Here is a 144179-nt window from a genome sequence, read left to right as displayed (position 1 = left end):
TATTAAGCTAAAACAACAACAAATATGTGTTACAGTTGAGTTCAAACTAAACTTACCACCTTTGTGCACTTCTTGTGAACTAGACCTTAACTAGATGTGCACACGATGTGCACTTCTAGTGCACTAGACCAAATGACTAGGGTAAATACCCATATTGATTAACTATCGTTAGAATGTTTTTTAACTTTTCGGATACATTGAATTATTCATTCATAATATGAATTAAGTTTTAAATAATCAGTTTGGAAATTACTAAAAATATATATACACTGTATATTGATTTATAGAAATCCGTTGATTATAAAAATATTAATATCTTATACAACATTGTTCTCTTACTTTAATAGAATAACTTCCCTTTCTGTAGACTTTCTGTTTTATATAACCTTTTTCTTATGGATAATTTGTTCATTATTGACATTGCTTTAAAATTCGTAAGATAGATACTGAGTAAATTGTATATTGTTTTAGAAAAGCGGCACTATTCTTTTACATAATAAAGACAAACACTGTTAACCACCTATCTATGACAAATAACAAAAAAATCAGTTATTTCTTAATTTTGAAATAAGTATAATATGACCAATATGAATATCTTCATAACAATATTTTAATTAATTGTGATAATCATTATAATAATAATAATAATCAAAAGTCAAGATGGTATATGTCATTCATAAACGAAAAAGAATTTAAATAATCCACTATAAATGTAAATGTGTTCTATCAATATAAATGAAATAAGATATTATTCCATATTAAAAATCTTTTTTTTTTTAATAATTTTGCCTGTGTTCATATTATCATTAAGATCTTTTTAATTAAATGATATTGAGTTTTCACGGATATATATATATATGATTAAAGTGTCAAAACTCATGCTGCGGATTGGTGTTTTTTTTAGAGAGACTGTATTTATTGTCTTTATCCTGCTGTTAAGGGACCCAAGGGTTAATAACAATTCGCAAAATTAAAGTATACAAGGTTGATCATTATAATAAAGGGTAATGGCAATTCTATTTTGTACAAGAGGGAAACAATGTATTGCAATGATATAAAAATACAAGTGATTTTCAACACATGAGGTACTTTTGAAATTTATTTCAAACCTAGTATAATCATTTGTTGAATGTTACTACGAAGAAGATAATCTATTTCAGACTTCTCTTGCAGAGCTGCATCCCAGTTAAATTAATTACTACACGATTTGTCATGTTTTAATTTTTAAAAACAGGTTTTAGATCTAAGAAATCAATTTGAATATTTCAACCCACTTATACCCAACGTATCTGCAATTCTTCTACAACAGTACATATTACATAAAATACCTTCTAAAACTTCCAGAGATAAATACCTATAATTTGTGAAAATACGCAGACATATCTCTTATTCTGTTACTATCATGGTCCAAAGACTCCACTTTGAACACTCCTTCTTTTAAGATAAGTGTGTTTTTGAAGTGTTTTATTTTCCTTTTCTCTTTTCTATTTTTTTTAAATAATTTACTACGTGGAGGAAAACCACTTTAAAATTTGCATTATTCACAAAAAGGGTATTTTTATTTTCCTTACTAATTGGGAGTTCTTTGAAAGGCGACGTTCAATGAACGCAAGTCTTTGAAGTCTAAAGTCTTCCTTTTACACTCACTTAAATGTTGATTCTTGTGTTTTAGTATTATGTGACAATGCCTGGGTGGAATCTTATTTTATCAATGTAAAACTGTTTATTGGAAGGACTGGTGACTTGCTTGTATATCACCCCTTGGCAACTTACCAAATAAATAAATAAATTTCATAAAATACTAGCAACATGGTATAAGATACAAACGGCTCATCAAATTATATTATAATTTCAAAAAAATAAACAAAATGTTTTTATTCTATCATTAACATATATTAAATATGTTTTGTCAGTCTCAGTTTGAGAATTAAGGATTATGAAATATGGTAATTTTAAAAAATAAAGAACCAACTATTAAGTATTAGAACAGAACAAAACATTATCTTATTTCTACATAGTACATTATTATATTCCATAAACCATACAATTTCCAAGCACAAAATAATCATACTACATGTATTTGTCTCTAAAATTATCGTAAACTGTTTTTACGTTATTCATAAAAAGAGTAGATCAATAAATTTGTAAAATCAGTAAAAACTTTTGCTACTGTCCATTATTATTTCAATTAAATAAACTGGTTATTATAATAACATCAATACAATATTTATATTTCTAACATTTTTCAACATAAAACTTGTAATGAGATTATATTGATAGAAATTATTAATTTTACAAAGTACAAAAAAATAATTTTTTTTATAAAATGCTTTTAAAACATGTCTTAAAGGTTATACAAATATATCATTATAAATAGAAATTATGAAATAATAAAATCTGAAATATTACTTTTTTGGTGAATCTAGTTTTGACAGTCATTAAGATATTGGTTACAGTTATACAAACTGAAACATTGTCCGGTGCATAAATGGTCTAGTGCACTAGTAGTGAACTTTAAAGTTATTAAAAACAAAATGTTATCAAAGTTATTAAAGACAAATATAACACATATTTGTTATGTTTTTTTTTTATTTTTACGAATCAAAATAAAACTAAATAACATAATATGACATTAATTGCTTTTAATAACATGTGCACCAGCCACTCACCAGCGTCGCCAATGATCAACATATGCTTATTATACATGTACTATTTGTAATTTGATTAAACTTCATTCTTGGTTGATTTAATGAATGGCTTAATTCTTCCAAATCCATATCCATTAATGTGTACGTATTTTCATAACAACAGCTTCATTTTTTGTGGTAGCTCATTTTTCATGATTTATGCTGTTCCTATTTATTTTACATTTCAGAATGCAAACCACACCTCTAACACCTCCTTAATACAATACATTGAATGAAATTAGTTAGACTGGTTAGACGAAAGTAAATAAGTACACATAAACCAAAGTTAGACTTAGCAGAAATTTGAAATATACTGCAATGCGATTGGACAAAAGAATAATGTTGCTAAAACAAGCATGCTTGAGAAAATTTTCCCCGAGCGGAGCTTTACAATGATACCAGTAATAAAATAAAACCTATCGTCAAAATTTTTATGTACATGCTGTTCGTTATTAAAATGGAGTCCTGCATAAAAAAGTTCATAGCATTATAGAAAAGAAGAGAGAAGATATTAACCGTTTTTTTAAATTTAAAATAGAATGGGCTGAGCTTGACTAAAAGCGAGTTTCATCTGTAGAACATTTCAAGAGATTCAACTAATGACACTGTGACCTGTAATTAACTGCAAAATCCGAGAGTTTGAGACATTAAAAAAATAATAATTTTGCTGATTTTGAACATACGCTGTATAATTAAATGCAATTATCAAAGATTTACACATTTAACTAATTATTATTTCAAGTTTGCAAGAGAATTTATTATTTCATCAGATGATTATAGTTAAATGTTAAGTTAATAATATAACCTGCTTAAAGATGACAAGTTAAGATCATAAATTGAAAAAATAAACGATCTTTATATGTGATGTATAGATTTTGAATATTTTAAAAAGGATAGAAGCAATGTATATCTACTATACTTATGGTTAGGGAAAACGATATGTTGTCGATATCATAATATAGTAACACAGTAAAGATCAGTCAGTTTTTTTTTTCGAAAAAGGTCCCATCATTTTATATTCTGACTCATTAAATTGGAATTTGAAGAGCTTTTACAATGATAGCTGTTCCTAGTATGCTTTACGTAATTTATACAAAGAGAAAAATATTACATACATTCGTATGCAATATAGGTACGATTGCATACTACTTTTTGTGAAGACTTTTTATGCTTGCTGCATTATAGGTGTAATGTAAAATGAACAAACATGTCATGAGATATTTTATATCTTTAAACATTTTCATGGAATGTAATTAATGTATCATCATATTAAAGTTGCATGCCTTCAGAGGAGAAAAATGATTTCAAGGAAATCAAAATATGAAAGAAAATTAACGGTCAAATGACTGCCTTGAAGCATAATCACAAATTACAGGAAATTAAAAACCTTTTTAATACACTAAAGGTGGAATTTCATTGTAAGTCATAGTCGCAGATTTGAGATATGATTATTTATTCAAATAAACATCATTTTGATAAAAAAAAAAACCGAAAGACGCAGTTTGTAAATATTTATTACAATAAAATATGAAAAAAGGAATTTTCCATTCTATGCGACGCACCAAGGTTATCTCTATTTATAATTCCCGCGCTAAGTCGCGATGGTGCTTGGGATAATCGCTTGATACTGTAAATGGCAGCCATTTTACGATACGAAAATGCCTGGCCCTCCTCGGACAGTTTATCCTGCCGAAAAGATATGAAAAAATACTTGCAATTCAAAGTTTGTTTGCTACATAAAGATTATCGATTTACTCTTTGTAAACTTTTTCTCTGCCTGATTGTAATAATATTGATGTGTTTTCATTGGCTTAAACCATCACGTTATCAATACACATAAAGGTGTGAACTAATTTCGTGTTCATTAAAATCATTCCGTAAATAGACATATAACAATCTTATTTACAAATGAATTGATAAAACAACAATCCCAGAAGCATTTAAGATAATAACAATCATTGAAAAAAAAATGCATATAAATTGTAAATTTGTGTATGACAACTAACCCCCTAAACAAAACATAATGGACTCAACCAAAACAAGCGTCTGCTTCTTAACATAACTATGTTATCAAATGTTTCAAACCTACACCCGCTCTCGAGGCCGAATCCATTGCGGAACTAGAAGAGTTCGCAACACAAGCAAATGATTGGATGAACAGTAATAAATTAAAAATGAATTCTTCAAAAACTGAACACATAATTTTCGGAAGTGCTCCTCAGTTGCGTAAACTGTCTAAAGATGAAATTAACATCTGTGGTGATAAGATCAAACGACAAAATACGATCAGATATTTAGGGGCATATTTGGACGAAAATCTGACTTTCAAACATCACATCAAGATAAAGTGTCGAACAGCTATGTTGAGCTTTTTTCGCATAAAAAATATTCGCAAATTCCTCACACAAGATGCAACAGAAACTCTTGTACTCTCACTTGTTATTTCTCACTTAGACTATTGCAACGTGATTCTGTATGGTATTTCAAACTGTGATATTGCAAAACTACAGCGAATTCAAAACATGTGTGCCAAACTAGTATTGAATCGTAGGAAAAGTGACAGTTCTAAGCAGGCGCTATACGATCTACACTGGCTGCCCATCAAGGCCAGAATACAATTCAAGATTCTTGTATATATGTACAACTGTCACGTTGGAAATGCACCAACTTATTTGACCGACCTGCTTACACCTAAAGTTCAAAAACGTTCTCTGAGATCATCATCATTTTCAGTTGACAGTTATGAAGTGCCTTTTAATAAGTGTAAAACTTTCAGTGACAGAAGTTTCAGTACAATCGGCCCGAAACTCTGGAATGATCTTCCATTAAATATCAGACAATGCTCATCAGTTGATAGTTTCAAGAAACACTTGAAGACTCACTTCTTCAGAGACTATTTTAATCTTTTTTAGTCAAAGTCAGTAAAGTGTAGAAACTAAGAGACAATATTTTTCTGCGCATTAACTCTGTGATGAATATCTGATTTTACAATGTATTTATTATCCAAGTAACATTTGCATGTCTTTTACCATGTCCTTTAATAATATAGCCATATTTTTAATTATTTTAAATAATATTACTTTCTTTTATTTGTGATACCATGTTTTAGATTTTAGATTCAGAATTAATTGTTTTATTATTCTTAAACTACATTTATTTATTACTTTTAATGTTCTGATGTGATATTGTACAACGCCATTGAATATGTATTATATGTAGAAATAGGCGTTTAAGCAAATAAAACAGTTTCAGTTTCAGTTTCAGTATGTTGTTGCATGACCATGATTTGAAATAGCGAGGTAAACCTATTGTAAAAATAATACTATGACCACAGCAGATTTCGTACAGAAAACATGCCATCTTTCTTTCATGTAGTAGATGTGGGTACATTTAACTTACACTGGAATTTTAAAACTCATAATATATTACCAAAGGCGTGCACAGTATTGCAATGTTACTCGATAACGCCAAAAATATGTATTTTTTAAATATCTTATTTAATACACTATTTTTTCAAGGACATTTTAAGACATGGAATAAGATAGTACAATCATCTTCTAAAGGTACTCACCAATGAGTAATGTTATTTACGTTAAGAGCTTTGTTACAATTAATCAAACGAGCACAATACCGGCATTTCGATAAAAAGCGTTAAACATATCATGATGTATATTATACATTTATATGTATGTATTTTGCTAGTTATATAAAAAAGGAAAGTTGTTCTCCTATATCATAATTCAAATTCATTATAAATCTAAATAAAATAAACAGGCTTTTTATGATAAATTTACTGGATATTTATATAAAACGGCAAACAAGGAGTAACCATAAAATACTGATACAAATATAATGCTTGCATCGGAACAACCGCGAACACTTTTGAATGCGCAATGAAGACATCAGACATAAACATTTAACATTGAAGTTGCTGAAGTGATTTTCGTATTCTCAATTTATCATTTTTCAACTATCGTTCTTTTGTGTTTTTTGTTGTTGTTTTTTAAAAGAATTATTTGATTCCGCAAACATATAAATTCAAAAATTTATAAAATTTGATGTTTTGCATTGTCAGTGCTTTGAGTTTTGTGTATCTGGTTTTTCATAATCTTTAGATTAAAACTTTAAGGCACATCATGTCTCAAAAATACTGTTTGTTTCATTTCTCGGAACCTTTTTTATGTTTGGTATCTTGTTACAGGTTCAATAAAATAGTACTCACTCATTTGTCAATATAGAGCAATTCTGCGATTGATTGCAAATAACTGCAAATTCAGCGATACTTTCTTAATTTGTTAAACGTCTAACATGCTCTAAGTCTATGATCAAAACATTTTAACACATGTTTGTCATTTCTTAAGATTTTAATAATAATTATGGGTTTCTGTGACATATTGTGCCTTTAACCTTTTTTTTTTAATTTTGATACTAGCTTTTATCATCCAATACCTTTCTTTGATATACATCTATTTCATGTATTTCTTATAGTGTTTCAATGTTCAAATTTATTTTTATTTTTGTTTCTGATTTTCGATTATCAGTAAGAAAGAATAGATATGAGATCAGAATTCTCCATAAATAATGATAATGATTTTATTACAATCCATGGCTGTAACCACAACTTTGTCTTTATTTGTTACAGTAGCAATGAATGAAATTTTATCATTAAAAATGAAACTATAAGCTCTTTATATGCAAACATTTTATTGTAAATTAAATGTTATTTAAAAATATATTATATATATATATAATAAAAAATTAACACAAACAATACGGAGGAAAACGATAAAAAATAACATATCATTGAAAATATTTTTAGATGAAAAGAAAAGTTTATTTTCCAGTAATGTATTCATATTGCCTCTTGTTTGTATTCATTTAATTTAACTTGTGTGACATCATAGATATCATAAGGTAAGCAAGGTATATTATATGATTTTTAAAACACATCTTTATTTTTTTTAATTGAAATACCTACAGATATTGTAGAACTTCTCACAAATTGTGTTTCTCATCAACTAATCAACTAAAATTTTAACTTTTATTTCTGCGTAATGCGGTCGGACTATTATTGGCGAGTATTTATTGACTACTACATGTACTAGCGAAATGATTAATGTGGAATCGACTGTCTGTTAAATGAACATTATTTTACAACTAGACTATGTACGATTAGCCTAGAATGTTAGCTTATAAGATTTACAACTTATTTGAATAAAGATATTTTAGAACATTGAATTGGCACTTTTGGAACAAACATGCATAGCAAACAGTTATCTGTTAAATGACCATGTAAACTTGAATATCATTTCAAAAGTATAAACAGATGAAGATGCGTTACATTACCATGGTAATCTTATGAAATAAAACTTTGAGCTTATGAGCTTTTTTGAACCGGGTTATACAATTATGGTATTCACATGACACCAATTAATCACATTATTGAATATTGATTAAATTGATATACCACATTTTTATAACAGTTTAACCATTTGATGTTTTTATAACATTTCAAGCACTTCATATTAAATCAAAAATGTATATATTTATTTACAAAATTGCTTATTTATTTATTTATTTATTAATTTATTTCCTTTTTTATTCATCCATTTATTTGTTTATTTATTAATTATTAAAGTAAAAGAAAAAAGGAAAATCTTCTTATCATTAATACTATATTAAATGCTATAATACATAATTATATTACCTCTTCATTTTGTTAGAAGTTAGAAAGCATCTTTCACCTACTTGCCACTTCAAACAACTTTTCTATGCATATACTGAAGTCGTGCACATAACAGTTACATTGCTAAAGTTCAATCTTTTATCTGATATTTTCTTATTGAATTCTAGGCATATAAGTTAAATGAGAAAAAAGTTAATGCCAGTTATTTAACTTACTTTTCTCATAGTAATATCATCCGAGCGAAAACAAAATGAGAAAAATTAGTTGATGTCAGTTATTAAATTTTTGTGCTAGTTTTTTTTATTTTTCTAAAAGAGTTGATAATTAATGTAAAAAATAATGATTACATTGAAGGTAAATGGATAACTGTTTTGTATAAAAAAAAAGTTGAAAAAAAAATGGATTAGTTGGCAAAAGTATGTCACTTGTAAACATATTAATATCAGTTTTAGATAGCATTTAAGTATATATATATATTTTTTTTTCAATTTCCTACATGTATATTTGTGATGGAAAATATTAAATAAAGTAAAGAATCGTCACGAAAAACAAATGTTTGCGTTATATAATTACCCTCCATTTTGCCACTGGTCATATCATCTTCATTAAAACAGAGGTAAACCATATAACTATCATGAAAACATGTTCAACTACATAAATAACAATTATAAGCAAAGATCATACTAACGCATGAGGAATATGGAGAAAAGTAGCATGTTTATTCATTTTATTAAACAGTATTAGACCACTTAAGAACACTCAAACTTATTCCAGAGAATAAACAGTATACATGACAGTAAAACTGACCCATTTAAAAGTAAAAGAAATCTATTCTTCTATGTATGTTCATCAAATAACTACGAACAACGATTTCCAACATTATCCATAGAAAACAAGAAAAGCATTGATGCAAAGCATCAAAGGGCGACGCCAAAAGAATTTGATCCAGGTTTGCACCTAAATACTTACTTAACAAAAGATGTGTACTTTATAGCAGTACCATTTCATGTGATCTGGAGGCTAGGCCCAGTTTAAGTTGAAACTTAAACCAAAAAGAATAGACTGTCTTGCCAAGATGCAAAGACAATTTATAGTCAATTAACCAATCTTATAAGACTCATACTTATAATAAGAAAGAATTTCTTCAGATTTATTTTACCAGACACAAGGATTCCTGAGTCATCAGCATATAATCACAGGCACGAGTATCGGACCTGGGAAGAAAAAATATGACCAGATTGATAAAAAAACTGTGTTCATAAAAACAAAAACAAAAAAAATGTAAATAATGACCCCTTTAAAAATATACTTAGAATAATTAACTTAAAGTATATTTTTAAATGGGGTCATTATTTACATTTTATTTTGGTTTTTGACACTTTTAAGATGAACACAGGTTTTTTATCAATCTGGTCATATTTTTTCTTCCCAGGTCTGATACTCGTGCCTGTGCATATAATAAAAGCTTATTGCTTAGGGTTGCAGACATGTCATTGACATATATTAGACATAAAAGAGGACCTAAAATGAACATCAGGGGGACACCATAGGTACTCAGAGCAGTAGTAGAATGAGTACCAGCCACATCCACCAGCTGCTGTCTATCAGAGATAAGACTTAAACCATGTAAGAATGTCATTACATATGGCAGATGCTTGAAGTTTCATGAAGAAGAAGAAAAAGAACTTCTTCATGTGCAGTATAGTGTGATCAACTGTATCAAATGCCTTTTGTAGATCTAAAAGTATCATGCAATACTGCCTTTGTCCATTTCAAATTTAATGCAATCTGTTAAATGAATCAAACATGTGATAGTTGAAAAACCACTTCTAAACCCTGACGGAAACTGCCTGACCATGACTCGAACACATGACTTTCAGAAGATCAACTGAGCTATCCGGCCGGCTACACATTTTCTCTTTAATAATGAAACAGTTCTAAACCACAACATATTTCCCCACTTTATTGATTTGTGTCCTTAAATTTCTTATGTTTACAGAGCATAGTGAATTGAACTCATGCTTATATGCAGTGGCAGGATGAGAAAAACTTTCAGCTTGACCAGAACTCGAACCTGTGACCCACAGAATAATGTTTTTTTGTTTTGTTTTGGGTTTTACGTCACATCGACACAGTATAGGTCATATCGCGACGTTCCAGCTTTACTGGTGGAGGAAGACCTCAGGTGCCCTTCCGTGCATTATTTCAGGCACGAACGGGCACCTGAGTAGAACCACCGACGTTCCGTAAGCTAGCTGGATAGCTTCCTCGCATGAAAGAATCCAAAGTCCCTGTTGGGATTCGAACCTACAGCGGTGAGGGGCAAGTGGTTTGAAGTCAACGACCTTAACCACTCGGCCACGGACGCCCCACAAAATAATGTACTGCAGCTGTAGCGATTAAGATATCTGGCCGCCTACACATTTTCTCCCCGAAATAGTGAACAGTTCTAAGCCGTGACAGATACTTTTAAATTTTTAAATTAACAGATAATTAATTCTTAATTAATAAATAAGAAAAAAAAACTTTACATACTCATAGTCTATTGTATAATTATTCTTACTAAAAAGGGCTTAGACAGTTATTGGTTGTGCAATTATTTATAACAGGTCAATTTGAAAGTGAACATAACTGTGCTAATACATGTACAATATCTATTTTTTGTACAGATAAAAAACTAACCTTTTTTTCTATGATAAGAAATTTTATGAAGGCTGATTTGTATTTTGCATCAAGGGCACCGGGCGAAAACATGAAAATGCAACAAACGAACCACTTTGTGGTAGATTGTATTTTCATGTTTTCACCTGGCGCCCGGTTACTTTTTGTACTATGTTGGTTTTCATGTGGCACAAATCACCCACTATAAATTTAGTGCACAAATCTATTCAAGGGCAAGTAACAATCTACTCTATGTAAAGTCTGTTGTCGGGTTGACTCAGGAGACCTGGAGGTTGAGATCGGTGTCCCTCCATTACAAATAGATAAGACAGAAGCTGTCCTTTTCAAACTATGCCCATGTTAGAAAAAAATTAGAATATGATTTTTTGAGACTCTATTAATTATATTGCTTGATCCAAGTTTAAGGACATTTTCAATCAATACATGTATTATCATTTATAACTTTAAATGAAAGTCTCATCCCTTTAATAATAATGACATAACTGTAACTCTTTAAATTCAGAAATATTATAAGTCTCATCATATCTACGAACTTAAAGATATACATGTATGCACATAACATTAATAATTCCCAGTTTCTATTAAATAAATATGAAATCCTAACATTAACATGCTTTTGATGACCTTACAACTGGCAAATTTTATACAACAAAAATAGTATTATAAGTAATACCTAAGATAGACAGAAAAGAACAAATAATTTAGTAAACATGAGTTACTTCCCCTTAAAATAGAAAAAATCCTGAATCCCAAAAGAACACCCTAAACAGAAAAATTATTAAATGTTGCAGGCTCAGTTTTATTAAGCCATGCAAATTAATGGTAAAGTATTCATAAAAGAATAGATGGCCATGTGACAGCAGTAATTGCAGAAAATCCGATAGCTTTCAACATCCGGATACTGGTACACTTTGTAAAAACAACCATTCTGCGCAACAGATAAACGTAATAAGGATAAAATCAATAGAATAATCGTTAACAACAGTTCATTACCTATCCTTATACTTATTTGCAGGTGAACTTTCTTCTTGTAGGAAAGTTTTGAAAATATATAAATGAATGAGCATCAATGTAGACCACAACGATATTCGAAATCCGGGTTTTAGTATTGTCAATAAAACTAAGGGACAAGCTGTTAAACTTAACCTGCAATTTCGTAAAAATAATATTACAATGCACATGCTTTTTACATAAAGTTATTAAATACAAATATAACAACATATTTGTTTACTTGATTTTTACGAATCAAAATAAAACTAATTAACACAGCATGACATTAACTGCTAATAATAACAGCTCCTTCCATAGGCAAAAATAAAAAGCGTTCCATAAGAGACGACGCCGCTCACCGGCGTCGCCAATAAAAAGATAGAGGAATGTTATCCGCAAAATGGACAGGTTCACTGCGTTTCGTCTGAAGTGTAAACGATAGAAGAATTATTCCTATGTCAGCCAAAATCGTAGCAAAAGCATATCTAAGTCGATCCCCGGAAAAGGACATCTGGAATTTCCTTTTTTAATCTGGAACACATTTATTTTGATTGCTAAAGAAGACGATATTCTGGATATTTATTATTGATGGAAAGCATTAAATTGTCTCTTTTTTGTTAAAGTAAGTTGAACATGAAATCTTTTTGATATTATATGACAGTCGGACCGGCGGAGACTTTCCCCCCCCCCCCCCCCCCCGATCAAGTGAAATTTTACCAGTCAGGCCAGTTGGACTGGCATTTCTTTCGGAATGTTTGAATTGGTCAGACATTGATTAGGTTATGGACAATAACTAGTTAGATTATTGTAAGAAACTGGTTAGATTATGATCATATATTGGTTTGAATGAGGTCAGAACTTGGTTAGATTCAGGTCTGAAACTACGAACGAAATAATTGGTTTATAATTTATGTGCACCTTTTGGAAAATAACCATATCCTAATAAAATTAGTTTAATTAAGTATTCATCAAAATTATGACTTTGGAGAACACACATGCTTTACAAATCGGTGGTGCTTTTCGTTTTGAAAACATTTTTATTTATTAGCCTTATGTAGAAATTCCTATTTTTTACGCTATTTCCTGCTTTCGTGTCATATTGATAACTTTTTGTAATGTTTGTTGGCACATTATTTATTTCTGTTCCATGTAGATCATTTAGTTTAAGTATAAAATATGTAATATAACGGCTATAAAACATGTAAAATTTAAATGATACTCACCTCAATTTCTTCAAAATTTAAGACACTCTTATCCTAGACTAACCTCCGCCCTACTGATATTTTCTTCAATTCTACAGCGCATGCGTGATTTATTATGCGTAACAACTAAGGAAAACAAAAACCCTAACGACAGACAAGTACGATAAACTTCTCCATGTCTTATCAGTGGCGTAGCTTCCTATAGGCTCTGTAGGCACATGCCTACACTTTTTCTCAAAAGTGAAAATTATAATTAATACAAAAATGCAATAAACATTCAAGGGTAAAGGCGGTAGATTTGTAGACCTTTCCGAATATATAGAAAATGACTAGTTATTTAATTTGAAAATAAGTCCGTTATCGAGTTTTATTTTATATTACAAGTTTATCCATCCAAAATTCCTCTGTAGAAGATGAAACAAAACGATTTGCACGTATGTTTTAAAAATCGTCCAATTTGAAGGCGGGAGGGAGGACTATGTATTTACAGAAAACGAAGAAATAACTTAAATCTATATCATAGTTCAAGTACAATGTTTGATGAGTATTTACATAATTGTTTGCCTTTTTTCCTTTTGTTCAATAATCTCAATTATATGTATATATACTGTTGTTTGTCACTGTGTTTATCTAAACTAAAAGTAAAATTTCTGATATCAAAATGGCGCTGTCCACAGAATAAAATGGTGGGCTCAATATACATTCTGAATACATTGGATTTCTTGGTGAAGTTATATATCGTCACGCCTCAGTGAGATTAATTGTGCTTCTCATGATAAGAAAAATTAACGAAAACGAGGCCGTTTCATAAAGTTGCTCTGACCAGAAGCGGCTATAACAAGATATCAGTAGTGCTTGATTTATACAAATGATGGGGAAACGTAAAGATGTCTTTAAAATGAAGCCTTGAAATATTGTCTGCCATATCCTCTTCCACTAGGTTTTTAGTATTCTATTATTTGTACGTTGTTCGGTTCAAATTCATCTCGGTCCAATTTTCAGCTCGTAAGCCTCTAGTCAAGGTTAAACAAAATACAAAGTAAGTCTTTCAAAGTATAATTAAAACGAAACATGTTCATAAAGAAGATTTGTAGTAAACGTGAAACATACTCTCTGGTAATATCAAAAAAATAATGTATTTCAACTATCTCTTCGTGGTATATGTTCGGATACCCAGAAAAATCAGTTTTAAGTAGCGTTTGGTGCAATTCATCATTTTCCTTTTTTTTTTAAACTTCTTCAAGTGGAATGGTTTATTCAAAAGCAAAGAATGAATAGTTCTTCGTATTTCGTTTCTTCACGTTGCTTTCAAAATTACCAGTTATTTAATTTCAGTATAGGTAACACATACTTATTGAATTACTTATTTGCTTTTTTTCATATAATTGACTTTACACAAACAATCAATTTAATGTACTATGTTTCACCATAAGCAATTTACAAAGGATTTATGTATTAGCAGTTCATAATAATTATGTTATTGAGAAAATACATTCGACGCTGCTTCTGTGATATTAAGTTTTTTATTATAAGTTGGTATTTGACTGTTTGTTCCTTTGACAACCGATTGTCTTATGCAGCAAGGTGTTGTTGGGCCGCGTTTAGTTAATGGCGCTATTTTTGTTGATCTTTGGCTTCCTTGTTTTCTATTTATATATTTAGACAATCTAATTATCACGTTTAGAGATATAAAACATTTTGCCGATATATGAGTATAAATTTGTTCTTTTTACACACATATATGTGCAGCTTTGGCAATGTACAATTTCAAAAAATAATTCGGAGGAGCATGCCGCCGTGCCCCCTTACACTAGTGCCTTTAACAGTACCAGTTTTAACATATATAAATTATTTAAGACACAAATAGTTTATGACTTTCGCTTTCTTATTTTGCTTTTAAAAATGTAAAAACAATCAAGGATTCACTTTAAATTTCAGCTTCAGAAGACCAATCACTTAAAGAATAGAAAAACGCCTGAATAAGTTATAGGACATGGAGGTGTAGCTTTACTCAGAAATTGAATCTTGTGGAAAAGCCGTGTTTTATTATTGATTTGTTTGCTTGTTTGTTTGTTTGTTTGCTATCTTACAAAATTGACCTTTATACTTGTAATGTAGTTACATATTTTTGTTGCTTACTATGTTGGCTAAAACCGTGGCCATTTAAAGTTTAAACGGATATAATAAATGTTCTGGTGACCGACTTAAACGCAATAATTGCCATTACTAGTATTCTGCAGGTTTCCAGCATTAGCCTCCAAATATCTGCATCGGTGGATTTGAATGGACACTAACATTCTATTGGCAACCTGAAGCTTAACGTGAATCAGTGGCTAGAAAACAAAATAACATTATCAATAGGTTAAAAAGAAAAGAAAAAAAAACAGGTGGATGTGATTACATCAGAAAAATTGTACAGTAACCAGGATGCCGTTTAACCTACTGTCGTACGCCCGGTCGAAGATAAGATTTGGTCGTACGACCGATTTTACGGCTACGTCGCGTTTTATCAACATGGTCGCAGCTAACGACGTAACTTTACATGTATAAAAATAACTCTTAAGTATGACCACAAAGGGATAGTCAGTAAAAATCCATTTGATCTACAAATATTACCCTGAAAGCATGAAAGAATGCTTTTAATGATTAATGAAAAATATACATATGTTAAGATCTTTACGTTGTTTCTGAATCAATAAGCTTGGATGGTACATGTATGTACTGATTGTATATTTACTTGTCTTAAGTGTCAAAACTATAGCTAAACATGTATGTCTCAATTAACTATCTATGTTTCTTGAAGAAAAAACTTTACTGAATCATTCTTTTGAATAACATTATAAAATGTTTGATTCATGTTCAAAACTTGAAAGGAATACACAACAAAATGATGAAAATAACACAATAGGGAAATAATGAAATTAAATGCATCTTTGTCAAATCTTAAAGCAGCATGCCTCCATATGTATGCTAATTTTCATGAAAATTGGAAAATGTATTTAAAAGTATAATCCTTTGAAGTTACCAAAAGAATGCAATTAACACATTATCAATGGCATTTACATCCCATGATAGTTACTAAAAAAGAGGTAAAAATGCAAAAATAGCCCTAACTGCGTTAGTAACGCAGTAGAAATACCGCTATAAATACTGACAAATAGGTCATTAATTGCACATAACATGTAATTTATTACTAGAAATATGAATCTTTTTACTTTTCCTACACTCTTGCATTATCTCAGGTTTGATTATATTGATATATTTTATCTCTAATGTGCTTAATTTATGAGCATTTTAATAATATTATTATGTTCTAATTGCTCTTGTCTGAATAGTGCACTGTGTATGTTAAAACATATTGTTTTTATATTGTTATCTAGTTTCAAGATTACTTTCTAGATATGTACATCAATTCTGAACATGTATTATTTATAATATGAATGTGAATTAGAAAGTGCTGTAACATGTTATTTCCATGTCATAATTTACTGTGCTATATTTATTCATTGTCATACTGGAATAATGATAAATGGCATTCACAAATAAGCCAGCCATATTGTTTTCAACTTTTTAGACACAGGTAAAAAAAACTATTCTTCAGCTTCTAATGTTTGCAGATGTTGTTTTGCATATTCCCTCAGAGCCCTGTAAATATACATTTTTTTTATTTAAGCTTTGTCATCTGTAATTTATTCAATGTCATGCAAGCACAGACACGTTGAACCTTGATGGGTGTCTCTGTATTCAAGCATCAACAGCGCTTTGTTCGAAGTAAAAATGTTTCTTAAAGCGCTAGTTTTGCTTTGGTATGCCTTTTGCTTTACCCACACATTTAGTACAAGATATTATACGATTGACAGATCATAATAATGTATATAATTACGTTCTTTGAATTTTATTCAGAATATTGTTACCGATTTGTGTATTGTAAAAACAGGGGTGTATGGGATATATTAACATAGTCATTAGTGATATTTAATGGTATCCTTAGCCGTTTTTTTAAGGATGATCAGAATGACGCTAACGCTTTTATTAAAAGTAATGTGTCTACATTTATCAAGCGGAAAGCATTTAAATGGTTTGACATCATCTATAACATATGTTTTGTAGACGAATATATGTCCTCCTTTTAGATGCATCTCTATATTTTGATCGGCAAATAAGTTTCTATTTGTTTTATCAATGATTTACTGTTTTTGTATTAAATAAAGATCGATATGTATATTGAAAAATAACTCGCATACTTTATTGAGATAATAAGGAAACAGCATAAATATATGTTAATGTCATTTTTGCTCATCCCCCACGCTTTGCCATTATTAAACATTTTTTTCTGTAACTAAATCGGCTAGACATACACCGTCTTTCTGTTTAAAATTGCAGTCGTGTTGACATTGACAGGTGCGCGGGAAATCACGTGAATAGGGAACGTACGTTATATATGGTCTTAGCTGCGACTGAAGTCGTGCGACCGTGTTCATAAAACGGTCATGTGGAAATCGTTAGCTCGGTCGTAAGTATCGGTCGTAAGATAAGATCGCAGTTACGACTGTCTTTGTTGATAAAACGGCACCCAGAACAATAATTATACAAACCCAAAACATGTCTTAGTATAAGTCTTGCTCACAACGAGGTTATGGTGCTCACAACGAGGATTAAAGCCAAAAAGGGTATATCTTCGTTTCTATGAAGACTTTTAGATAATAATTTACGCTGAAGTCTTGTGGGCATCTGTTTTAGGTTAGAGTGCACAAAACGTTACCAGAATCGAAGTTTTCAATGTTAAATTTGGTCCGGAGAAAAGTTGTATCCAGTTTTCCAGCTACCCCGAGTGACTGCGTCGCACGGTATTTCCATCAATTTGTCCACCAACAGGCAATATCGTTACATGTGCATACTCGGAAAACACATCGCTAGCTAACTTCATTCCGATATTTTCGCATAAATGTCTGTAATCTTCAAAAGTTATGAAAAACTCACCTTGTTTATCGTGTCACACGTCATAGATGGGTCCTCACAACGAGGAACGGAAGTTGCTCACAACATGTTTACCGATGGATATTTTACACTCGTTGTGAGTTAAACGGGCTTGTGTATTAAACTTTACGTATCAATAAACATCTAATAAGGGAGATTACTTGTTCAAGACAATGAAATTTACTGACAAATATATGTTTTTAGAGGTGCTAGGGGGCGTGGACGGTAATTTGCACTTTCCAGTACCGTCCATGAACAGGCTCAATCAAACCGACCCTGCAACATTTTCAATTTTGCCGTGTTGTGCTTTCTTTAGGGATTCTGTATTTATCTATTCTAGAATGTTTTGCAAATTTGAGACGGAGAGACTTTTTTTGCCAATATTATTTTTTACAAAATTAAAATTGTGTGTATCTATTGCCATGGTATTGGAGCTTAAAGGCTTCATAATACTTTTGATAGCCATTTTGATAGCCATTTTTTGATAGCTTTAACTATTTTTTTCTGTGGATTTTTCCACGGATTTATATTACAAGGATCGGACACTTTCGTTTAGCTTAAAGTCTCGTCGCGCGCATGCGCGAAATCGGATAAAGGTGGACAGAATGAGATGGCGGAACGCGCGGGGTGCGAAATATGACAGATTTTCACAAGAGTATGTGGTGTAAATGCAGCTTTATGAAAAATTATACACATATGAATGTATTGATACAGTATTATTTTGTGCAGCTAAAGTATTAAAATATGAAAATTTTCTGATAGAACGCTGCAACGCTTAGTTAAAAAAGTATCTAATTAAAAAGATATCCGCCTATTGTTTAGGCATACTCTCTACACTTTGACGCCCTTTTACTTCAAGCACAAATTATTACCGCGATTCAGATTAAGATAATTATTTTTTACATGGTTTATTGGTGGCATTGCAAAAAAATGTTTCTTGATTGCTAAAAAAACTTTTAAAAAAATTCATGTTTGAAATTTGTCTTTATTTCTGTGAATTATTTCCAAATGATTTGTACAATTTTTATTTGAATACCTGTATATTAGTATAAATATAGTAAATATTCTACCAATTAGTGTATTTGATATATTTTTCAGATCATTCTAGACAAGCGTTCGTATATAGATGAATTCATTAGATTGGCAAGGAAGAAATATTTATTGGCATACAGAACAGCTGTTTTATAATACTTTTTTTTTATTTTGAAACAGATTTTTTTCATAGTTATGCTTCACAATTCACGTCAATGATTTATTTGTCACATGTTTATTTTCATTATTTTTCAAAGAAAGGACTATACAAATTTAGTTGTATATTTTCAATTTCATTTATAAATGTTAATAAAGAAAATAGATTTGCATTGTATTTATATATATATCCTCTTCAGAATCATTTTCTTACCATACATACCATGGACTGTAGTTAAAGACCGTGCACATACAAAATATACATTCAAATTATATCTGTTTTTGAAGATTGAGTGTTACAATTATCACATGTAACCTGGTAATGAAAGTTTGAAAATAAAGTTTTTAAATTATCACTTGCTATCTGGTAATAACCTCCCTTCAAAAGTAATTAAACTTGAAAGAAATTTAAGCGATGTGTAAAAAAATAATCAAAAGTTACTTTTATTTCGCAAAATACTGACTCAAACTGTAAAGATTTTTATTGTTTTCCTAGCATTACATTAAAAATATGAGAAATATCTTTCTACAGGCATTCAAATAAAAAGAATAATTGAAATATACGGATTAAAATATACGACTGACATTAAAAAGGCCGGAATCGAGACAGCCACACGAGAGTACTTTACTGTTACGTCACTGCACCGACATATGAAAACAGATTTAATAATAATGATATAAATGATGAATGAAATTTAAATATTCTATGAATTTGGCAAAATTGACAATCTCGGCAATATTTTGTACTAAAAAAATGAATAAATTTTCTTCACGTGTTGAGCGAATTGTAAAGCCCGCAATACATTATCCGTAAAACAATTGTGCGTTAATAAATTTTACTACATAACCCAATAAATCTTAAATATTGCATATTTGATCATCTGTGAATAACTTACATCGGCTTCTTTTTTTATTTTGAAATTGAATTTATTATGTTACCGTAATAATAAATTTCAAATACCTGCTGTTTTTTTAAAAAAATGTAAATTTACCGCGGATTTCGTAAAGTTAATTTTTTAATCGTCGTTGCGGACAGATAAACTGTACCTTTTAAAAATAAATTAGATATTTGAATTAAACAAGTATTTTTCTTGAAAATAAACTTTACATTTCCAAAATCGGATAATAAATGGAAAAGCTTTCTGGTATTTTGTAAAGTAGGTATCCGTTCCGAACGGGCATTTACGCTTAGCGCCGGTAAATTATCGATCGATGTTCCTTTATCGGATGCACGACAAGATATTTAAGCATTTATATAGGGTTAACTAGGAGTGTCCGATCCCTGTAATATAAATCCGTGATTTTTCTAAATTCACAATTTCACCCATTACCAGTATTTAATGTTGATTTCTGCTTAAAACGGTGCTAGGGGCGTGGACGGTAGCTTGCACTTGACAGTACCGCTCATGACAGGCTGGATAAACCACGCCTGTAACTTTTTATAATTTATCCGTGTTGTGTGTTATTTAGGGATTCTTTATATCTATCAATTTTATCGCCAGATAAGCGTTTTTGTGCCGTGTGGATGCCGTAACGTTGCCCTATACATTCAATCAAGGATGTTATATTTACGATCCTTTCAGATCGTTCAGCACGACATTTTTCTTGCGTACTTGTGGTATTTTGTAGTTCTTTGTATTCGGCTATTTTCTAGTTGGGTGGTTCCAGTATTACTCACTTGAATACTGTTTAATCACCCTTAGGATATGTGTCCTGCTTTTTAAATTTGTCTTTTGACATCTAATCTGTGATTTGCAGGCTTCATAACCTCTGATCAACTATCAAAATTCCATTATATTTTGCTCCGCCCATTGTTTTGGACACACACACTCATTTACTTGGGGACCATAAGTCGCCTTTCATGGAATGGCACAAAAGTGTCATAGTGAACGTTCCATGATAACCGCCGTATGAACACATCTGCGGATGTTTCTAAATTCAAAATTTTACCATTACCATTATTCAATGTAGAAATCTGCTTTAGCCGGTGCTAGGGTGGGGGGTGGTCGGTAGTTTGCACTTGACAGTACCGTCTATAAACAGGCTCAATCATACGAGCCTGCAATATTTTAAATTTTGCCATGATGTGTGTTCTTTAGGGATTCTTTATATTCTCTATTCTAGTAAATATTTCTCTATTTCTTTATAACTGATTTTTTTTGTTTCTTTCTTCATATCCAAAATAAAATGTTTCCTTTTTGCAAAATATATTCTCCATTATCCAGTCAAAATATAATTTAAATGGATCGTTCGTCGTTCATCTGGATTCTATGTGTTGGCTGGTTTCTGCCATTTCGTGTCTTCTTGACTTCGTCCCTAATAAGTAAAAGGCGAGAACACGATGCTATCCGCACATATCGTACCCTCGCTTCCTACTTGAGATGGAACCGACTCGTAGCCATGAAACACTAATTAGAAATAGCAATATTTTAATAGGCAAACAAAAACGAGATCTTATTTTGAATTATCGTGTGTGCGGGTGGTCACTTGTTGTGTCGTCGGGTCTTGCCTCAAACGGCGACACGATATTAACTCAATTTATCTAGTCTTAGTGGCATCGTGTCTTCGCCCTGAAAGTCAAAAGCACGATAAGTTGGCCAATTATCGTTTCTCGCCTTTCGTTTTCTGAGGCCATATTTGTAATGACAAACAGCCGCTTCTTCTAAACAATGCACTCTTTTTTCCCCTATAAAATGGTTTATCCACTGTAAATTTGGAGGGAAACAACTTATAGTAATAAGAAATAGCAGGTTGCACTAACATTAGATAATTTTATTTATATTAAAAATATCATGATATTTTTATTATGTTTATCATTTTTGATATTCACTAGAAATTATCATTAGTTTCGAGATTACATTAATATGATTAGTTTCGAGAGCAGAAAATGCATAAATTGTTTAAATCAACCACTCATGTTTTCAAACAGTCGGAGTTATATCAAGTCCTTTAAAAATAATACATACTTTTTCCTGGGGTGTAACTATGTATTAATAACATGTTATAGTTTACCTTGTATCACCGAGTTTCAATCGATTATTTATATTCAAGGTTTGTATGGTAAAAACTATGCATCGACAGTCTGTTTGCATAAAAGTTTATGTACCAGAGAAAATTATCATTTGATGATTCAATCTGGCTTATACTTTATCTAAACTGCTGCATATAGTATTATAAACGCTTTTTAATAAGCTGGTCAATAAGTATCAGCTAGCATCTGTTAATCTCCAAACATTTCGTCACTCTCGAAAGACCACTTTTGTTCACAAGTTACTTCATGTCCGACAACATTTACATTTTCTTTATTTACACTAGTAATTTCTTGAGTTCCATACGAATTATTTTCAATATGGCAACTGTCCATCACACTCGTTTGAACAGGATTTGGTATATTTACATAATCACTAGAGCAACCAATTGGGTCGTATCTTTCACCAAGAAAATGGTCGGATGCTGCTATTGTTCCATTTTGCATTTTTGTTCCATTTAACTCCGGGTGAATAGAGCCAACCTCTGATTTTTCAAATAGTATATTAATTTTAATCTTTGATCTGCATCTGTGTTAATTTCATTTCGTGCACTGATTTCTTCTTTTATTTCGCAAATATTACTTTGAACGGGACTTGGAGAACAAAGTCTGAGGGGGGGGGGGATTTCAAGTAGCATTTCATTCTTTGCATCGGTGTTTGAGGACATTTCAAAGATGCTGTTGTCTGAGGCGTACGTGTCTGCATTTTTGAGAACGTAATTGTGTGACGGATTTTGTAAACCCGTTAAAGCTAATTGTTCATCTAGGGCGCTGTCATTTAGACGAGTATTTTGGTGTAATTCTAAAGATTTCAGGAGGAGTAAATTGTGACTCTCATTATTTGAAACTCGATTGATGATTTGTTCATGTTATTCTACAATGAATTTCAATTCTTCAAAATTTCCCTCATTCGCCAACTTTCTCGCTTCTCTAATGTCGTCAATACATTCGTCTATATAATCTCTAAGGTCGCTCAATCTTGCCCTTGCGATGCAGAAAAACATCTTTATCCTTGTTTCAACACTGCTCCCGGTGCAATCAATATCGCTTAGAAGACGTTGTGCTTCTTTCAGGCGTTCTGTGTCAACAACACAATTTTTGATGATATTTGCCCTATTTCCCAGTCCAATCAGACAAAATACCATTGAATTTCGTATTATAAACATACGCCTCCATAGAATTCTCATATCTTCATCTTCATTTTCAAGGATTTCAAGCCCATCTGTACCCCGCATCATAAGTTGCTTTTGTAATCCCTCTGATGGATTTTTTTCAAATTCCCAAAGCTTACAATAAACCTCTATGTAAAACATATTAACAAGTTCTAAACAAGGACAGATGTATAGCCTTGCATCTTGCTTCAAGTAAAATGTCCTCGCTTTTACGGAAATTCCCAGCAATTGAGTGTGTGTAAGCTAAACGACTTAAATAAACAATATCTAATAAAGATGTATTGCTTGTTTCAGCAACAAGTTCTTTCATCTGCATAAAAACATCATGTTCATGAATTCTGTTTTCGTCGAATTTTATAGACATTGCGTCAATTTCTGCCGCAATGATTGCTACACATTTGTCTGCTAGAAGCTGTTGTCTCATGTGATTTGTTTCCCTTTACATCTGGCCAATGAATCTATTAGCAAGCTGCCTGAGTGCCGATCTGAAATTTTCAAATTGGGTAACCGACAATGATTCATCAAATTATTGAACTATTTTAAACACAAAAGTATAACTTGTTTACCTTTTGTCGACAATACCTTCTGATTTGATAATAGTAATTAAAAATAATTCTACTTAAAATAGTTATTAACGCCATAGGTGTTCGGCGCGTTAATTGGTCACTACCCCCGAACCAACCCCCCCCCCTCAGCCACTCTACAACCCTCCTACCTCTCAAAACCATGTAAACTGCAGTTTTTTCATTTTAAACATGTTTTAATATTTGGTATATGCTTTCAATTCAATTACCTTCATCTCCCACAAAAAATAAAAAATAAATGATATATAAATCTATATATTTAGTAAAGGTATGCAACTCGCCTCTCCTTTTTTTGCACTCATCTTAATATGAACTCCATAGCTCAAACAATTTTTCACCAATTTTCAATATTTTGGTACCAAATGGTAGGGAATTGATTACTCTTAAAGGAATTTAAGCTGTCAATACAATCATTTCAAGTTTTAGGAAAATATGCAATCTCGAAGTCACCGCAAGTGTAACTCGACAGAGACCTGACCGCTGGGTTTTTGTCAAAATTAAACGGCACTTAATTCGAAATGAATAAATACCGAGGGTAGTGACCAATCAACGCGCCGAACACATATGATTAACGCTTCATTAAACAATTTCATAAAAAAAAAATAGCTTCATTTCGTTTATTAAATGTGTTTCATATCGACTCCCATTCTTATTTAAAATCTAGACAGCCAAAATGAGTTTTATAAGCCTAAACTTCTGCAACCTCATTGTTGCAAAATTGGAAGTACAATTTCTATTTCCATGAGAAATTCTGCATTTGGGTCATAAGTATATCAATAGAAATGCAATTAACGTTTTTAAGTAACAGTCCAAATATATATATTTCCGGATGATTTTATACCAAATCTTTTTTACCAAATGACTACTTTTTTGTTAACGACAGGGCTAATGCTCAGTGAAACTAAAACGGTAAAAGTTTGTTTGCATAAGAATATCTCATATTTGCTGTGATCCGCATGGTAACAATTGATTTTTTCACTATTAAATAGCGCAAATACGAGCAAATTATACTAGTCTTCATTTGCATGTTTAAATTTGTATACGAACTTAAGTGTTACCGTGGAGATTTTATTTTAAAATTATAACTTATGAACAATTTTTAATGAGATTTACAACAATTCTATTAAAAATGTATCGGAACTTTTGAATGTTTGGATTTTAAGCCGACGGAAAAAATATGTTTACCTTTTTCTTTAATGCAGCTTTAAATTTACATTTAATAGTCATTATATATGCAAGATGTACGTACTATTAAATGCCAGTGGTATCATACTATGTAATATCGCTTCGCTTTGCACTTTCGTAACCAGGACCACTACCCCAAAATTGGAAGGCCTTTGCTGGTAGCACTAGTGCGGACAGAGTAACAAGTCATAACAAAGCCTTACCAAATATCCTGGCATCAAATCGATGTAATTTCTAAAATTATTTCCAATTCAATGAAGCTTTATAGTCTTTAACAGTTCCAAGAATGGCAATAGGGAAAATAATTTGCATTCTCCCGGTAATACGGGTTTGGATGGTAGGTTTAATCATATGGCACAATTCACTCTGTCAAACTGAGCACTTTTCCTCAGGAAATGAGGAAGAGGCCAACTTCTTGACTGTTAGAATATAGGATAATACTTTAGTGTTACTTCATGTGAAGAATAGAGTTCCATTTACAGCTAAGGTGAAAATACCACATGTTTCTTAAAAAATCGCAAGCAGCATTTTCCCCAAAATTTCTATAAATTTCATTCTCTCGTTACTGGAATACGTTTATGGAATACGAAAAATCTCTGTTTCAAACAAGGGTATTCTTTACACTGGATATTCCCGTTTGGTTGTATCAGTCATTCTTTTAATTTTGTATTCTTACAAAATCATGGTAGAAATGTTGTCTCGGATTTTATCGCGACCTGACAACGGCACTTCCAAACAAGGAACTTGCGTAGCACTGCACCGAAACAAACATGATATACTGGTATAAAACAATAAAATACTATTGATAATGTTATAACTTGTAGCCCAGTCTGTTTCAGGATCACTTTGTGACCATTTGTTTTGTAATATTCATATAATCTTTCATGTATTTATGTTTAGAATAGTTGCAATAATGGTATCTAAATTCATTAATTTATTTTATCTTCAATTAAGACATTGCCATACGTAACGTAATATGCATCGCAAAATCTGCATGCGCCGCATAGGACAGAGCCAATTTTGAATTAAAGATATACTATGCTCAAATTTGATGTTAATATATTTCTTATTGCTACCCATTCGTTTTGTAAATAAAAAAAAATATGTTTTGACTTCACACAAAGTAGATATGTTTTGTCACTACAGGTGGTCACGATATGAATATATATAGTCATTAAAAGAACTGGAAGCTTTTTAAGAAAAGACCTACTTTAATAGACCTGCAATACGGTACGCAGCTCCCCATATACAGTTTATTCAATCTTTTAATCAAATTAGACATATTCAGGAAGAATTTCATAGATTTTAATTAATTTCTGTGAATAACTTATTTTTTCAAGGATTAGCATATTATATCTTTAAGTGTAATTGTTCGTATAACTTTTGTAGGGGCTTGCAAGGCAATCGGTTGTTCATGCATAATATCACAGTTATATTATAATCTAAAATTGATTTAATTGGCTGTTTATGTAAAGGATTGATAATAAGGTTTAAACCGACTCATATTTTTTCAACAAACGTGAATGATATAAACTGTAAATAACCAAAGCATTTAAAGTGTTATTTCAGACATCACATTTAAGGACGTTCAACTGTATCACTGTAGGGAACATGTTACAGTATCGCGCTTTCCGGTTATAGTATAGCATTTCCAAGATTGAGGATTATTTCCGGGAAGACAGGTAGATATTTTTTATTTTGGTCCATACTACAATTAGTTAAGTTTCTTTAAGATGTTTTTGTGCTTCACTTATAAGGAACTGGATGTGGCATCTAGTCATATATATTTTCTCAGACCCTGTACCACAGTATCATCTCTATATTGGCTCATAAATGTGCATATTTGACAGTTTGACAGTTTGATAATTCGAATTTAGAGACCAACACATCTGTCTTCTATTCTGACAATGTTTAAGCATGCCTACAAACACTACAGCTACTCAACGTATGTTTTTTTATGTTAAGAGGCGTTTGTAAAAGTAAATGATCAGTTAAACATATTTTCCTGTTCATCAAACGCGTTTAAAACATATATTGTTACAGTTTAGAGCAAGGTGAGTTTCGAAAGGATACAGTATAGACCTAGCGATTTTGATCTGATTTTGTTATAGTTTATACCCAGATTTCGGTTACATTTTATACCCCGATATATACAAATACCATTAAAAATGTATTTTTACGCCAATTTCATCACATTTTTGTCATATTCCGGCGGTATCCATTTAACCGGTTTTCCTGGCTAAAAAATAACAAGTAATTTCTCAATTTCACTTTATAATTAGTTCTCGTTACCTACATTTGTACCAGATTGGAACCTTACAATTTCAAAAAATGAAGTTAACCTAGTATGTACAACGAAAACATAAAATAATTCACGTTAGCTTATGTATTGATTATGAGAAAGAATCAAACTTTACCTGCCATTTTTATAATATAACTTCCTAATGAACACAACAATACAGTTCGATTTTATTTTATTTAACACGCTTTCTCCAGCAATATAAACGCAGATGGCAGCCAGCGGCAGATCGATGCTCTTGTTTTCGCTAAATACACAACTTGTTATTGTTATTGCACATTTAATATTTAATGTTTGTAAAACGTACGTGTATGTAAGGGTATACATTTATTTTGTTACTTAATTCCCATTATGTACTATTATACCTTATAATAATAATAAAAGAATGAAAGTATACCATCTCATTCACTTCGGTTATTCGTATCAACGGCAATTACTTCAAAAAGGCGATGTCTTTGCGAATGTCTGAATCCAGACAAATCGTGACAAATTCACGCCTGACAGATGCAAGAATCCAATATTCTGGCTCGGACGTTTAAATTACCACCAATAATTAGGGACACTTTATATTCATAAATAAGCAGTATACATGTGATATGTTTGTTTTGTCTTCATGTTTTAGTAATAGATATAGAATATAGAATTACACTGATTATGAATATCAAAATTGTTATACATTTTGATTTCTTCCGGTTATACGCATATAAAAAAGAATGTAAATCCATAACCAAGATTTAACTATTTAGTGTTATGATAAAAACGTAAAGATATCAATCAAGTATCTATATCATAATACAAACAAAGTGTATTCCGGAAGTTAATTGTAAAGCTTTCTTAAGGCAGAAATACATGTAAACAAATACCTAATGAGTCATATAAAATGCATATTAGTCAAAATATTAATCAAAGTAAAATGGTGAAGTTTGGTTTCTTTTTTAATACAAAAATAATAGCTTAAACTATTTATACATGATTATGACATGTATGACGTTCTTTAAAAATTCATAGTATATCGTATATCTCCGTAGTAGATGATTATGATCAGTTTCGAAAACAAATTAATAAGCTGTTCTGTTCAAACACCTACGGTTACAAACAGTCAAACAAAGTTTGTGGCGTTAGATCAGATGCTATGAATAGAATAATTTCCTACTGTAAATATCGATTGATAGAAAGTTAACTTTTATTTAGTATCACCGAGTTAAACTCGGTGGATCATATTGTAGGTTCGTATCGACAGTCTGTTGGAACTTCATTGAATATTCTACATAGAGTATAAACGCTGTTTAACAATGTGGTGTCTGAATTAATGTCAGTATGCGTTAATCTCCAAACATATCGTCACTCTGGAAAGACCACTCTTGTTCACTACTTTCTTTTTGACCGAGAATGTGTATATTTCCTTTATTGCCATTAGATTCTTGGGTTTCATTAGAATTTTCTTCAACATGATGTCTGTTCACTCCTCTCGTTTGAACAGCATTTGGTATATTTGCGCTGGAGCAACCACTTGGTTCGGATCGTTCACCAAGTATATGGTCGGATGCTGAAATTGTTTCATCCTGTATCATATAATATCTAGGTACTCCCTGAAAAGCGCCAGCAGGAATAAGCTCAGAATTAGCTGCTGACTCTATGTTAATAGAGTCAATGTCTGATTCTGGAAAGAGTAGATCTAATCTTTGATTTGTGTCGGTGTTAATTTTTTGCGGTGGACTAATGTCATCTTTCCTTTCGCCAATGTGATCAAGAGTGGGAGCACAACGTCTTATCGGGGACATTAAAGGTAACATTTCACAGTCTTGCTCATTACATGTGATAATTTCAAAGCTGCTTTGGCTTGAGCCACACGTATCTGAATTTATGAGAACGTAGTTGTTTGATGGATTTTGCAAATCCACTAAAACCAATTGTTCATGATTGGTTATTTGAGGCGCTGCATGACATAGATTTAATCTCAAACTACTGATTTGGCAGAACGATGATCTTTCAAGATCACGGAAAGATGAACTTGCTGAACAGCCTTGTGATGAATGCAACAAAATGTAGTTTAATTGGTTCATTGACTCGTTAATGGGTTCTCTTTGTGTCTCGTTACCTAATCTTCTTGTTTCAGTATTACTTTCATTTTGACAAGTACCTGGATGTAAAGACAATTCTAACGACTTCAAGAGAAGTAAATTACGACTCTCATCACATCCAACTGGGCAGTAAATTGGTTGGTCACTAACTGGAAAAGTACTGGAGGTCATTTCGGTGCATATATGAAGTCTGTCTTCAGCAGAATAATTTGAATCCGCGGACGTTTGGAGTAAAACAAAGTTCCTGTCCTCGTCTGTTGCTGCCAAAATACATTCGTCGTTACTGTCATTTAAACTGTCGTCTGATTCTCTCCTGAGCAGAAGACAATTCCCTGATTGGCTCGATGTGTTTCGCCCTGCTGCTCCCATGCGATTGATTATTTTTTCATAGTATTCCACAATGAATATCAATTCTTCAAAGTGTCCCTCATTTGCCAACTTTCTCGCTTGTCTAATGTATTCAATACATTCTGTCGGATTCTCTGTAAGCTCACTTAACCTTGCTCTTGCGACAAAATAGAACATCTTCCTCCGCGTTTCAATGCCGTACCAAGTGCGGTCAATATCGCTAAGAAGATCTCTTGCTTGTGTCAGGCATTCTTCGTTAATAGGACAATTTTCTATGACGTTTGCCCTATTTCCTAATCCAATGAGACAAAACACCATTCGTAATATAAACATGCGCCTCCATAGAGTTTTTGTATCTACATCTTCATTTTCAAGGCTTTCTAGCCCCACTCTTCCCCACATCATAAGTTGTTTTCGCAGTTCCTTTGATGGGTATTTTTCAAATTCCAAAGCTTAACATATACCTCTATATTATAACATGTTAACCAGTTTCTAAACACGGACCAGTATTATATGCCCTACATCGTGCTTCAAACTAATATGTCCTCACTATCATGGAAATTCCCAGCAATTGAGTTTGCATTAGCTAAACGACCCAAATAAACAACATCTGTTATAGATGTATTGCTTGTTTCAGTAACCAGATGTTTTATCTGCGTAAAAACATCATGCTCATGTAGTCGTTTGTCGAATGTTATAGCAATTGCGTCAATTTCTGCACCAATGATCGCAATGCATTTATCAGCCATCAGCTGTCGTTTCATATGGTTTGTTTCTTTTTGCATTTGGTCAATAAACCTAATTGCCATCTGCCTGAGTGCTAATCGGGGATTCTCAAACTGGGCATCATGTACCATTCGTTTCAGGTTTCTGAAAAATTTATGAACTACAGGTCTTTGACCAGATGTAGATTTATGAATGCGATTGATGCCTCCAGTAATGTATGTCAGAAATAAATGACATGCTATCTTTCTATAACCACATTCATCGAGTAATTGAACAAAGCTTTCTAAATTTATGCAGCTAGGAATGTTGTCTATTAAGAAATCAGATATCTTCTCCCTTTCTACTTCTTTTGAAAACATATCCTTTATAATTGAGTATGAAGACTCTGTTAATCCACCGTTCTTATGCAGGGCTGTGGAAACAAAAACCGGCTGTATACTACTTCGAATCTCATGTTTGCAAGAATTTAGTGCAGCAACCTCACGTGGTGTCATCATGCACCCAGTTATCGATATGGTTCGACAGGATACGAAAGGACTTGTGTCCGTTGCCTCTGATTCTGTAAAATTTTATTAAAACAAAATATTATATACCTTATCCTTAGCCATCTGGTGAGAGTATTTTTACTTAGCAAGAGATTTTGGTTAAACGGAATGATAAAAAAAGAAGAAATTTAACAAAATGGTTATTAAAATTAGTCTGTTCATAATTTATAATATATAATAAATAAGATAATAAATTATTCAGCATCATCTCTAGTGAACTTTGGAGCAATGGATTGTTATAAGTTGCTACAATATTGTTCTAAAATGTATAATCTTATTAATTAAAACAAAACAAAACATCGACGTGCGGGGGTGGGGGGGCAACGCTCGACTTTTTTCACTTTTCTGAAACCAAACAAAAGGTTTAAACAAATCGTTATAAAATATAAAAAAATAATATTTTTTTCCTTTTATAAATAGGTAAATATGTCAATCCAGCCACACTCGTAGTTTTGTTAGAGCACGAATCATTTCTATAAAAAGACAATCATTTGACATTGATGTCATATAAAGGTCACGGTCACATCTAAATTAATCAACATGTCCGTATAGCCATAACCTTCCACTTATGAAATAAATCCGTACATAAGTAACAAAATTATGACAAAATTCAATTATTTGACGCTAACGGTCAAGATTATTTACAGCTCAAGGTAAAGGTCAGTTCTTGAACAACCTTTTAGAAGGATTTGTCAAAAGAGATATTTTGTATCAGTATGAAGTAACATCCAATTTTAGCAAACCAGTGAAAATGTAATAAGTTGACCTTCAAGTCAATGTCATACATGAGTCAATGTCAATTTGAGTTTGTTATACATAAAAGTTGTTATCCTAAAGGATTTTGTATCTATATATAAGGGTTCTTTTTATTTAAAAAGAAATGAGACATTGGGCTGACCCCTTAGCGCTCAAATTGTCATAGCTAAATGTAAAATAAGCCAAAAAGGTTACTACATCAAAATCTTGGTCAGCAGATATCAGTTCAATTTTTCATCTAAAACTGTGCAAATGGTCTAAATTTCATAGGAAAAAATGAAAACACAAGAGAATTTCATTAATTTGACGTTGACAGTCAAAATCAATTTAAGGTCAATGCCACATCTAAATTAAGTCTTGTTTTTTCAATATATAAACTAAATCCCTACAAACATAACAAAATCATGAAAATTTTAGCAAAATTCAGTAATTTGTCCCGGCAGTCAATGTCATTTTAAGGTCAAGGTCAGCTCAGCCTTTCAGATTGTCTTGCTCAAAAAGAGAAGATAATTTTTTTATTAAATGAAAATGTACAGTCAATTTATCAAGAAACAGTGAAAATACTATAATTTAACCTTCCATGTCAAGATCATAAATGAGCCAAAATCAATTTTAGTTTAATATACATGAAGGACGTATCGTAAAGAATTTTGTATCTAAATATAACGTCAATCAATCTATATATAACAAAGCTATAGTCAGTTTCAGCAAACAAAAGAAGACAATTTCTATAATTTGACCTTCAAGGTAAAGGCCATTTATGAATGAATGTCAATGTATGTCTAGTAAACTTGAAAGACTATCCCTGAATAGTGTAGAGATCAAGTTTGAAAACAAAAAGGTTCTGATCAATGTTAAAGTTTGCGGACACCAACGGCACGAAGCAACGGCACCGTGCGTGGCAACGGCAACGGATTCGTGTACGCCGACATGATTATAACAATAACTCTTATTCTGATAAAAACAAAACGATTACATATAAGGTGTTTACTGTTATATTCGTTATAATGTACAGTGAAATTTGAAATGTTTAAGAAAATTTAGTTCAACATACTTTCAAAAAAGACATGAAATTTAATTCTCGTTAACTAAAGTACTGGTTAATAATAAAAATTTCAAATTTTACCTTCCATGTCAAGAAATATGTTTAAATCCTAATGAACAACAATGACAGCTTTATTTTTAAGACAAATAACAGTTCGATTTTGATGACAAAAAACGCCTTCTCAAACAATGGAAACTTGGATAAGAGCCAAATAATTGCTGCGGTTTCGGTTACAATCAATATATACGTGTATAGCTATTTTAACATACATATATTAAATAACACGATAATATAATAAAGTGTTCCTTAAGTTTGTGTAAAAACGTCCCGGTTTAAATTAATCCGCCAGAGTGGCACTAGTTATCAACCAGTCATTCCAGCAAATTTTATCAGCGTCTATCATGTTGCAACATCTGTATCTCAGCTTTTCTATTGTAGTCTGCTAAAATATTAGTATGGCATCAGATCATTTTTACTATGTCTTGATATCAGTATTACTGGGTCAGAGAAATTATGTCATGATTTTCTGCCATAAAATTGCAAGAAAATCATGCAGATTGAACGGATATTCGCACGTGGTTTAGACCTAAAAAAAGTTGTGTTAATACTATTTTTGAGTTATTTACATTTATTTCTTGTAAATATAAATAGAGTTATAAAAATGGTAAGGGTGCTTAAGTTTGGTACCTCGAAATAAAAGATACAGTGATTCCGTTCACCCATTCTGGTTTAACTAAGGTATGGTGGCTGATTAACGCCATGTCGTATTTTCGCTTCTTCGCCTTATAATGCGGAAAACACGAAGGGACGACAAAGTTGGACTTTGTCGTTTCTTCGTGTTTTCGCTTTTTAAGATTTTCGAAGCAAAAAAGGCAAAAATACGACAGTTATCCAGCGATTGAAAAGACGACACATAAAATATGTCGCTTTTTCTCGTGCAAAGTACAAAAATGCGAAAACACAAAGAGACGATACTTTATCGATTCTTTATTCCCTTTCTCGCATTGTTACATTTTAATATAGTTGCATTTTGCATTGTTACATTTTCGCATTATTGCATTTTGTTTTTTTGCATTGTTACATTTTCGCATTGTTTAATTTTCGCATTTCCTCGTTCCGGTTGTACATGCGCATGGATGCATCAATTACACATATGCCAAGATAGTATCCTTTTCAATACATTATAATGTGATTGTTTTCCGACTGGTTTGCATTCATTATTTTAAAATACAATTGAAAAACGTGGCTTTCGAGTGAGAAAAACAGTCAAAATACAACAATGCGAAAAAGCGAAAACACAACAATGCGAAAGGTCAAATTGCAAAAATGCCAAAAAACGAAAATACGACAGATGAAATGCAAATAGACGACAGATTTTACATGTCGTATTTGTCGCCCTTCTTCTGTCATATCTCGCTTTCGAAAAAGCGAAAACACGAAGAGACGACAAAGTTGACTTTGTACGTGTTTTCACATTTTCGCTTGTTTTAAAGGCAAAGAAGCGAAAACATGTCATGAGGAAAATCAGTCATCATACTAAAAAAGAATACCCGTTTATTATTATGTAAATTAGATAAGCATGTATACATATGGGTATGTTAAAATTTTGCACATAGTAAAACAGATACACCTAAAATGTATAAAATAAAGCATTGTTTTGTAAGGAGTAAATTTAGTTATAAAGTGCACTGTTAATATTTTGTGAATATATATAAACGTATAAATTCATGTTTAGAAAAAAACATACATAGTAAAAATAGATACAGATTAGATTTGTGCAAAAGAATGCGTTATCTTTTTCCTAGTAGAATTAGCCAGTCATCTATATGATAGCAATAAAGATAATATATGATAACCTGTTTTTATCATAAAACGATTGCTTATCATCTCGAAACTGTATCATATCTGTGCAATTATTTTCAATTTGATTATGTCATTCGTATAGTGAAACCCCAAAAATTTGACCGCTTCTTATAAATTTACTTAATGAAATGCTTGCACGAAACAGTATACATGAATATATTGTCATGTTAAATCACTGTCTTATTTGTAAACGTTGTATATCTATAATGCATAAGATAACGATTATAGTCATAGAATATGTTTCTTAAATTGCCTATGAATTTATAACATTTGTGTTTAAGTAATGTAATTTTGAGCATATTTTAATTATTTTTTATTATATAAATGATGTTAAAGAGACATCATGAATGCTTGGTTATCACTAAAGTACATTAGGGTCTTAATAATACGTGTATATCTACAAATATATTTAAATATCATCTAATCTAAATATTATCTCAGCAGGAAACAATCACATTTTATAAATGAATAATGTGTTTGGTTTAAAATGTTGTGAATGTGTTATATAGGGTAGTGCATGTGTCTTCAGACCATGTAAGTTCCATTGCATAACTTTAAATTTTAAGATTTTTGCAAATATAATTACATATAATTAACTTGATATATTTATATATTGATTTAACATTTATTTTACATTTATCGTATCATTAGATAATATGTCTTAAGTAACCTCCTCAAAGCGGAAAATCAAAAATATTTTGACTACAGTTCGCCAAAATGTGTGTGGTGAATAATGGTTGTAAAATAAATACAGGTCAAAATATAAATTGCCTTTGCCATCCGCAAACTTATAACCTTGATCATAACTATATAAGTTCTTGGTATACTGTCTAAATACTTGGCCACAAACATCCCTTGGGTCAAGACCTTTAGTAGTAGACCAGACTAAACTTGACCTCCATTTATAAATGACCTTGACCTTCAAAGCCAAATGTCTAAATTTTGTTCTTTTTGTTTATTTTTTGCTATAAGTGGCTATAACTTTGTTATTTTTGAATGGATTGTCTTCAAACTTGAACATAATAATCTTTTAGGATAGACCTTTAAGTTAAACACACAGGCCTTGACCTTCTTTCAGAAATGACCTTGACCTTGAAGCTGTCAAATTATTGAAATTTTCTTCCTTTTTTTTGCTGTAACTGACTATAACTTTGTTATTATAAAATGCATTGGCTACATATTATATTTTAGATTAAAACCTTTTTAAAGGTTGAACTTAAATTTTTAGCTGGAAATGACCTTGATCGTCAAGGTAAAATTATTGGATTTTGGTTAAATTGTCACAATTGTGTTGTTTATGTACGGATTTGATTTAAACTTGGGAAAAACAAGACTTGCTACCAAACAAACATATTGAATAATTTAGATGTGACCTTGACTGTCAATGTCAAATTAATGAAATTATCCTGTTTTTTATAACTGGCTATAACTTTGTTATTTATAAATGAATAAAATAGACACAAAATATTTTATGGTCACGACCTTCATATACATGTATATCAAACTCAAAATGACATTGACTCATGTATGACCTCGACCTTGGAGATCAAATTATTTTATATTCACTGATAATTTCTATAACTGGCTGTAACTTTGTAATTAATCAATGGGATTATTTTCATTCTAAGATAAAACAACATTTTGGATATGATATTCTAAAAGGTTGAACGGACCTTGACCTTGAGCTTCAAAATGACCTTGGCCGTCAAGGTCAAGGTATTGAATTTTGGTTAAGTTGTCAAATTTTTGCTATTTATGTAAGGATTTGATTCATATGTAAGAAAAACAACAGTTTTGACCAAACAAACATGTGGAATAATTAAATTAATTAACATATGACCTTGACCTTTAAATGACATTGACTGTCAAATGATTGAATTTTGATTATATTTTCTTAACTTGTCATTTACTTATGGAAAGGATTCATATTTGGATAAAAACAACAAGGGTTACTATACAGACCTATTAAAATAAAGAAAGGAAAAATGTGTTGTTGTTTTTTCTTTAATTTTCTATATACACATATGTGTAAACCGTTTGTTTGTTTGCTTTTGGAAAGATTAAAAAAGTCGAGCGTTCCTCCGCCCGGCGGTGGCAACTATATAAGAACTTGAATCACTTGTCCCTCAACGCTTTATGTTCAAATTCCGCCAGGGACTTTGAATTCTCTCATGTGAAGAAGCTACCTAGGTAACTTACAGGACATCGGTGGATCTACTGAGGTGCCCGCTCATAACTGAAAAAAAAATGAACGGATGGGCTCTTGAGATCATCTTCCGCGAGAAAAGTCGCCTAATTACCTTAGAAAATGTCGGTTTGACTTAATATCCAACAAAAAAAACCCCAAAGAATGCAGATGACATTATTAATTTGATTATGACATATAGAACAATGATGGTTTAGTAAAAAAATATATCAATGTAGCCTATATACATGTCACTTGTGGGTACTTGACACCAACTTTAAATTCAAATTTTGTTCTTTATCCAGATTGTGTGCAAATAGAATTCATTATTCTGTAAACTAAGTACTGGTTTACTAGCTTCATTTTGCCATTCATTTAATAGTTTAATCTTTATTTAATTTGTCTGCACATTACGTGCATTCGGTATTTAAGATTTTACTTAATTTCTCCATGTTTAGCTATCGTTTTAAAAAATTCCTTTTCTATTTAACTTGTCTATAAAATGCATTCATTAATATGTCTAAAAAGTACTAACTTACTTCAATTTCACTTATCAAGTTAATAGTTTGTTCTTTAATTTAACTTAAATAAAATTTATTCAGAATTTTGTCTAAAAGTACATAACTGATCTTATCGTCTTGACTACCTAATTTTATAAAACATTTCGATATGTAAAACAATTAGTAGTGTACGACCCAAAATAAATAGTTTTACTTGATCTTTATTCCTGTCAAGCCTCTGATGACACAGACTAGCAAAATGGACGCAATCGGCAGAATGTTGCGACCTCCAAGCTTAAAATCCGTAAAAGAAGGAGCAAAATCATTATTTATCCCGCATTTTATAGTGAATTTATTTCTTTCAACATCATTCTTTATTGTGAAAACCCTGCCGCCGATTTGTGATGTGTTATTTGAGGATTGTTCCCTTGAACTCGTAAGTAACTATTTACAAATTATAGATCTATGCGATTCGCCCCAGTCACGATTGAATTCGCCCGACTTTAAAAATGTGAAAGTAAGGAGACACTTTTTGGCCAGCTGAAATTCCTGAATAAATAATAATACGATATTTAGACACTTCTGCAAAATAAAACACACCTTCATTTGTATTCATAATTTCTAATCTCTTTAAAATTTCAGTCATGCATTTTTTCCCAATTTTTAACAATTAAAACATCGCTGAAATTCCCAATGCCATGGGTATGGGTCATGTTCCCTAAATCCTGGAAAAAATCACTGCCGATTCAATGGCATGTTATCATAAAGAGAGATTTGCCACATCAGTATAAAACCTGTCGCTGTTTGTACCAGTTTTGACTGGATGACTAAACTGACCTAACAGACGGGTTTTGTATTTGTGCTAATACATGTCTGGCAGACGCACCCATGGCCCTTTGCTGCCAATATTACTGGGCCACTTTTATTTTTTAGAATAGCTTCCTCAGTGAGTTTCACTGATAAGTAGAAATCTATATATTTTTAATTCTTTTTTATTTGATATCTTTTTAAATACTTACATGAAGTCTAATTTTTTCAGTTTTTATTGTCAGTGCCTGCAACAATCTCAAAAGGTGTTTCCATTCTTATGATTACAAGATTGTTCATAGAAATTACTATGATTGATATGAAACAAATTATAAATCTTATACAATTCACTATTATGACCTTATTAGTCCCCTACCGGTTTAACCGGAGGGGACTTTAGGTTTACCCTCTGTCCGTCTGTCTGTCCGTCTGTCAGTCTGTCAGTCCGTCCGTCCACAAAACTGGATCCCGCGATAACGCAAAAAGTACTGAAAATATTTTTATGAAACTTGATATATTTTTTTTCTTCCTATGTTGAAAATTCTGGTTGCTATGGCAACAAATAGTCTGAAAATATGGCAAATTTAACACATAAACTGGATCCAGTGATAACTCAAAAAGTACTGAAAATATTTTTATGAAACTTGAAATATGGGTAGATGGCAGTCTGGAGATTATGCACATCTTTTTATTTTCTTCCTATGTTGAAAATTCTGGTTGCTATGGCAACAAATAGCCTGAATTTCAAGATTTCTGATTTAAATTTTTCAGCTTTTTCACTATATGTTCTTTATTTCTTAAGGTGTTTACTTCAAACTTTAAATATAAGTTCCTGGTCATCAACCACATCATATGTGACAAGGTTTATAACTCTAGCACAAAAAATATTAATATTACCTCCCTTGAACTTAGGATTTTTTAGGGGAAAAAATGTTGTCTTTTTTAAATAACTTCTTTATTTCCTAATGTATCTACTTCAAACTTCATATATATGTTTCTTATTATCACTCGACATTTTTGAGAAGGTTAAATACTCTAGCAAGACTATTTCCAGAATTATGTCCCCCTTGAACTTAGATTTTTTTCGAGAAACTGGTATTTTCACTCCAACTTCTTCATTCCTTATAGGATTTACTTTAAAATCCCACATCGTAATAATATGACAAGGTTGTATAAACATAATTTCCTTACTAAGCATGGAAACTTAACACATTACTGTGATATAAACAAACTTATTTTATTATGTTTTGTGGTCGATATTTTCAAATACAGACTTCATCCTCAAATTCATTATAAATGGCAATACACAGGAGTGTATGACAATTAAAGAACTTTTTGAGGGACCGGTAGGGGACTACTGTATTGCCCGCAATACTATCAAATGCTTGTTTTTTATACTCATCAGCTAGAGGTGCGCGGTTTAACCGGTATACTGGTAAACCACGGTCCGAGACATCTGCGGTATGTACAGCAGTACAGACCTGGAAAACCGGTACTTTTAGCTCTAATTTAAAGCAATTACGGATCCGTAAAATGTACTAAATGAAATCATTTTCTGTTGTATATGTCAATATTTCTTTGAATTACCCTCTTTGCAAACAACTTTCGCCGACTGTTATCATTCCCCTATAGTTCTTACCATTGCTTTATCGATAACCGCATGTAAGCTAGAATTGTCGACTTGCATGATGTCAGTGGAAGAAGCAAGAAATGTCGACTTACTTTTACTTGTCCAAATATAGGAAAACTAATCATTCATGAGGGCATTCCGTGCATAAAATAAGGGTGTAACTATTTTAAGTATTTATATAATAGCTACAAACCAGGCGAGGGGTTTTCCTTACGTCACGCACTTACTGCATGCGCATGGCAATTAACTAATTATAGAACGGCATAGAAACTGGATTAAAAGTAATGTTTGTTCAACTAATGAATATTAATTAAGCAGTAACATGGTCAGCTGTTTTTTATGTGATAATTTTAATTTGCTTTTGGGGTACATGTTTATTTTGGTTTCTGACACGGATTAAATACTTAGCTCTTGCAATAAAAAAATTACAATAGCAGCTAGGACTAACCGACAATTGGCTAACGTGCATGTGACCTATTATTTTATTAATCAATAAGCAACAAAAACATTTTATTTTCCCATTTTAACTATGCAATTTATATAACAGTTTTTAAATGACCAATATGAAATAAAAAAAAAACAACAAAAAAACCAAAAAAAACAAAAACTGATTCATGACCCAATTAATTTATGATTGTCAACATACGCAGCATATTTGATGTTTTTGAATTTTGTCGAAAGTACCTGATTAAAAAAAGTTAAATGATGCTCTGATTAATCTGTATTTTATAGATCTGCTTAAATTAAATATTTGAAATTCTATACCAGCCTACCTTAGTGATACTTATTTTAGAGATAAAAAATTAACCTACAGCATACAATGAAAATCCGTGGTATTTTCTTTCTGGCGGTACCCAACTCTATCATCAGCGGTTGTACACTTTTTACTTCACATTTTATGATTAAAAAATTTATAATGCACTTAGTGTGCACAATTTTATGATTACAAAATTTATAATGCACTTAGGACTGCACATTTTAGGCAGCACAATTCACTCAACACTACCATACACTATTTTTTCTTTTGAAATATGGCCATTCAGTCAAAAATTTACGTACATTAATTTAGTTGATAATTTATTCATCTAACGATTGTGAATTCATGCACTTAGAGTCCCATTTCTGGAAAACATAAGTTTGCAAAACTTCACATTTGTATTTATGGTAATTGGCAAGGGAATCCAAATGTCAATTTAAATGTGAACCATAAAGAGACAGGAGACAAGAAAAATTGTTTGCCTGTGTGCTTTGGTAAACAGTAGTGCAGGTTACCCTGCTGGTACTGATCCTGGCATCCTCCAAATATAACAGGACCAGGAACCAAAATAACCTCCGATGAAGAGCAGGCAAACTTATGACCCATAATTTTTAGCTCGACTATTCGATAAGAATAAGTAGAGCTATTGCAGTCACCCGAGCGTCGGCGTCGGCGTCGGCGTAACCACTTATGTTAAAGTTTTTTGTAATAGTTCAAATATTTTCAAAGTCCATTGACATATGGCTTTGAAACTTTGCACACTTGTTCACCATCATGACCCCAACCTGTAGACAGGAGGAGGTAACTCTATCAAGCATTTTGACAGAATTATGCCCCTTTTTCGACTTAGAATTTACGTTAAAGTTTTTGTAATAGTTCAAATATTTTCAAAGTCCATTGACATATGGCTTTGAAACTTTGCACACTTGTTCACCATCATGACCCCAACATGTAGACAGGAGGAGGTAACTCTATCAAGCATTTTGACAGAATTATGCCCCTTTTTCGACTTAGAATTTACGTTAAAGTTTTTGTAATAGTTCAAATATTTTCAAAGTCCATTGACATATGGCTTTGAAACTTTGCACACTTGTTCACCATCATGACCCCAACCTGTAGAGACAGGAGGAGGTAACTCTATCAAGTATTTTGACAGAATTATGCCCCTTTTTCGACTTAGAATTTACGTTAAAGTTTTTGTAATAGTTCAAATATTTTCAAAGTCCATTGACATATGGCTTTGAAACTTTGCACACTTGTTCACCATCATGACCCCAACCTGTAGACAGGAGGAAGTAACTCTATCAAGCATTTTGACAGAATTATGCCCCTTTTTCGACTTAGAATTTACGTTAAAGTTTTTGTAATAGTTCAAATATTTTCAAAGTCCATAGACATATGGCTTTGAAAATTTGCACACTGTTCAACATCATGACCCCAACCTGTAGACAGCAGGAGGTAACTCTATTAAGCATTTTGACAGAATTATGCCCCTTTTTCGACTTAGAATTTACGTTAAAGTTTTTGTAATAGTTCAAATATTTTCAAAGTCCATTGACATATGGCTTTGAAACTTGGCACGCTTGTTCAACATCATGACCCCAACCTGTAAACAGGAGGAGGTAACTCTATCAAGCATTTTGACAGAATTATGCCCCTTTTTCGACTTAGAATTTACGTTAAAGTTTTTGTAATAGTTCAAATATTTTCAAAGTCCATTGACATATGGCTTTGAAACTTTGCACACTTGTTCACCATCATGACCCCAACCTGTAAACAGGAGGAGGTAACTGTATCAGGCATTTTTTTTACTATCAAGCACTAAGAATAGTCGAGCATGCTGTCCTACCGACAGCTCTTGTTGCTATACTTCTTGTGAAAGTTTTCAAATCTGGAAACAAAGTGATCCCTCGGAAGCATTAGTCACAACAAAATTACATGAAAATTGCAGACTCGGTTTGATTGAGTCTGTACATGAGGGATAATGAATAAATGCAACATCCCTCACGTCCTCTAGCACTGGCTTGAGCGGTACTCATTTCTCAACAATTAATAGTGCTGGAGTCAATGATCCCGAAGGACCAGAAAATATAACAACACTGATTATCACTATTTTATAAGCCAGTCACACATGACTGGTGTATGGTAGAACTTTTATCTAAAGTAAAAGTTGCATAGATCTTGTTTTTACTGAAATTGTTTTTGGTCATCAATGTAACTTCAACCTGCATTTGTGATTAGCTGAGCTGTTTATCTAATTTCAGAAACAATGGGAGTGGCTCACTTTTCTCGGCTGTGTCATTGTCCTCAAAAACAGAAAACAAGGTACCTTTCAGTTATAAAAGATACATGATATTAACTGTAATTTCAAATTCAGGTAGATCTGTGTAGTTTAGTGGTGATAAAAGTGTGAATGAAAGATTATGAAAAAATGTAGATTCATAGTCATTGACATTGGTTTTTTTCTGCATGAACTTGAGGCTTAATAAATGTTGACCTTTTCCCAGTTAACAAAACTGTTCAAAAATCCCAATTTGATTGTTGAATATACCAAACATATTGAAGGTTTTCCTAACCAGCTCAACTTTATGCATACATGTCTATAATTATGTCATTTTTAGTTTAATTTTTTTGGATAAATTATAATTTTTACTTAACTAAAATATGATAAAAAGTGCATGTTTCAAGTAATTTGATTTTTTCTATTTTCACTGGAAAGAATTAACTTGCACATAATATGGGTTAAAACATTACAATATTTACCATTGTAAAGTACACCCTTCAACATCTTTGTTTTTTCGGGGCGAGGGCAGAGTCCCTGTCTTGGGTGTTTTTTTGAAAAGGGCGTTAAAAATCTAGTCCTATTTACCAATCAGCTTCTTGCTTTGTTTTTGTATATTTTTTTGTAAGTATTTTTTATAAAAAGCTGTATTTTTATAAATCCTTTTCCTGAAATTTTTCGTCCCCTTAAAATGGGGACGGCTTGTTTGTTCGCCGGGAAATTTTGGTTCATTCCTCGAAAAAGCGAACCGTTCCTTTGACAAAAATTTTTATCAATATCTCTACTTGATTTAAGGGTTATTTGCCTAGTACAGATTAGAATCATAAAAAAATAAATAAGTAGTCATTTACTTTGGAAGAATTTGGTAATGATGGTAACCAATTAGGGTTAATTAATTACTGGTTGGGTTACCGGGTAAACCCATCAGCATTGATTAACTGGCAAGATGTGGCCAAAATGTGTTGAAACTAAAAATTCAAATGAACAATCCAGCCGATGTTTCATAGTGATTGTGACCTGCTATCGGCTTGTCTATGGTTAGCTAAATGGACTTTTATATAAGAGGTTTATTTTTGCTGTGAATGAGCAATAGACAATATATTCAGGCATTTATTTTTTGTTTTGCATACTGACCTGGCTTAACAACTGTTTGCCATGCCATTAGTCCTGGAAGAGTGAAAACATGTACCAACAAACTATATTCTTGCTTTTAATTTATATATGTGATGTAGAAGCATGTGGAAATTTAATTCTGGTTGAATGGCCTTGATATTAAACTCTACTTTCACTTTATTTGTTAGAAAGGACAGGGCTTCATACTTTCATTAGTATCTTGTTGAACTACTTTTGTAAATATTAAAAAGAGTCATTTGATACCCATCAATAAACACAATTTTAACATTAAATTCCTTATTGCTTTCAGTACTTTTGTATTTTCCTACCAATGCATTTTATAAAAGTCCGTTTTGGGCATTTGGGGTAAATATTTATCCTCCTTTTTAAATTCATCATCTTTGGGTTTTTTTTAAAAGTTGAACTACATGAGTTCAGAAATTTTTTTTTTTTTAAATTGTTTAAGTAAAAGGGATCTCTTGCTCGGTTTTAAATCTTTTATTTTTTTTTATTATACATTATAAAGTAAGAGAAACCCGCTATTTTGATTATTTCTTTGAAGCCCTTTAAGTTTTATTCGTTTTAACTGTATACCTGTTTTGTTTCCTCCATTTATATCATCTTTTCCCCCAAAAAAGAAAAAAATTTTAAATTTTGAAAAATTTTGTTTCTTGCCCAAAGGGTTTTTTCTATCTAACCAAATTCCCATTAAATTTTCCCCTTTATCAGCTAGGGTTTTGGGATTTGCCCATTTTTATTTTTGACAAAATTTTTAGTTAAATTTCAGCATCTGCCTTCATTCTGTTAATGGGAAATGTTTCTTTTTAAAGGGAAAAACAAAAGGTTTTTTGTTACATTTTCAAAATGAGATAGCTCGAGAAAAACGTTTTAACTGGATTATGTTTTTTTTTTGCCCCCGGGTTTTCCCCATGGTAAATTTACTCAATTTTTTTCGATTTTTTTCCCCGGTAAGTTGAAATTAGGTTATCAATAAATTTTTAAAAAACTATAAATAAAATAAAATCAACTGTTATATAATTTAAAGGTAAATTTACAATGTTTAAATTAACTTTTTTTTCGGGTTATCCCTTTTGGGTAATAAAAACAGAAAATTTATGAATTTTACCCTCACTTTTACGCAAGTAAAATGTGAAAAAATTAACATTTTTAAATTTAAAAATTTATTTACCCCAAATATCAAAGATTCAAATTTTAAAAAAAATTAAAGTTTTTTTTAAATTTTTCATACTTTTTAACATTATTTCGTTTAAAAATTTAGAAATTTAAATTTTAAAAGCTAATGTAAGCAGTTGTAGGGGGGCCCAGATAATTTTTTTTTCTTTTACATTATTAAAACCCCATAGGTGATGTTGGTACAAAATCTACCCTGCGACCAGTGCAGCCCGAAAAATGATAAACCATGCTCTGATTTTCCTTTTTTTGTTTCCTGAAAATATTTTAAATTTTTTTTGCTAATATGATGAACCCCAAATGTTTTTTAACCCTTGACTGATGGAGAAGCCCCATATAAATTTAGAATTAAAAGGGTTGAAAACCCTTTTTTAAATGAAAAAAAGCAGGAATAAAATCTGATAATTTAATGTTGACTTAAAAGCTTATTTCACGGTGTTGAGCTGGCCATAAATACAGGCATACTGTATTGTCCACAGGCATTTGATCTTAATAGATAAGCAAGCACTTACAAGTTATATGCATAACATTGACAGCTTGTTCTTTAGTAAAATATTGACTGGCCCATAACTAAGTGTTCATTAGCACACTGCTCTGGTGTGATTTATATGAGATATTATCATGAAATATCACATATCGATAATATAAATAAAACACTGTAGTTAATTGTACTGTTATTTATAAGCCATAATGAGTAAAATAATAATTTAATGAAATTACTATTCCTACACTAAAGAAATTACTTTTTCTACACTAAAGAAATTACTTTTTCTACACTAAAGAAATTACTATTTCTACAGTAAAGAAATAACTATTTCTACAGTAAAGAAATTGCTATTTCTACACTAAAGAAATTACTATTTCTACACTAAAGAAATTACTTTTTCTACACTAAAGAAATTACTATTTATACACTAAAGAAATTACTATTTATACAGTAAAGAAATAACTATTTCTACACTAAAGAAATTACTATTTCTACAGTAAAGAAATTACTATTTCTACACTAAAGAAATTACTATTTCTACACTAAAGAAATTACTATTTCTACAGTAAAGAAATAACTATTTCTACACTAAAGAAATTACTATTTCTACACTTAAGAAATTGCTATTTCTACACTAAAGAAATAATTATTTCTACAGTAAAGAAATTTCTATTTCTGCACTAAAGAAATTACTATTTCTACACTAAAGAAATTACTATTTCTACAGGTACAGAGTGAACACATCATCATTTTCCAAGCAATTGCCTACACTAATACTGTTCCAAGATGGGAAGGAAAAGATGAGAAGGCCAGCTATGAGTGGCAAAGGAACTGTTGTCAAATATGTATTTACCAAGGTACTGCAAATTCATTATTATTAAAAATTTCCTTGGAAATTATAATTGACATTTCAGAGCAGAACTTGTAATTGTTGAAAAAAGTCTACTGCTATTGTTTTAAATAATTATGCTGTCATTATTGAGAATGTTAATTGCTATTGTTGAAAATTTACTGCTATTGTTGGATTTTTCTATTGGCTATTATTGAAAATGTACTACTATTTTTGAAATTTTTCTGCTACTGTTGACATTTAACTGTAATTATTGGCATTTTACTGCTTTTGTTTATATTTAACTGCAATGTTTGAAAATTTACTGCTATTATTGGCATATTTCTGCTATTGTTTTTATTTTACTGCTATGGTTGAATATTTACTGCTATTATTGGCATTTTACTGCTTTTATTGACAATTCACTGCTTGGATTTGATTATATTAAATGATTGTAAACTTTATTTTTCAGCAAAATATCATCAATGACTTTGAACTTAATGAAGTGTATAGTCAATGTAAGAAAGTCTTACCAAAGGCAAAGAAAGACAAAGATGTTCAGCAGGAAAAGAAAGAAAATTGATGAGACAGAATAAACTATATGTTGTCCGGTTAATTGGTGAATATCTCATATGCCATAATCATCAACTTAGTGCAGTAACGGGTTAGTGCCTTCTAAATTAAATAGGAGTTAACCAGTTTTTGCACTTAAGTGATGATATAGTTATATTTGTATAGTCAGGAAGTGTTTATGGTGGAAAAAAAGATTTTGGTGCAATTTTTAACGTGATAAAAAATGCTTTGATAGTTTGTTGACATTCACTATTATATGGAAAATACACAGGAAATTTGTTCACAGTGTTTTGTTTGTAAAAAATGTTTTTCTTACTGTATTTTAAATATCACTACCCAAGGACTATTTGGGTTTATTTTGTATCCTATATTTAGGAGAAAAAAATTATTTGGAAAAAAGATGCTTTTTTCCCTTCTTTAAGACCTATAAGTGTAATAAATGAAATAATAATAAATGGAAAAAAAATTTAACTTAAGAATCAAAATTTCGCTCAAAGATAAAATGGCTTTTTAAAAGATCTAACAACATATCTGTTAAATTTTTGCAAAAAAAAAAAAAAAACCAAAAAATGAATAAAATATTTGATTGATTTGATCATGGAAGATTGTTTCAAGTTTCACAATTGACTTACTACACTGTATAAACCAACGAAATGACAGCTGTGTCTTGTTGTGACAATATAGCATTAATTAAGTCTCTCTCCCAATCCCTCTGTGTATACATTTACCTGAATACTTTTGGGGCACAGATATATAAACACACAATAGCAGGCAAACAGAACTGAATACAAAACAAGACATATCAATTTAAACCTTCAAGTCTGTCAAGTATACAATACCAGGTTGTCAAATTAGGTATCCAAGAAAACACATTAAAACATGTATGATGACAATGTTATCTATAGTTTCTCTATTTAATGTGTCAAATTGTAAAACAGAAGTGCCTTCTGGCAACAAAACTGACAACAGGAGGGAGGGGGGTATTTTTTAGATGTCAGACCAGATGATAAGAAACAACTTGGTTAAAATTCTTTGTGTTCATGTATTGACATTTATATAATTGTTGATGTTATTGTTAAATACTTTTATACATACATTACTTCACATGCAGATATTGGTATATAAAATAAACAATTGAAGGATTATTTCCCAAAATATTGAAATACATTCTTTGTTTCATATGCTAATGAATAAAATTTTAATAGTATGTGGATAATAGACATGTATTTGAGCTGAATTTTGACCTTGGAGTAACATATTCTTTAAAGTTTAAAGAAGTATTGCATTCAGTATAGATTGAATTAATATAAAACTGAATACATATCAAATTATTTACACTTAGATTTAACAAAGAAATTTGCCCCAGAGAAGTGTTAAAAAAATCAGTTATGTATCATTATGTTTGAGTTTCAAGATTAATTCATCAAATCAGCAATATTTTTACCACATGTGACATTGGCTGTTAGCAATTTAGTATGAAATCATTGTTTATTTACATAACTAAGCTATAGGTCAGTTGTAGAATTTAACACGAGTTGATATCAAGCATTCCTTAAAAATGGTTCTGTTCCTTCTTGTGTTCATGCAGTATTTTTCTTGTGTTGTTACAAATCCTGTTTTCTTCCTTCCACAGCAACATTTGTGTTTTGCATGTCAGTTGACATAAGATGCATTCCATACTATGAAATGACACAATGCCTGTTTTGCATCACATTTGTTTACATACACATTACTGTCCCCTTTTTCTATAGTATTTACAATAGTTTGTAAACAAACCTACAATATAAAATTTGAGATATAGACAAGATTACATCAGCTTTTGTAAAAACTAAATGCATGCCGAGTCAACCTGGTTGTTATGTATTTTTTCATCCAATATTGAGTTATGTTTTTTGTGAAGTTGTTTTTACCATTTACCAGTATACACATATTCAGACAAAACTTAAAAAAGAAAAAACATGTATAGACTTACCGAATAATAAATAAAACATGTTTTTAAGACACAAGGCAAAAAACAATTATTTTAAAACTAAATTTCAATTTAATCATTATTTTCTTCATCTGTATTATCATATTCATAATGTATTATTTGAATCTCTTGTACATGTTTGTTTTGTAAGTTTAATAAAATTTCTATTAAATTAATAAATATGTTATTCTTTCTCATGGTAATTCTTATGGTGGTGTTTCTCAGACTTACCATTACAACTAACTTCTATTCTTAATTAACTATATACATGTATTTATTTTTTTCGAATGATTAATGGATACAATTGTGTTGTAGATGGTACTTTTGCTATGGATTTCGATTATTCAAACCAATTGATTATTCAAAGTAAATATTAAATCCCCCGCAATTCTAATAATTGAGGTCGAACTGTATGTATATTAAGTCAGTGCTTAAAGTCATAATTATATTAATTCTATGCATAAATTATCACATGGCCATGAAGATTTGTCATTGATGTATCTCAGCTGTTTTATACCAGTAACATGCTTTATTGACAATTTATTAAAGGGAAGCAAAATATATTAAATTTAAACTTTAGGCCCTATCAAAATTCTTATTTCTGTTTATCATGCAATAAAGCAGTTTTAAGATATTGTACTCCATCATTTTCTCTACAGAAAATCCCTGGATGTTGCCCAAGGCCATGATATTTGCACATAACTTTTCTTGTTGCTATACTTTAACTTACTGTACACTGCCATCTGAAATCAAAATTATTTATTGTTAAGAAAATTTGTTGAATGGCTTGGTAAAAAGCACACAAGGCTATATGTGGCAGCATGGCCGAGTAGTTAACACATGAGTCATATAATCTAAGGATCTCTAACCACGTGGGTTCAATCCCTTACTTGGGCAAGCTATAATTTTATTGTAAACTTGAGCAAGAAACTTTACACTTGTTGCACATTAATGGTCAGTCTCAGGAATGGATTCAGGTGTGTGTCTGCAAGCTTATAGCTTCCTACACAATCAAATTAAAATAAATTCTATATAAATTAAAGCTATGATAAATGTTGTGGGTGTATTTTGTTTTTTACACCCTCTGATAATACATGAACTATAGCCCAAGTTTCCAATGATAATAGGCCATAGAATATTTCTAAGTACAAGGGACCAAACTTGTGCAACTATTTGTAAACTTTGTAACAGTTACTTCCCTTAGTTTAAATAAATTTAATTTTTTACAAAATAACCATAAACTGAATTTCTTACTTATACAGACAGCTATATTACTGAATAGCTATCATTGAGGAGACCGATCATTGAGGAGACCGCTAACAGAATACAACAACAATATGTTTACAACTGACTTATTCATATTTATTTTTTCATATTTGCTCTGTAAAACTATATATAGACAAACAGTAAATCATATAATATCTTTTCCTTCTCCAACAAACTTTTCAAATGCCTCGATAAATTACAATATTCGTAAAGGTTCTAAAACACAGTTTTTAACATTTATAACATTTCTAAAATACAGTAAGTCAACATGTGTAACTTTTCTAAAATACAGTCAACACATGTTACTTCTTGAAAATGTAGTCAAAACATGTAACATTTCTAAAATACAGTAAGCCAAGATGTGTAACTTTTCTAAAATATAGTCAACACATGTTACTTCTTGAAAATGTAGTCAAAACATGTAACATTTCTAAAATACAGTAAGTCAACACATGTAACTTTTCTAAAATACACTCAACACAACCATCATGTGTAACTTCTCTAAAATACTGACAACACATGTATTGCTAACTTTTCTAAAATGCAGTCAACTCATTAACTTTTCTTAATACAGTCAACGTGATACTTCTCTAAAATGTAATGTTAACTTTTCTAAAATGCAATCATGTAACTTTTCTAAATACAGTCAACACATGTTACTTCTCTAAAATGCGGTCAACACAATGTAATGTTAACTTTTCTAAAATGCAATCATGTAACTTTTCTAAATACAGTCAACACGTGTTACTTCTCTAAAATGCAGTCAACACAATCTAATGTTAACTTTTCTAAAATGCAATCATGTAACTTTTCTAAATACAGTCAACACGTGTTACTTCTCTAAAATGCGGTCAACACAATGTAATGTTAACGTTTCTAAAATGCAATCATGTAACTTTTCTAAATACTGTCAACACGTGTTACTTCTCTAAAATGCAGTCAACACATGTATTGTTATCTTTCCTTAAATGCAGTCAACTCGTGTAACTTTTCTAAGTACAGTCAACACGTGTTACTTTTTAAGACATAGCACATTTTACTTTTCTATAGAAAAATCAAATCAATAGGTGATCAGTCACATCTGAAAATGCATAACTGCACTTACATGTAAACCATTTCTGCTTCTGCACATTGTTAAATATCTTAAAATTTTGTACTAAAAACAGCCAAATGATATTGAAGATGAGAACAACTTTTCCACATCGGGTTAAATATAGACTTAACACAGTCAGTTATTCATAAGACAGATTAAAGTATAGTAAACATCATAATCAGGTTACAATTTGGCAAAAAAATTTACTTTTTAGGTGTACAAAAAGCTGGTACAAGTTTCTGTTATATTGCTATTTAAAATGGCACAAATGTTACTATAGTTAGATATATTGTACTTTGAAATATGAAGAAAAAACACACCTTTAAACAGAAACCATTGTTTGGTTTCTAAAGATTGTTTTGGAAGCTAGAATTAGTCTTATCTGCCATGACCATTGTGTTTACTTATGAAATGAAATCTTGCATTTATTCTAAATGGACAATAATGGTGTGTTTTGATTAAAATGGTAGGCAGAAATTGTCTTCACTTTGGATATATGATAAAATTGCTATAATTTACCATTGTACTTGATTGCAGTGCTAAGAAATAGGTGACATCTCAGATGCATATACAATATATATAATGCAAGCATTTCTAAGTAAACATACTTTGTACAAAACCTGACTAACTAATAGCAAAATATGTAATTCTAAAATCAGAAAAACAATTATTTGACACATGATAATATGCTGCCTTACAAGACAATTATTTAACATGGACATTTCTGTAATAGGACTTCAAGGCATGTAAAGCTACATAACTAGCACAATATACAATACAAAAAAAAATTCAAAAGCTGTACACTAGCTCATATTTTTTTCATATTTTTATGGTTACTATTTCAAGAGCTCAAAATATTTCTGTCATCATATTCTAACAAGATGCTCAGTTTAAAGAAATTCTATTGAACAGTTATAATTCTGCCTACCTATGTCAATATGAAAACTCCCGAAAACTGATCTCATTGAGTCATTTTTCACAATTAAGAATTCTTGAAGAATGGAAAGAGAAAATGATCTGAAATTTGGCACACAACTTATTGGTCTGAGTCTCATCAAGTCAAAAAACCTCCATAAAGTCCCTTAAAAATATATATTATTTTCTAAAATTTGATTTTTTAAAGATATTTATTTATTCAACTGGAGGTGTGGCACTTTAAGATTTAAACCATTCAAAAATTGTTTGCACGGTGAGATGAGATGATTTTGTTATCAAACATATACAGAAACAGGTTGTAAAAGCAAAGTATATTAATTTCTCTTGCAATATTATCATTATATAATGCAATGTATAACTTTTAAAGCTTGTGGTTACAGCATACCCTATATCTAAATATATTTTCCAGATTTAATTAAAAACCTATTTTACTAATAATTTTTATTGCAACTTAAAATTTATTGTTTCCATTCAAATACTTGAAAGTATAGAAAAACAATAGCAGTGTAAGCATTAAAGATAGTTCTAAGCAATGTGTTATTAAAAATAATGCTTTTTTGGCTGGATTGCACGTCAAAGATCTTTCCAGCAACTTTCCAGTTTTTTATTGGCAGAGAAAGATCTGACGTGCTTTGTGTGCATTACATAAATGAGTGAAGACCTGAGTAAGTGCAATATGTAAAGAATAAATTACTTTCTTAGTTCACTTCATAATATTTTACTTATAAATACATTTTCAAAATTTATATGAAAATAAGCATGAATCTGGAGGCATGCTGCTTTAACCAATCAACTAAAAGAATTGATAATCATGGCAAAACTGTTATGTAAGAAAAGATAATCACAAAGACATACATGTATTGTGAGCTATTATCAACATCTTAGACAGTTTTAGTTTGGTATAATAAATTTTGTACTGGCATGAAACAGCTTCGAAATGCTAAATTATATTAGCAACAAATATGTATCTTTTCCTTATAATTATACAAAAATAGATTCCATCTAAAATCTAAAAGCAAAAAGAAGAAAGAAAAACCGAGCTCATATACAGTCTTCCTTATGGGCCTCTGTTTTTGGTGATATTCTATTTTATTTCTTATGGGCCTCTGTTTTTTTGTGACATTCTATTATATTTCTTAAGGGCCTCTGTATTTGGTGACATTATATTATGTTCCTTATGGGCCTCTGTCTTTGGTAACATCATATTAAGTAGAGTTCAAGAATTCAAAATAACAATGTCCTAACTGTTGGAAAAAGGTAACCCTAACAACTTATGTGCTTAATAAAAACCATTAATATTCATGGTTGAAAATATTTTTTTCTTTTCCAAGCCTATACACAATTAAATAAAATAGAATATTTTCAAAGCAATTTTCCCATTCTTTAATGCTGTGCAAAATACAATGTATAGGTAATTATTACATAATTTGTTATAAAAATCTTTATAGATAATTTGCTAATTTAATGTTAACAAAATGTACTGTAGAAAAATAGAAATAACACTTAATATTTTCCTCTGTGAAAAATAAATAACACACATTTTAAGAATTCAGCACAAATTTGTTTATAGGACTGAAATTTAGTTTAACAAATTAAACAAATGAACATGCCACAGGGCACAGAAGGAATATTTTTATTTAAATTTATAAAAATTAACCATGATTAAATTATGCAAATTTTAAATCTAAATGCTCATCTTTATCAAATTTGTATATCACAAATGCAAATCTTTAATGGAGTATGCAAATATAAACAAATATTTAATACATAGTTACAAACTATTTCAAATGCCACAATCTATAGCAAAATTACTTAAAGCTAGGTACACCTTTATGTTTTACCCCTTAACCTGACTGTTCCAAATTCATAACAAGTAATATTCCATTACTGAAATTATCTGCAGGATAGAGGTTAAATACATTGAGAATAAAACATTTTTCTCATGCTACAAAACATGTCAACTCATGATCTTCATGTAAAAGCATCGTTATAACAATTATAATTGTATAATGAGGTTAACACAAGGCAAATTTAAGCATATCATTTGACTAGCCTAACCTCCAATGAACAACAGTGTTCATTCTATATTTATTTATTAATTCATATTTTTCCTAGTTTAAGTAAGTCATGCCCATATTGTAGGCAATTATGAATGTACCTTATGTCCAGCTTTTTGATGCTTTGTTTTTTCCAGCCAGATGATAAAAAAAAAATATATATATATATATAAACATGAGGTCACACTAACTACTTATTACTTACTTTTATTCAATAATTCTTTCGTTTCTAAATTTAAGACAAAAATGTAAGTTATTATAATATCACACCAATTATAAATCTAAACTTTTTTGTACAAACAAACATGCTATTAAATAACAATACAAAATTACAATGAACAACACAATCATAAATTGGATCACATTAAATAATCAAAATAAACATTTTATGTAAAATATACAAAAACCTTTTTCTATCACAACAATGAACCATCATGACTGGAAACAAACGGCTCAACACAACATGGTCATAACTAGCATAAATTAACCCCTGGGCTTCCATAAAGTTTCAAAATTTGGAAGTCAGAGACTGCAAAATCTCTGATTTTGAAAGTCACATTCAATGTAAATATAGGTAAAGAAGTTAAAGTTTTTTTTTACTTGGGAAGTCACAGGCCAAAATCAAGGAGTAAATGACTCCCAAACTCAGCTGGGACAAGTCCAAATAAAAATTTATCTGTGACAAAGATCAGTGCATTAATTCAGATGTGACATTTAAGTCCAAAACAAAAATTCAGCTTTGAAATGTCCTATACAAAGACTCAGCAGGGACAAGTCCAAAACAAAAATTTATATGTGACAAAATTGACAGGACATCAATTAAGATGTGACAATTAAGTGCAAAACAAAACTTTATGTGCCACAAACTTCAGTAAATGACTACAGTTGTGACATATCAAAAACAAATGTATCTGTGACAAAATGCAGGACATTAATTCAGCTAGTCCAAAACAATGTCCAAATACAAAAACTCAGCTGGGACGAGTCCAAAACAAAAATTCATTAGTTACAAGTTCAATACAACTAGAAATGTGTCCATACGACACGGATGCCCCCACACGCCACTGTTCTGTCAATCTTATGACTCTAGGTCAAATATTTTTTGAACTACATGTGCCACAAGTTGAAACCTAAAAATCAACAAAGGGCCATAATTCTGTTAAATTTGGTCGCAGCAAAAATTCCTTCCTTTACTACCATCTACACATTAAGGTTTTTCATCCCTGGAAGTTTAAGCAAAATCTGCCATCCGGTTTAAGAGGAGTTGCATTCACAAAACTTCTACATAGTATATAGAAAGGGCCATAATTCTGTAAAATTTGGTCGCAGCAAAAATTCCTTCCTTTACTACCATCTACACATTAAGGTTGTTCATCCCTGGAAGTTTAAGCAAAATCTGCCATCCGGTTTAAGAGGAGTTGCGTTCACAAAATTTCTACATAGTATATAGTGAAAAAATCAACAAAGGGCCATAATTCTGTTAAATTTGGTCTCAGCAAAAATTCCTTCCTTTACTGCCATCTACACATTAAGGATGTTCATCCCTGGAAGTTTAAGCAATATCTGCCATCCGGTTTAAGAGGAGTTGCGTTCACAAAATTTCTACATAGTATATAGTGAAAAAATCAACAAAGGGCCATAATTCTGTTAAATTTGGTCGCAGCAAAAATTCCTTCCTTTACTACCATCTACACATTAAGGTTGTTCATCCCTGGAAGTTTAAGCAAAATCTGCCATCCGGTTTCAGAGGAGTTGCGTTCACAAAATTTCTACATAATATATAGTGAAAAAATCAACAAAGGGCCATAATTCTGTTAAATTTGGTCGCAGCAAAAATTCCTTCCTTTACTACCATCTACACATTAAGGTTGTTCATCCCTGGAAGTTTAAGCAAAATCTGCCATCCGGTTTAAGAGGAGTTGCGTTCACAAGATTTCGGGACGTACGGACGGACGGACACTCGGACGGACAAGTGCAATGCTATATGCTCCCACTATGTGGGGGCATAAAAATTTAGCTTGAGAAAATCCAAAACAATATGTCCAATACCAAACTTGGACTGGCACATGGGTTAAAGAACACTTTGTTAATGACAATGCTGTGTTGAACCCTTAAAATATCATTAAGATACCCAGGTAAAATGCCATTAAAATAATAAAATTCTATAAAAAATAATAATAAACAAAGCAGCTTTAAACTTTAAATATAATAATAAAACAACATATTAGTAAGCGGGGGAAAAATTGAGGTATACATGTTGAACTACAAGGCTGTGATGCAATAAATGCTAGTATTTCACCCAGTATTTCATATCTGTATCAAACAGATGTAGGGGAATTGTATACTCTTGATTGAGCAATTTAGTCTTAATAATTAAATATATAACGCCATGTTTATTGTTTATCATAACATATATTATATGATATTCTATCATAGCAAAATATTTAATATAGTGGCTTAATTACTATCCATCTGAATTTCTACCATGATAGTAATAGATACATCAAATAATCATAGGAATAGGTATTTCAAAAAATAAACACTTCTAAAGCAAATCCACAGATTAATTCTTTTGGTTTTACTTTTATATTTGAGCTTTTGAAATAGAAAAAAAAAATATAGACAAGAAACAATAGAATCTGCCTGTTCACAAATTTCACACTTTAATTATACTGTAAAACCAGGTATTTTTGTGCACCAAATTTTCACAAAATCAACATTTCACACTAATTAGTATGATTAAATATCATGAATTTTTACTTTCAGTTATAGTTATATGATACCTAGATTATAACTTAACTAACATTTGTTCACAATACCAGTGAAATTTAATCCCTTGTCCCAAAATCTGGTTCTACAGAATTTAGTGTCAACAATCTCAATATATTATAAACAAAAAGCTGTAAAATGAGCAGCACATTCCAGCTCTCTCAATGCTTACTAATAAAACAAAGGATTTGCAGGAATAATTTTAGTTCATAAGGGGTAATAATTCAGTAAGAATTCAAAGCTAGAGTGATGGGGCTTGTTCAGTTACCAACATATATAATCCAAAAGATGAAACTGATATTAAAATGATTAAATTCAGTGTGTACGGCAAAAAAATAATAAAAATCATGCGACACTTTACCAAGATATTTTAAAACTGATCTCTCATAAGTGAATTTTATAATTACTTTAAGTAAATTTCAATGCAAAAGTTATGGGTCTTGGAAAGTGAACTACAGAAATTATCCTGAGACTTTTGTACAAAAGGAAACAATATAGTATAAAGAACATTTGCTTCAAAGTGATGAAGGTTGTGCGTGACTTACAAATATGCTTCTAAAATAATGCATGTGTGAATTTTCAAAAGAAATATCTTGAATGATTAAAGCAATCATCAAGTTGCAAGTAAAACAACAATGCTGATGCCATGGTGAATAAGATAGCCCTACTTAATTTCTTATAATAGCTGATTTAAAGTGAAACCTATATCATCATAACTGACAAGTTTATTTCTGTGTTCAGTAGCAAAGCCCTTAAATGTTAAAATATTGAAAACCAAATCTTTTATTTGCAACCTATAATTAATATTACATGCCGAACAAATTAATATAAAGGGAGGAGGGGGTGGGATGAACTTCAAAACAAACATCAACACATGCAGTATAAATATCATATATCATGAAATATTGTACTTTTACCTGCTACCAAAAGTAAAACACAAGTATAAAGCCGATTCTAGGACATTTGCCACTCCCCTGCACCCGGAAAGTTGCTTCCTCAGACAGTCCCCCCTTTTTTTTGTGGTGGCAGACATTTGCCAAACTGCAAAAAAGGGGGCAACCGTCCGGGTGGGGGAAAGTGTGGTGAAACTGTTCGGACACCTATAAAGTCAGGTCCACCACACAAATACAAATGATGCACAAATGGACTACTCTTAATTCAAAGGAGGGCAAATCCACTACGTAAATGAAGCAGGTTAAAGGTCAAAAATAGCCAATAAACTGACAATTTACGACTAGCACAATACCTTATGTATTGCATTATCTATTGGCACATAAAATATAAAAAGATTGTTTTACCACATAGCATCCCATTCTTACCCCAATGCTCCTGCCATGTTACCTTACTTTGGCACTGTATTCTAATGGTAAATGATGTATTTTGATTTTCAGAACATTTATGACAACATTGATCTATATTGCACTTTTTTCATGGTCTAGGAATTTATGTAACCTTGCACCTATATTTATCATTGTTTAACATCTGAACAATGTGTTGCTAAAAATAAATGCTAACATAACGCTTTGTCTACAGAAAATACATAATAAATCAGTTTATTAATCAAATTGCGCTTTGAAACAGCGGTATGACTAAAATTAAGTTAATACTTTTGGTGACATTTTAAGCCAGATTCCTTGAAATGGTCATATTGGATTCAAGCTTTATTGGCAGTTTGTTTGTTTGGATGTTTTTTTACACTAATCTTAACATTTTTTGGCTACCAATTTTCCTTGATAACTAACAAATTATTACCAATTTCTCAGCAAATGACAGACTAACTACATGTACTTATCCCATGTGATTTCTGGATCAGTTGTAGACTCAAAGATCAATTGTTACTAACAAATTTGGTCACATCTATTAATTGATAACCCCTAATGCTCTCCCTATTGAGTAAAGCGGACAAAACTTTTTGGTTGGTGAAACGCCTCGGCTGCTTTATTTCCGGGCGGAATCTGTTAATTTTGTGATGTTCAGATATTAGATAATGATAAACATAGATTCAATCAAATGTCAAGGCAATATATATGACATGAAGGCAGCTTGGTATTTTAAATAAAATCAAACACTTGCAAGCCAGCTGCACAAACTTCTTGTAAAAAGACAAACAACCAAACAACTACAAACCAAACATGCCCTTTTCTATACCAATAAAATTAATGCAATACATGTACGTAAATAAACCCATATTGGCAATCTGCCAATTTTATTTGTGTGACATATTGTTATCAAGATAGCATAATAGGTAGCAATTTTTTCATAGAATAAAAATTGTATTTTGCATTAATTATTGCACTTTTAAATTCCTTAATCTTAACAGTGATCTATACATCAATAAGAAATGAAGCCAATTAAAAGATATGATATATTTGCACAGAAATGACAGATTGCCATTATGGGTCCATTACCATTACCTTGAAATAACACAAGTCTGACAGACCACCATCTTAACTAAACAAAATAATGTCATAACTTAACAGTACAGTGTCGTAACTTGAAAATATCAGTGTCATAAATAAATAGATCAGTGTAAAAACATAACCAATCAGTGTCATAACTTCACAGACCAGTAAAGTAATAATTGTCAAAAAACAGTGAAGTGACTTGTCTGAAACATGAGTGTGGATACTTCAATATCAGTGTCCAAACTTACAGGTCAGTGTCATAATTTCACAGGTAAGTCATAACTTACTAGTAACACACAAGTGTCATAACTGAACAGATTAGTGTCATAACTAAACAGATCATTGTCATTACTGAAAAAATGTTGTTAGAAATCTTTGGTAATAATCTATAACAGTATTATGGCCAAAAATGCATTGAAATATGATTGGATACATGGAAGGATATGGAACATATTGCCAAAATGGATCCTTCATTTTCTATAGACAAGCAATGTTCTTATTTTTCTGGAGAAAATAAAAAATAAAACAATCACAGCCTTGGTCTACAACAATCATCTATACAATAAAACCAATATCATGATTCAAAATCTTTCAGCTCGACTTTTTTCTTCAGAACATTGCCGACATTGTCCTCTGCGAGAATCGTCACTGTTTTGGCCTCGATCGGAACATTTTTAACACGAGATTGCTTAAGTGCAAATTCAGTAGGCGGAGTTTCGGATAGGAATTCCCAATGGTGGAAAACTTCACCTTCTGGATCACTCCGTAGTTCAACCAGCCGCAAACCAAAATTTGACCTTATACGAGACCTGAAATATTATGTTATTACAATGATAAAACAAGATATGTATCTAACACACAAATAAACATAATCATCTGTTATAGACATCAGATATCAAAATAATGACGATTTTCTGAATTTTGAAAAATTCAACCATAAAAGTCTAGGTCATATTTTTCAATTCATTACACCTCAAGTTACTTTGCTTCTTTCATTTATTTTGGTTGCACCAACACTGTTAAGGTCATATGGTGACTTTCCAGCTTTACTGGTGGAAGGGGACCTCAGGTGCCCTTCCTTGCATTATTTCTGGCACAAGAGGAAAGAAACTGTTAATGAACTTGGAAATTGATTTTCTTTTTTTGTTGAACTTCCTTGTCCTTAGTTGTTAACATCAATTACAAAAATCAATTTCTACTAATGTTAATTTCAACTTGATACTTTAAGAAACTTAATACAGCACTATTTATCACTACCCATTAAAAAGTCATTAGAGGCTATAATGGTTTCTTAACCTAGTTACATGTATAACTGTAAAAGTAAAATTAAATATGTACAATCTAAACTAAAATGACTGCAGAAAATTTGCTTTTGAGCAATTTTCTAAAACATAAATATTTACAAAATACACACTATTGATAAAATTACAATCAGATTTTTTTTTTCTTTATACAGTTGTATATAGAAAATTATAATATATTTGAACTCTTAGTTAGACAAAACATGTAACATGATAACTCCTGTTATTTTGTTGTTCAGTTTTTTATTTTCATCATCAAGATTACAAATTTGTTAACGATGCTTATTCATTGAAATAAAATATTTTCATCATCAGGTTTACAAATTTGTTAATGGTACTAATATTCATTTCATTAAAATATCAAATTTCACTTAACAAAACAAACTAAGTTAATTTATGAAACAAACTGTGTTAATTTATAATACACATACCCAGAAAAAGACATGTTCTTCTTGGATTCCCTTACATCAAATCTATTGAACCACCTGTAAAAATAAGATAATTAACCCAATTTTACATTTGTGAAAAAGAGAGGTTATTGGAATACTAATAATATTTTTTCAGTTTGTCACAAAGAAAAGAAGATCTGATATAATGACATCCATTAATGCATTGATTTAGTCACAATTCATCTGGCTGCACACAAGTAGAACCACCTACTGGTACCTCTTTAAGCCAGCTTGATAGCTTTCTTTGTAATACAGTCATGATAGAATTCATAGACAGTGTCAAGATTAGAACAAACTGAAGTGACTGACAAGTGATAAAACATTAGCATTAACAGAATAGTAAAACCATCTTATAACACAACTAATATTGTATCTCAAACTGTGTATATAAAAAACAAGCAAAAGAGTACCAAATGGTCCCTGTCAAAGTCATATTTAAAGTCTTATTAAAATCATAAAAGCAATATTTACAAAAACAAAGTAAAGACAGTACACAATAAATCTGTCACCTTCAAAACATAATCATAATTTGAATGTCTTTGACTTTATGTTAAAAGCATCGTATTTTAAATTTGTACATATCTAAAACAGCTCACCTATGAAATCTAAGCAATACAGCCGAGGCCCTGTACCAATGGGCCCCATCATCAGCATACTGGAATTTTGGAAGATGGAGCTCTGTTTCGGTTGGTGAGTTTGGAAGCCTGGATGGAATGACGCGAGTAGGTGACTGAGAGGAATGTGACATTGAGCTACAACTGGAACCCGAGCTTGGATATCTCTCTGACAACATAAAATATACATATTATCATACAGTTTACTTTAAACACATTTATCAAAGCTTTATTGTCAGTTTATTTGAATAATCATAAAGTCTGCTCTCTTGAAGTACATGTAACCAGTATTTGTGTCACACTAGGAAATTGGTCATAGTGGTGAACATTTGTATTAAGAAGTTCTATAACCTGTCCATGCATATAGAAAAACTACACCAGACAAAACAGTACACTTGCCATATAATATCACATGCAAGGGTCGATCCCAAAACAATGAGTTTCAAGCATCTGTTTTATAACAAGAGCTGTTGGTAGGACAGCATTGCTTCAACTATCTCAGTGCTTGATTGTAAAACAAGAGCCTTGATAATGTTCAACCAACAGCATAATTCTGTTAAAATCCATGTTAGAGTTATGGGCCTTGGTCAGTGATCTCCTTTTATGCTCTCTAATAAGTATGTGAAGTTTCAGTCAACTTGGGTGCCAAAATAAACCAAAGTGTGACACAACCACCTGGGGAAGACATTATTTCTGACAATTATCAAGTATGTAGCTTCTAATTCTTACAGAACAGTCATACCTAAAGAGATTACTTCAAACGAACCTCTTTTTGACGTCTTTGCTAACAGCTGTCCTGACTCTCCGAGAGTTACTTCTGTCACTGTTTCATAACTTCTATCCTTGGTGATAGTTTGATGTGTCTCACTTCCATCGTAATTCTTCATGCTTATATTGACCGTCTGCTGGAATGCCATTGGTTTAAATCCCTCCTCCACCTTGAACACAACTGGAGATGGCGCTATGTACACATTGCCACTGTTACTGTTCCTTCTGATTGGCTGAAATAGAAGATAAAAATAGCAAACATTTTCTGTATGTGTTTGCTCTTATTTGTCCTTCTGTGGCTATATAAGAATTGCAATTACCAGTCCAAGTGGTATTCATTGCCTTTTTAACATTTTTTTGTCAGTCTGAAGTGAAGAAATTAACCATTCAGGCCAACAGCCTTCATGGTCAAGGATCAAAACACTAAACCAGTGGTGCATAGAGACCATTAATATTTCTTAAAATTTATGTAGCATTGAGAAATCCATACTTTTATATTTGGTGAAAATAAAGCACATTTAACTTTGGGTTAAAATTTAGAAAAATATTAAGTTGTCTCAAAAATTCCTTTAAGAACAATTACTGTATTATAAGTGGTTAAGTTAGCGACGCAGAAATATTGGTGAATTTTTCACGAATTGACGAAAATTGATAAAATTTCCTTTAACGTAAATATCAACCAACATGTCATTTAATTCTACCCTTGCATGTTATGATAATATTTCCTCATGCAAATGTCTGCAATTTTAAATTCGCTAATTTTTCAACACGCTGAAATATCCACTTGTAAGTTAAAGTATCATAAAATCATAGTAATCAAAAGTATATGATAAAGAATTTCAAGCAAGAATTGTACCCTTTTGAATGGGCTCCCAAAGCAAACATCTTTGTATCTTTTATCATTGATATTCACTGCCTTCACCTCCGTCTGCTGCAAACTTTTGCTTTCTTGTGTATCAGAGAGGGAAACATTGCTTGGTGACCGCTCGTGGTTACTATAGCGATGATCCCCATTCTGTATTGCAACTTTTGACCTTTGAACTGTGAAGACTTTGTGAAGGTCATCAAATCCTCGTGCCATTATTCCTGAGGGTGTGTGTGCGAGATCAAATGTATGGCCTAGTTCATGAAGTGAAGCACCGAGACCCGTAGCGTAGTTGGCCCAGTAATATTCTCTACAAAATATGCCAAACATAAATTATAAAACATAATTTCTTTTTACATCTCAGAATTACTGCAATGTTAAATTTATTTACAAAAATAATAAACCATTTAAGATATCAAGAGAAGTTCAAGAAAAGATATTCATAAATGCAAGACGCTTAAATGAATAATCAAAATGTTTAAATGAATAATCAAGATGCTTAAATGAATAATCAAGATGTTTAAATGAATAATCAAGATGCTTAAATGAATAATCTAGATTCTTAAATGAATAATCAAGGTGTTTAAATGAATAATCAAGATATTTAAATGAATAATTAAACAGCTTATTGAATAATCAAGATGCTTAAATAAATAATCAAGATGTTATAATGAATAATCAAAATGCTTAAATGAATAATCAAGGTGTTTGAATGAATAACCAAGATGCTTAAATGAACAATCAAAATGTTTAAATGAATAAACAAGATGTTTTAATGAATAATCAATATGCCTAAATGAATATTCTAACACGACCCGCATTTTCCCCTATTGAACATAGAAGAACAGAAAGTGTGTGTTATTATGCAACAGATGCACAGTTTGACGTTCTATATTTAGACATGTGACGTAATCATTATACACGCGACGTAACCACTAAAAATCCGACGCGCTGAAAATAAGTACGGAAACAAATCAGGCGCAATTTTGCTTAGCTATCAAGTACGGCAACATTTATTTGTTGATGTCGTGTTAGAATCGAAATAATATATCCAAATTAGTGATTTTATCGCTTGATAACATCACTGTTTGTCGTTCGGATGCGCATCATTATATCACTCGGGCTACGCCCTCGTGATATAATTCCTCGCATCCAAACTCCAAACAGTGATGTTATTGAGCGATAAAATCACTGTTTGGGATATATTATTTCTTAAATAAAGGTGTTTAAATGAATAATCAAGATGTTTTAATGAATAATTGAGATGTTTTAAGGAATAATCAAGATGCTTAAAGTTTATAAAGCTATATTATCTGTCATGTCTGTAGTTTTTCAATTTCTTTTTTTTACAAAGAATTATTCCAAAAATACCTGTTTGAATGGAATATATGTCTAAATTTGTACTTAGGAGTGACTGGCGCAATTGCAGCAATTATCTTTGCTTACAGTCAAAACTCTACATAATATTTTATTCTGTTAATGTTGAATAACAGGGACACTGTATGTTAAAATCCTTTCTAGAATCTATCTCAAGATTATGGAAACAACACAATTTTATTGTTTAAAAAATTTATAAGAATAATTCGTCAATAGATAAAGCTTTATACCCATTAAATGTGTAAAGTGCTTAAATGAATAATCAGGATGTGCTTAAATGAAGATCCTTAGATGAATTCTCAAGATGCTTAAATGTCCTATCTAAGGTGCTTAAATGACAAGTAATTAAATCAATTAAAATTATATTCTCAGTATGAAAACGTAATGATGAAAATATTTCACCAGTATCAAAATTATACTACATGGCATTCAAATCCAGAAATATTTCTAAAATGCTAAATTTAAAGAAATAAGTTAATGTGAATGTACAGTAATGTGTTATTTTAGGCATGGGCAATATTATGTCTCTGCCACTGACCAATACCAAACTTAAGTGTCTCAGAATCAGCTCGAGACATAAGATTATTTTGACTTAATAAAACAACAACAGTTGTAACTATATCAAGTTATATTTTTCTACCTATAAGCGCTGTCGTCCATCAGCTTAGTGCGGTCAATTTTACGCATGTCTGTGAAGCGACTGTAGATTTCACTCACTTTTGCTGCCCATGTGTGAAGATTTCCTGTTCCAAATAGTGCTAGACCACCACCACCTGACAAACAAAACCAGTCTGTGTGCTATTTCTACTGATTAGTTTACATAAAATGGTAAACATTTTACATCTTCGATACCAGTCTATTGTAACACTAGCCCTCTAAAACTTCTGTAAATCCCTACCCCCTAGGCTTCAATGCAGGGGATATCAGGGGAAATCCGAGCCAATATTTAGCTTGCATGTGTCACAGTATTGCTGGGTCATTGGGGGTGACTTACTTTTTTCGTGTCTTAACATAGTGAAAGATATTTTCAACTTTCAGTCCTTTGGCATTTATTATGGATTTAAGAACATGTGAAGGGGGGGCAAAATCAATTCTCAACATTGCCCGGGTTGTCCAACAGCCTGTGCGGACATGTGAAATTTTCAAAACTGACTAGTGCCTTACTAAATGATGAAAAACATTTATAACCAACAATAAACATAAAACCAAAGTGAGCAAATATTATCTGATATAATAAATAATATAAAACGTTCTTTTCGCCTGAATTCTATTAAGAATAACATAGTTCCAATTTCTATTATTAATACTCAGTAACTTTGATTAACATGTTATATTGACAGAAACAATGGAAAATTTAGGAAAGAGAATTATGGTAGTATAAAAGCTTACGCTTAATCTACTGGTAATCACTAAACAATGAAAGCTTCTAAAACACTTATCTTTAGATTAAATAAAATAACTTCTGGCAAAATATCCATGACTTTAATCATTTATTGGAACATAATATAACCAACATGTAAAAAACATTATTATCTGAGATTCTTCACCTTCATTACCTTATTTAAAAAAATTCTAAGTCTCATTTTTTTTTGGATAAAATTCGGATGTGATAATTATAATTCTGTTTTTACAAAAAATAAAAAATTTAAAAGATTTAATTCAACACAAGTTAATTACTACTAAAAAAGCATAAGTGTTTACTTTTCTTTATTTCCAAATATTAACGAAAAAACTAAAATTACCCTTTCCTGCATCACTTTTATCTCTATAAATTATTACCAATATTATTTTCTTATTTCATTTCAAACTTTATCATGGAGAAGGACTTTAGTGGTGCCCATCTGTGCATGGTTTCAGGCACAAACTCTATCAACTGAGTAAAACCACTGACATTCCATCAGCTAGCTGGTAAGAATCCAATTGGTCTCTTGCAGGATTTGAACCCACAGTAATGAGGGACAACAAAGTAGTTTTAAGTCAATGACCTAACCCGTACGAAAAAGATAGCAGGATTCCGCCTAATATAAGCAGGAAAACGCTTAAAATTTCCGTGTATATAAGATTTTCCTGCTAATTTAAGACGGACATGGAATTTTGTAAAAAATCCTGCTAAGCAATTTCATATTCCGCCTAAGGCTTAGGCGGAAAATATGGGATGAGCAATAATTTAGACGGGTTTTAGGACTTAGAATTTTGTCAGTTATTTGTTAACAGGAATTATGTACTTAGACTTTCTTGTTAACCAGAAATTGAACTTAGAAAATTTTACTAGACAGATTTCTGAATTTGGAGAAATTTCTGCAGATGACAGGTATATAATAATTTTTATAAATCGATTATTAAGTGATCAACAATTATTTTGCTGCTTTTATTCATTGTTAATTTTCAAAACTAAAATATTGTTTGTACAAACATAAACATACATAATCATTAATTGATAAAAAAAACTCCACAACAAAACTAAAACTTAGAACATATTATATAATGATGTTGTGATGACTTTTGCATAGAATATATTTCACTTTGTTAAATTTGGGTATGAACTAAACTCATATATTAAGCTTTTTAATGTAATATAATTAAATGAGTAATATCCCTGAAAATTTCTTATCAACAGGATAAATAAATAAATACTGCCTCTAGTAACCACTCTACTATGATTTTACACCACAGACCTGATAACACACAGGTCAGATCGTAAATTCTGCTACAGTCCAGACTGTTCCATGCGATTTATTTGGGGGGAAGCAACAGTTACTTTGTACATTTTATATAATGAGTCTGTTAAGAAGGACTTTGCAAAGTTTTTTTTAAAGATATTTATTATGAATTTTGGATTCTTTTTCCATTTATTTTCTGGTATTTTTATATAATTGTGAAAATAAAACGATGGGTTGGATTATTCCTGTTTACCATCATATCATGGACTTGTCCATAATTTGAAATCTAGGAAATATATATGGGTCAGCAGAAGCTTAGACAGTGGAAATAAAGCAAATAACAAAGGATTTTATTGATAGTTAAAAATTGTGGTGATAATATATAAGCAATTTTTTAGATAATATTTTGTTTAAAGTGTAAGGATTGAATATTTTTGAATTTTTCAAAGAAAAAAAAATAAGACTTAGCCTTGTGAATGAAAATCAGACAATAATCTGGATATGCTCAGTTGTAAATGAATTTTGAATGCTACATTATGACTTTGGATAAGAAGATAAAAACCAATATCATAAAAATTCAGGTAAGTAACTTTTGGATACATTTAAACAATAAAAATATATTTCAAATAAATTAAATAATTTTGCAATAAGTTTGAGAGTAAATTTGTAACACTAAGTTTGGTTGTAATGAATTACAGTTTAAATGCATGTATAATTATAACTGCATACAATGACAAGAAACAATAATATAAGATATTAGTTGGGGCAGTGTTTTACTGATGACTGTTTGTGTTTCAGGATATGTCTCAAGCTGGTGTAAAAAGAATGGGAGGGGAGGAGTCACGGACAAGGATATTAATGATACCATAAGTTAAAGCAGATCAGTTATGCTTGGAATAAAAATAAAAACAACTGGCTGAACAAAAAACATTTACAGTGAAATAAAATAAAATAATTTGCCATGGATTAAAACAATACAATAGCAGTGCAATAAAAAATATAACTCGTGTTTCTGTTTTTTGTGTGACTCTTTTACGTACTGTACATGCACCCTAATGTAGAAAACATTATGGTAAAGCTCACAAAAATAACTTAAAAGCTTTGTAATTGTGATCACCTATTGTCTGTCTGCAATTTTGGATTCCAAATATTCTTATGCAGCTAAAAAATAATGTTGTATCCATCCATAATTCAGCTTTATTAGTGTACTATCACAAAATTGAATAACTTCATTTCCTTAGGCGGATTTTTTGCTAGTATTCCTTAGGAAGAATTTTCTCCTGCTAGTGATTTTCTAAGTAGGTATTTTTTTCCTGGTTAAAATATTTTAGGCAGAATTTTTTTTCGGCTAAGAATTTTCCTAAGGCGGAATTTTCTCCTGCTAGTGCTTTCTTTAAGCTGAATTTTTTCCTGTTTTAAATTTTCTAAGGAGGATTTTTTCCTGCTACCTAACTGTTTTCCTCCTAAGAAAATTTGCATATTTCGCAGCGTATTCCTGCTTATAGGAGGAATCTGTGATATGTAAACCTGAAATGCCTTAGACGGATTACGCCTAGTAGCTAGGCGGAATTTCTGCTTTTTTTCAGGGCGGAAGTTTTCGTACGGGAAAGCACTCAGCCACAGTAACACACCTAACAAAATGATGTGACAAGTTCATTGTATACATAACATATATGAATAGAAAAACACTAAACCTGGTTAAAAGTTCTAAGAAAACTTTGCTAGAAATTTAAATTTAAACTAGTCTCTAGTGTGAGAAAACAAACTCAACCAACAAAAGTACAATTATACTATAACAAATATTTGTTAAGCCAGTAAATGAGGGGGTGTTTCAAAAGTTTATTGAAGATTATGGAAAACTTATTATATATATTGAACTATTTGAACTTATTAAAAAGTTAAATTTATATATTCTCAGGAAATATTGTTTTGATTAATCTATAAGTTGAATATTATTTTGCATTATATTCTAGGAATTTTACTATTTGCAATATTATATAATATACTAGGAAAATTCTTCACTAGACTTCAACTATATCTACATGTACATTAAATCAATAAAATAGTCAGGCCATATAAGTAATTTTTTATAACAAAGTACCCTGCCTTTTAACTAAAAATGTGTCCAGAGGACATGTATGCATTCACATTCCACTATTTTGTCAGTCGATCTACAACTAGACATGGACACTCCAAAGAAGTAGGGACATAAAAACACCATAATAAAGAAATTGTTTCAGAAGAAGTGACCTAACTTTATGTCAAATAATTTGTGCCAAATTGTCCATTTTTCAGCACTAATTCTACAAACAATTTTAATTTCATTGCATGATGCTGTCAAACTACTTTTTCCTACATTAAACACTGCCCCAACCCCTTCTTTCACAACCAAAAAAATGTTACTTATGAGTTATACAGACTCCAATAACAAAAACTTTTGAAACTCCCCGTCACAAAGACTCCAAATAACTTTTGAAACTCCCCTCAAACAGTTAAATAATTGCCTACCAGACTGCTGCAGTCTGCCAGATGGTATATTGTAAAACCTTGAATAATAAACATAAAGAAGATTCAAGTATAATATTATATTTTATATCAAGGTTTGTTGCCTGTAGCTTCCTTTCTTCACATAAGCTCATCTTTAGCATATTACTCATCCAGAACTAATGATTATGTATCAAAGGTAAAATTGTCAAAATGAGCAGAACACCCAGTAAATAACTATGCATCATTTATTTGTGACCTTCAGCCATTATAAACCCCTGGTGTACTGGTGGGTTAGTGAAAGAAATGTTTTGACTTTTCCAGTGGTGTTCCAAATGGTAGTTACAAAGTTAAACAAACTATTTCATGGACAGTTAACGCACTTATTGTGCATATGAATCTATTCATCTTGTCCGTGTGCAATTTCACAATATAGTGGCGCAAACATTAAGACTTTGGGTATATACTGTATAATACATGTATATTTTGCCTAGCTTGGAAATTGGCATGATATTTCAAGACCAGCGATTTTATGGTCAATTCAAATTCTATGTTCACACTGATTTCCCAGGGGTAAATGGCAGGGATGGAACAAAAGACTGGTGCATATATTTACAACTCCAGTGCTTTTCTATTTTATCAGTGTTGCTGTAAATGTAATGAATTGCCACCATTAAACATCTCAGCAATATAACAATATATAACTGCTGGTTATTTCCTTAAATGAAAAGAAAACATCCACTTACCTAAGGCTGTATGTCCTTTTGTGTATTTTAGAATTTCACTGTGAGTTTTTGGTGTTTCTGATAGTGGAGGTTCATAACGAGTGAAAGACATAAAGCAGTACCATTTAGAGAGATCTTTGTCAGTAAAACTTGATGACATCATCAATTCTCGTGCAAAATGAGTCCATAGTTCATTTCCTGTCATGCTATGTGCACGCTCTAAAGTTAATCTACTTTTGAACACATTACAGACGGGTTCGTAATTGGCGTCACATTCTAGTTGAAAAGCCTGACGCCCGAAACCGTGCTCCTTCATTTTCTCTCGGCAGTGAAGGTTTGGATTAGCATAGCACCAATTTTTATTCTTTCAAGGGCCGAGTCAACCGAACAATCCTCGTCATCGGGACCTTGAAAATAACCATCATCGTCGGCCAGTACAATATAAACCGGACGAACAAACTGCTTGAAGTGCGGGAACGTGAAGGTAAGAGTTATTTTAAGAATCTCATCTTGGTATCGAAGATTAATATCATTATCTCCAGGTACTAATCTTACTAAAACTTTGAACGCGCCCTCGATTACTGGCCATTTTGTTGCTACTAACTCTCTCCTGCTTGCATTCCATACTTCAATTTCACCATCGTCCGTCTTGAAGTCAACGTCGCCCACGATAAGTGGCAGGTGCAATGGTATGTGTTCCCCATGAGCGACATTGTACACCCGTATTTTCATTCTACCTGCACAACAGTTTCACCTACATTTCTCTTTCCCTGAAAAAGTAAATATATACATAATTAATGTTAATTTGATTTTTTCTTCTTTTTTTTGATTGGATTTTACATCACTCCAACACAAAGACATCAGATACTATTCTTAATTCATTATTTCAGGAAAACATAATTATGGGCACCTGAATAAAACCACCAATAATCCATAAGCAAGCTGAATAGTTTTCCCAAATGTAAAATCTGATGACACTAATTATTCACCGCTCAAATCTACAGCAGTGAGGGGCAAATGGTTTAAAGCCAATGACCTTAACCCGATTGTGCTCCCTTTTTTCATTCAAGTAAATTAACAAAACAAACAACACATTACTAAACCACTCACAAAATTATTATTAATAATGACATCGTGTTTTTTTGGGGGTTTTTTTCTCTCATTTTAGTGATTTTATTGGGGCAGTCGATCTATTTATCATTATTATCTTTGATTTTGCAAAATTGTAATTGTTGACTAAAAACACTTAAAATATCGTTGACAATGTCAATTACAATTATATAATTATTATACATTAGCCTTTCAGTTTCTAATGATATTTTTGTTTTCTATAAAATTCAACTCTTACTCGATCAGGGACGACAAAAGATCCAAAGGAAGGGGTGCTGTTTTTTAAAAAATTTAAAAATATAAAAATTACTTTTGCATTTTTTACTTTTTAAGATTTTTAAAATAAAACACCCACAATCCATCCATAAAATATTTTATTATTTTCATAAAAATATAAAATATTACATAAAATTTTAAATTTGCGATAAAATTTGCAACCCCCCTGTGATAGTAATTAACAAAAATTTCGAGGTTAAATTCCCCAAAAAAACTAGTTTATATAAAAAAAAAAGGGAACTTCCAAAATTTTTCCGGTCAACCTTATAAATGACTTGTAAATTAACTTTGTTTGAACCCCAAAAGGTGTTAGTTTTACTTAGTTTTTCCACGGTATAGAGCCAGGCCAGGGCCAGCCCTACATTCAGGCTCTCTGACTATCAATTATATACTGTTGGTAGCTCAATTTTTGTATTTGTACATAATAAAATCCCTTAAACTTCCAATGGACTGTTCAAATTCAAATTCAAAGCTGGGACAGTCCATTTACCAAATTCAGAAGGTTAAAAGTCAGGACCCCTTGACTAAATTACATGAAGAAAACTTGAAGTGTAGATCCAATTTGTTTAGTACAAAATTCCTACTTAAAATAAGCTGTATAATAATTAGTAACACATACAAGTGTGTAAATGTAATTAAAATCCCACCTGTATATAATGAATATCCCTGCAGTGACTTTAGAGAATATATATTAAAGTGAAAGTGACATAAAAACTGACATTTACCTTTACTTATGTTAACTTACTCAGTATCCATGCAAATATAATTGTAGCTAAAAATAAATTAGCAAAGTTAGGAGTCCGTGAACCACATCACAAAAACTTAAATCACATTTCTTGAATTTGCATGAACAAGAAAAAACAACAAACATATGGGAAATTGCAAAAAATCACCAGTTTGCATATTTTTGCAGTTCAATAAAACACGTACAGTTTGCGCGTCCACCTGTAATTAAAATTGCAGATTTTCCATTTACTATTGGGAAAAAAAGCTTTTGTATCAGTACTGAATATTAACTTGATGAATTGATATTTTACACACATCAAATAAACTGTTTGCATATTTGCAGTAAACACACACTTTGTACATGTACATTACTAATTAATATTGTAGATTTCCACAGACTGCAAAACAATCTTGTTTTTGCTATAATATATTGGCATCTAGTAATTTAGCCTAGTATACAGAAATACATGTACCAATTAGGTCTATGATAATTATATTACTAAAGAAAACAAGAAGTAATTTGTAAAATCTAAAATATTAATTGCTAACTATTAATTTCTTTCAACGGAATATTCAAAACATTTTAAGCCCTAAAATCACAATCTGCCCGGCCTCAGTAAAAAAAATTCTCATTATAATAAATCTTTACAATTTAAGCAATTTTGGTCCATCAGTTAATTACAATGTCATTTTATAGATCATGGCAAAAAATGACAACTACATATTTATATTTACTAAAAAAAATTTACAAAATTAATTAAGAGTATAATTTTTAATTTTAAAAATACTCACAAATATATAAATGATATTATTTAACTTAAATTGTCCCTTTCCAAATTCTGCAGTGCATCAATTTATAGAATAATATATACCACACACAAGGCATGTTACATAAGTCCTACACTTTTAATGTACACGTATAATGCACAATCTAAACTAAACTAAACTGTATCTTTAAAATCAATCATGATAAATCTTTTAAAGTCCCCGAAGTCAAACGTTTTCACAACCATTTTGCTGTATATATCAGTCTTATTCAAATTTCACCTTTGATGTTGACTTAAGAAATAATGGATGACTGAATAAAGAAATACTTTTGCCATTGTCAGCTCATTTGACTATTAATGATTATATTGTCAATTATATACATGTAAATGTTTACTAATGTTCTGAATTACAATTAAGTCATATAACTTGCAGGGCTCTCTTAATCTATCTCTGATTTAGAAAAAATGTGAGTTTTAGAGTTTTATGGGAAAAAAGTACATAATAATTTTGTACCTGTATAGAATAGGAGGGGGAATTTCAATCATAATGTAGGGGGAATTTTGTGCAAATTTTTGGGCCTCAGTTATGATATGGTTTGTTTCCCCTCCAGTTTAATACGTTACAAATATTACTGCTTACCAAAAATTTGTTTGCCAATCAAGAATTAAAAGAAATAAAAAATTTCTGAACATAATTTTTTGTTTTACTTTTTTTTTTTTTTGGATTTTATGTCACATCAACACAGTATAGGTCCATATGACGACTTTCCAGCTTTAGTGGTGGAGGAAGACCAAAAGTGCCCTTCAATGCATTATTTCAGGCACATTTAGCAGGCACCTCAGTAGAACCATCCACATTCTGTAAGGCAGCTCTGGAAAGCTTCCACGGTCATGAAAGAATCCAAAGTCCCCTGAGCAAGATTTAAACCTACAGCAGTGAGAGGCATCTAGTGCTTAACTACTCAGCCACAGTTGCTGCTTTTTTCTCAACATGGAATCAGCATTATAATGAATGTCAATGAGTCAATCCCGTCTTTATAAATTATCTGCCTTCATGAATGTTTTTTCATGTTGAAATTATGCAAACTATCAGGTATGATATTATGGTCAATAACACTGCCTAACCTTTAACTTTACCAACACTCAGGTATGGGTAGCTGGAGGAGAAACAAAGATAAATTTTGAAACTGGCCTTACTGCAAATACATACAACAGTAAAATAAAATTTTATCTTATTTAGCAAAAAGTAAATTTCAATAGCATATATTGTGAAGGTTCTCTTGCTTTTAGCAGATAAAGGCTAATAGGCAGGTAAAATTTGTGAACTAAGAACAAAGTGATGAATTTATGTAATGGATAAGCCCTTCTTTTGAAATTGGAACAACCCATTTAGTTTAAAGGATTTCAATATCATAATATAAAAAGTTGAGCCAGTATACTCAACAGTTAAATTAGAGCTCTGTCAGACTGTACAGACCAGTGCAGATGGCTTATAATTATGACATCTTTTGTTCATAAAGCAAGCTTTAATAATAGTTAAACAGTAATTAATAATATGTTATTCCATCAACACTGCTAGCGAGCAATATTACGTTTAAGCACACATGTACCTGACTTCAAAGTAATTCTACTTTTAAAAAAAAAAAAAAAAAAAACATCATTCTCTTTCCTTAAATTTTTTTAAATTCTAGTTTTATAATAGAAAAGTTGTCAATTTAAGTCTTCATAAAATCTGTCTAGTTCTGAAGCAGTACATGAGATCTAATTCTAGCAAAATTAATATCCATGATATATGAACAATTATAGCTATAAATATTTTTAAGATATTAAATTTTCTTCATTAAAAGCTAGTTTTTGTTTTCTCTTCATGAAAAGCGTGCAATTATTAAGAAGTGGGCAACAATTTTTATTCATATAGACATCATTAAAGGGAGAATAATTCTTTTTCTTTTGTCTTTGAATTTATTTAAACTTTGCATGGTTTTTAAGAATTATCAATATGAAAATGGTAGGAGTGAGATTTAAGTATTTGACCCTTAACATTCAATGATCTACAAAAAAGTAACAAATAAAAACATAAAATATTCACTTACATTTTTCCTTTAAATTTTAACATTTAATTTTAGTACTTTTGACAGCTGGAAACACAGAGATTTTCAATACAACTACAATCATGTAATTATAATTCCACATCATGATCATTCTGCATAATTCAATAATCAACAAATTATTATCTGTATGGCTTCTGTTATATTATGGCTAAAAAGTCTACAGTTACCACTATAATCCTGATAAAACTGGGCAATTTCAATTTATTAATCATTGTGCAACAGTCAACAAAGCACTAAAGTGTGATAAAACCTTGATAAGACATGGACATTAGTATACTGTTGTTGACTTGAGAAATTTCTCACCTTTGTGTCAAAATTTTCTTTTGCCAGTGAAAAACTATTTGGGAATGGTGACATAATGAAGATATGTGCTTTAACCTCAAATTGCACTTTCACCCTAAAATTACTTGCCAGTGTGATTGTTTGACACAACTTTTGCTATAGTACAATTAAGCTTAGTATTAAAAGCCCAACACTTGCAGAATTTTGGATAACATATGAATAGCTATTAATCAGTCTTATACTTTGTCACTTATAATACTAGTAATCAGTATGTTAAATCACCCGAACATTAGAGTGAAACTGTCTATAAATTCTCAGTATGATTCAATGTCTAGACTGATTTTGTTCTATATTTGGTAATTTTGATCTTAAATTGTGTATATAGAAAGAAAATAGATATTAAGTATTTCTGGTAATTTGTACTCTTGCTGTTAAATTGTCTAAAAAAAGATTTAAGTTCACCATGTCCTGCCAATAATGGTTATCATTTTTTTTTCATCCCAAAAGAAAAGAGTCTGACTTTTATTTAGTGGTCTAATATATAATGTATGAGCTGCCATCAAAAAAGTGATCATTCAAAAAACCCTGAATAGAACTTGAATTAAGACAGTTGACACACTTAATATGACTGTTGAAAAACAAAATAAAGGAAATACAATATTACATCTAAAGCAGCAGGACTTACATGTACCTGTATGTAGTATAATCTAGGGTCATTTACGTTGAAAAAATAAAGAAATCAGAGGCACTATACAAGAAAGACTTAAGTCAAATTGACCTGAAAATGTTTAGATATATAACTATACAGTTTTTCTTTAAAATTCAATCTAGTCATCCTAATCACATAAATTTTTTTCTTCCCCATTATGCAAAAGTACCCTATTATTTTTCTCGGATATTAAACTCTGAAAGCTTGCCTCATTTAAATACCAGTCTTGTGATTGAAAAAGCCCTGTTAATGAAATTATAGCAATTGCGGACAAAGAATTATTGTGCAAAAATGCTAAATGTAAGCTTCATTAAATGCATTAATTACCATTACTTTAGTAAAACGAGTTATTGACATAAAATATTCATCAATACATGACAGTGTTAGCGATTTTCCCTAACTTTACTGAGTACCTGGGACTCAGTGCTAATAGATCTGTTACGTCCCAATTCAAATGGAACGAGTCCTCAATTACAAAAATGTCAATGTTTGCATAACTTCAAAATACAATCAAATTTGTGACTGTTGATGTTCGCGGATACCATTGATAGGTTGGCCCAAAACGAGGCCGAGCACTTGCTCCTAGTCTACGTTTGAGATATAAATCTGCATTGCTAATGAGAAAGGAACAAATGAAAATGAGGTGAAGGTCAAGTTCTTATAATACAATTTATTTAAAGTGAATAGAAAATCATTTTCAAGCAGAGCAAAAAAACTTAAGAGAGAATTGACCAATTATCGGGGAAAAAGTGTTTCGTCCCAGGGACTCAACAGCCCTTTTTTTCTTTCCTCCCTGGCAATTTTAGCGAGTAAATTGATATGTTTACTCAGTAAACGCGAACACTGCATGACATGATGCCAGTTAATTTCTCTTTGAAGCCAGATAGAATAATTTCATAGGGACACGTCAATCAAAGAACAAGAAGGTCAAAATAATCTGATTAATAATTTTGTCTATATAATGTATTAAACAAAATCTATATTATAGAATTCTGGTTCAACTCTTGTTTAAACATTAAAGAGTCAGACTATTTTCTAAATAGAAACAGCACAGATTTTCCTTGACTTTCTAGACTGTAATGAAATTCTTCAGCATTTTAACTAGACCTTTTTTATAAATGCACAAGTTCTGTGAGATAAGTGATAATTTTGTTCAAAGTTGATCAAATAATTGATTCTTGAAAATATCCACTTGGGATACATTATAGACTCTATTAAGTTCTGAGATTTAACACCATTTTATGTTTTAATACAATGTACTGTGAATTCACTCAATTTCTAGGGCAAGAAATTTCGAGGTTAATGGTCACAAAGGTCATTTTCATGTGTTCTTTAAAAAATTTGTATACTGTTTATTTTTCCAAAAGGTAAAATGTAAATAATGTGGTGCAAAACAAGCTTAGGGGAGACAAAATAAAATTTCGTTGGATCTTAAATTCGTGGATGGACCGGTCCACAAAAACCATGAAAATTAGTTCCTGACAAATAATAGTTTTTTTGCAGTATATAACTTTTCTAGAGGATCACAAGGTCACAGAAGTTGAATTTTTAATGCCAAATATCTAAGCTCTAAACATTTTAGTTTCTGAATAGGAACACTTGTAAAGATTTCATTTCAAAGTCTTTCTTAGAATAAAAAATAACCTCCTATGACCTACTCATGCATCATACTGGAACTATATACATCTAACTTTTGTAGAAAGCCAAGTATTACTTATTAGGATCATTCCTGTGAAGTTTTATCAAAATCTACCTTTTGGTTTTAAATAACTTTTGGTTAAAAAAAGGATATGTCTTTTAAAGAAATTGCCGGTAACCACAAACAATTGATTAAAGGCAGATTGATTAAAGGCAAGCACACAGCCATCACAAAATCTCAATGCTCAGGTGAGCTATGAAATCTATGAAGTGTCTACCATGGCGCCTATTCATAGATAACAGACAATAAATGTGTGTGAAGAACTCAGATAAGGAACAAATGAAAGTACTGTATGTACTTAAAAAGCACAGTAGGGGTAACATTATTTTGCAGCAAAAAAATTATATCCTCCAAGGGAAAAATACATGACTGAAAACAATAAACAATTCTAACATCAATTTACAAACACAATAATTCTGACAATATACATCTATTATGATGGGAGAAAATGTCTAATTTTACTGCCCAACTGTCTAATTTTACTGCCCAATGTAAGTGAAAATTCTGAGTTTCCAGAATTTCATTTCAAAAAATAGAAAACTTGGGCTTTATATATATAGATTAGACGATTGTTATAACACTCACTATGTAACATAATGTTAGCTAAACATTGTAAACTACTACATTATTTAGAAGCATGTAAAAACTTGGCACATCTCAGAAAAAATGCTTGGCAAATCCCGACATAATGAAATCAACATATTCTGACTGATACATGAAGTAAAAGATAGATTAGTGACTTTGGTTGGTTACTTGCCTTTAACACTTGTTTTATATTTGCAGACAAATCTCGACTTGAGACAAAAATGAACTTAATTGATCCCATCAACCATTATGTACAACATGCTCAAAAAAAAAAAGACAAAATAAATTGTTTTGACTGTATCTGACTTTTTTACAATAATGCTCACACATTTATATTTTTACTGACCTAGCTATGTCTTTCCTACTTTTCAAAATTAATTCTTTACCACTTTTACATTTATATTGAATTAGAAAATCGAATAAATTATTTTTTTATATAAAATTGGGCTAATAGAAATAATTAAGTGAAAATTTCATAGCTAGAGTTGTGGGTCTTTGACAGTTACATGTACCTACAATGATTATCATGATGTCATATGTTCAACTGATGTCAAATTATGCCTCAGAAACAAACTTTTGAATTTTTATATCTTTGGCTAATACTCCATGGAAATTGTATGGAGGTAAAATTTTTCATGATTTTGTACTTTTATGGGCATGACTTGTGACATGCCCGGCGTCCATACTTGACAGCAAAAGCTGCTTTTTGTGTATGAAAAGGAGGATACACCCTCATTAAATAAATACTGAATGCTACCCACATGTTTTCAAACCCAATCAAGGGACGTTGTTTCCTTAAGCAAGAAACTTGAATACACTCATTGCTCAGTACCGGTTGGTTCCAGGAACAGATTCGAGATTGTGTCTATTATAGCTTATATCTTCCTACACAATCAAACTAACATAAATTCTGTATAAACCAAACAATATCAGACTTCATCATCATCATCAAAACATTTGAGAAACACAAATCAAAATCATTTCAAAGGCCTAATGGGCCTTTAAGCCATGTGTGAAGTTTCAAATGAATACCTTTGGTGCCTAGTCTCAGTTATTGGCCTGCAGTGTCAGGCTGAATCATCTGAATAAAAAATTTGAACTTCTTTTTATTGAAAATTTAATAAACTAATATATAAACTAATTACTTGCATTTTAAAAAACCTAAATTTTGTAACCAAATATTTCACCAATAACTCACATTTTATGCAACAGTGAGTTCAGATCTATACCACATTGACTATATACTGTGAATATTCAAGCTAAAAAATTCAATACAATCATGTATTACTTAATACATCTACTTTATATATATCACTAATTTCCCTTGACAGTTTTGCTAAATCATTTAATATGTACTGTAAAACATTTCCAGTCAGCACTAAATGGCTTCAGCATCAGTTAGCTTAATTTTACTGTCTTGAACAGCAATCAGTGTGTATGTAAAATGTGCAAGAAATAATCAAACCAGTATTGATTGGTCTATGAATAGAAACAATCTCAGCTGAAATTCTTCTGATATTATACGTTAAAACTTATATTATTGTTTTGACTGGTTCAATATTTCTAAGCCATTTATTATAATTTATGTATGTATAGCTTTTTGTTATAGGAGAGGACTGTTACAAACATGAGCTATTGCAGCTATCGGTCCAATTCCTTTCTACTTTATTATGTGTAAATCATCAAATACATAGAATATATATATCTTGAATAGAATTACGACTGTTTAAATATGTTATTGCATTTTGTTTCAAATGAGCCATTTCTTGTAACCCAGCAGTGTCAGGACACACATTTTTAATGGCAAAACTTTGATCATATATGTTCCTTCATTCGGCCCAAAACAACCTTGAAACACCAAAGCAAACTGTGGGATTACAAATGACTGGTGCAGCCTGAGAATCAAAAAAAAATTATTTTCTGACATTATGATACCTGAAATTAACATTCTGCTATTTATTTTCTAAACAAGAGCGATCAGTAATCACATATGTCGCCTCATAATGGCCAATTTCATGTTGGGACAAGTTTTGTGACAGACAGACAGACGGACAGTGCACAACTAGACTTGGTACTGATCATTATTGTAAAGTTTGAATAAAATTGCACCAGTAGTTTTTGAGGAGTAGTCTGGACAAGCTTTTGTGTATCTGGCAACACACAGAAAAAAACACCTTTTTATCAAAGGGCCATAACTCAGCCAAAATCATTCAACCGGAAAACCCGTGCAATATGCGCAAGGACTTGAGCTACAGATCAATCCTGTAAAGTTTCATTGAAATTGCATCAGTGGTATAAGAGAAGTAGTCCGGACAAACTTTAAAAATAACAAGAGCTGTCCGTAAGACAGCGCGCTCGACTTTTTTATTGCTTGCCAATAAAAAAAGTTTTTGCAGTAAAAGGCAATACAAGAATCTCTGTATTTTTAAAGTGAACAATGGCCATGAGCATTAAGATATTTAGTGAAGAATTATTTTACTGAATTGTGTGATACCCTTGAACACTGCAGCAAAGTTTGAAATGTTTAAGTCAAAAGAGGGCTGGTAAGAAAGAAAAAAAAACTGAGTTGAGCCTTAAATAAATTTAATAGTATTAAACCCACTTTGAGAGAATAAGGTATTTTTACGTCACTGGTTTTTTAGTGCTTGCCTTTAATACAAAACATTGACAGTTAAGGGCCATAATTCAAATAAAATCTTTGACAGAATTACCTTCTCCTGGACATGTTTGGGAATCATGATTGTAAACAAGTATTCCAACTTTCAAATTAATATCTCAAACAGTTCAGTCAAAAAGTGGACTGGTACTAAAAACTTAACCAAGATTCTAAGTCGATAAAAGGCCTTAATTTTTAAAACAAATCCTTGACAGAGTTACCTTCTCTTGCGTACAGATGGGGGTAATGATGTGAAATAGCATTAAAAGTTTCAAAGCAATATCTCAAAGGGTTAAGGCAATAAGTGGATTTTACCCATATTCAATGTATTTTCTAAGTCAAAAAGGGGCATAATTCTGTCAAAAACCTTGACAGAGTTATGTCCTCTTGTCTGTTGATGAAGGTCGTGATGGTAAACAAGTATGGTCAGTTTCAAAGCAATACCTCCAATGGTTTTGAAATAAAGTGAGGTGGTACAAAAACTTAACCAAGCTCAATACACTTTCTAAGTCAAAAAAGGGCCATAATTCTGTCAAAACCCTTGACAGAGTTATGTACTCTTGTCTGTAGATGGAGGTTATGATGGTGAACAAGTATGGTAAGTTTCAAAGCCATACTTGTAATACTTCTGAAATAAAGTGGGGTGGTACGAAAAACTTAACCAAGGTGTGACGCCGACGCCGACGCCGGGGCGAGTAGGATAGCTCCCCTTTTCATAGAAAAGTCGAGCTAAAAATTATTAAAGGGCCATAACTCTGACAAAAATCATTGAACCGGAAAATGCTGACAATATGCACAACTAGACTTGGTACTAATCATTCCTGTAAAGTTTGGATGAAATTGCACCAGTAGTTTATGAGGAGTTGTCCGGACAAGTTTTGTGACGGACGGACAGACGGACGGACAGACGGACGACGGAGAAGTGATCCCTATATGTCGCCACTACTCCGTAGAGGCGACACAAAAAAATCCAATCAATCAATGTCAAAATATCACATTAATACGAGGGTTGTTCAAAAAGTAATAGGACTAAGAGTCTTATGTCTCCATATTCCATTAGATTTTAAATATTTTCATATCCACGGCAATAGTTAATTGTTTTCTACAACTTCAGCATAAGTTTATTGAATTATTGCGCTAAACACGTGTTCCCTGTGATATTAAATAACCATGGTAACACGCACCCGGCGCAGCGCATCAAAATTTTTTGACGCTATTTTGTACTTTCAGTTTATTCATAATATGTTGTCTTTTCCCCCTAATATTTCACCAACACATTTCATCATATTAAAGTGTCATGTTGTCCAAATTTGACGTCATTCAGACAAGAAATCGCTAAACTATAACGTTTTGAACAGCAGTGATAATCGCGTTAAATGTAGAAAAATGACGTTCGTTGAAAAACTTAAAATGTGTACGATCATTAAATTTTGCCAACAGATAGGCCCTACTCCTTCAGCTACGTATGAAAAGATTAAATTTTCACAGAACAATAATTAGGCAATTAGGACACTCGTTTTCAGCTGGAGAAAGCAGTTCAAAGACGGTGAATATGAGATCACAGACACGAAAGGGCTAGGGAGAAAGCGGAAAATTGACGGACGTTAGAGACGTTAATTGCAATAGCGCTACAAAAGTATCGGCGATATACAGTCCGCGAACTGTCCGGCATGTTTGATGTTTGCATCGGGTATACTGTTTCAGTTCTAAGAAAATTATTGAATAGGGGAAATTTGTTTTAAACACTATTTTATTTTATTAGATATATATGTGTGTGTGTGTTATCATTGAATAAATTTGATAATGATACGCGGTAATTATTGGTATCAATTTTTCTCGATTTCGTTTAATAAATGATAGCCTGTGCTCAGAAGAAGAGAATATTTTTCAATTAATAAGCATTTTTAATTTACTGTACATAATCATATTGTTTTAAGAATGTAAGATGGCATGTGTAAATAAATAATATAAATCACTTTGTCATTTACATTATATGTACATGCCCGTTTAGCTTCCAGAATACTCAAAATCACGAGATCAAACCGAAAGTTGCCGGCCACCGGGCATGTTTCGAATAAAGAAATGAAAATGTGATTGCTTTTTTTCGCTACATCTCCACATATGAGTTCTGGTTATAGTTACATGATTCAAGCACCTAGAACATTGCGGAGAATAATTTCAGAAAGAATGACGCTGTTTACATTTTGAATTTATTTTGCAACGTCATGAACGTCATTTATTTAACAATTAGCGTGCGCCGGGTCGCGTACCCCTTGTCATTTGTAAGTTGTACAAAATTGTTGTTTTTAAACATATTGTATTGATTTTTTCACTGTATATAGAAGACAAATTCCGATATTCGATTTTTGTAAACTCGTGTACGTAGATAAAAAAATTTGAACAGTAGAGCTGCAGTCCTATTACTTTTTGAACAACCCTCGTAGAAGTTAAAATATTGAATAAAACTGTATTAAATTATAACCCTATTAATTTATATTACCGTATGTATGTACATGAACTGAATTCTGGACAGTTGATAATTTAAGGCCAAACACTTTTAAACATAACAAAATAGTAATATATCCTTACATTCTGAATAATATTTGTGCTGCTGGAAGGAAAAACATCTTTTTAAAATAGTTTTATTGGCACTGCATGAGATTATCAATTAAATTTCAATGATCAGCTTTATATTAATAGCAGACACCAAGGCTGCTGGGATAATAAATGAAAATAAATGAAAATAATGAAAAAAATCAACACATTTTCCATTAAGTTAAACATAATAATTATTCATTTAAAAAAAAATAATTAAAAAAAATCATCCCAAAACAACAACAGTAACAATTATAGTATAACAACAATACTTTCTTTTTGCAACATAGCAGTCAAAACAACCTCCTCAGATTTATAAATAACCCAATAGTTGAATACTCACAGAAAAATCCTATATTCCAACACAGACAATACAACTCAACTGTAACAACTCTCAATTCATTCTGCTACATAAAAATGCCAGTACATGAAAAAAAAAAAATACAGTAACTTTTTCAATCAGCCGTGCATCCAATTTTCTGAGACAAAATCAATAATCAGACATTATGATGCCAGATCAACGTCCCTGATCAATGTTGTCAAATACATATGAAATAAATAGAGCGTACTATTTTTCCCCTAAATAGCAAATATCCATTATGGTTCATTGATCCAATTCAATTATCAAAATGCTTCCTAGGGAACTAAAAAAGAGCACATCTGAGCTTTGGAAAACGCCTGCACAGCACAAATTTAGGTTAAATAATGATCACTGACAACAGCTTTGGGGACTTTTTAACGCGAGATGTGTGGGAATATACTCAGATGGGATGCTCCATCTGAAAGCTCAAACAGTTAACGATGCTTCTATATTTATAATAACAATATAATATTTGCATGATAACAGAATATTCCTGTTGTATCTGGTTTATTAACATAGCTGTTGACACTAGAATCCGTTGTTAAAAACTCTATTTTCAGCATAATTTTCTGAATGGACTTGTCCAGCTTCTATTTTTAGAATTGTCCATTATCAATTTTGGGGGTATCAGGATGAAAGTCGAATGGTTAAAGTCTCAAGGCAACAGTTTCCTGTAGATGCCATATCAAACTTTTAAAACATGTAGGTTGGCCTGGCTCTATATATACTGGTTGCAACAATTAAAGGCTGGTTCAAGCATGTAAATTAAGGTTGCATTATAATAACACAGTGAAAAATTATGCAAACAAAATTTATGTTTCAGGATGCTAAAGAGAAATATTATTACTTAATTGAATTACCATTGTATCAAAAATATATAAATAGAGCATCTCACATAAATTATAACATTGAGTTATAATAGCCTTCAACATCCCATTAGATATAGCTTTCTAACATAAAAGAATATATTTACGACCTAGTGGGATTTGAACACAAAGAAATTATTGGTAACTGATTCAAAGTTAGTGACCGTAACCACTCAGCCTATGATTCCCTTTCATTGTGAAACCATCAAACAGTCTCTAAATGAAGAAAAACGAAAGCACTAAAAATTGTTCAAAAAAAGAAAAATTGAAAATGTTGCAAGCTCAATGGTTCCTTTGAACCTATTCATGGACAGAAGTGTTTAAAAAGCAAGCTACACTGTCCACATTATGTAACCTTAACATCAACCAATTATTTTAGCTTCAATGCTAGTAGATACTTTCTTTAACTTCCTGACTGTTTTTATTGCTCACTTCCTATATAATAGCTTGTTAGTTAAGTTATTACCTCAAGTTAATTATCCATTCTGTAACAAATTGACTCAAGTAGAAAAATCCATTACTCACTTCTAATTCTGCACATCTGTTTATCCCACAGAATAGTACTTGTAATTTTCAATTCTGAACGCAGGTGAAATCAGAAGTTTAAAATGCTTTTAAATCAAATGCAGCTTTCTTCTAGGAAAATAATTAAAAGTAATTTACTGGCATGACACCGAGAAGAAGTATCAGTATTAATTTTCATTGATCTTTAATTTTGTAGACTTTTTTCTTTAAATAATTTATTCAGTGCTTTCAATTAGTGCTTATTCAATGTGGCTAAAATTTTGCCCCACTTCCCCCTGCTAAAACATATTACATCTTTTCCCTATTTTTTAAAATAATTTCACTGCACCAGTTAAACAAAATAAAAAAATTTCTTTTTATTTTAGATTTATGTAACTGAAAGAAAGGGATTTTTTTAATTAAAAGTTTAAAACGATAATGGTACATGTTGTACCACAATTTTAAATACATGTTTCCCTTCTTTCTTTTTTCAATTTTCCTCCATTAGCCATAATTCAATTTTATACTCCCCCACCTACTGGGCCCTGCAACATTCGGCCATCCAAAAAAAAATGTTTGTTTGCAGTAACGCGACCGACTCACAAAATTTGCCCCTACTCAAATTTTTTTTTCATGGTCTGGATAAAAAATTATTTTTTTTAATCAGAAAATTATGCCTTGTGCTTTGTTTTCATTCTTTTAAAGGTTAATAGAAGAAATAAAATGTAGGTCTTATTAAATTAGAATTCAGTTATCAATTTATTAATTGTTACCAGACTATCAAAGCAATTTTGAAATTCTATGTTTATTTGGGAGTACAGTTCACTAAAAAAAAAAAAAAAATCGACCTACCTACCCACCTTCAAAATTCTGGGTCGGGTTACTGCAAACAAACATTTTTTTAGGGATGGCCTTCTTGTAAAAGTGAAGCATTGTAATATTTTTCATGACTTGGGGTTAATAATCATAAAAATAATCAGCCCTTCAAAATAACATGCTAAATATCTTAAATGACTTGTCAATCTTTCAATCAGGACAAATCGATTCAATGACATCATTTTTAGGGGAAATTATCAAAATTAAAATAGTGACTTCAGAATACTGCAATTTATTAAAATGTTTAAAGAAAGAAATTGCAAAGAGTCAAGAATTTAACAAACTTATGATAAACAAATAATTTGAATATTTTAACAAGAGTGACCGCATGCAGTGTTCACGCTCATCTGTTAAGAAAAACATTCTAAGTTTAAAAGGGGAATAACTCAAAAACAATTTGCTTTAAAAATTATGCCCCTTGTTTAATAATGACTGTTAAAAATTATGCCCCTTGTTTAATAATGACTGTTTCATGTCAAAATAGTATTCCAAATTTCATGTTGATAACTTTTAAAATATTTTAAAAATGGACTACTTAATAAAGTTTTTGCATGATGCCAATGAAGATGCAGCGGCATAATAGCTCAGCTTTTTTCTCCATAACAGATGAGCTAAAAAGACATGGTGACTCATATTGCCTTAGGTATAAATTAGATTTTCTCAACATTAACAAAAGTTGCCATGTGCGTTATTATCTAAGAAGACAACTATAAATCTGCTCATCCACAATATAAATGAGCCGCGTCATGACAAAACCAACATCATGGGTTTGCTACCAGCATGGATCAAGACCAGCCTGCGCATCCATGCAGTCTGATCAGGATCCATGCTGTTCGCTTACAAACAAGTATTGAAACTGATAGCAAACAGCATGGATCCTGGTCTGGATCCATGCTGGTCGCAAACCCATTATGTTGGTTTTGTCGTGACGCGGCTCAAATGTGAGTTAATACAATAATTTTATACTTGAATGTTTATTAAGACTTTTAACAAATATTGTTACAAACTGGAACCAGATGTTACATCAAGATATATATAATTGTATAACTTGCATCAAATATTGTACTACAGTGTAGGTAACAGCTGAGTTTTGTGAGACAATCATTTTATTGACACACAACAGACTGCACAATGATGGAGCGATTCTTTGTATTAAAGAATAATCAAACAACAGAGGTTGCAGTTAATATAGATTAAAAGAAGAAAAAAACACGAAAAATCAAAGCATCTTAAATGCAACTACTCTAAATTTTAATATTACATTAAATTTTATTTTCCAAGAACATTTTAACTGAAATGTTTTTTATGAATAAAGATAATGAAATTTATCATGTTTGAATTTTATAGTAATGATATTTGTACATGTAATTGAACATGCAGGGCTGTCTCTCAGTTGGGGGGGGGAGGACCTTTACCTGTAGAAAGGGGAATTTTCCCTTCATATTCATTTCTAAGGGAAATTGAAGGAAATTTTTGATGGACAAGCATACAATTACATTGTCGTCATAGGCAAAAATGGGTTAACTCCTATAAAAGATTATCAGGAGTAAAGCCATCACTGTGCTAAAGTCAGACAACTGTGCTTGTGGTAAAAAATTTACAAGAAACAGTTTCTGTCTAGAAGCTTTATTAAATACAGGTTTAACTTAAATGACATTCAGCATACAGACAGTTTAATTAACTACTAATTGACCTGTGACCCCTGTATAATCAATGTATACAATGGAAGGGAAAATTTGCTTGCCATTAGGAGGAAATAACATTTTTTGACTAGCAGAGTAAACTGAAATAAAACCAGGGAAATCGAGAGCTCTGACGTGTCTGCCACATATAAATTTTTGTAAGACGCTGTTTTAAACTGAGATCAAATCAACCAATCAATCAATCAATCAACTTATTTGAATTCCTATTAAATTCTCAGTGATGCTGCATGAAATCCACTTAGACTGTAAGTTGACCATTGATTCTCAGTTAGTATTCTATTTGAGTAGGAACCAGTTGACAATTATTTCTTATATAGACATCTGGCTTATAGTAGTTAGACTCCAAGATTTGGCAAATCTATACAGTCTGAGGTGATGTTTATGAAGTCACTACACCCATTGATTTTTAACATTAAAAGGTATTATTACTGTGATAAGGAGAAGCTGAAAATAACTAATTACTATTTATATAGACAATTTGTTCATCAAATAACTGCGCATAGAAATTCAAGAACTTGCACATTTATATCAAACCCACATCAATGAATTATTAACTTAGAACAGTGTAATGCATATGGGGAAAATCAACATGAAAAGAACATTTTTCAATTAACCATTCATATACATGTATTATTGTACGTATATAATTTACATTATGAAATGCGTCTGCGATTAATAACCATACCATGTAAAGCAAAGAAATAAGAGACCATACTAAAGCTGTTATCTTTTTGCTAAACATCCAATTTTGGATTGAAGAGTACGATTACACAAAGTAGTATTTGCGCAAGAGCAAAATTTTTTAATGTCAAGACTTCCAAAATTCTTAGTAATGAATTGAAAATATGAGAAAACAAGATCAACAAGGAAGGGTTGCATTCAATGAAGGCATCCCCCTACACGACCCAGCAACACTGTGAGGACTACCAGCAAGGAGCCCAGCACAACGCCAAAGACAGGGCACAAGGGCAATTTAGCATGGACAGGGTGTTTATTTAAAGATTTTCATACATAAGTCATAAGCTGAAGTCCAGTGCTTAAACAAATTAGGCATACTGGTAATTTCTGCAATAACTTAGCTGTACTCTGTGTACTATACTAAACCAAAACTAGACACTTGACAGATTCAGGGGAAGGTCATTTTAAGAAATGCCTTGTGTTGTAAATAGTAAGTAATTACTATATAGAGATACAAAGTCTGTACATGGAAAGTCTGGAGGATAGCAGGGGACGTCACCAATCTCTGATAATCCCCTCCCAATCTCATCTATTATTCAGTCAAATAGGCTTTTAACGTCTCCTTTAAACTGTCCTACTGCCCTTGTCATTAGTGTAAGTGGATGACCTTGTAAACATAGGATAGTCAAGGTTGGTACACTGACTTACCATGATCTAATATTTTACAAGTACCAAGGCAACTATTCCTATATTCACAAAATTTTTGTGTATTATAGATGTGTAGATTCATTAAACAGAGGATATTGAATGAGTGTAAGTTCAATACTGATTTATTCAACGTGTTGATTAAAATTATATTATGCAAGTTCAATAAATTAAGTTATGAACCTACATGAATAATAATATTCTATTTATCTGTGACATACCCAAAATGATGACTGTTTAAAGTGAAAAATAATCACTTTTTAATTGACACACCTTATAGTGTAATGCTAACATACACTATATTTGTTTAACGAAAATGACGTCACATCAAAATATATGCACGGCCTTGCAATACCATTTTTAAGGAGCCACAAAAGAGGCAGAGGTATGTGATAACTAGTATTAGCAAATTTTGATATTACATTAAAGATAAAAGACCTCTGATATCTTATTCACATGCATTTAGTGTACTGCTACCCTGGTTAAAAGTTAACAATTAAACACACAGAAAATTTCAGACCTACAACAAATGATACACAAATCATCTTAAAACGATGTTCCCAGCCCCATCATGTTGAAAAATCTCAGTGGATTACCGGTACATTTAATCTGACAAAAATAATGTCTGTGTATATATCAAAGCCTAATTCAACTTCAAGTCTCCTATATATATGTATATTTGAAACCATTTTACAGTTCAGCTGTCATTGATTCAGTGAAAAGCATATTGAAGAATGAAGATACATCAATTTCGGATGATAAATATCAACATTACACAATATATCAATAAATACAAAATGTACCTCTTATTTTGATTTTTTCAAATGATTATACATCATACAGAAAAATATCAACAATACATCAATATTGTCTCTATCGATGACAGCTCTATTTACAACAATTTTTTTACCTATATTATAATTAATATAATTATATATCAGATCTACAGAAATTTTCTGACATTATGTGAGCACATTATGCATTGCCTTATAATTTAAGTTCTATCTTCACATGATGATCTGATACATATACATATTTTAACTGAAGGGTTCCTAAAAATTAGGCCTTTCGTATACATGTATATGCACTTTTATAATACTACACGTTTGTAACGTCGCTTTTCATTGGATAAACGTGACATTCATATACTTTCATATACACGGCTACTGTTGATTCATGAAGAAATCTTACCTTTTCTCTAAAAAATGATGCGTGCTGTATTATAAATTCGTTATAAAGATTGTTGACAGGATATATGGCCGTATATAAACGGCTGTTTGCAATATAACCCTCACCTAACAGCTTAAGTTATATTTACAAACAGCCATTTATATAGGGCCATATAACCTGTCAACAATCTTTATAACTAATAATATACATGCACATGACTGTTTAAACATTACATGTATTTGTATACAAAACAATAACTTATATTAATACAGAATGTTATATTCTTTAATCGGATATTTTATTAAATATCTAATTGACTAATTTTCAATTTGTTATTCATACAACTGTGTTATGGTTGATTAAATGGATACTTTAGTTTCCACCATTAAGGGTATTTCTAACAAAACAGGTGAAAATATTCACCATTTTGCTGCCATATTGCAAAAACATTTGATCACCTGACTATGTGATTCATAACGAGATTGAACTTTATGGGTTTGCCTAATTAATCATTCTAATACATTTTATTTTAAATATGCATGGACGACTATATACGTGCTTTTAATTTCTTTTTACAAATTACTTCTTTTTTCACTGACCGGTATATTCTCTGAAGAATAAAAGAAGTAAATAGAAATGAAATCTTGCAATATTATTGTATTGAAATCATGTCATGTGAACACAGATGTTCAAAAAGATGTTTTATATAGTTATATAGTACAATGCCTGAACTTCTTGCAAATAAGTCATACGAGGTCTCACATAACCCTGTAATGTAATGGTTGACATTAGCCAGTTTAATACACCCATTGACAGTCTCTATATGAACTACTTAAACAACCATGGCATATTGAGTGAAAAAGTACAAGTTGTTTCCCTTATCTCCGTGTACCTATATCTCTAATGCTAAAACAATGCAAATTTAGCCGTATTTAAACCACTACTTTGGGACGATTTAATGTCTGATACACCAATGAAAAGCTTGTGATCTTTATAGCTTCGTTTCAGTATATATTGTTGATAACATATTGTTGACACAATTTACAGTTTAACCTACCACATGTCAGACCATTTTACATATGTTTTATAAAGGGCGATATGCAACTCAGGTTATCTTTACATGCAATTCTACTGATTAGAATTTAGAATAGCCTGTCATCTGCTAGTTCAGAAACTGTCAATCGGTGTAGTGATGTTTTATGTAATAGGGTGAGAAAAATGTGCAGCCTGACCGGGATTCGAACCCGGGACCCTAGGAAGTGTGAGTATACTCCTTGCGAAGTGATGCAATTACTTGAGATGATGATGAATACTGTTCTGAGGCTCTACCGACTGAGCTATCCGGCCGCTTACACATCTTCTCCCCTATTTAGTGAACAATTCTGGACAGTGACAAGCAGTATAATACGCAATCTGACAGTATTAATATTTTAACGATGTTGAAATGATATTTTTATAGGATAATGCACAAGAATTAATTAGGTAAGGGGCATATTAAAATAGGATTTTATCAATATGTCTTATTCTGGTTAGATTTCATAATGGGTCTGACCTGAAACTTTAATGCCACAAATGAAAAACTTTAACACTGTTAAAAAAGAGGCTTAAAATTTAAAGTTATGGAAGCCACGGGGGAAGCCAGAGCTGTTCAAAATAAATTGTTTTTCCAATTTAAAAAAAAAAGAAACAAAAATACTTCTTTTGTTTTCCAACACATCTTCAAAGTAAATGTGTTTTTTTCTGTTCCAAACAGACTTTGAAGTCCAAATGTGTGAAGGATTATCCAGTAACTATGACACTGCTAATTATATAAAAAAATATGCAAGTTGAAAAACACTTTGTTCTCACGCTTACTTTTCATTCCAATTCTCTCATATCAGTTATTCGCATTTCATCTGAATAATCTGAATAATGTTTTACCTTAGACTTTCCATGGAAACATCGTATGAACTGCAAAATCTCATTATAATTAAGTTTTGTTTACTATGCAAATTTTCACGCAGTGATCTCCCTTTTAGTGAAAGACGGTGCATTCCCGATTTACCCCAGGATATTTAATCCTACAACAACACTAATTTGCTACGGAGCAGGGATCTATAATTTGCTATGGAGCAGGGTTCACATCCTAACAGCGTGCGTATGAAAAAAGAACATTAATAGCTGAATAAATAATCATATTTAACAGTGAATATATATGAAATGATCACATTTTTATAAAATAAGAATGAAAATAAATTAAATAGTAATTTATAAATCTTTTATTTTGCTGGAAATTTTGGATTTACTTTTAACCGGTTTACAAATATAAATAATACCAGAAATGAAGCTTTTCACGAAATGAAAAATTTCTCTATGAAATACCTAAATACACCCAAATGTTGCCCAAATATACCCAAATATAGTAATATTCATTTTTGTTTATATAAAATATAATTACGGACCCCGGACATGTCACCATTCATGTCCTTAAATGCTATCATCTGCCAAAAGGTGACGCATACATAGTAATTCACTGAATGATACTTACATACATTTATATATACAAGTCCATTTTTGTGATGTTTACTACTTTGATGCACGGGAAGTCAATGAGACCATTATATATGCATCAGATAAATTGAGTTTACCTTATATGACTGTATTTGTTAAGTTTGTGGGCAAGTATCGTCCATATTCTAAAGAATATTCTCATATGGGGATTGCTACGAAAACAGACATGCATTTATTTGTTTTAAATGGCATTAGTTTTTTTGTGAAGTTGGTTCATATGAGGCAGGGCGTATTAAACATGGTCTGTTGGCACACTTTATAGGACCTTAAAGTGTCCAACCTCATATCATCCGCTAGCTTCTTCTTACAAAATTAAAATTATATCAACAGTTTCCAAAGTGTTCAGTTTATGAAACCAGTTTCTGTTATGTTATTATACTAGTTGATTTTTTTTCTTTTGTATAAACTACTTTATAAGGTTTGTAAATTCTTCAGGGCTGGGAATCAAAACTGCGTCGTATCCTACAAAATGTAAACAAACGCCGCCATCTTGGAACGAAAAATGTATGTTTTTGTTTATAACTCTTTTTGTTGGAAATGACTGAAAACCAGATATATGTAATTTATTTGAAGGAGAAACGATAGATAAAGCAATATGAACTGCGTCGTATCCACACAATTTCATAAAAATTCTGCTCCGCTTCGAGTTGCAAGTTCGCTATAACTTTTGTTTTACAAAATAGTTGTCTAAACAACATATACCGAACGAAGCGGAAAATAGTGTAGCGTGTTAATACATATATCTGGTTTTCAGTCATTTCCAACAAAAAATGTTATAAACAAAAACATACGTTTTTCGTTCCAAGATGGCGGCGTTTGTTTACATTTTGTAGGATACGACGCAGTTTTGATTCCCAGCCCTGTTCTTGCTCCTTTAGATATTCATTTACATGGCGAAATCAAAAGTATTAAGACATGTAATGTGACAAATTTATGATTTATTACTGCTTTTTTCTGTTCATTCTAAGTTTTCACATACATTTTCTGTTTGTATTTTATCTAAAGAACTAATATCATAACCGGTAACTTCATTGTATTATAATTATACGAATTATTTTAACAGGAAGTACTACAATTATAGCTATATTGCAAAAAGGAATAAAAAGTAATTGATGATAATTCTATAGACATTTCACTCCGACCCCAACCCCCCACCAAGACTACAACGAGAACTTTTCTAAGAGAGCGGGTGCATATGTCTAGTAAGCCTAGATTGAGTTTTAATGACGGTAGTGGCTACTTAAATTTTAAGCCGAAAGTCTAATATGCGATACTCGAGAGAACGCCAGGCAATAATCTTTCTGGCATGGCTTGTTACTTGGATTAATTGGTTGTTTTCAAACCCAAGCGGTAATCCGCTCGTCTTTGGACCATTTCTATTATTTGGGATGTTTTGACTGTGTGTGAGGGCCTTCCAAACAGTTGAATGCAATATTCTAGCTGGGGTCTTACCTAGGGATTTATAAAGCCTAGTTGTTTTAAAATTTACTTTTCTCAATGTTTTGGTATTTTAACATTCCGTATCCTAGGGTTTTGTTTTGCATTTGTTGTTTGTTATTCTGGATATTGTGTGTAAATTGTATTTTAAAGTCTGGCGGACAGGTCAACGCCAAGGTATTTTGATTTTTGAACTGCTGTTCAAGCTTGTTTCACAGGGTAGAATTATAACTACAACTCCTGGCGTAGGTTCTTCAATTTAATGGAATAAATACGAAGAAAAAAAGCCTAAAAACATAAATACATGATTATAATAAAAGTTAATTAAAACATACATAAAATACAACACTTCAACAATGCAACTATTGAGCGATGCAGATATATAAGAATTCAAGTAAATGAATAAAATGAAAATAATCTTACCACGGCGTCTCAATACAAAAAGTAAATAACTTATAATAAGATATTTCCAAAAATTATATTAGATAAACAAATAGAATTTATATATTAAGTAGACTTGGTATAAGCAGGTACGTATATTATCGTTAATATATATACCTGGTATAAGCCTGGGATTCAGACGTTGATATTTTTTGCTTATTCATAACATACGCGCTATTTCATACTCGATCGTGTTTTAATAATATCAGATGTCGATTTGCCGAACAGAAGAACATAAAAAATCGGGAGACTGGAACCCAGGCTAACTTGGTATATCTATACTCGTAAAAGAATAAAGAGAAAGTGACCTAGAGAAGGAAAGTTAGCGGGAATTTGGAAGAGAGGAAATGTTAAAAACCAATGTAAAACTTTCTCTCAATTCTCTTTCATACAACGTACAACACGATTGGACATACAAAAACAGTGCACAAAATTACACGAGATACAGACATAGTTGAATTGTTCCGGCCGTTTCCGTGAATTTCTGCTAATAAGCGTACGTTACGGAACCATCCGATACAATAGCAGACGATAACAGACTCCACGGATACAAACGATAATCAACGCATGCGCGGACATTAAGAATACATTTCCCGCGACTAAATGACGAACAGTGCACGGGAAAATGAACAATTAACGTAACAAATAAATCGACCCGTGACACTTGGCCATGGAGGAAGTACTTGTTGTTTTTAGTGATGTGAAGGCCTTGACATTTTGAAGGGTTGAACTCCATGTCCCAATACCTTTCCCAGATTTGTATCTTATTGAGATCCTCCTGTAAGGATAGTGAGTCTGAAGAAGAGTTTATAGTGATGTTGTTCACAGTGTTATCTATTTGAGATTTGGAGACAGAGATGGAAGTTCATTATAGATCAGAAAGCAGCGTGGGTCAAGGACGGGGCCTTGGGGGCGCCAGAATTTACAGGGACTTCTGTGTCCAGAGTGTTCATCATCCATTATGACAGTTTGACTCCGACCTATTAATTAAGAAGGAACGTGTATTGACATGCAATAGTATCATTTAACTATGAGTGAGATGGGTGCGAGTGTTTTTGATGTTTTTGTGCCTAATGGACATAACAAGCAGTATTTAACAGAATATCCAAATGATACATTTTTATATTTTTTGTCAACATTTGAAATACTTTTGGGGGAAAAAAACGTTCATTAATTGTAACCGAATTCACTAACTTAATCAATTCACTCAATTAACTTAAATTTCGTTTTGAAGTGAGCGGCCCTTTCCATCTACAACTAATAGCTGTTATTAAACATAATAGCCGAGATGTTCGGGTTGCTAAAGTGAAGAAACTGACGGACTACTTTCCGCGAACGCTTTACGGTTGATATGCAACAACTGCTTTGGAATTTAGACTACTGAACTGGGAAACTGGGCGGACGCGACTGCCAGCTTCCGAAAAAAAATGTTGTCGTTCACTTCATCTGTGGTTATTTTTCTTATTTTAATCGTTATTTACTTTGTTTTTCGCAGAGAATTTGTAATAAAGAAGAAAATCGCAGATTTTGAAGTTAAATTCCCAGATGATAAAAATAAGGTAGGCACTTCTGACACAATTTAAAGGCCCATAGTTGAGGCTTCCATAACTTAATACCTTAATATGTCGCTTTTATTTTGACGTTGTGCCAAAGTACTACAAAACCTGTTCTAGCTAAAAGGCCTATTAAGATGATTCAGCCATGTTTGATTTTCAATAAGTGGGTCCAAAGTGAGTCAGTGGGTCCAAAGTGAAAGTAGAGGCCATTTTTTCGCTCACCTAATTTTACAGACACGTTCCCAAAACTTTAATGTAGATCATAACTTTTCAAGTTCTTGGTGTATTGCCTTCATACGTGGCCACGAAAACCCTTGCCTTTTCATTTTTTTGCTGTAACAGGCTATAACTTTGTTATTATTGAATGGATAGATTTCATATTATAACAAACATTCTTTAGGATAAGACCGTCATGCACATATTATAATCATTAATATGAAATTAGATGCTACCTATGGCGCGGAAAGCTCTTATGAATTATGATTTTAGCATGACATGTATAGTGTAAATGTAAACCAGATCTTTCTTGCAGGTATTTTGTACCATAAACAAAACAAATAAATTGGTGGTGTTCAACCTATCATCGGAGCGCTCGGAATATTCCGCAAATCTCTGAACGTAAAGGGGGACCACTGCGCATGCGTCGGCGTTTGGAAAATCCAGTTGTTGTTTTTACGTTATTTTTAATGTGCTAATTAATCAAAAAGGATATGTTAAAGTATCTTTTTATATTTATAGTCGTTGCTATAATTCATGTCAATGAAATGCAGGTTTATTTTCTGATTTTGTACATCATTCTTGGACCGGAAGTGTTACTTAGAATGTGTCTGCTAGCAACAGTCTGAATTATGTAGACGCTCATTAAAAGCTCTCTGATATCTATATTTAGCTCAAAAGGATTTCAAAATGGCGGCGCCCAGTTAACTAAGGATTTTTTCACTGCTCATTTAGTTTGAATTTGATTTCATTTGAACTGATACGCGTCATACATGTTATCTAAGAGCGCTACAGCCCTCGCGGGACCTTTGGCCCCGCTCGGACTTTCCGCGTATAAATGGAACATTCTTTAGGATAAGACCGTCATGTATATCAAACTGAAAATCAAATTGATCTTGGCTGTATTATGACCTTGACCTTGAATGTTAAATTATTGAATTTTCACTGATTTTCATTATAACAGTCTGTAACTTGGTAATTGATAGATGGAATATCTTCACACTTTGGCAAAATAACATTTTGGACAAGACCTTCATAAAGGTTAAACTGACCTTGACCTTTAAATGACCTTGACTATCAAGGTCAAATAATGAAATTTTGGTTAAATTGTCTTAGTTTTGTTATTTATGTACTGATTTGATTTAACTTTGAAAAAAAACCAGCAACAAAAAGCGAGACTGCCACCAAACAAACATATTGAATATTTTAAATGTAAACTTGACCTTAAATTGACCTGGAATGTCAAGGTCATATTAATGAAATTCTTTTTTTTTCTGTAACTTGCTGTAACTTTGTTATCTACAATTAATTAATTTGATATTAAGACATAACATCTTTTAGGTTAGGACCTTTATGTATATCAAAGTCAAATTGACCTTGACACATCTATGACCATGACCTTGCAGGTCAAATTATTTAATTTTCACTTATTATCGCTATAGTTGGATGTGACATTGTAATAAATCAATAGGTTATTTTCATACTTGGACAAAACAGCCTTTTGGACATCCTAAAAGTTTGAACTGACTTTGACCTTTAAATGACATTGACAGTCAATGTATTGAATTTTGGTTGAGTGGTCATAATTTTGTTAGCTCACCTGTCACAAAGTGACATGGTGAGCTTTTACGATAGCTTTTTTCCAGGCGTCTGTCAATCCATCATCCTTCCATAAGCTTTTACTTTAAATGACGTCTCCTCATAAACCGCTAAGCCAATTCATCCAAACTTCACAGGAATGTTCCTTTGGTGTTCACCTTTGAAAATTGTTCAAAGAATTTAATTCAATGCAGAACTCTGATTGCCATAGAAACTGAAAGAAAAAATTTAAAATATCTTCTTTTAAAAAACCCAAAGAGCTAGAGCTAGAGTTTAGATATTTGGCATGAAACATCTTCTAGTGACTGTCTACCAATTGGAAAGAAAAGCCCAGGGTCAAAATTGGGGGTCATTGATTTTCCGTATATATAAAAAAAATGCAAATAAATATGTATTCTGACTCAGGTGAGCGGTGTATGGCCAACCATGGGCCTTTTGTTATTTATGTACTGATTTGAGTCAAATGTAGACAAAACAACACTTGTGACCAAACAGACATGTGGAATAATTTAGATATGACCTTCACCTTTAAATGACATGGACCATCAAATATTTGATTATATTTTCTTTACTTTTTCATTTATTTATGGATATTAAAACAACAAGTGTGATTAAATAGACGTATTGGAATTTAAAAAAGGAAAAACTTTATTATTTTTTTCTCTAATTTTTTTTTTAAAGATTTGTTTAAACCATTTATTTGTTTACTTCTAGAAAAAGTAAAAAGGTCATCATTTTCAATACAATTAAAACTATTTTATTGAAACTTGTGAATGCACTATACATGCCAGAATTTGGGACACTTTCATGGAGATCTGCAAGCAGATTTTTCCTTAAACTTGCACAGTGGCATACATTTTGTATTACTACCTAAATTACTGATATTTTCAACTTGCAAATATTATAAAAACTCAAAAAAAGGCAATATGTTGTGAATATAGTCTGATTTTATTGACCTGTCAATTATGAATACATCATAGGACTCATTTAAATATTCGATCGCACTTCGGTTTGGTCCGTGTAGTTAACGAGAATTAATGTGGAGTATATTAGTCATGGATTGAAAGTCACGCCAGCTTAATGTGAAGGTTTTCGTTAATTCACAATAAGACAGTCGGTAAAGAGAATGCCTGATAATTGAGAGGTCTGTGGTTCGATCCTTACTGTTGCCATTGTTTTAGTACTGTTTCTTTATTTTTGCAGTATATTTTAATGGAACAGATTTGTAGCGTGTTTTACGGCATTGAAAAGACATTTATTGATTTTAATCCGTTTTGATTTTAAACATGAATTCTTAAAAAAACGTGTTATTAAAAAACAGTATATACATAACAAAATTAAGTTAAACATAATAAAAAAACGAACAACATAAAATAATCATATATAGATTCAATAATGTTGAAAGTATTAATAAGAAAAAAACATGGACCAACGCGGCCTCGAACTTAAAACACGTGTGGCACTTAGATTATAAACTCGTGACTTACCCTATTGGGCTATAACGCTGAGTACACTTAGGTTAGAGATACAAATTAAATTAAATTCCATCGTACAGCGTACATCTCACGGAACTTACCGAACATCTACCGAAGATTAATATACTGTGTGCATCGACCGTGTAATCATTATGTAATTGACAGGTTAATAAAACCAAACAATATCAGCAGTTTATCTTTTTAGCTCACCTGTCACAAAGTGACATGGTGAGCTTTTGTGATCGCTTTTCGTCCGGCATAAATTTTTACTTTAAATGACATCTCCTCATAAACCACTAAGCCAATTTCATCCAAACTTCACAGGAATGTTCCTTTGGTAGTCAACTTTAAAAATTGTTCAATGAATTTAATTCCAAGCAGAATTCTGGTTGCCAATGATGGCAACCAAAAGAAAAACTTAAAATATCTTCTTTTAGAAAACCGTAAGAGATAGAGCTTAAATGTTTGGCATGAAACATCATTTAGCCAGTGTCTACCAAGTTTGTTCAAATAATTGCCCTGGGGTCAAAATTGGCCCAGCCCTGATCATTGACTTTCCTTATTTGTATTTAGTAAAAACTTAAAAAATCTTCATTAAAAAAAACCCAAATAGCTAGAGCTTAGATATTAAGCATGAAACATCCTCTAGTGTGTGTCTACCAAGTTTTTTCAAATAAAAGCCCTGGGGTAAAAATTGGCCCCACCCCAGGGGGTCATTGTTATTTTCCTTTATGTATATAGTAAAAACTTAAAAAATCTTCTTTTAAAAACCCCAAAGAGCTAGAGCTAAGATATTTAGATACATCTTCTAATGGGTGTCAACCAAGTTTGTTCAAATAAGGGCCGATGGATTAAAATTGGCCCAGCGGGGAGTGGGGGGATTGGGGGGGGGTCATGTCATTGATTTTCCATATATGTCAACTGTAAAAACTTAAAAAATCTTCTTATAAAAAACCCAATGATCTAGAGTTTAGATACTAAGCATGAAACATCTTCTGGTGAGTGTCTATTAGGTTTGTTCAAATAAAAGCCCTGGGGTCAAAATTGGCTCCTCCAGGGGGAGTCATTTTTTTTCCTTATATGTATATAGTAAAAACTTAAAAAATCTTCTTATCAAAAACCCCAAAGAGCTAGTTTTACAATTATTTGTGTCTGTAAAGTAAGTCAGTCTCAGAAAATGATAAGGCTATGTAATGTATCGCCTACCTTTTGGTCAATATAGCTGTATTTTTATACATTTGCCGGTTTCTGAAGACTTGATTCCTTCTATCTCTTTAGCATTAATTTATATGGTGCTCTAGCATTAAATTTACTCAATGGTTGCCTGCAGACAAAGGCAATTTATGCTACCTCATTGCTTATCAAAGTAGTTGACCCCTTGTAACTTTCACCCAGCAACCACAGGGGGTAAGCAATTAATCACCTTAATTTTGGGACAGTCCCAAAGTTTTGGGATGTTATTGGATGTATTGGATTCACATTAATGAATTCTGCATGTAATGCCCATTTTTAGGTCAAAAGGTCAAGGTCACTGTGACCAGGACTTGCCATTAAAGTAAATTAAATGTGTATTGACTTTAAATCTTCAAACATATTATCTTGATGCATCAGTTGATGAGTTCAATGCAGTCACACCAGTTACCAGATCAAAAGGCTGCCAAGGTCAGTGGATAAAAAAGACTGTTCAATCAAATTTCATTGACCTGCATGTAGGAACATGAAACAATTTAAAATGTAAATGAACCAAGATGAGTTCTACCTGACATCAAACAAAAAACAAAGAAAAAACATTACAGGAGAGTATGTGGCATTGAGCCATCAAAGTTAAAACTAAGATAGAAAATTGCCATTGAAAGGTAGATATAAACATCTTAATATACCCACTCCCAGAAGTATTGAGCAAAGCCGGTATACAATTGTAAAAGTGCCTTAAATTTTGATTTGATTTTTCTTTTGCAGACTGATGATCGCAGCTGGTACGATGTTGTTATAGTTGGGGCAGGACCTGCAGGATCCACTGCGGCTTTTTTCCTTGGTACAACAACAGTTTCTGTACAACATTTATAATAGAATTAGTCATTATAAAACTATTTTTGGCTGTTACCATTATAACCAAGATATACAGTATATGAAAATATATATTATATTATATGTAAAGACAGAAAACTTTGCATGCTGCGGCCGAGACTCAAACCACTGGTCTCTAGATTGCCAGTCCAGTGTGCTAACCAGTACACTACACTGTGGCTGTTGCATTTTCTTCATGTTAATTTAAATCTTATATATTTAAGTTTTTTTGTTTGTGTTATTTAACTTAATTGTGACATTGCTTTGGTAATAAAAGGGATGATAAAAAATGGGTAATAATTAAAGAGCAGCAGCAGAGAAAAAGAATCTGTTCTGTTCTGAGAGATAATAAAAGTATTTCAGCAAAGAAATATATAGTCCCAGATACTGGCAGATAGTAATTCTGTATAGTACTAGACAGTATTTCAGTTATATAGCATTAGCATGTGATAATATTGTTGTACGTTTAGAAATGCGCCTTGTTAAACATTGATTTATTGATTGATTTTTTGTGAGAATTGAGACCTCGTTTGTTGTCATTATTTATTACTAATAATCTGTTGGGACATGATAGTGTGTCAGTCTGTGTGATTTTTGTATGGTAACCCTGTCAACTGTTACCCTCATAAATTTTGAACAGAAATTGAACAGAGGAATACAATTGATGTTTTTACCATCATAAATATTTGAGGAATTCTGAGTCTGTCAGATTGTGGTATGGTAACTCAGTCAACACTTGTTGTCATAAATACACAACAATGTGTGTAAATGGCTTTTCTTTGTTAATTAGCACTAGGGTAACCTCCAAATATGGAGGGATAAGAAATTTGCTGTAAATACTGGTGTATTTTCTAAGGGGGATTCAGAGTTTAACTTTCGGCCATATAATGATAGAAATATTTAGTGACAAGTTGTAAACCATGGCTGACAAAGAAAATCACTGTAAATTTAAGAAGATGTTATAGATTGAAATTAAGAAATTATATGTGTATCAATAAACAATGTTAGAACATTCAGAGGACTGTTATTTGTGTAATTTTAGCATATGAGTGATTTTAATTGCAACTATGAGAGAGTCCCAGCTAGTGTACATATATATTACAGTCCCCTTTATATGATTTTAATTTTTAAGGTACATTGTATGGTTCCAAATAGTACAAGTATTCAAGTACTGTCCAAGACAGTATAACAGTATAGTTTTAGTTTGTGTTATATAGCATAGCTTCATAGAATTTCAGTATTGTCACAGGTTAAATTTCAATATACATGTAGTCACAGATAATAATAAGTATTTCAGTATATTAGTCCCACAGGTAGAATTTAATATCTGAAAGTATCATAATATCATTGAATGATATGAAATTTTACACTGTGCATAAATGGCAAAGTCATATGAGGTGTAATAATACAATTAATAATTTTAGCTAAACTTGGCTGGAAATGTTTATTGCTGGAGAAGAAAAAGTTCCCACGTGACAAGTACTGTGGAGATGCCGTCTGTAAGACAGCCATTGAGATTCTAATGGAGATGGGAATTTATGAACAACTCATTTGTGAAAAGAAAGCTCATATTGTAAGTAATATAAACTCTGTGAGTAGGAAACTGATTTGCATACATTCTGTAAAAATCCTGTCACCTGAATGGAGACTATCTTTCGAATTTTCTGCTGTGTACATTATTCAGAAGTCACTTTAGTTTTGCCTGACCAGTTATTTTGTCAGGCTGTTGTTTTCAAAAAAAATATATAGATATAAAAAAATATTGTGATATTGTATAGTACAGGGGTTAATTTTTCCCTTGACCATCCTTTTAAGAACCAAGATAATTAGCTTTAGCCTTGTTCCCAGTATAGAGCCAGGTCAGCCTGCACATCTGTCTGACCTGTCTTTATAATGTTGGCTGACCCACTCCAAATTTTCAGTTTGATATACCAAAACTTGTTTATGGGATGTTTCAAGCCAGACAAGTCCATTTTAGAAATTTGGCAGGGTAAAAGAGGAAAATATTTTTTTAAAAATTATGTGTGTGCCTTTCAGTCTGACAGTGGAGGAATGTGTAGTCCAGGTGGGTTGAGTTATATTGGCAGGAGTAAAGAGGGCTACGGGGAAGTTCCAGCCGCTCTTGCTTGTAAACGAATCCTTCTTGATGAGGCCATTGCCATGGCTGCTAAAAGGTTTGTGGTAAATACTGACTTTAAAAATATTGTTCTTCATTCATATGGTTAAGGTCTATAGGATCTTAGATTGGAAAGAGTTTTATAATATGAGATAATAAATAGTTGAAGATATTATGTTCTTTAATTAAGTTTTGTTAACTTCCGGGATATTTTCCTTATAAAGCAGGGGCCATTTAAGGGCTGCTCACTTTTAGGTAAATTCTTTAATGTCATTATTTTTTTTTCTAAAATTCAGTTTTTGTTCCTATTCCTGTCTTGCAATAATACTGCATTATTTCCCCCCAAATTTAATGGAAGGGCCCATTTGTGAGAAAAGAGCTCAGACTTTCCAAAAAATTAAACAGAAGAAAGCTACTTTAAAAATTGAAAAACATATTTATAATTGTGCATCTGCTATAAAGTGACATACATTCAGCTTTATAAGTTTTGCTCGTATAATTAATTAATGCCCAATTTTCAAATGTGTATTGAATAAAATGAATACATTAAGTTTTTGTCACAATAAAACATAAAAAGGTGTCACCATCAATTGTTGAGCAGTAAAAAAAAAAATTGAAAAACTGTACCTATCTCAAGTGTTACGACACTTTTCCATTAACATCAGTATGGGTTTTTCATTATTTAAGATGTAAAACTGTTGTAAGTCAAAAGTTCATCAATATTATCATATATATACATTTTTTCTAGATATCAGGTATTAATTTAGTAAAATAAGAATATTATATGTCTATTTGTGACTTTAAAACTAACAAAAAGTTTATCAGGTAGCAATACAATAAATTTTTGCTTCTCCTGTAAAATTGTGTAAATATGACTTACGACAGTTTTCTGTTCAACCCTCGAAATGTTCTGTTTATTTAGAATGGGAGCAGATCTGAAAGAGGAACAACCAGTGGCAGATGCCAAGTTTGACAGTAACACTGGTCTTTGGACAGTTAGTATTGAAGAGAGTGATGTTACATTCACAGCTAGGGTAGGATCTTTTTTGTTATTGCAGAATCATCTTTTACTATATAAGCACCAGAAATGGTAACACCTTAACTTAAAAGAGAATTAAGATTTTTTTAGAATAAAATGTTGAATAATTGCGGCATGAGGGTGCCAATTTTAGCAGTGGCCTAGTGGTTCTGGCATCTTGCTCCATTCAAGTTATCATGGGTTCAAACCTTTCTGTGGTGGCAACCATGTTTTTTCCATGTGTTAGTTTTAGGATATACAGAATGGTTCAAAGAAGCTAGAAGTTTTCATTACAGGCAAAATAAATAATGTGTAACCTACTCAATTAAACATGTATGCTAGAGAGATGAGGGAAGGCTACTTCTGTAAAGTATTATAATTATTTAAATTTGAAGGTTCAGTAGGTTGTTCAGAAGGTTTCACAGAGACTCTGGTTATATAATTATAAGAGTATATAAATGATTATTTATGGGTGATAAAGTGTTAGGCCACCAAGTAGCTTGGTCAGTTAAGCTGCAGAAAAGTATTTGATGATTCACGATGATTTAAACCTCAATGCCATTAAAATTTTATACTAATACAAAATTAAGAACAAATTTTGTTACAGCGTTTGGTTGGCTAGTTTTTTTTAGCCCATTTTATCACATTTTTAACATATCTCAACTGTTGAATTTTGTAACCGGCTTTCCTGGATAACTAACCAGTAATTACAAACTTCTTGCTGAGTGACTAAAAATCTATCATGATTTCTGAATCAGGGAAGCTGGGCAAATGATCATTAGACTCAATGTCTGAGATCTTTTTGTTAGTTTAAAATATGTTATAGTTTGACATCTAGGATGTATAGATACAAAAATTTGCAAATGACTAGATAGCTCAGTCAGTAATGCTTTGGAACGGTATTCCTAAGGACCTGTCCAAGTCATGGTCAGGCAGCATATTTCTATTCTCACCCTGTTTTTACAGGTATTGGTATGTGCTGACGGGGCTCCTTCACGCTTGGCAACAAAACTTGGTATTGTTACACAACCACCTGCAAGCACCTGCTCCAGATCCTATGTTGAAGGCGGAACACATAAATTTAAAGCAGACGGCGTTGTGTTTTACAATAAGGATCTCCTGCCAGGTTAATTTTAACCCCATGTGATAAAGCATTAGATTTAAATATGATATATAAATGTAATATGCTTTGTGACAAGATATTTAAATATATTAGTGGGATATAAATCATATCTTACTGTTTAAAATGGAATGAAATCTAGAATTTTTATTCCATTTCTATACATCGAAAGATGTAGTATAGTAAAAAGAACAGCTGATTTTGAGATTAATCTAAATATTGTACAAACATCTGCAGACAACTTATAACACTTCCAGGGTGTTTCTTGCTCTATGTTCATTTTTTTAAAGCAAACTTATTAAGAGCAGTAATTTTTTTGATATTTCAGGTTATGCAGCATTGTTTCGACATCCTAACGATGTATTAAATTACTGTTGTTACATCATACCTGGTAACCCAAAATGTGTCCCTGATGATATAGCGTACTGGCACGAGCATCTCATGAAAGAAGATCCAAATATTAGCCGAGCTTTAGGAAATGATTACAAAATAGAGAGAATGAAAGCAGGTCTGTATATTGTTAAGAATAATGCTTGGCACCTCTTCATATAACTCAGAATCATGCAAAATTATAATGCAATTCGCCATTGTTAAATTGTCTTCACCTAAGACCTTAAGGAAACTCTTTTGCTACCATTCTTTTCTAATATATGGCCTGGAAGAAATTCTTTTGCTATGATTCTTTCTCAATAATTCTTACTTATGATAATAAAAAAAAGCATTTTTATCCCCATCACAACCATCCCCCAACAAAATTGTTGGTACCTCATATAGATTTTCCTTTTTCAGTCTTGCTGTCCTTTTGTTACACTGTCTCTCCATAGACTAACAAAACAGTGCAATGAGGTGGCATCCATGTCCTTTTGACACATTTCTGGTTTAACCTGTTTCCATTTTAACATTTTGCATTTCAACCATTGTTTTAATGAGATAAGCAATTTAAGACTAATATAATGTTGTAATGATAGGGAATTACTTAATATACATTTGACAGTTATGGTTTATGCTTGCCTAGCGAACTACTATCTCTCAGCAAACTAATTAATATTCCAATATACATCTCAAAAGCTTAGTGGCCTATAATTACTAAATGAAATAACTAGACTATATACCATTTAAACTTCACCACTGATTTTAGTTCTTTGATCAGTGATGGATAATTCTTAAGGCTACTGTCCAAGGCCTAAACGCTAACATGGATTTTGATAAAATTATTGCCCTTTTTGAACTTAGAAAAAGGAAGGCCATTGTCCAAAGCCTATAACTCTTACATAGATTATTGATAGAATTATTGTCCTTTTTATGCCCCCACAAAGTGGGAGCATATAGCGTTGCACTTGTCCGTCCGTCTGTCCGTCCGTACGTCTGTCCGTCCGTACGTCCCGAAATCTTGTGAACGCAACTCCTCTTAAACCGGATGGCAGATTTTGCTTAAACTTACAGGGAAGAACAACCTTAATGTGTAGATGGTAGTAAAGGAAGGAATTTTCGCTGCGACCAAATTTAACAGAATTATGGCCCTTTGTTGATTTTTTCACTATATACTATGTAGAAATTTTGTGAACGCAACTCCTCTTAAACTGGATGGAAGATTTTGCTTAAACTTACAGGGAAGAACAACCTTATTGTGTAGATGGTAGTAAAGGAAGGAATTTTTGCTGTGACCAAATTTAACAGAATTATGGCCCTTTGTTGATTTTTTCACTATATACCATATAGAAATTTTGTGAACGCAACTCCTCTTAAACTAGATGGAAGATTTTGCTTAAACTTACAGGGAAGAACAACCTTAATGTGTAGATGGCAGTAAAGGAAGGAATTTTTGCTGCGATCAAATTTAACAGAATTATGGCCCTTTGTTAATTTTTTCACTATATACCATAAAGAAATTTTGTGAACGCAACTCCTCTTAAACCGGATGGCAGATTTTGCTTAAACTTACAGGGAAGAACAACCTTAATGTGTAGATGGTAGTAAAGGAAGAAATTTTTGCTGCGATCAAATTTAACAGAATTATGGCCCTTTGTTAATTTTTTCACTATATACCATAAAGAAATTTTGTGAACGCAACTCCTCTTAAACCGGATGGCAGGTTTTGCTTAAACTTCCAGGGATGAACAACCTTAATGTGTAGATGGTAGTAAAGGAAGAAATTTTTGCTGTGACCAAATGTTACAGAATTATGGTCCTTTGTTGATTTTTAGTTTTCAACTTGTGGCACATGTAGTCTAAAAAATATTTGACCTAGAGTCATAAGATTGACAGAACTGTGGCGTGTGGGGGCATCCGTGTCCTATGGACACCGTGATTTCTAGTTGAACTAAGAAAACTTTCCATTATCCAGGTTCTTGCTTTTACTACCAAGCACTGAATATAGTTCAGCATGCTGTTGTTTATATTCAAATAGCAAGATTTTTCTGCTTACTGCTTTGGAATTCTTCTAAAGAAATTCTGTATTTTACATTTACTTTATACATTTGTTTCAGCAAGTTTACGTCTTGGTGGTGAAAAGTTCAGCTATGACACACATTGTATAGTAGTTGGGGATGCCGCTGGTATGATTGATCCTTTAACAGGTAAGATCTCTACATCTTTTATCCAGAAAGTCAAGAGTTTACTGCTTGATATGGTTTAAAGACCATTTACTAGGAAAATTTCAATAAAAAGTGAATTAAAGACTTCATTCAGTCAAAAAAAATGGAGTAATGGTTGACTATCCAAAATACGATGCTAAACTGGAATGACTCTCCAACTCAAAAAATTTAGTGTCTATTGAAGTTGCATTGCTGTTCCCTTGGATATCCATTGTTAATTTAAGTGCCTCGCTATACCTGGTACTTGTTAAAATAGATGCCTCTCAACCCAAACATGGTGGGTTCAAGACATTGTTGGCATTGTTACTTTGATCGTAACCATGCTTTAAAATATGGCACAGTACTGGTTAATAGTTCCATTTTAAGTTCTTCATTTGATCTACGTCAGAATTTTATATTTCATGTTTTAGGCTTTTTGACTTTGGAAGAGATCTGTTGATTAAATATTATAAGAAATGATGTAGTAATCATAACAATTTGAATTTACTGAATGAAGTGATCAGCAAATGAATTGAATGCAGCTATTGAATATAAGGATAGTGCATAATCAATTTTCATTTCAATGCACAAAACACTGCTACTATTACAAGATTTTAAAGTTGAATATTCTTAAGAACAATTTGAAGATATTTTGAATGTTTTGTTTCAGGGGAAGGAATTCATCATGCAATGGAAGGGGGAAAGTTAGCTGCCCATTTTCTAGATGAGGTCATCACCCATGGCAACTATGACAGAGAGGTCATGTCAATATTCCATGACAGATGGATGGAACGGTTTGGATTTGATTTCAAATGGTAATGATACTAATTTTATCTCTCTATCTATCTTCCATTATTTCAAACCCCTCGCAAGGACGTAGACATGACTCTTTAAGACTAGTCACTTCAGAGACAGCTATGAGATACAAGGGAATCTAGCAAACCAGTCCCTAGCTCTTATTGAAAAGACCCCTTGGTTCTTTTACATGCCCAGTGTAAAGCACTGTTACATGCGATGATTACCTGGATTTCTTACCAGTACACCTCTAGTAAGGTGGGAAACACTGAAAGTGTCTCTGAAAAATCCCAAGGGTGTTACCCAGGATTGAACCCAGTACCTCAGGAGTGACAACCAGTGGTCTAATCAACTGAGTTAGCGCGCCACCTTTAATGATTATTTACAGTTAAAAAAGTCAATGCTAGTCTAAATATGTTTTAATTATTTGAATAATATTCAGTCATCAATGCCTTGTTCTATAGAGACATGTCATGCACAATTGTTTTTTGGTAGAGCACATCTCCAGTGAACTTTGTATTTACTAACAAGAATTAGAGTAAAATTGGACCTCAAGTGAAAGCTTAAGAGTAAAAATTACCAAAAAAAATTTTTTTAAGCTATGTGTATGAGATATTGTTAGGTTAATTTTCCATTTCATGTTTATTTTAGGTCTATGTTGTTTTGTCAGTTGACATACAGGTTCCCGATTTTACTAGATGCAGCTACTGCTGCAGTACAGAGAAAAGGGGACCAGATGCTACTGAAATGGGCTGATATCATGACAGGTAGTACATACGATTTGATACCATTTTAACAATTAATATGGTAGATTAGTGTAATGTATTTCTCCAGCTTTAAATTTGCAACAGTTTAAACATAGGATAAAAAGATGAAAAACCAACACAGTTTATGAAAACATGTTTTGCTTTAATTAGCTTCATTAGTTGATATGATGAATAACAAATGCCATAAACACACCAAACAGATGTCTACATTAAAAGACACCATATTTTGCGCCTACAAGAAACGTTATATAATGAAATAAAACAGTGTAATCCAAAGTTCAAGGGAATTCACTGTCAAAATTTAAAATATGAAAATTGAGCCCCCAATAGTTGAGAGTCTGTTTAGATTGCACATGTGTGCTGCCTTGTCTTGCTTGGTCCTATGCTGGTGGCAAAGGCTAATCATGTTCAGGCCGAGCAAGTTATGGGTTTAATTTACTGGCTTCCAATGAACATCAAAATACAAATCATTGGTTTAAAATGCCTAAAGATTATTTCACTAATAAAACTGCATATTCATTTCTTGTAAATCTGTCATCCGATGTTTTTCCAAATTTTATATTTTTTTACAACTAACAAATCATAATAACAGTATTATACAAAGTACTGGTTGATCTCTTGTAACAATGGTGTAAATACTACGCTATTAGTACAAAAATCAAGGTTTTGTAGACAATGTGTACCCTTATTTTTTGGCTGAATCATTTAAGTTCTGTCTTCTTTGTTTTTCTTATTTTCTTTCATTATCTGTTGTAAATAGGTTACCGTGTTTTGTGTAGCCGTTTTTTTGGAACTTTTTTTTCAGGACGAGGTCCAAGACACATGTTAAAGCCAGAGTTTTCTTTCACCATAACATTTGAGCTCTTTTTACTGCTTATCAAAAGATTGATGGGGAAACCAACAAAAGTACAGAAAACAGAATAAGCTGGGATTTTTATACTTCCTATGCACCACCTTGACATTCCACAGAACAGAGTTTACATTATCCCTATATGAGATTATCTTATACAAAATACAAGACTGTGTAAAACATTTCATTCATTTTATTATCATTGCCGTGTCACGACAACCAACTACGTTGAGCGACCAGCAGATTCGCTCGCGTGGTTACTGTTGCAGTTACCAACACAATAAATAGGGAAAACTGATAGGAACACAGGGATCTGATCAGACTGCGCGATGCGCAAGGCTGTCTGAAATGCCATCTGGTTAACAACTATGTTGTTTTTATGACGCGGCTATGTATTACATATTTATCGCCATAATTCCAATTGCGTGGTTACATAACGAACGAGCAACTGAAAACACATGAACAGTCGTGGTGTTGTAATAGTAATTACATTATATCTTACACAAATGTTTATTTTGCAAAAACAGTTTTGAGGGCGATATACCAGGAACCAAAAAATAAACACTGACACTGACCTAAATTATCGGGGTGGTTAATAATGATCCCATTTATTGTCGATGAATAGATATTTGCTGGTATATGTATAAATAATATTTAGATTTAGCACGTGAATTCAGTGCCAGATTAGGTTTTTTATTTTTATTTTTTAAAAGGCCAATGTATGTAATACATATAATGTATTAACTTAGATTTTATTAATGATCCTTTTTGTAATTCAGGGAAATTCAATACTAAGAACATTATAAAGTTATTCTCTGTTATTTCCAAAACATTAAATCAGTATATAAACACATATGATTCAATAAGATTTTTTAAATTGTGAATGTAAAACCGTTCCTATTTTTCTTCCTTTTTTTTTCAGAAATTTTTTTTTTTAAGAATGTAAATTGTTGTTTAAAATAAATTTTATTCTTTGACAAAACTAGATTTAATCAGATTTATAACTTTTTTGGTACTAAAGACATTAATAACTTCCTTTATTACCCTTCCAGATTTTTTCCGCCTTTTTGATTGGATATTAATCACCCGAAAGAAATTGATATAACCGAGCCAGACGGGTAATATACACACTAAATTTCCCTGTTTGGTACCCAACGTTGTAAACAACATGCGCGGAGATGATGCGCGTACGGTTCGATTTTACGCGGTGTAAATTCCGATTTAAAAGCACTTTTTAACTGTCAAATGATAAATATTTACCAAAGTAGAGTTATGATACATATAACCATCAGTATCGAAAACAAATATGACCTTGTGAAAGCTTGATATTAATTACAAAAAAGTGCGTTCAATAGACTACTCCTTTTCTCTTGTTTACTTTTGTAAGGTACGGGAAAAATACGTCATGTATTTATGTGACGTCATGTTGTGACGAAGAGGTATCCTAAAGGGAATCTTATTTCGACGTTTCATTTGAAACAGCAATGATTATTTAAAAAAATCGTCTAAACTCGGCAGGGGAAGGGTAATAAAAGTATTATTTTGGTTTTGGAGTGATATATGTGGATATATTACCTGCCAAGATAAAATATCACCCTCGCCTTACGGCTCGGGTGATATAAAATCTTAACAGGTAATATATCCACATATATCACTCCAAAACCAAAATAACATATAATACATGAGCAGCAAATCAAATGTCCGTATTGCCCATGCTGTCCATCGGACAAGTCAAATTTTTCCGAAATCTATAAATAAAATTAACATGTTAGTTAAAAACTTTTTAGAAAGATTTTGCCGGTCCTGCTTTGTCACCAGTGTTATAATCAGGGTAGCTTACTGCTGGTGTATATAAGTCTTTGTTTTGATATTGAAACCTCCCTAAAATGAGAATGTGCATTTCCCATATTAATAGCAGGACTTATTCCAATATAAAAATATAGGGTAAATTTTGATATTATACATGCTTATGTTGCCACATAACTCAGTTACGTGTATTTTGTTATTTATTGTATTTATTGTATTTTATTATTTATCTTATTTGTTGTATTTTTATTATATCCTGCCAATGGCATAAGGATTATAAATTAGGTATTGTCTGTCTGGAAGTCTTGTTAATCTGTTAAGTGTCAGGACATTGCTAAATTACTGATGTCACAAATATGCTCAACATTATAAGATTCATAATTTCTGAGCTTTAAATGAATAAAATATACTCTAGTATATGTATTACGAATGACTTTTCAAATCGCTTATTTCAAATTTTTAATGAATATCGTATTACTAATTGTTATATTACTTATGAATGTCAAATTACTTATGTCAAATTACAACTGAATGTTAATTTAGTTATGTCAAATTCTAAATTAATGTCAAATTACATAGGAATGTCAAATTCTTAATGAATGTCAAATTACAAATGAATGAAAAATCTCTAATGAATAACAAATTATGTACAATTATTACTAATAATGTCAAATTACAAATGAATATCGATAACTAAAGGATCAATGTCAATTTACTAATGGGTTAATGTCAAATTACTGATAAATGTCAAATTCCTTGCATGTGCCAAATTATGCAAAAAAAGAAAAAGAAAAAATGTATTAGGTAAAAATCTTGACAACAATGTAACTTTTTTTCTATATTGATAAACAGACTTGTTTGTGCATTGAAAAGCGAAATACATATCCACCATTGTTATAAAAATGTCATTCCCCATTTAATTTCATTTATTTTCTTTTTGCATGAAATAAAAAAAGAAAACAAATGTCAGAACTTTGTTATTTAACCTAAACATGGTTGGAAATAAGATAGGAAAAGAGGAGGAGCACCTTCCCCCCCCCCCCCTCCCCTCCAAGAGCAAAGAAAAAACAATTAATAGGTATATGTGCCATATTTTTTTACACGTTTTTTTAATGTTACGCTGTGCTAATTGTATCAAAAAATAAGTAACTTACAAAGGATTGCAATATTTTCATATACATGTACATGTATTGTGTTTAAAGGGCAATTTTTAGATATTTTGTTGAAGTACAGCAGTGGTATTTATTGATGATTGTTATTATACTACAGTATTGTAAAAGTATATGTGTGATTTAATTTACTTAATGTATTGCTTTTATTCAGGGAGGTATTTTAAAAATGTGCTTGTTACTGTTTGTTTTACAATATGCATGTGTATACAATCTTTTTATTATTACTTTTTTCATGATTATTTTAATTATCAGCATCATGAAGTTAACTAGCACATATTGTTAGAGTTTTATGATTAATATGATTATTGTTGATATTGTGTTTACTTGACCATTCAAAAAATAGGAAAAGCTACTGTACTTGTGTTGGTATAACACTGGTTAAATGTTTGCATTTAAGCTGGTAGGTATCTTCAAAACTACTGAAGAATATGGGTTGAAACTTCACACATGTATTTGAGAGTATAATAGGATATAATGGATTTTGACAGAATTATTGCCCTTTTTGAACTTTAAAAAATCTACATTATCCGGGCTCTTGTTTTGCTATCAAGCACTGAGAGTAGTTGAGCACACTGTCCAACTGACAATTTTTATAATCTGAGTAATGTAATTAACATTACTATATGTAATATGGTGGTAATCCATGCCAGTTTTATGACAATTTTCTGTAATTTGTTTCAAGAATGTGGAATAAGGTAAACTATTTATGTATGAACTTAAATGAATAAACTTTTTTTTTTTCAAAAAATAAAATCTACCTGAAATCCACTTAAAAGAAATGAGCCGCGTCACGACAAAACCAACATAATCCGCGCAGTCTGATCAGGATCCATGCTGTTCGCTATCAGTTTCTCTACTTGTAATAGGGTTTGTAAGCAAAAGCATGGATCCTGATCAGACTGCGCGGATGGGCAGGCTGGTCTGGAGCCATGCTGGTCGCAAACCCATTATGTTGGTTTTGTCATGACGCGGCTCAAATATTTTTTGTTACTTTATGTGTTTTTTTACCTTTAATATAAATGAAAATGCAAAGATGCTCAATTTGCCTTGTTTAGAATCCATCAATGCGTTCTGTTATAAATTCTTGTAAGTTTTTGTAGTTTTATAGCCATTGTATGCCATATTTAAATGTTAATATATACATATACATACTGCCATGACGATACTGGTGTATTTTATGATGAACGTGAGTTAAGAACTCGATAGTATTTATTTATTTTTATTTTAACATACCAAGATGTACAATCTTCAAACAAATACAGATCAGAAATTTTAGATTAAGGTCGCTGACTTCAAACCACTTGCTCCTCACATCAGATTCAAATCTCAGAAGAAACTTAATTCTTTCATGTGCAAGGAAGCTATCTTACTTACGGAAGGTTGGTGATTCTTGTCAGGTGCCTGTCTGTGCCTGAAATCATGCATTGGGTATCCGTGGCTGAGAGGTTATGGTCCTTGACTTGAAGCCACTTGGCCCTCACCCCTGTGGGTTTGAATTCCACAAAGAACTTTGAATTTTATCTTGTTACAAGTTACCCATCTACCCTAAGAGAAAGAAATTGTTCTTGGTTGCCTGCTTTTACTTGAAATATTGCATGGAGGGTCACCCAAGGTCTTCCTACACCAGTTAAGCTGGAACATCACCATATGATCTTTACAGAGATGGTGCAAAATAAAACCTTACTGAGAAAGAAGACATTATGCACCTTTATTTAATGTTTGTACAAAACATTCTCATGCTACATGTATATTTTCTTTGTAATGAACCTTTACACTTGTGATGAACACATTCCAGAAAGAAATTATTTATGCATGCTATTTATTGCCAACTTTTTGTTTTATATTTTAATTATCAATTTTGGCCATGCTTTTTTGTAATATGATGCTTGTTGTTGTTGTTGTGATTAGATGTTAATGTATTAAATCGTGTGCCTTAAAATAAAAAACAAATCATGTTTATGTTTTGTTTATATGTTATTTAAAATGAAAAAATAAAATCAGATGCATACACATAATTCTAATGAAAGTGGAAATAAAATTAAACAATGCTTTTGAAAATAGAGAAAAGGTAAAACGATGCTTTGAATATAGAAAGGAAAATAAGACGAACCGTTTAAAATTGAAAAGAACCTATGATAATGCTTTAGGAATGGAAAAGAAAATAAGACCACGCTCTTAATATGGAAAAGAAAGAAAGAAAATACGTTTTTTTTAAATAAAATAAAAAGACAAGCCTTTGTAAGTTCAAAGAAAATAAGACGAGACCTTTAAAGTGGGTAGGTCTACGATGGACAAATATTGGTAAAAATAATAGGAATATATCATTTGGGTATTCTTATATAAAACTTGAAAAAAAATGTTGACCAAGTTCTAAATGATTTCGAATGATAAATATTTTTTTAGAACATTTTATTATCTGCTATATAATTGAATAAATTAAAAGAAAAAGCATGGTTAAATGGACATATTATTATCATTGATTGCATTTTACATCACCTTTATGTATGCATATGTAACAATGCTTTAGAAAATTATTTTCAATTTTCGAAATGGGAAACGTGATCAAACTAAATAAACATGCATGCATACACATGTTTATGCCATTGAGTTCGTTATTTCTATAAGTTTCAACTGCTGCAGAAAGCGAAAACTTGATTAGAATATAATTTACACTAGTTGAAACAATGTATTGACAAAGCTTGCATTCGATTAAATACTACCCGTCTGTCCACGGATGTTTAAAAGCTAAGTACAAATACCCCATAAAATTAAAATTTCTTACATAGATCAACATGAACAATAAAAGGCCCATTATGCCTAAAAATGCTATCAAAAACTTTCTATATTGGGGGGTTATTACAACTCATTTGCCACATCTATGAACTATGTTTTACTTCTTTTACTTTTTTGGCATGTGTATAATCATAGTGAATGAGTATTAAGTATGGAAGTCAAAATTCTAATTTGTTTACATTTTGCTACCTTTAAGACACATTTCTGCACATTAGGCGCAACTTTCTTCAGTTGTTTAACATCATATATGCTGTAAATCCATTATTTAAACATTATTAACACATGTTTGACATTTCTAAAAAAAAAATTAAAAGTATAGATTTCTGAGACACACATGCCTTTAAAACAAAAAGATCTGCTAAAGATAGTTAAGAAAATACTAAAAAAAGGGCGAAAAAAATGAAAATCGTAATTTGTGCTATTCTTAGTCCGATCTGAGTGAAAAGAAAAGCGTTGCAACGCTTTGCAAGTTTATGTCAATTTTCACCAGAGAATATATATAATTTATTTAAGAAAAATGGAGTGAGCGAATAATCTGATCTGATTTTTTTTTACACAAGTTATTGACCTAGACCTATAAACCATGAAATGGTATATTAATCTAGAAAATCTATTTCCAGTCCCGTCATGTCAAAAAACTCATTGGTGTCTTTATAAACTCGACAATGATTCCGTAATGCAGCAATGTGTGTTCGTGTGTTCTTTCTATTTATAGTCAGTGCCTAAGGCAAGTTAAATAACTTATTTCGAACACTCTATGATACTTTTAATATCATTAAATTTTACATTAAAATTAACTTTAATCTAGGACAGAATGTTATTCTTTCCAAACTTTAATCTGAAGGTGAAGCGCTTAAAATTACGCTAGTCAGTTGTTCTATTTAAAAATCAATGCCATTTTATATCATTGATGCTTTCAGCAAATATAAAAAAATTAAAACGAAGTTCAAATAAGTGGTCGGCCTAGTAATCTAAGGATTGCTGACCGCGTGGGTTCAAACCCTGTCAGGGGCAAGCCGTTGTTTCCTTGAGCAAGAAACTTTACATTCATTGCTTAGTACTTGTTGGTTATAGCTTCCAACACAATCGAACTAAAATAAATTTGTATAAACTAAATAAATTGAAAAAAGAAATCTGTATAATTGTAGATGTTTTCCATGTGCCTTCGTCTAGCTCTTGACTAGGTCGATCCCTTGAAGAAAAAAAAAAAGAAGATATTTTTTTTAAAAGACGAAAAGTTAATTCAATGCAGGTCCATGAATACACAATAAACTTTCTGACGAAAGAATTAAGTACCCGTACTCGTTTACAATACATATAACTACGATTCAAGATATATACATGTACTTAAAAGGAGTCACACTAGATCAATATAAAAGATCGATATTATCGATCAATGTTATTTTTAGCAAACTGTACAAGTACAAGTCCTATAATTATGCTGTATATTAAACTAGGAAACTTACGGGGATGAATTTAAAAGTGTTTTCATTTTACTAGATCTGGAATTTAATTAATATCGTGTATTTAAATAAAAAATCATCAATTGTTTTATTACAGTACATTATGATGTTATCGGTGATTTATCTGATACAATGTATGTACTTTGTTTTTCTACTTTCGGTTTATAAATCGGATTGCTTCGTTGTAAGGTGCGCATTCAGTATCTAATTACTTTATATTTCATCCATGATACTTTATAGATATAAGGTATTTGTTTGTTTTAAGTTATTTATTTCATTTCATGAGAGTCAAATGCACGAGTAGCGTTATAAGAATCTTACACGGGCTATCTAGCTCGAGGTTAACTGTTTACGGCGGTAACGAGGCTCTGCCGAGTTTCCGCTAAACAGTTGCCCCCCGTCTGTACCGACAGTCAGTGTTTGATTCTTTTTCTTGTATATTAAATGTCATTTATTCTCGGAGCAGAAATTACGAAAACTGATATTTTCATTATGCACTTTTTTTCTTATATCTTACAAACTTCATTTATAACGGAAAGATGACGTCATCCTTAGAACAAAAGGTGCGCGGCAATGATGTCATTTAAAGCACGCGACTTGTCTTACATGGGGGGGGGGGGTGTAAGACAGGGTTTTCTAGCATCGCCGAAACGGTAAATAATCCTGCCAGATATGCAAGAATAATGTTTTCATATCGCCGCGGATAAACTAAATCACCGACACTGTTTCATGTCTTGAACAGGATATAGATCTACATTCGCTGGGGTACGACCAATTAACTGTTCGCTTTGATTACTTTAATGTAGATCTAGCGTTATTTGCTAGGCACTATAAAACTTGAAATGTGTTTGATCCTTTTGTTCATAAAATATATAGATCTAATATCCATATTTAAAAAAAATCTTTTCAGATCTTTTCCATTACATTATATTATATTATATCGTATTATATAATTTATATTACATTACATTAAATTGCATTATATAATTAAATGTCAAATCAATGCGACTTTTTAACCTTTGTGTAGCCGTAGACACGATCGATCGGGGCCTTCGGTAAATAATTAAAATGTGTAATTTTTGGTTCCGTATTTTTGGCTGTCAGTTCGCGTTTTAACATTAGTCACGTGATAAATTGGCGCTAGGTTGAAAATTTTAAACGTCTAAAAAGTGCTCAATATTATTTTTCTAATGGATTAAAGTTACAAAATGCTATTTTATGTGTGATTAGTGTTGTATAATGCCTCTATGTGATGAAATGCATTTTAAATGATATAGTTAATTACAGACATTATACTCTGGTTTGATACTTATAGATCTAGATCACATTTTTAAAACTACGAGGCGAAAACTCTGACTGGGTATAGTCACCTTCCTATGGGAGTTGTTACCCTTATCTATATTAGTAGATATATATAGTTTAATGGATTAATTTCTAATTTTGCATAAATGTTTACGGCTATCAAACGCATGTTTTGTGAACATTTAGTATGTCAGTCGTACCACTATAGCTTGATAACACTGTATTATTTGTAACGTTTTCATCATAAAATTACTTAAACTTAATTTAACAATTGTGATTAAACTGTATTTATTGAATTATAGGATACGATCAGCCATTTAATAAAGTAAATAGCGAAACGTCACCTTAAACAAATAGCAAAAATACACCTGACAGAAATAGCGAAAGGTCACCTGGCACAAGGGACAGGATATTAAGTTGTTGCACACTTGGTACAAAGGGGCAAAATGGTTGCAAACTTGACAAAATGGCTACCGAGTAGGAAATATTCATAACGCCCGCTCCTGTAAGTAACCAGGTTAGTGCGTTTGTATATTATTATTTTTTTTTTTTAAAATATGCCCATCCATTAATTGGGTTTTAGGTAACAGCTTCTTTGCTTCTGCTTTAACGAGGTTGATGAAGATAATAATTAACTGGTCATATAAATATTTTGAGATTTGACTATCATGGTCGGTCTTTCTACTCATTTTTGCACATCTGTAAGTTTTCGAGTTCACCAAACAAGACAAAGTATGTTTCTGTCACTTTATATTAGGGGCGTCCATGGCTGGGTAGTTAAGTTCGTTGACGTCTAACCACTTGCCCCTTACCGGTGTGGGTTCCATTCTCGACAGGGACGTTGCTTTCTTTCATGTGAGGAAGCTATCCTGCTAGCTAACGGAACGTCAGTGGTTCTTCTCAGGTGCTCCCGTTCGCGTCTGAAATAATTCACGGAGGGGCTCCTGAGGTCTTTCTGCACCGGTAAAGGTGGAAAGTCGCCATATGTCTTATACTATGAATGTTGGTGCAATGTAACCCCCCCCCCCACTCCAAGCACAAACCAACAAAACAAAACTATATTTTAAGTAATATTTAGTAAGAATAAAAATCAAATTTTATCAATATTTGAAATACTTATTGAAAATTTGCCCATTGTAGCCCAATCCTTTTAAAACAATAACCTTAAACTTAACAAAAATATATATTTAAATACTGTAGGAATGTATGTATATCTACGAGTCAGATGGAACTTTAAAGCAACCCTGCCACACAGAACTCAGCACATTTCGTCTCAGAACTGCAATTTTATCACTTTTAAACTTCTGTCATGGAACTTACTTAACCATTTCAATATTTTGTCTTTTAGTTACACGTAAAATGGACAGGGACGACAGGGTTTTATCGCTTTTGCTTAATGCTGAAATGAATTCAGTAGGTTTCAATAAAGAATCAGTTAGACGTCGAGTAGAAATGTTTAACAAGCGGTCTATGGCTAAAGCTGCTGCTTCACGTAAACTACTTGGATATAATAAAGAAAAAGTAATTGTTGGAAGCAGACGGGACGGAATCGCTACGGAAACCAGTGACACTGATGTTCTCCTGATTAATCACGATGTTTACTGTTCAACAGATGCCAAAGAATTAGACAAGATAGACAATAAAGTATGCTTCCTTTTAGAAAACGAAGATGCTCCACCAGGCTATGCCTTTTTATCTTTGTACAGTGGTAGCAATGGTGAGCATTTTAAGGAAATAGAAAGTTCGACTGAATTTAAAAATGGAAAGATATATTTGTCTAATGATAAATACATGAGTGTCTTGAAAGAAGAGCAGTTTACTTCTCGAAGAGGATGGTTTGGGAGGACTGTACAAATTGGAACAAGGAAGGGACCATCCATTCCTAAAACGGTAGATGCTGTAGGATTTGAAGCTGATCTCGTGGGCGCCTTTCCGGTATCGTTTAAAGGTATTATCAGCAATTTGCAAGCTAAAGAACGTTTGCACGACTGGCCAAATAAGGAAACTGTACAGAAAGTGGCTAAATTACCTATGTACGTTGTAGCTGTTGGTGAACATGGGTGTTCAAATGAAAATTTGCTTTGGAGATTAAGTTTCAACGAACCTGAAATGGTACTCGTTCATTCTATGAACGATTCGCAAACGAAGGTTTTAGTTCTGATGCGACTTCTGGCAAAGAATCTCCTAACACCAATCTGTCCAGATATTACATCGTATGTGATTAAGAATGTAGTTTTACATGTCGCAGAACAACATCCGCTTGAGGAGTTTAACAAAGAGAAACTATTCCATCGTCTACGTGACTGCTTGAAATACTTACGATGCTGCATCGAAGAAAGGCTACTTCCAAGTTACATGAATTCAGATAGAAACTTGTTCCTCGAGAAGCTTAACGACGGAACCATGACATCCAATGCTATACATGCCATCGACAACATTCTCGAAAATGGCAGAGATATTTTCCTTTTCTACCTCATAAACAAAATGAAACCTGACAATATTAGAAGCAGATACCCAAGTATTTTACGAATACGGGAGTCTTTGATGCAAGGGTATATTGAAGACACTTTTGCTCAGAAGAAGGTCAAAGCCATGACACTTGAACAGCTAATTAAATTTCACATCCACGCCGATAGCTGTACCTCTGAAGTAAAGCTAATTCTTCTCGAGATTTACTACGTTTACATACCGTTTTACCTGAAGTATGGACTTGGAACTCTGAAGTCTGATCTACGCAAAGTTCGTGCACAAAAAGAAAAGAGAAAAATCCTGTTACAACTACAGGATGAACCAAATGTCGGTAAAAATTGTGATGATACTGATCAACTAGACATTATTGACGACGAACCGGCAACATATGATTTTGAGCAAGAAGAAACGGAAGGTTTTGAACAAAGTGAGCACTTGGAGGGAAGGACCATGGAAACAAATACATTTGCTAGAAATATCTGGACATATTTAATAGCCGTATCATACGCATTGTTTTGGAACTGCATTTGGGCTATGAAATCACTGCTATTGAATTTAATTGAGGTTTTACACTTGTTATGTGTGATTTTAACATGTGTTTATGTTCGGAACTATGTCCTGGAAGATACGCATTGGCTTGTGGACGTTGTGGGAGTTGTATGGTTTAACTGCCAGGTTTTTAGTATAAAAAAAGTTGCGTCGATTTTCATTTTTTTACTAGCACTATTATGATTTTCTTAGGGCGGATGATCTACGCTGTATTACCATTTTTTCCAAAAAAATGTACGTAAATCTCATTTCAAAAACCTATTCAAAACTTCCGTCGGAGACATCAATGGTTTTGTCGGGAATATTCTAAAAGATAGGACATTATACGCATAGCATTCAAAATAATTCAAATAAACATTCATGACATTTTTTTTCATGATTCAAAAATATACGAAAGTGACATTCTCTATCACTATACGTTCAGTGATTCATGAATACGTAAACGATCTTCCATATCACTATAAGATTCAGCAGTATGTATTTTTTGCATGAGTGAGAATAGTGATTGTATGCATCAGCTGTATTATAATAAGAAGACTATTGACTAATTTTTGGCAATTTAAAGAATGCAAGAAGTAATTACAAATACATTACGCTGTATTTATATAAAATCGAAAATCGTTTTCTATACATCAGATATTTCCGTGAGGCCAAACTTTTGCGGAATCGAATATTTGGACTAATTCGCGAAGTTAAAGTTCGCGTATTTCTACTTTCTGTTTTGTTTAACTGTATGATGCCGAGACACTAATTTTATGGTATTTTCGATATTCATTCAATTTATGTGATAATGAAGATTTTAGTATTATCTTTTTATTTAAAATAATAAAATACACTGTTAGATTTCATTATTTATTTTTAAGAATAACTAGAATCATTGCCTGTCGAATAGCAAATATTAGGCACACAATACATGCATGCATAATATTGCAATAGCAGCACGAGTATTGTTCAATAAACTTATAGTTGAAATATTAAGAAATATTGATGAAATAAAATGCGTATTTTCATGTTTCCGTATTTTCACTGCAGTAAAACATATTTTCTGTATTTTCATTGGTGTCTTGCCGGACTACTTTCTTCTAAATTTAGCCAAAACACAAACTTTATAGGATAGTTTTTCAAATTATAATGTTAAATCAAAGAAAATATTTAATAAGCAGAAAATTTATGTTTGTTCTATAAACACAGGATTTATTTTCATCTACTGCAACCGCCACTCATGCAATATTTATTTTCATACCACTCGATGAAATTTATAGAAAACAAAACAACTTAATTATCATCTTTTTAGCTTATTCCCCAGACAATTCAGATTTTTCCATGAAGTTACCCATGGGTCCATCATACCGTGAACACTCATATTTACATATATTACTTGAATAAAGATATTTCATTCATTCATTTATATATTGGCAATCAGCAATACATTTGCCTTTGGCCATTTACAAACAAACAAAAAACTCATGGCAAAGACTTTAATATACATAACTAACATAGACAAATAATGAAGTACAATATACGATCAAAAGACAAGTAAACTTTCAAGGATATTTTGACGTAAACACAATGCTTCTTTTATATACTTTGCTAGATTAAACATATATTTTTTACTTTTATTTGACATCAATGCATTGAACTTTTGTAAAGTTGGCCATGAACACTGGCCTAAATATTTTGATCTAATACTACTGTAACGTGAGCAACACATAACAAAATGATATTCTGACTCTACTGCATTTTGGTTACATAGTTTGCACAATCTATTACTTCTTTCAATATTATTATATCTTCCTAATTCTATATCTAAACTATGTGAGCACAATCTTAAGCATGTCAAATGCTGCCTTAGCTTATCATTCAATATAACATTCAAGTATTTTTCAAAATAAGATTCAGTTTTATATTTGCAATAACAATCTAATTTTGACATAGAATTAGTATTTAAACTCCATTCTTGAATAAATTGATCTCGTATTCTAGATTTTATCAAAAGGTAATAATTAACCCTAGGATCAAATGACAACCTTATATTTGAAAAACCTAAATGATCTATAATAGAATTCATTCTACTAGCCCAACTAGAGGTACTAACATTATTACATAAATCATTAAACATTTGATAAATAGGTAAATCATTACTTTTCATAATTTTCAACCAAAATTTAACGCTTCTTTCTTAACATATTACTGACAGAGGCACTCGGCCGAGTTCACCATATACCGCATATGTAGGAGTTTGTTTGTTCACGCCTAATATATATTTAAAATCGAATATGAAATTTATCTACCTCTTTATAATTATAAGCACCCCAAACCTCACATCCATACGTTAATATAGGGACAATCATAGTAATCAAAAAGAGATAATTTGGTACGAATATCTAGACTAACATTATCAAAAACGTTTAAAGATTATTATACGCCCTAAGAGCTTGCTCATGCAGTGCTTTTACAGCATTTGCAAGAGTACCAGTGTAAGTAAACTTGATTCCAAGATAAACACAATTTTCAACAATTTCAATTTTTTCGTTATCTATATAGAAGTCAGGATATACAGTTTGTTTTCTCTTTTCAAATACACAAATTTTTGTTTTACTAACGTTTATTTTGAAACCCCATTTTTTAGAATAATGTTGCACAGCATTAATTTGAGCCTGTAGGCTATTTGGATCTGTCGTTAATTATACAATATCATCAGCAAATAAAATCATATACCTAGACAAAAGTTCAAAGTCCCTTTCAGTCAAAGCATTAAAATCCAAATTTCAAAAATGTCATTGATGAAAAGTAGGAAAAGTAGAGGAAAAGGTTCTCCCTTCTTTAAACCTATCGTTACATTAAAGAAGTCTGACATATTCATGTTATTTTGATGTTATTTTATTTCACACAAGCTTGAACCTTTAAATATATACATTTGATCATATTTGTCATTTTACAGCTAATTCCTGATTGTAACAATTTATTCCATAATTTATCTCTACAAACAGTATCAAATGCTCTTTGGTAAACAATAAAAATACACCAGAGTTTTGATTTTTTTGATAGGACCTTCTGTATAATAGCATGAAGTAGGAAAATAGCATCTGCTGTAGAGCGACCCTCTCGAAAACCATACTGAGAATCATTAAAAACATGTTCTTGTTCACACCAGCTATTAATACGATTTCTTAATGTCAAAGAAAATATCTTCCCTATAACATTTATTAATGTAATACCTCTATAATTCGCAGGTATATTTTTATCACCTTTTTTATATATCGGAACAATAACTCTCTTAGACCATGCTTCAGGATATAAACAGTTATTATAAATATAGTTAAAGATTGTACATAAATAGGGAGATATAACATTGTTTGCATCAATAAAAAAATCGGCTACATTATTGTCATAGTCACAACTTTTATATCTTTTCAAAGAAGATATTGTTTTTTTGGACCTCTTCCACAGAAATTTCTCTATCAAGAAAATCAATATTTACAGTTTCGTGACTCTCTTGTGAAAATTCATCACGTTCCGACTGGCTTTGACTATCATTAGACATATTTTTTAAATAATTTTTAAACTCCTCAAGTCTAGCATTAGATTCAAATCCACCTGTATTTCTAAATGTTTTAATATATTTCCAAAATTTACGAGGAGACGTTTTACTAATATCAGACATTTTTATTTTTCTCTATGAACATACTTGCTTTTAGCCGCCTTTTTAACTTTAATGTATTTTTTCCTACAAGTAAGCAAAACTAATTTATTTTCTTCGGATTTAAAGCTAGCATAACGTCTCTTCGCATCACAAAATAACTTTTTTGCATGTCTACAATCATCATTGAACCATAGCGATTTCCGCTTCTAAGTTAAATGAAGACACAAGTAGAAATCATGCTTATTCGTGGAAAATAGCAAATACAGTTGCCACAGCTATAAGAGAATTGTTTGTAAATTGCCCTTGGGCGTACGAATCTGTAGCTGTATTCCATAAGTACTGACTGCCAATTAAAATACTTTGGTCTGATTTGCTTGAAATCGTAACCATGACAATAAATTTGTATCGTGGAAATTTCATAGTTTTAACTTTTCCTTTAATGCTTTCGGAGAGGCTTTTCGACAATAAGCTGGCACGTTTTGGGTCATATGTCATCCCGGTCAAAGTTGTTGCTAGGATACGGACAATTTCACCGTTAACGTCTTCTGGGTTGAACTTTCTCATCGGTATATCAGCTGTTATATTTCCTTTGCACCAGGGTGGCTGCGAATTTACCCTTTTTTATTTAAAAAGTGAGAATGACTATGTTTGTGACGGTGGTTGACGCCATTGTTTGTTGGGCTCTTCGGAGTGTGCAAATTGTGCAAAAAAAAGAACTTATTAATTGTTGTTCTAACTGGGATAGTTTTTTATCAACGTTTCGAAAAACAGAAGAATATTATACAAATATTGACTTTTTAGCTGGTGAATATGATGTGATATATACTGAAAATATTAATATTGACCAGGGGGATATACTCTGATATTCACTAGTTATTTTTTTTACGAAAAATTATATCTTATCCAATTGCAGAAAATCATTTTAAAGCCATTTATAGATCATAATATAGTCTAGAATATTCCATAAATTTATGTCTTTGTATCACAAATCGTTGAAGACAATATTTTTGATTAATTTATTATTGTCTGAACATTACAACTATTCAAAAAAATCTAATAGAGTAAATTACAAGATTTATTTGTTTGGTACAGGCGTGTATCAAGGATTTATCGAGTGGGGGTGGGGGAGCGCAAAATTACGACTTGGGGGGTAATGCAAATTCCGGAGAGGTTTGCCATATCCCAACTCTTGATCCGCACACGAGGTAGTAAAACCCTTCAAAGCTGCGTTCCATAATTTTCAGATGGTAGGATCAATTTATTTTGAAACCTCTGTTATTTGGTAGACGCACAACAGCACGTTTAATATTAATGTATCACATATTCGCAAATTCAAAGGAAAATAAAACGGCGTTTAAATACCTTTATCACATTGTCTTAATAGAAAGTTTCCAAGATGTGGACATTGACTACATGATCATATACATATATACAGTAAAGCTTTTCTATTCTTAGAATTTTAATGTACTTACATTTTGTTCGGTATGTTTTTCATCGTTCCGTTCTGATGCCGCAGAACCTGATCTCGAGTTGATCAAGACAGGTTTCTGTAACAAAAGCAAGAAGCTATTAACATGGTCGACAACTGGTTTCGAAAATACAAAATCGGAATTCAAGTTCACAAAGAATCGGACTCAAACAGTTGGTTTAGTATTATTAGGGGAGCGGTTGTATAGTGGTTAATGTGCCAGCCGCTCAACCCAAAGATCGTGAGTTGGAGCCCTAGTCCGGTCACGACCATGAATCCTAACCGTTCCTGGTTAGATCCAGGAAATGGTCTCAATAGTGATTGATATAATAGTACATGTAAATAACAACCGATATCAAATAAATACGTCTTAACCATTAAAAAAATCGCCAAAGCATTTATTTCCGGTTTTGAAATTGTTACTATCGTAACCATACAGAAACAAGAATCTGCGGATGTTTCTAAATTCAAAATATCGCCATTTTCGAGTTTAAACTTTGAATTCTGCTTACGCCGGTGCTAGGGGGCCTGGACGGTAACTTGTACTTTCCAGTATCGTCCATGAACAGGCACAATCAAACCGAGCCTGCAGCATTTTCAATTTTGTCGTTTTTGGCTTTCTTTAGGAATTCTGCCCTCAATTTTATTACTAATTAAAAGTACACAATACATCACGGTTTCAGTGCACGTGCATTTTCGTACGTAATTTCTACCCGTGCATTCATACACATTTTAATTATAATTGAACTTTGCATGCGTTGTGTACACGTTTACCTAACAAGCTTCAAGCCCCGCCTTTTTACATGACATATGGGTATCTTAAACTAAGTATATTTTAAACTCAAAAAGAATAAAAGACATGATAAATATGTTTTAAGACTCACCGTGGTTTTTCCCAACAAGCGCTTCAAGTCCATGTCCTTTTCTATGTTCAGAATAAGGTAAGTCAAAATAAATAGCTGGTCTTTCAGCGAAATGGTAGTCTTTGTAATTTCACGCAAATAAGAAAATAGAAAATTGTCAATGAATTTCTATTACTAGGGTTGTTTGTAGCACAGTCCGCACTTTAGCTATACATTTCAATTATAACGGACAAGCCGAATGAATACTGATTTATTTACACTTATTTATTGATATGAAAACAAACTATTGCGCTTCCTTTTAAAATGTTTATTGAAGAGAAGCTTTACAAAAACAGGTAAATAAAATGACCAAAAATTCAAAAGTTTATGTAATTATTGAAGAGGTACAGGTAAACAGTTTTGGAAAAACGGAAAGCGACTCTATTTTTCGTGTTCACTAAATAAATTCAACAAACAATCAGTGAACAATAACTATAAAATGTTCTATGTTGTAAAACAGTCGAATAAAAGGTTTATTTATTTTCTGGTTTAAGGTTTATGCAAGATTGCTGTTCTATCAGCATCGATAGGTATTGGAAAGTTTAAACTTTTTGATCGCTTTTTGAATATTTCGCACTTTCGTAAGCTTTCGTAGTTATATATTTTATAACATTCTACATTTTTACATCCACGGTTTGTTTAAGGCAAATGCAAATAGCAAAGCAACGTAGTTTAAAAATACTTACAGATATGTCACATAAACAAATAATAGTTAAAAAATTTAAACAAATAATTTGATACATATTTGAGAAAAAGTTATAATAATAATTATTACAGAGAAGTAACACATTTCAGTTTTTATACAAGTAACATATCTAGATCTCTGTTTTTACAGACTCTATTACAGTGGATTGGTCTACAATAAGCACATGTTCCATAATTATTTCAAATATTGATTAAAACATTAAAAATGTATGGTTCTGATTCAAGGGTTTTCACGGAATCTAAGGTTCGTAAATATTTTACATACATTTAAACCTATGATTTGATGATATCTTAACAAAGACTACATGATATTATGCGTGAAAATCAATAAAATGTAACATATTCATTTTGTTTTAGTATATTATGTCTTTCATCAGATATACATGCCGAATTTCCGACACAGGCCGTGCATATATTGAAGTGACCTCATTTTTTCGTTATACAAAATTATCTTAAACACACGCTAAATGTAACAAGATGATCAGCGGATCATTTCAATTATAACGTCTCTTTCTATGAAATGTGATAAATAGAATATTATATCCGTAATATTGAACTCCTTGAGTAAAATGACAATCGCACAATATTGTTTTATTCAACACGTTCAATCAATTCAGAATTGAACCTTCACTCATTTAATTTTGCCTGATATGCCATTAACAGTATTGCTGACATATCCGGGTTATCCAATTAAGTGTAATTTCAAACGTAATTTCAGTTTGCAATGCATTCAGAAATGTCCATTGTTATGCAACTAAAACATATTTGAGCAGGCAGTGCATGATTGGCAACCACTCATTGTTCCATTAACATGTTACTATAGATCGCGAAACGGGATTCGAAAAGACTGAGTATTGCTCAGAACAACATTTGCGAAGCATTGTGCTGAATATGTAAAAGAATGTGTTTTGTATTTTAATTCAATGGTTGTGGAATAAAAACAATATATTCCTATACATATTGTGAAAAAAGAATAATGCTTGGACCGGTGCCAGTGTGCATAAGAAATATTGCATTTTCATAGTCTCTTGCGTGTCTAAAGCCACATGCATTTAAGTTTCAATTGCTCTCAAGTATCAATTATTTTGTCGCTGCTAAAATTTGTTTTTCCTCTTCGGATGCTTTTTTGTGACTTTGAAATTCACTATTTCTGGAAAACAAATTACTGAATACTCCAGCTATAGCAGCTATGGGTAATGCCAGTACAATTATTCCATTAATTGCGCAAACCACGCCTCCTATGTAACCGAACGTGCTGACTGGATAAAAATCCCCATATCCGACCGTTGTCATTGTAATCACCGCCCACCACATTGTCAACTGGGTGTTTGGGAACATATCGCTCTCTATTTCAGCAGAGAAAATCAAACAAGCGTAGATGACCACAAGAACAAGAAACGTAAATAAAAGGAGCATTAGTTCCTTCAGACTGTGTTTCAGTGCTACTAACATGATATGCAAGGAATTGAAAATTTTCCTTAGCCTGAATATCAGCAACAATCGCAAAGATGTTAACGCCCTGCAAAATATCATGAAACGTGCGACAGACAAATCTTCTTTCAAAATGTCCTTGTTTATTTCTAATCCCAAAGTTACGGTCATACTGATGCATACGATTATCTTGATTAAATTGTATAGATCGTAGAAATACTCCTTTTTGTTCGGACATACACATATTGATAGGAATAATTCAAAAGTGAAAAATACGAACGAAAAAACATCGAGAATAAACATAACCGGATGGGGATCCGTTCCCCCGGCCATCATAATCTTTTCGTTATAAAGGGATGTTTTCAAGTAATTATATGCCGAACTGTTCAGTCTCAGTACGTCTGCACTGTCCTCGGAAAGGGTCGAAAGGTATCTTGGTACCCGAAATGAGGGATCCAGCCAAATCAGATACAGAACTACACTGACCAGTACCACAAATATGTAGAAATAATACCAGATCTGCAATATGAAAGAAAAGCATTATGACCATCGTAATTCACGCATACAGTTTCGACCACCTTTGAAATTATTTTTCGGGCAATTAAGTACCAATTAAATAAGAAAATTTCATTTTTACATGTAATAGTAGATAATGAACTCCATTGAGTTCTATATGCATATAAGATTCGAATTCTTACTTTGGTCGGCAATTTCTCTTGAAATAAAAAGAAATATGCAAAATATAATTATGAGATATACTCAGAATACTCAGAATAAAATTAAAAATGTAATTTAAAGCGTCTCTTACTATAAAAAGGACTTAAACACATTTCATATTATAAAATATTATTTTGGAGAGAGTGAGCATATGATCTGACATTTTGTCATCATCAGATGGTACATACAGTTCTAGCGGAAAAAAGCAAACCTTTTTAGTAGTCTTTTCATGTCAAAATACCTCTTGGGCGTTCCTTTAAAGTTACGAAAAACATCATTATTTGTTTGATGTGTAAATAAACGTGAAAGAAAAAACACTTGCCGTTGTTCTTCAATAAATTGAATTACATGTTGTAGAGTTAAAAAAAACCTTTAAGTTATTACGCATATTGACGCAATTCAATTCATCATATGATAAAGCAAATATTCTAGCATTTTATTTATCTGGAATGACAATAGGAATATATAGTCATTACCAGCCGAATATTGATTTTTACATTGTATGAAAGTGAAAACCATATTTGGAATGCAACATGAAATATTTACATAACTTTCAATGACATAGATGATACATTACAAAATGTCTAATATTGCGATCAACTTACTATAAGCAACAATTTTAAATTATTACCGTGTACAGGTAGTGTAAACTGACCACCTTTTCAACATTTACTCAAATAATGCATTCTAAACACATTATAAATATTTATAATTATTATACTTAAAGGACGAATGACACTTTTTGCAATCCATCAATTGTTCGAAATATAATATCACCACATGATTTTATTGTTTGTAATAAAGTATTAGTTCTTAGTACATGTAAATGCTCCTTTTTATTCAAATCAAATAATTTCATTTTAAATTTTGTTATTTCAAACACCACACGTTTATTTACCTTTGCTGCCGTTGAGGACCCCGGTTCCTCCAGAAACATCCATACCTTAGACATGTTTCCATCTTTGCCTTCATTACTTGATGACTTTTCTTTCTCTTGTTTCTTTTCTGTAACAGGTACCAGATTTGTTTCCGGGAAAATGTAATTTTTCGCGTTCCAATTTGTCTTGTAGTTATTGTCCTCATTTACAACTATCTTTAGATCTTCTAAATTACTTTCGGACTCGTACAGATATTGCCAACAACATGGGGCAATCAGTTGAATAGGTATTTTCCAAAACTGCAGCTCCTTTTTATATACAAACGGGCAAACTGTTCTTGGTATATGAACCTCTTTGATTCTATAAGAATTCAAGATATGCCGGAACAGTTCTGGATCCCGATCAAAATTGTAAACATTTTCTTCTTTATCATACTGATTACATGTCTCGTCGAGATCAGACAACAATGTCCCGTCAATAGCTTTTAACAAACTTCTTGTTGTTTTGAATTGCACGGAGCCGACGAAAATAGTTATATTGTCAGATCCCATCACAGTTTATAAAAAGTTACGATATTTAATACAACAAATGACAGTAAAAGAACTGTTTTATTAGATTTATACATAAAAAATATTTTGTTCGCACAAATCACAAATTCCTGATAATCTTTCATTCATTAAAATTTATTAATAGTGTATCTTCCCACTTCATATCAGCCTATATGACAAGAGATTGAATGCGTAATCCATTGGGACAGATATATTCATTATTTGTTTGACAAATCCTGATTGGTTATTTAGAAATTTACAACGGAGAATCTGATCAATTATTTAGATATAACTTAACGACAACAATTATAGTAGTGTATCTTTATTTATGTTGATTATTTCAAGAACGATTAAAATCATACAGCTAGGACAGCGGAAATCAATAGCCTTTAGATTGTTTAAAGTGGTCACTGTAATTTCTGTTTACATTTCATCTATACATAATGGTTAAACAAATTGTTAAAAGTGGGTGATTTATTGTATAATGGTCTAATGAGTTCTACATCAAGCACAATAGAAATTAATGTTCAAGAATATCAGGATCATGGTTTGTACAGTCAGTGCCGATGTGATTAAACTCAGGTCCTCATTAACGCTACAACATGCAAGAAATAACTTGGGTACATCAGAACTTTAGTCGAATTAAGTAAGTTCAGAATGAATAATAACTTCATTGTATTTGGTAGCATATTATACGTATGTTATGTGTCCAAATTATGTTTGAAAATGATGAATTATTTCATGGTAACAAATTACACTATAAATGATAAATGTTGGAATCTGCTTAGTATAATGCAATTTGCGTAAAGAGATCATGTATCAAGTCCTTGCTGTCTTTTAACAAAATGACTTTGCAACAACTTCCTTTTTTGTGTTTGTTGACGACCATTAATGTTCCGAATTAGCAATTTTATGTCACTGATAAATATTTCCATCAGATATACATCTGTTTCTTTAATGCCATTGATGTAATTATTAGTCTTTTGTTGTTGTTTTTTATGAAAAGTCCTATCAGGAGCAGTGCAAACAATACTAAAATATGAAAATAGCAGGCTCAGTTTGATTGAGACTGTTCGTATGATATAATGTAGAAGTGCTCATCCCCCATGCCGCAAAGCACCGACTTAAGCGGTATCAAAACGTCATGATCCGGAAGCATCAGAAAAATATAAAAACACTGAAGTACGGCGACTTTCCATCTGTTACTGTCGAATGAAACTCAGCTACATTATTGCAGGCATGAGCGGATACCTAAGTAGGACCACTGACCTCCCGTAAGCACAGGATAAATTCCTAACATGAAAAAATCCTTAGCGGGATTCGAACCGGGGCAAATGATTTGAAGCCAGCGACCTAAACTACTGACAAAGGAGGCCCTTGGTTTTTATGTATATTTCTATTTTATATATATTTCAGTAATCACAAATATGGCCTGACTTGAGACACGAACATGTCATATCATATCACATCAACAGCACAATCATTTTCTTATGATTCTTTATTCCATGACTGTCGCTATTAACATTTTAGATTTAACTATCGTTTGATCATTTGTTTCCTTGTAAAGGCTTCATTGAAGAGCACTAGAACTTTGTTTATTGCAACTTGAATTGAAAAGAGAACCCCATAATCTATAAACATATATGAAAAGGGGTCAGTTATGTACATTTGAAAAATATAAGCAATATTTGTATCGATGAACTGGTTTCAAAGCACTTATCTAAAGTTCAAGCAAAATTGAAATTAATTATACTAGTTTCAGTACACTTATCCAAATTTGAAGAAATAACTGTTCAACATTAAAATTCACTAATCTGGTTTCAAAGCACTTATCCAAATTTAAGCAATTTTATTCAATATCGAAAATAACTAAACTAGTTCCAATGCACTTTTTCAACGTTCAAGCAATTTCGATCTGTTCTATATTGAAATGAACTTAACTGGTTTCAAAGCACTTATCCCAAATTAAAGCAATTAGTCAGTATTTTATCAATGTAATCTTTATATATTCTACTATGTAAACCATACTATGGGGCGTCCGTTACCGAGTGGTTACGGTCGTTGACTTTAAACCACTTTCCCCTCACCGCTGTTGGTTCCAATCACGACAGGGACTTTGGAATATTTCATTTGAGGAAGCTATCCAGCATGCTGACGGCACGTCGTTGGTTCTACTTAGGTGCCCGTTCGTTCCTGAAATAATGCATCGAAGAGCACCTGAGATCTGCCTCCACCAGTAAAGCTGGAACGTCGTCATATGTCCTATAATTATTATTATATTATTATATACCAACTTTCTTAAGCACTTTTTCATGTACGTTGACACGTTCAAAAGTACTGTAAAGTATAACCAAATAAATGATTATGACAATATTAAAAAAAAAAAACATCAAAAAAAAAATTAAAAAAAATTAAAGCATCAATATTGCTCAAGTCACAAAATCAAAACAAATGTAGTTTTAAAAAGTTAAAAAGACCTACATAAATAATAAAATTCAGGTAAGAACCTTAAAAATAATCGGTCAAAATAAAACCTCTTAAATAAGTGAGTTTTAAGTGCTCTCTTAAACACTGTTAGGGTTTCATTCACAGCTTTTAAGTGTTCTAGGTAGGGCATTCCAGAGTTATGGGGCTGCCGTCATAAAATCACGATCACCATAAGTCACAGTCCTACTTCGCGGTACAACAAGTGATAAGCAATCATTCTGTGACCTAAGGTGTCTGGATCGGGTATAAATATCTAGCATGTTTCGTATGTACGTAGGTGCCCGTCCATGAAGCGCCTTAAACACATATGAAAGGAGTTTGTACTCGACTCTGATGTGCACCGGAAGCCAATGTAGTTCCTTTAAAACTGGGATTATGTGGCAGTTTCTCGGTGTCCTGGTAATTACACGAGCAGCCGTATTTTGAACATTTTGGAGCTTGTTGAGAACGTACTTTTGAGATCCATATGGCAACGAATTACAGTAATCTAATTTTGATGTCACTAACGAGTTTATCAAGGTTCTGGTTGAATCAACAGTCAAGTATTTCCGAATTTGACCTATTTCTCGTATTTTCATGAAGCATGAACGAGAAACTGAGTGCACATGTTGTTCCATGTCTAAATGAGAGTCCAATACGGCGCCAAGGTTTCTAACTGTTGTTGATGGTTTTATTACAGAATCACCGACTCTTACTATAAAACCTTCAATATCACTTTGTTTTGGTACAAAGACGATCACCTCTGTTTTGTCCGCATTGAGTTTCAGAAAGTTATTATTCATCCATAGTATGATATCATTCAGGCATGCTTCAATCCGTCGCAAGGTCTCATTGCGTGAAATGGCTTCCTTTGGTTTAAATGCCATGTACAATTGCGAGTCGTCAGCGTAGAAATGATGATGAAGTTTATGCTTCCGACAGATCGCGCCCACAGGTTTGGTGTACATGATGTAATTTTTCGGACCAAGAACGGACCCTTGTGGCACAGAAAATGTCATGCGTACATGTTTCGACAGTTCACCATTGACGCAGACAGTTTGATGACGCTCACACAGATATGATTTCATCCATTGTAATGGTTTGCCTACTATTCCGAAGTGTTGTTCGAGCCGGCAAAGGAAGGTACTATGGTCGATCGTATCAAAAGCAGCAGATAAGTCCAGCATTACTAGAACAGTAGCTTCATTCTGATCATGAGAACGGAGAATGTCATTTTGTACACATAATAGAGCAGATTCTGTTGAATAAAACTGCCTATAAACAGACTGACGCTCTTCATGAAGTTTATGTGCAGATAAGTGTCTTTCAAGTTGGGAATCGACAATTTTCTCGAGAGTTTTGGAGACAAACGGTAAATTAGATACAGGCCGGTAGTTTTTCATAACATCTTGATCCAACCCTGACTGATTAAAAGTCTGACTCTAGAACTTTTAAAAGCGGGTGGTACATAGGCCCTCTCAAGTGAAGAGTTTATAATTTTTGTGATCAATGGTTATAATTCATTTAAATAATCTTTCATCAGCCATGTTGGAATGGCGTCAAGTTCACAGGATTCGTTTGGCGAATTGCGAATAATTTTTGAAATTTCCATCTCAGAGACTACTGAAAATTTTGAAAATTGCTCTCCATTGAAAGGTGCTTTAGGGACAACATTGTCTGTTTGTTGGTGAGACTTGGTCCTGGCTATACCATTACGTATGCCTTCAACCTTATCCACAAAGAAGTCACTAAAGTCTTGTGCTAGAGCGTTTGCAGGATTACCAGATGGCAGGACAAGATCTGTGTTTGCACCCATCAAATGCCAGGTCACTTTGGTAAGGTTTTTCATATCACGACCAATTGAATCTACTTTCTCAGTGTAGTATTTGACTTTGGACATATTTAGAAGCTTATTCGTAACAGCGCATTGGTTTCCATATATAAAGTGATCAATTTTCAATCCAGTCAAGCGCCACTTCCGCCCTTACTGACGTCTTAAATGTTAAGCATCGTGTAGTTTTTGGGAATACCACGGATTTATTGGTCTTAGAACAATGCTCTTGGGCTAAAGGGGTGCGTGTTTGTCAAGAAGGAGAGAAAGGCCGTTGTTGTAGGCATCAACTAGTTCATCAACATTGGAGCTTTCTTTAACACTATTTAAAATATCAGATGTCAAAATATCTGTTTTAAACTCATTAACATCTATTGATTTTAATTTTCTGTAAGTCACAGTTTTTCGTACTGGTGGTGGTTTTAGCATTAAATACAACAGCGAAGTGATCACGAGACGTGTTTTCATTATTGTCTGGGAGTCCAGGATCAGATATTTCTACATCTGATACTGTTGAGTCTGTATCTCTGGTAATGAGCACATCTAGTATGTGGCCTGCTACATGAGTTTGTTCAGTGACGTTTTGACGCATGCCACACGCTTCCAAGACACTTTTGAGTTTTGCGGTGTTAGGGTTTGAAAGATCGTCCAGGTGAATATTAACATCGCCCACCACAACAATATCGCTTTCAGCAGTTGTAAAGTTTGCAAGAAATGTCGGCCATTCTTCATCAAGAAATGTACTAGTCTTAAAGCCGTTGTGTTTGTTTGGAGCCGGCCTATATACCACAGCTAATCGTAGAGAAAAGTTTTTACAGTGATGTTGCAGTCCATATATTCAAACGAGGTAACATTAGTATTGCGACTGGATGCAAGCATAGTAAGTTTTAGTGGTGCCTTGTAAATAACCGCTACTCCATCACCACGACCTTGACGAGAAACATGGGCAATTTTGTATCCACTAGGTACTAATTCGGCAATACGCGCTGTTTCACCAGGACCACCAAGCCACGTTTCTGTCACAGCGATGATGTCAAAATCTTTTGATATGATGTAATCAGAAAAGGCCAAACTCTTATTTTTCACTGATCTTAAATTGTGACAACATACTTTAATCTTAGTTTGCTCTTTACAAACAGACAGTGGTCCAAATGTGATCTTTCTCAAATTGTCAGGATTAACACAGTGACTGTTTATATTGGGATTATGTCTATGTTCAAAATGTGTTATTCTTGTTGATACATTCTGAGGTAAAGTTCTAATATTATGAAGGTGAACTCCATCAGTTGTGTCCCATATTCGTCTTTCAATGACACGACCCCCTCTAGTACCCCTATATTGCTTAAGTATGTCTAGCTGTTTCAATGTTTCTAGTGTTTGGCTGCTGATAATTGCCTTATATTATTTAGGCTACACCTATTATATTGAATAATCCCCGGTAAACACTGATCTGCTAAATCCGCCTTAGGCAAAATACACATATCTGAAATTTCAATTGAAATATCAGTTATGTTCATAAATTCCAAATTTCCACAAAAACTGCAAATTCATTCCTTACAAAAAGTATATGAGCCGCGTCACGACAAAACCAACATAATGGGTTTGCGACCAGCATGGATCCAAACCAGCCTGGCCATCCGCGCAGTCTGATCAGGATCCATGCTGTTCGCTAACCCATTATGTTGGTTTTGTCGTGACGCGGCTCATATATATTCAATCAATACTCATTCATAAACACATATGACAAATTTCAGGGGCATCTTTGAAGTATTTGATGAAATAATTAAAAGTTCCCAGAGCACATTGTTTGAAGCGTACACCTGGTGCATACTGTTTAGAACTTTAGTGTCCCGCCTCCAACAATCGATACAAACAATACTTTCAATGTTGCTCCGCCACATAGTCTCAATCACATCCCTGGACAAAACACTGAGTTCCCTCCCTTAGCTTTGAATCAAGGAACGACATGTAACAGTTACAACACACACAAACAATTACCAATTACATGTATGCACAACCGCACAGTCAAAATGCAAAAGTCTGATCAGTCACTTCACACATCCAACTAAGTGTGACCACCTTCAATCAGTAACCTATGAAAAACTTCTCCTCAAGTGACACCAATAAGCTTCCTAACTATCTGATCATTTTAGAACAGATCCGAACATTTCGCGTCAAACAGTCGGAGAAAAACAATTCCCATTCACATGAATCGCATGAATTTTCGAATTCTTTTCATCCAGATAAAGACACAAACACAGTTTTAAATATGAACAAAATTCCATATCATGACTTGTCTGAAAATACCCATTTAAAAACTGTAGTAGATTGCACAGAAAATAAGGCTTGTAAACAAATATTGAACAGTAATAAAACTGCAGTGAAAGAACAGTGTTCATTGTTGTGTGGGCGGTCTCGAAATGCACGAGCAACCACAAGGTCAGAAAAGCAGTCAAGTTTTGCTACACCATATAGGCGACAAAGTGTAAGTGTTACACGGAAAAATTATCGGGTTTTACCAGATGCTATAAATATGAATGTCTCATTACAAACAAAACAAGGTCAATCGACGGAATTCTTCTTATAGTCCTGAAACAAAGCAGAGGTCTCGTTACGATTAGCATTGTTAAATGTTCAAGGCCTGAAAACAAGACGAACCGATAAACTAAATTCAAAAGATTTAAAAGACATTTTTCTTAATCATGATATTGTTTTATTCCAAGAAACCTGGAAACCGAGCAATCGGACTTGTGTGTAGAGAATTTTGAACATTTTGTATTAAATGGAAATGAAATTAAGAAAAAATAGCAAAAGAACGTCAGGAAGTATTGTTAGAAATCAATTTGTTACAAATGACACTTTTAGTATTTCAATGTAAGGATGATATAATTTGTATCAAAATCAACGCTGAATAATTATTTTTACAATATGATTTGTTTATTTGTTACGTTGTACCTTAAAAAGTTAAAATAACAGTTGACAGTCAATGATTGAAACACATACTTTTGATTGATTAATTGACTTTATTACAACTTAATATTCTAAGTATGAAAATGATTTAAATTTACTTGTCTGCGGAGGCATGAATGCCTGTACATCAGACTACCCAGACTTTGTACAAGATGATAATTTTTTTTAACACATGCACGTTTTACCGGATGACATTGTTGCAGACTTAAAGAATAAACGTTTTTTAAGGATAAAGGCCATTTGAATGACAATGGTTTATTTCTTCTCAATCTTTGTCAACAAACAGGTCTCCTTATATTAAATGGTCGTTTGGGAGCTGACAGAAATGTCGGTAATTACACATTTGTAGGTAGTAGGGGATCGAGTGTTTTGGATTATGTTTTAACTACACAAACTTTGTTCCATTGTATAGATTAGTTTGAGATCTTAGAACCGAATATTTTATCTGATCATTGCCTCATTAATTTTTCACTTGCATCCTGCGACATTAGTATTTTAAATGATGTACATATTGTATCCGCAAGCGATAATTTTATATATGTGTGAAAGAAGATTATATTAAGAGATTATCATCCGCTGATTTTATGTCAAAATTACACAGTTTTTATGAACATGTAAATACTTCTGTCTCGGCAAATGAGATAAATTTATGTATCGATGAATTTTCGAATATTATTTCTGAGGTTGCATCTTCCTTTTTTAAGAGAGAGGTAAAATGCGAATCTGGTTCCGTTCTTGATGTGAACAGTAATTTTTGTTGTAAATGGTATACTGAAGAATGTTATAAAAAATGATCAAATGTTTACAAATTGTTTAATGTCTTTAGAGGACAAATCGGATGATAACCGGAATGCTAAGGCTTGCGTTAGAAAATGTAAACTGGAATATGACAAAAGAGAGACTGAAAAATTAAACCAGGTCAAACATAATAATGTTAAGTTATACTGGAACATGTTGAAAAAATGCGCTGGTGTAACACTATCGAATATATCGGTTGATATTTTTAAGAAATATTTTGAATCAGTTAATAACACCGATGATCATTTTTTCCAACCTGATGAAGATGTACTGTTTTTTTATTGTAAGATATAAGCAGAATGAATTTAAGATAATGTTTCAAGAACAGAATGGACAAATACAGGAGGGTTGTATTTTAAAAGCAAGTATCAGTAGTGGGCCAGATACATATATTAATGAATTCTTTATACATGGCAAACATATATTATTACCTTTCTTATTATCGTATTTAATAGAATATTTACTTCGGGATATTTCCTGAAAGTTGGTCAGAGGGATATGTTGTTTCATTACATAAAAAGGCAATATAAACGATGAAAGCAATTATAGAGGAATAACACTGTTAAGTACCTTAGGGAAATTATTTACGCGGATATACATAATTGGCGGAAAAATACGGTGCTAATGTTGAGGCGCAATCGGGGTTTAGGTCAAAAATAGGTACTACAGATAATATTTTTGTACCTCATGGTCTTATTAGTCATATGTTAAATAACGGGAAACAACTTTTTTGTGCATTTATTGATTTCAGTAAAGCCTTTGATTATGTTGTCAGAGATGATTTATGGTTAAAGATTATTAAGTTAGGTTTTCGTGGAAACACGTTATATATAATTATATCTATGTATTGAGCAGTTAAATTCTGAGTTAAAATATTCTAACAAAATAAGTGAGCAATTTCAATGTATGTTAGGTGTCACACAATGCGAGTGTTTGTCTCCCTTTCTTTTCGCAATGTTTCTTAATGATTTAGAAGATATTTATTGATGAAGGTTTAGAAGGCATTGATGTTCAAATGTTTAAAATGTTTATAATCTTATATGCAGATGGTATTGTTATATTTGCAAATAGTTATATTGAATTACAAAGTAGTTTAGATGCATTATACGAATATTGTTACAGTGGAAACTTGTTTTTAATTCAGAAAAAAACTGAAGTAATTATTTCTGCAAAGGTGGCCTTTTTACAAAGTAATATTTCGTTTAGTTATAATGGTAATCCTGTTGAAATTGTATGTAAGTTCACTTACTTGGGTATTGTCTTTACTACCGGTGGTTCTTTCTCTGAAGCTCAAAGTACACTTTCTGGCATTGACAGGCCACAAAGGCAATTTTTAGAATGTATAAGTATTTATTTAAATTTACAGATATATCTGCTAAACATAAGTTAGAACTTTTTGACAAACTTATTTCTCCTATTCTTTATTATAGTTCCGAATTTTGGGGGTTTATAAAAGCTATTGAAAGGTTGCACATGCAGTTCAGTAAAAATTGGTCTAAATGATAATGAATATGTTAGAAAAATGTACATTATGTTAAAAGAAGATATAGATAATCCTTATCACAAACACTGGTTTTCTCTATTAAGAAATTTACTTTGTAATCTTGGTTTTTATGATGCATGGCTTTTTCAAACTGTTGGAAACACATATGCATTTTTGAATATAGTGAAGCAAAGAATTAAAGATCAATTTTTACAGAATTGGGATAGTAGACTTCAAATTTCTAGTAGAGCTACTTTTTATAGGTGCATTTCAAACATTCAACTACAGCCACATTTAAGCTTAATTAACATATCGCATATTTATTTCAAAATAAAGGGTATCGTCTTATAGATTGAATATTGAAATGGGGATGTGGACGAAACCTATATGCACTTTTTTGAATGAAAGAATATGTTATCACTGCAATGTAATAGAAGATGTATATCATTTTGTTTTAGAATGTGCGATGTATAATCTCATACAAAAGAAGTATATATCTGGTTATTATTGGAGACACCCAAATATGTTAAAAATTAACAGAGCTATTTAATTCTGAGAACTTGAAAGTAATAAGAAATCTGAATATTTTTGTCAATAAAGCTTTCGAAAATAGAACAGAAATATTTTTTAATATTCAGACATGCATTGTATCATGCATTTATCATTGTTTTTAGTTGAATCTTACATACAA

The 144179-nt window shown here is 31.9% G+C and overlaps 3 protein-coding genes and 2 pseudogenes across 3 annotated transcripts; 2 read left to right on the top strand and 3 right to left on the bottom strand.

Annotated features, from left to right (window-relative positions):
• Positions 1-28413: 28413 nt before the first annotated feature.
• Positions 28414-33356, bottom strand: LOC132736792 (uncharacterized; annotated as a pseudogene).
• A 4615-nt stretch (positions 33357-37971) lies between these two features.
• LOC132736793 (thioredoxin-related transmembrane protein 2-B-like) lies at positions 37972-49338 on the top strand. Its single transcript, XM_060724008.1, has 4 exons — positions 37972-38165; positions 43188-43258; positions 46723-46852; positions 47297-49338. The coding sequence occupies exons 1-4, from the start codon at positions 37989-37991 to the stop codon at positions 47405-47407; spliced, it is 489 nt and encodes a 162-aa protein (XP_060579991.1). The 5' UTR covers positions 37972-37988; the 3' UTR covers positions 47408-49338.
• A 10362-nt stretch (positions 49339-59700) lies between these two features.
• On the bottom strand, positions 59701-93541 carry LOC132736791 (uncharacterized; annotated as a pseudogene).
• Positions 93542-97303: 3762 nt separating this feature from the next.
• LOC132736786 (conditioned medium factor receptor 1-like) lies at positions 97304-112268 on the top strand. Its single transcript, XM_060724004.1, has 11 exons — positions 97304-97501; positions 102748-102823; positions 104280-104428; positions 104893-105029; positions 105894-106005; positions 106956-107115; positions 107438-107617; positions 109596-109685; positions 110353-110497; positions 111129-111244; positions 112050-112268. Exons 1-11 carry the CDS (start codon positions 97370-97372, stop codon positions 112166-112168), a joined length of 1416 nt encoding a protein of 471 aa, XP_060579987.1. The 5' UTR covers positions 97304-97369; the 3' UTR covers positions 112169-112268.
• Positions 112269-130880: 18612 nt separating this feature from the next.
• LOC132736785 (potassium voltage-gated channel protein egl-36-like) lies at positions 130881-134086 on the bottom strand. Its single transcript, XM_060724003.1, has 2 exons — positions 133413-134086; positions 130881-132316 (listed from the first exon to the last, which is right to left on the bottom strand). Exons 1-2 carry the CDS (start codon positions 133941-133943, stop codon positions 131447-131449), a joined length of 1401 nt encoding a protein of 466 aa, XP_060579986.1. The 5' UTR covers positions 133944-134086; the 3' UTR covers positions 130881-131446.
• Between the last annotated feature and the right edge of the window lie 10093 nt (positions 134087-144179).

This window comes from Ruditapes philippinarum, unplaced genomic scaffold (genome assembly GCF_026571515.1).
Source record: "Ruditapes philippinarum isolate M1 unplaced genomic scaffold, ASM2657151v2 ctg1262_1_1_1_1, whole genome shotgun sequence".
Taxonomy (NCBI): domain Eukaryota; kingdom Metazoa; phylum Mollusca; class Bivalvia; order Venerida; family Veneridae; genus Ruditapes; species Ruditapes philippinarum.
The sequence above is the reverse complement of the archived record's forward strand: the minus strand, read 5'-3'. Positions and strand labels throughout refer to the sequence as shown.

Bases quoted from the DNA above. Each gene is read 5' to 3' on its own strand.
- LOC132736793 (XM_060724008.1), top strand. From the start codon at position 37,989: ATGGACGCAATCGGCAGAATGTTGCGACCTCCAAGCTTAAAATCCGTA. The intron at 38,166-43,187 runs GTAAGTAACTAT...ATCTAATTTCAG, and splicing joins AGGATTGTTCCCTTGAACTC to AAACAATGGGAGTGGCTCAC. The intron at 43,259-46,722 runs GTTATAAAAGAT...CTATTTCTACAG, and splicing joins AGAAAACAAGGTACCTTTCA to GTACAGAGTGAACACATCAT.
- LOC132736786 (XM_060724004.1), top strand. From the start codon at position 97,370: ATGTTGTCGTTCACTTCATCTGTGGTTATTTTTCTTATTTTAATCGTT. The intron at 106,006-106,955 runs GTAGGATCTTTT...CTGTTTTTACAG, and splicing joins ATGTTACATTCACAGCTAGG to GTATTGGTATGTGCTGACGG. The intron at 109,686-110,352 runs GTAAGATCTCTA...GTTTTGTTTCAG, and splicing joins TATGATTGATCCTTTAACAG to GGGAAGGAATTCATCATGCA.
- LOC132736785 (XM_060724003.1), bottom strand. From the start codon at position 133,943: ATGGGATCTGACAATATAACTATTTTCGTCGGCTCCGTGCAATTCAAA. The intron at 132,317-133,412 runs GTAAATAAACGT...TTCATATTGCAG, and splicing joins GGTCCTCAACGGCAGCAAAG to ATCTGGTATTATTTCTACAT.